Raw genomic sequence first — 144,179 nt, forward strand, 5'->3', positions numbered from 1 at the left:
CAAAGAGTGGGCCTGTTTCTGCCATAACTAATACCTCACTCCAGGAGTCAGCCTCATTCATGTTAATGGGACTAGTTATGCAGTAAGGAGGGTATCGTAGTCTGGCCCTGTGGCTGTAATCCACTGAGCTTGTCTAGAGGCTACACCAGTGTTAATGGTCAGTTGCAGAGAGTCCGGAATGGTATCAAGGGCCCTGACTCCAGCCTGGTTTTAATGCCAAGTGATTTAGCTGGTCAAAGAAACAAACCTATCAGAGACTTTCCATGACAAGGAGATGTTGTTTAAAGCAACTCCAGGAACAAAAGCAGCTTTTGTAGGTTCATTTCCTTGAACATAGCTCCTATGGCTAAAACTGCAGCCCAAAGTAGTGCAAGTTTGGCTGGTAGTCATTAAGCAATAGGATTACCATTTTTGGTTTGAAAGCAGACTTAAAATAGAAAGACAGTCTGGAGCAAGGAAGAAACTCTGTTGACAGAACATAAGGAACATTCTTCCAATGTACATTTGTAGAGGACTATCTCTGTCTTTAATCTCAGCACTATTTCCTGCACGTCTCCTGGGTCTAGATTCCCTCTCATTGTTAGGGGTATATCTGGAAATGACCTCAGGCAGTTCTCAGTGACTGGCGACCCATGGTCAGAATGACTAACCCAGTCTGTCTCCAGCCCTTGGACATGTCCTATTGACTAAAAAAATGACAGGAGCTGACACATGAATAGAAACAAAAACAGGCTAAGAAATGAAGTCTTAACTCTTTGTAGCAAATGGAGTTTGCAATAAACATTTCAACCCCTCAGTAACTAAATGTAACTAGAAAAGGAGGACTTGTGGCACCTTAGAGACTAACCAATTTATATGAGCATGAGCTTTCGTAAGCTACAGCTCACTGCATCGGATGCCTTCAGTGGAAAATACCTGAATGCATCCGATGAAGTGAGCTGTAGCTCATGAAAGCTTATGCTCATATAAATTGGTTAGTCTCTAAGGTGCCACAAGTACTCCTTTTCTTTCTGCAAATACAGACTAACACGGCTGCTACTCTGAAACCTGTCTAAATGTAACTAAACTCAATATAACTAAACATCATGCACATTTGTTTCGATGGTGATAATGTAGCAAGGTTCAGTGAGATTAGCTGTTAAGGGGAACAGGCCAATACACAGGAAGCATATAGGGTGCAAAGACCTTGAATATTCTTAACTGAGCTGCTTAAAAACTGTTTTAAAAGCCTTCTTGTCTTTGTATTTCTTTAACTAAGAATATATTTGTGTATAGATAAATGTTCCTTAGACTTGAATCAGTAACCCTCCTGGGAGGAATCCCATTGAGCTCCACTTTTGTAAGTAAGGATTACTCATGTGAGTAAGGGCTGTGGGAGCAGACGCTGAGCTTGCCATTGGATCCTGGGGAGTGGACCATGCGGAGGTTTGCCGGTATAATTTAACTCCAGGATTGGGGCCATCTCTGTGTCTCTCTTTATTGCATCCATCCTAACAATAGCCATTACTAGTCAATGGCCAACAAATAGACCATTCCCTGCTATTACCACCTTCTGCCCAATGAAAATACCCACCCGGGACTTTGTAGCCCATCTTTCTTCCATTGAAATCAATGGCCAAACTCCCACTAAGGGAGCAGGATTGGGATCTACATTCTTATGCCTCTCCCAAAGGCTGCCAATTTCAGGTTCTGTCAGACCTAAGGAAGGAGGGCCCCTATTAACAATATCCCACCCCCAGATTAATGCTGGCACAGAGAGCAAGAGCATCCCAGGTAATCACAGTGTGATGTATTTTTAAGCACCCAATCTGACTCTCTTTGGAATCCAATGCTAGTTTCACCATTGTCGTTACTGGGAGCAGCATTAGCATCAACAAATTACATCATGGATGTCTCTTGGCTGGCAAAATATTCCTTTTAATATAACCAAAATATACTTTAAATGCTGCAGTAATAACAATGAATACTAATGCTACTTAGAAGTGATTGAGCACTCAGTGTGTTGTAAGGATAACTGCATTGGGCAAGGGTTAACAATGGGAATAATATAAATCCTGGAGAAGAAGTAATGCTATGAGGGGTGGATGTGCTGCTGTGGTCTGTTGGCTTTTTGCTTTAATGTAAGTAACAAATAATTCCCTCTGGCTCTCTGCACTTGTGGATAAGGCCATAAAAAATAAAGAAACCTCAACTAATAAATATGCTACCCTTGCTTTTATGCCTTAGAGAGCAACATTTGTTGTTTGTCTAATGACGATATTCATAACTAGCTCTGTGATTGCTGCTGTTATTATTTAGTACGATGTATTTAATATCTGCATCTAGGGAGTGAAGACCCTGAGCCTGCATTTCAAGGGATGCTGAGTCACCTCCTGTTGTTACCTGAAGGTTTTTGGGCATCTCTGTCTGGATAGTTGGGAATCCATTCTATTGTTTTCCCAAACTGTGACCCATTATAATAACTTCATATGAGTGGAAATATTGGTGAGTCAGTCAGCAACACTCTTAAGTCTGAGCCAGGTATAGAACCTATGCCCAGCTTGGGGCTAGAGAGCTCGGTAGTGTTGGCAGTTGCATCTTTCAGGTAACATATAGGTCATGACCTAATCCTGGTGATTTAGTCAAAGTAATGACCTTCCTTCCTAAATTCTTCCTGTCCTAAGCTGTTGTGCGCAGTTAAACAGCTGCTGTGCTCCAGTCCAGAGGTGGATACTTTTCAGTGGTGATTGAAAACATACCATGTGCAGATGAAAAGTGCTGTAGAAATGTCAAGCAGTCGTATTGTTTCATTGTATCTATCATATGGCTGTGGCCTCCTGAGCACCCAACCTGACAGCTTGCTTTGGGGCCCCTAAATTAATAACAAACCTTCCTCCATCCTCCCTGTCTTTCTCTGTGTCTCTCTGAGTTAATCCTCTTTGGTGTAGAGATGTGCTTAATTAACAGCTGTCTACTTATTAATTAAATTTAAAAAAACAGATGACTAAAAATCATCAACTTTTATTTCCATTCTATGCATCCGATGAAGTGAGCCGTAGCTCACGAAAGCTGATGCTCAAATAAATTGGTTAGTCTCTAAGGTGCCACAAGTCCTCCTGTTCTTTTTATTTAAAGGACATTTTAAAACAGGTAATAGACCCACATACACGGTCTTTATGAGAAGCAGGGTGTTCTTGCCACATATTATCAGTGTATATAACCTGATGGGCCACAGGAAGCAATTAGTTTTAGTGGTTTTTTTAAGTATCTAAAAACTGATAACGACAGGTAAGTTTTCAAAGCTTTCTGTGAATTTCTGCAGATACTTGGTACTGTGCAATTGGCAAAGCACTGTCTGCAGATTCTACTCCGGAAACATGCTGACCGATGTGCTTTGAATAGGGTGGATAAAAGTCAGCTACCAGGTCTAGGTCAGGTATTGGTGTATGTCCCCAGGTAATCATCCACAAAAGACAGGAGAACTTAAATGTATGGGCCAGCACCGCAGCTGGTAGAAACTGGTGTAGCTCCAATTGCCTTCAATGGAGCTGTGCCGATGCACGCCAGCTGAGGACCTGGAGGCTTGTTACCCAAATGTTAAGAGAAATGTGTCTCAGCTTTGTTGTAGATGCAGAGAGAGATTTGGAAATCTTCAAGTAAGAGTCCTAAGAAATAGGATTGGGTTCTACAAGGGAGGTAGATATGTCCTGTCCCAAGTGGGAAACATCACAAGGGATTATCTGATTGATCTTGATCTTGCAAAGAGATTTTGTTTTGTCCAGACAGAGAAAGAGAAGTTGATGTCCAGGTCTAGGCCTACGCCGTTTTACAACAGCATCTGAGATTGCATCCTAGTGTGGAGGCAGATTTTTGTTAAAGATGTTTTGGAAAATAAGCCACTGCTTCTGTTCTTCTCACAGCAAAACGAAGGGGTTTTTTGGAGAGAGATTTCTCTTCACTATTTAGCAGTGAAACACTTAATATATGGATACAGCATTCAGAATGGGGATCTCTTTCCACTGGCATATCATGGGCAACAGAATAGACAAGGCTCTCCAGAGATCGGTGTGACTTTTGAACGACATCTTCCTTTCTTAGCAGAGTTTATTCCCGTTAACACCTAGGATTCTATTGATACCCTGACTTGCCTGATGTGTATTTAAAGATGATGTACCTTCTGTTACACCCATGAGCACCAAGGACTTCCAGGTCAGATCCTTTCCTCCGCACCCCATCACTTTCCATGTTTACATACCTCTTTACTTCCTGAGCTGGCTTTGCAGAGCTTGCAAGTCAACCAGAAAGTAGAATGATTGCTCATATGCTCAGGGTTTAGCTGATCGCCATATTTGGGGTCGGGAAGGAATTTTCCCCCAGGGGAGATTGGAAGAGGCCCTGGAGGTTTTTCGCCTTCCTCTGTAGCATGGGGCACAGGTCATTTGCTGGAGGATTCTCTGCTCCTTGAAGTCTTTAAACCACGATTTGAGGACTTCAATAGCTCAGACATAGGTGAGAGGTTTTTCGCAGGAGTGGGTGGGTAAAATTCTGTGGCCTGCGTTGTGCAAGAGGTCAGACTAGATGATCATAATGGTCCTTTCTGACCTTAGTATTTATGAATCTATGAATCTAGAGGTGGTTGACATTTTGACCAAAAAAGGGATGAATTTTTTTGTAAAAAAATTCCCCATACTTTCGATCAGCTCTAATTAGAAGAGACCTGTTTTTTTAATGAGACCCACATCCCAGTTTGGAAGACCCAAGAGGTTTGGATAGAGCCTGGGGGAAGCATCTGACACATCTGAATGAGCCTTTTGAAGTGAACCCATTCACTCTCACTTTGATGATCCTCCTTAGCCAGTAACTCAGAATCAACAGTTTTCATTTTCTTTGGACGTTCAGGGGCAGTTTCCCCCTCTTCCTTCCCCTGTTCCTGCTGCTCCAAACTTTTGCTCTGTCCCAGCAGCTTTTTGCTGATTGGTATTTTGTGGCATTTCTGTACTGCTCCATTTGAGTTATTATTGGAGATGACTCTGAAATAACAGTGCTGCCCTATAAGATCGCTACTGCACCACTGCAGAAAATATTTACCAAAGATGTGGTAAGCAGCTCTTTACTGGAGTGACTGGCGTCTGCTCTGAAATGTACCAGACGCCAGTCACTTCAGCAAAGAGCTGCTGCAACAGAACAAATTGCCCAGGGCAGCAGATCTTGGGGAGGGAGGAAAGCCAGCAGCCCCGTCTGTCTGTCTTTGTGTTTTCCAAGGGAAAAAAATTATCTTTTTTACAAGCCTGCCCTAGTTGGCGTTGACCAGCTCTTCCCAGAAAATACCAACATAAATAGAAGAGCAAACTCTTGCATAAAAGGACAGAATACCATTTATATCTGACCTCTCTCAGGTCTGCTTTGATGTTTTGGTCAAGTTATGCTTCCTTTTCATCCCATCCCACCACATTTTTAGCTCACAGGGCTCCACTGAATGCATCCGATGAAGTGAGCTGTAGCTCACGAAAGCTCATGCTCAAATAAATTGGTTAGTCTCTAAGGTGCCACGAGTACTCCTTTTCTTTTTGCGAATACAGACTAACATGACTGCTACTCTGAAACAGGGCTACAATGGTAGCATGGGTGCCCCTCAGCCATTTGCAGTGGAGAGCAAGAGAGTTTTGTTAATTAAAGTCAATTTTTTTTATTAAAAATGTTTTTTTTTAATGTGGGGTTGGCAGGTTGTTTCCAGTCTGCTTCCAGATCAGGTTTGTGGCACATACAAAGCCAGAGTGTTTTTGTTACTGTCGAACGTTTCCAAATGGAAAAGGACAATCCACAACAATTGTGCCAAAAAAATTAAGGGCAGTTTCAGCACTGGGTGTTATCTGCCTGGAAAAGACGCCAGAAAGGCAAACTGTTGCCATAGGCTGCTGAATAAATGCTGATAAAAAAGACAAAATATGACGTGTTTGTTATGGGTGGTAGCTTTTGTAGAATGTATCCCCATGTGCACACTGGTTGCTGTACTCCCCTTCCGATCTGAACGAAGTGTCTGTTTTCTGTGATATCATCTAACTCCTGTAGTCATAACAGAGCCAGCGGAATTCAAACTGCTAAACCCTCTTGTCTATCTAAAGCTGGAACTATCAAAGAATGGGAGAAATGAAGCTTGAGACATGGGCTCCGTGAGACTCTTAGCTGCTGTTCATGTGTATACCGCAGCCTGGATCAGCATCTTCCCGGTGGGAAGGGCAGCACAGAGTCGTGCTGTCCCTGGACCAGAGCAGGGACTGAATTGTGATTGAGAGTCCCTGCTTCCACCTCTGCTTAATGGAGCCGGTAAACTGCTCTGCTCTTTTTCCCAGCACATTTTACTGCCTCTTCTGCACTGGCTGTTGTATTGGAGGGATGGAGCCCAGACTCTGTCCACCTTAGGCAAGGATGACAAACGCAGCTCACTCCCCGCAGCATGAGCACATGGCCAGGGTCATGATAGGGCCCCATATCGGTTTGGCTAACCATGAATTCCCTTCACCATATTTTTATCCCTCCTCCAGTGATGCCTCCTCCGGGTGAACTCTGTAGTCAGAGCCATGCCCCCAGAAAACTGACCGCTCAAACGCCCTAGTCATGTTCATTCAGTTCCAGTGTGTGTGGTGCAAGAATGTCAAGCCATGTGAATACCATGTGTTCCGCTTGCTCAGCCCCTACCGTGTGTATTGGGAGGCAGTGTGTCCTAGTGGGCAAGGCACCAGACAGGGATTCAGGAGACCCCTCCTGCCCTTTGTCCTGCCTACTTAGTTTGTAAGCGCTGAAAATAATTCCAAATGTTACAGTATGCTGGTTTGGTGGCTAGCAGTGTGTTCCCCCAGAGCAGCGCTTCTGTCTTTATGCTACAAAACACAGAGCATTGACCCTACCTGTTACTCACGTCCTTGTGAAATTAGGGCTGGACTGTGACCCTGGAGGCTGAAGTCCTGGGTCACCCCGAGAATAAGTAAAGCAGAGGCAGAGTGACATGAGCCGGCCAATGTGTCTAAGGCCCTTCCTATTGTGACCAGCTCAAGATGATGGTCTTGTCTCCGGGACCCATTCAGCCCTTGGTGAACACTTGCCCACTGAAAACTGAGCAGAAACCACCAACCTTATTTCACTGCCTGGCAACTGGATGGCAACAACATTTTGTGGGCTACCATTCTGGGCTGGCTTTGAACTGGAGATCAAGAAATGAAGGCTGCACGGACCTATTACTGCTCCCCTGAGTCAACCGGTCCCTCTGCATTATGCACCACGTTAGAAATAATATGCATACAGTACACGTCAATTCAGGGTTAGTGGAAGAGAAGGTGGATGGTCCAATGGGTAGGGCCCTCGCCTAGGACTTTGGATATCTGGGTTCAATTCCTTGTTCTGCCACAGAGGCGCTGTGTGACTATAGGTGGGTCTCTCTGTGCCTCAGTTCTCAATCTGGGTGGGGATAAGAGTAGTTCTCTATGTAACTGGGGTGTTATGAGAATAAATGTATTAAAGATACTATAATGGAGGGGCACAGGCAGATTATAGCAGGCAAAGCTCAGAGGGTTTGAAGGTTCAGTCTGCAGAGGCAATGACAGCTTTGGAAGCTTAACTGAAGCTTGAGTCTGCAACATTGGGAAGGACATCTTGTGAGAATGGGCTCACCCGTGACCGCACCGTCACTTCTGGTTCAGACAGCAATCAGGAGGGGAAAGCAATTTGTTAAAGCTCAGAAGAAGTTTGGTTTGGTTCAGATCAGACCATTTTTTATTTTACCCTGACCTATTTGCTCATCTCCCATCAGAATTGCCTAGTGTTCAAAACTCAGCTAAGTGTGAAGGTCCAGACTAAAAGCAGGTGAGGCTGACTTACCTTTGATTCTGACATGTCAGTTTTAGCGTTCTGTATTGCTGCCCATCACCATCTGTGAACTTCCCCATAACTTCAGTGAGGCGTGGGCAAAGGCGATGGTGAAACAGAGTCCCATGTGGCCTCCATGAGGTCTCTGGTTCTTCACCTTTTTAGGGGACAGAAAGCTCTGCTTAGGTTTGCAAAAAGAAAAGGAGTACTTGTGGCACCTTAGAGACAAACCAATTTATTTGAGCATAAGCTTTCATGAGCTACAGCTCACTTCATCGGATGCATCAAGTGAGCTGTAGCTCACGAAAGCTTATTCTCAAATAAATTGGTTAGTCTCTAAAGTGCCACAAGTACTCCTTTTCTTTTTGCGAATACAGACTAACACGGCTGTTACTCTGAAACCTGCTTAGGTTTGGTTTCTCTTGTTCTTATGACATCACCTAGCTGTGTCTGCTCGTGAGCAACTTGCTCCTATCATCTGTGATTTTTGTTTTTCATTTTCTGCACCACCAGAAACTGTTAGCAGGGCTATGCCTGTACTTGGTTTCCATATTTCAATGTCTCTCCTAAAACTGACAGGAGAGCTGAGAACCATCCAACTTTTTATTTCATTTGGAGCACATCAGAGGAGTTTTGGAGTAACATACAGGAAACATTTGATGCAGATTCTTTTAAAAATCCTACGAAGTCTGAATTCATTACACTAAATGTCTGCTGTGATATTTTGCTGTGCTCTGGCTTTTCCATGGATTTGGTTTAGAGAGGGCCCTGAAGTAGAAACCCTAATCTTTGAGAACTGCAATTATTTCTGTCTCTGGGGATTGGGACCTTGTTTGACACTGGCAGAAAATGACATGACCCAGGCTGTGAATTTGGCCTCTTTAAAATCAGCCTGAGTTGTCCATCTGGGTTACAATCTATCCTTTTTGACAATACCAGAGAAGAATACTTGCTGGAATATATACTATCAAACTTGTATAGTAAGGATGTATTTCTAAGTGGCTAGTATTTCAAGGGAGGAGGATGGAAAGTGTTTTAAGGTAGCCACTCATGATTTATGATCACTGCTGTGAGCATTCATCTCTTGCTGGACTGTGAAATTACACTATGAGATATGGGGGTTAAAAATATTATTTTGGCTGCGTTATGAGAGTGTCAGAGTCAAAGACATTTGAGCGGACAGTAGGCCAGACAATGAACCATATTCTTAGCTGGGTGCTGTCTGCAGATTGGAGTCTCTGTTACTTTTCTTCTTCTGCCCACAGCTATGTACTGAATAGGGATTGAAAATTTTTGCAGCGATAACAAATTTTCTTCCTGGGGCAAAAGAGGAAAGAAAGAAAGTGGGGGCTGGGGAGAGAGAATGGAGAAACCCAGTGAGGAGGAGTAGGAATGATCGCCACGAAGCAGCCGAAAGGAAGAGAGCAGGGAGGAAATCTATTAAGAAAAGGCATCTTTATCTGCTGCTGGGGTTTGCAATATGCCCGTTGCTGTCAGCCCCTGAGGCTGTGGGGCCTAATAAAGACTGTACATGTTGAAATGCTACTACAGCCCGGGAAACGCTGGGCTAGCCTCGCCCCACCCACAGCTGATACTCGGGAGATGGGCTTTGGAAGGCCTGGAAACTCAGCAAAGTTTGTCTTGTCAAGTTTCCATTAACTCTTCCCCATACTCAGCACCTTGTTCTCCTGCTGATGTGGGCATGAGGGTTGTAAAAGAAGCCAGGGATGAGGCCTCCCAGGACCCACAAAGGCCCTGGATCTGCAGGGAAAATACTTGTGCTCCCCTTAGTGCCTCTTTGCTCCCTCCCGGCTCTCCTAGCAGCACCGAGGCCAGTGGGCAAGCAACTGAGACCTGCCCAAGAGCCTGTCCCGGAGAGGAGGGCTCTGGTGTGGGGAGAAGGAGACTGATCTAACACTTCTGGAAGCAGTAGATGCACGATGTATTCTCGCTCTCCCCTAAGCCATGGGTTATCGCTCTGGGGGCTTGCACCCATCCTGCCCTTCCCAAATTGCTAAAGGGGAGGGGCAAAGGCGATGGTGAAACAGAGTCCCATGTGGCCTCCATGAGGTCTCTGGTTCTTCACCCGACTAGGTGGGAGGGGGGTTCTGCCATGGAAAGAGTTGAGAACCACTGGTCTAAGGCATTCGCTGATAGAAGAAGGAGCAATGGTCTCAAGTTGCAGTGGGGGAGGTTAAGGTTGGATATTTGGAAAAACTTTTTCACTAGGAGGGTGGTGAAGCACTGGAATGGGTTACCTAGGGAGGTGGTGGAATCTCCTTCCTTAGAGGTTTTTAAGGTCAGGCTTGATTTAATTGGGGATTGATCCTGCTTTGAGCAGGGGGTTGGTCTAGATGACCTCCTGAGGTCCATTGCAACCCTGATATTCTATGATTTGTAATGCACCCATCCGTGCTGCATCTAGGGCCCAGACCCTCACAGGGACTTAGGGGCCTAACTCGCTGAGAAGAGCAGGCTTTGGACACGCCCCTCTCCTCGGCACCTGCTGTTGGCTGGCTCAGGCAGTTCCCTGCCTAATACGCTGGGGCAGTATATAAATCTATCCGGGGGGGTATCTCCTACCTGGGAGGGTAGATACTTCTGTGGTACTGTAGTATCAGAGCACCTTTACAATCTTTAATGTAACACTCTCCCAACACCCCCAGGTGGTGGGGCGTTATCCCCATGTTACAAATGGGGAACTGGGACATGGAGAGAGACGAAGTGCCTCAGCCAAGGTCGCACAGGAAGTCTGTGGCAGAGCAGGAAATTGAATCCAGTTGAGGTAAGCGCACTAGCCATCCTGCCACCTTCCTCTTCCACTGCTTAGATCCCACAAACCCCAGTCTCTGGGAGCCTCGGCTGAGGGACTGCTGCAGGGTCAGGAAGGAAGGGGAGCAGGATGCACAGACGACTTCTCTCTTCTGTGTCTCCCTCCCCACCTCTGATCTTCATGTTCGTCTTCCACTGGCTGGCAGGGGTGTGAACTCTTTGGGTCTTCCTGGGGAACCTTCGGCAAGTCACAAGAGGATGGAAGTTTGGTTTCCTGAAGAATTTCAAGATTTCTATATTTGGTTTGGTTCCAAACTGGAACCCCTGAATTTTGAAATTCCTCACGAAGCAGGCGGCCAGGCATTTTGTGTATGGGATGATTGAAATGCTCTGTTTCAATTCTGACATTTTAAATTTTGTACTATATAATATAGCACAAGAGCTAAACAATTCAAAACAAAATCATTTCAAAATGAAAAATCAAAATGTTCCATTCAGAAAATGTTCAAACCAGGATGGGTCAGCAAGGTCAGAACTTGTTTTTCCCACTGGCTTTCTTCCTAAACAAAATTCGGGCAAAAGCAACTCAATTTCACAAGACTTTTTGATTTCAAAGGAGTCGCATCTTCTGAAGGAATCGGATTCCGTTGAAATTTCTCAAACCAACTCTACAAGTCACTGAATCTGGCTGTGACTCAATTCTTTATTATGTCAAAGGGGAATGATCATTCTTCCTTTCTCCTAGCCTTTGTGTGTCTTGTCCGTTGAGGCTGTAACCTCTGTGAGGCAGGGACTATCTCTTACCACATGTGAGTACAGCACCCTGCCCAACAGGGCTTGAACGGAGTTCAGCCCTCCAGGTACTACAGCAATATAAATAATAATATCAGATCAAAATCCTGGGATTTTTAAAATTTACATGTTAATTATTCAGATTTTTTAAAATCTCTTCTTAAAGACTTTTAAATATACTGAAGGTATAAAATCTAGAAAATTACCAGATTATTTTTCTTATTAAAAGAATAAAATAAAATGATCCCTGTATGCAGGATTTGACCTCAGTTTCCCCTTATGCTGGTGTGGCAGCCACTGCAGGTCTGTGCTTTGTCTCCCATCTCCCTGCATAATGCATCTGCATCCTGGCTCTCTCTGGGCGGGAGAAACAGGCTGATTCATTCCCCTGTCTTTGGGGCCACTTGTGGTCCTTCTAGAGGATTTGACCTTGTACAGTACCTTTGGGAAGAATAAAAAAAGGATCAATTTTAGGTAACTGGCAAACTTTTAAAACCTTCTGATGCTTCATCTAGCTTTTATTCTGAGACCTATATGACAAGCTTGAGAGCATCTCACAAGAATGTTTGCCCTTACAAGAGGCCAAAAAAAAAAATGCAGTGAAATAACACACCACTATTAATTACTAAAAATCCTTTAATAACCAACATTATTATAAATTATATGCACATTATGACAAGTACAATTGAGGTCTCTGTTTTTCTTGCCCCATTTTAGAGTGCCAAAAAATGTGATCTTGTTGGGAAAAAAATGAAATCAATGGCACATTTAGTCAACTTGGGACTCCTGTGTTGCATACCTGTGCTTACAATGATAGCAGGCCTTCGTTATTATCTTGAAGGCTCCATTGTTCTTTGAGCCATACTGTATGCAGGATGATTATACACTGTTGAGAAGCATAATACTTTGCTTGCCAAAACAATAACATGTCAGTTACTTAAATGAGGTACTATTTCAGATTTTTATATTTAGATGCCACTAGTAATTGCACATTTGTGACAGTCTAATTTGGGCACCAGTTTGCAATGCTGATATTAGAAAGAAAAGAGTTGGCAAATTTTTAAAGGCATTGGAATCCATCAAGTTCTGACCTATAAAAAAGCATGAATTCTGAGTAGCTAGAGGCCGGGTCTGGTCCAAACACAGCCCTTGGATTTCAGAAGTCCTGAATTCTGCTGGCAGCTCTGAAACTGACTTCCTCTGTGATCTTAGCAAATCATGTAACCTCTGCCCTGGTTCCCCATTGCAAAATGAGGATAATACTTACCTGCCTCTGTGGGGCGTTGGCTAATGTTTGTAAATTGCTTTGAAGCATTAGATAAGTGCAAAGTGTTGTTAGGCTGCAGATCACTACTGAGCAATGAGACATCCTAGTATTATCATGGTCTGTCACATGACATAATTTCCATGCCTTGTGAGTAACATTCAAATGAGATTCCCTGTATTCACTCCCAACCAGATTTCTGCGTAGAAATCTAGTGGGTCTGCTGGAGACAGTACTGCAGAGAATAGCTAATCCCCTGCTCTGCCCCCTAAAGCCCTGAAAACCCTATGGAGGTGGAGAGAGGTGAGTGCTCCCCACTTGCAGAGAGACCCCTGATACACGCACGCCACACACATGGAATATTTTGGATATTAGGAAAAACTTTTTCACTAGGAGGGTGGTGAAACACTGGAATGCGTTACCTAGGGAGGTGGTTGACTCTCCTTCCTTAGAAGTTTTTAAGGTCAGGCTTGACAAAGCCCTGGCTGGGATGATTTAATTGGGGATCAGTCCTGCTCTGGGCAGGGGGTTGGACTAGATGACCTTCTGAGGTCCCTTCCAACCCTGAGATTCTATGATTCTATGATGCTCTGGCCTCCTATTCATTATATGAGGCAGCCATGTAGTTCGAATACGGTGCTGGAGTGACCAAGAGAAACAAAGTGGATTTATTACAGGGCTAAGTGCAGTGAGTTATCAATGGCAACTTCTGTCTTCCTCCCTATATAACACAGTCACACAGCTAGCTGCTAATAGGGATCATCAAGCATTTCCACTTGAAATGGTGAATTCAGCTTTCTACCCCTTTTTAGTTTGTCTTCTCAAGCCATGGAAGCATAAACTGGGAAACTGAAAAAATACGAGCCAAGGAATCCACCCTTTGGAGCCTTGGGTGTCAGAAAGCAGCCAGAGATGTGTCAGGTAAGCTCTTTAGGGGCAGGGACTGTCTTTTTATTCTCTGTGTGTACAGCCCCTAGCACACTGGGGTCCTGCTCCATGACTGGGGCGACTAGGAGCTATGGTCAGACAAATAATAAATAATGACAATCAGAGGGTAGCATTTTATTTTTTGTCATGGAAATTACCTAGGAAAGTTCATCACTTGGAGCCAGACTGAAGTCTGGGGTAAACAGGAGCAACTGAAATTACATCAAGTAGTGCCAGCTGATGCCAGGGTGGCATGGTGCCCTATGACTCTAAGGGCCTGTCAATAGTGGGGATGTCTGTACTGATGGAGCTATAATGCAAATGCCCAGTATAGGACCACTGCCCTGCTGCCAGCCTGCTATTACAGCTGCGCAGGAGGTTTGCCTTGGTGTAGCTACAGCAGGACACACGTCCCCATTGTAGACAGGCCCTTAATAAGTGTTATTGATTTATTTTGATTTAAGATCAGAAAAAGATGCCTAGCCCAAGCTCTAGGCATGCTGCCCTCAATGCAACGTACAGGTCAGAACCATATAAAACCAAAACAGCCCCAAGTCCCACCCAGCACATACCAGCCAGGCAGCAAAGTCACATCACCAAACCCGAACTCCCCATTGTCTTCAGTTCCCAAAGGAAACACCACTCCACAGCCTGATTTTAAAAGAAAAGAAGAAGAGGAAGAAGAAGAAAGAGTTGCACAGCTTGTCCTGCAGGTCACTGCATTTGGGCTGATTTGGAATGGAGCGGAAGAGAATTCCAAAGTCAAGGGACTTGTCTATCCACAAATGTAGCTAAACCAGTGCAAACCCCTGTGTGGACACACTTATACTAGTTTAAAAGTGGTTATATTGGAATGTACAGGGGAAAGCTAAACTGCTATTGGCCAGGTTTAAATCAGTTTAAGTATCCACACAAAGTTGTGCTGATTTAACAAAATCAGTTTAGAGTCACAGCTTTAGTTGAAGTCATGCAACTCTGTGTTTAGACCAGGCCTAGGGGTCCTTGCAGAGAACTGTATAAATAAGACTGTAATGCTGCAGAGGAGAGGGAAGAAACCACGAACATGTTAATTTTATGATTTTTTTTATTGAAATTTCATTTTCATTAACATGTCCTGAGCAGTTCAATCACTGGTTGGGAACGGGAGGGGTAAGTGGCATGGGGGTAAATGATGAGTATGTATGGTTTGTGTGTGTTATCAAAAATGTTCAGCTGGTTCTAGGATCAGCGTTAAAGGGTCTGTTATATTTGTTGGTTATATTTGTCTCTGATGTATAGCTCTGAACTCCCAAACAATTATTTCATTAAGCATTTGTGTCTGTGAAAAACCTCCATCCTTAGGTGCAAACTACCTTGTTTTGATGGTTGAGAATGAAGAGAGAAAGGGGAATTGAGCAGCTAAAAGCCCAGAGAAGTGATGGCGTGTGGAGAACTCTTTTACTACCTGTAGCACAATAAAAAATACTTGGCAGGGAGTTTGGAAGGGTCTCCTGCTACTCAAGAGCGACCTTTCACCACGTCTGTGCCCTTTATAACACTGGTAGGAGAGAGTTGCATTGGGAACATCAGTCAAGCAGGGGTTCACTACCAGAGCAAAGTTATCTCAGAGGAGCAACCTCTCCCTTGCTATTTACACATTTTTATACATGTCCCTTCCTGACAAGGTAAACATCCAAAATGTTGTACAAGAAAGGTAACATTTAATAAGCAGCGGGTTTGCAGTATCACTCAGAAATCTCCCCAAGGTGGCGGCTGCCACTTAAAAGAGACATTCAATGTGATTGGAAAGGTCATACAAATTATAAATCAGTATTTTGACTATAATAAGCCCATCTAGTTTTCACTACACTTTTTAAATCCGCAGATAGGTAGTTCAGGAGAACACGTTTGTCAGCCACTCAGTTGCACGCCAAAGATTATGTTCCGAGCAGGAGAAAGCTGCTGCTACTTTTAACAAACTCTAACCTATTAATGGGCGGAATAAATCCATTTCTCTGCCCCAGAAAACGTTGTTTCAAGTGTTTAACAAAAACATTGAGGCTTTGAGCTGCCAGAGCCTCCCTCTAGTGGACTGACCTTGTCAGACCGCCTCATTGTTGGGATCTGTGAGAGAGAGACGTACATACAGCCGGCTGAAGTGCTCATAATACAGGGTGTCATCTGAATAATTAAATTCGCTGCCATCTAATAATTAATCTCACTAGTAGTTTCTAGCCCAATATTCATGGTCATTTTATTTGGTGCTTCCGGCACGTGGGGTCTGGGCATTCTAGTGAAACGAGAGACACTGTTCACAGCCCTGTCACATGCAAGATCTAAACCAAAGCCTCCGAAATTCCGGAGTGAGACTTATTCCGGAGTGAGGTAGTCAAACTGCCGAGAACTAAAGCTAGAGTAATGCTGAGAGCTACAGGGTGCGAGAGCAAGCTAGCAAGTAACAAATTAAACCTACTCTGGAGCAGATTCTAAACAGGAACAAAACCGAACGCAAAGGCTTTTTGAAATCATGGATTGCTTCTTTTTTTATTGCAAGTGCCTAGACATTATACCATACTGCACGGACCAACATAACGTGAATGATGCATAAATACCGCTGAGGACCAATGACGATAACGGAATTTCTTTCATTCAGTGACAATCGGTGATATAAAGTAGGTTGCTCCAGGTCACTAGCCCAACCAATCCGCATCGAAGGGGCGAGGCACATTTCTGCTGAGAGCCAATCGAGACTTTACAAGCCTGAACTTTTGCCACCCTGAACAAGTTAATACATCCAGGAGGTGTGTCCCAGTCTCCCTGACTCCAGCGGAGGAAACGACATTAACTCTTCATGTGCTGAACGGCTAGCTGCAACAGTCGGATCTTCGACACGCTTTTCTGGCCGGCTTTTCGGAGTGCACCTGTCAAACGGCGCATCGCTCAGCAGCATCCGGAACCAGAAAACAAAAAGGCCAATTGGAAAAAAACCAACAACCCGCCACCCTCCTGGTGAGGGTGTAAACTAATGTTAAATAGAAAGAACAGGAGGACTTCGGGCACCTTAGAGACTAACCAATTTATTTGAGCATAAGCTTTCGTGAGCTACAGCTCACTTCATCAGATGCATTCAGTGGAAAATACAGTGGGGAGATTTATATACACAGAGAACATGAAACAATGGGTGTTACCATCCACACTGTAACCAGAGTGATCAGGTAAGGGGAGCTATTACCAGCAGGAGAGTGTGGGGGACCTTTTGTAGTGATAATCAAGGTGGCCCATTTCCAGCTGTTGACAAGAACGTGTGAGGAACAGTGGGGGCGGGGAGTTAAACATGGGGAAATAGTTTTACTTTGTGTAATGACCCATCCACTCCCAGTCTTTATTCAAGCCGAAGTTAATTGTATCCAATTTGCAAATTAATTCCAATTCAGCAGTCTCTCCTTGGAGTCTGTTTTTGAAGTGTTTTTTGTTGAAGAATTGCCACTTTTAGGTCTGTAATGGAGTGACCAAAGAGCTTGAAGTGTTCTCCAACTGGTTTTTGAATGTTATAATTCTTGACATCTGATTTATGTCCATTTATTCTTTTACGTAGAGACTGTCCAATTTGACCAATGTACATGGCAGAGGGGCATTGCTGGCACATGATGGCATATATCACATTGGTAGATGTGCAGGTGACAGATTGACAGAGCCAGAAGAGTTCCCAGAAGTCACCTACTACAGGACAGGCCCAACAAAGAAAATAACAGAACGCCACTAGCCATCACCTTCAGCCCCCAACTAAAACCTCTCCAACGCATCATCAAGGATCTACAACCTAACCTGAAGGACGACCCATCACTCTCACAGATCTTGGGAGACAGGCCAGTCCTTGCTTACAGACAGCCCCCCAATCTGAAGCAAATACTCACCAGCAACGACATACCACACAACAAAAACACTAACCCAGGAACCTATCCTTGCAACAAAGCCCGTTGCCAACTGTGTCCACATATCTATTCAGGGGACACCATCACAGAGCCTAATAACATCAGCCACACTATCAGAGGCTCGTTCACCTGCACATCTACCAATGTGATACATGCCATCATGTGCCAGCAATGCCCCTCTGCCATGTACATTGGCCAAACTGGACAGTCTCTACATAAAAGAATAAATGGACACAAATCAGACATCAAGAATTATAACATTCAAAAACCAGTCCGAGAACACTTCAATCTCTCTGGTCACTTGATTACAGACCTAAAAGTGGCAATTCTTCAACAAAAAAACTTCAAAAACAGACTCCAGAGAGACTGCTGAATTGGAATTAATTTGCAAACTGGATACAATTAGCTTAGGCTTGAATAAAGACTGGGAGTGGATGGGTCATTACACAAAGTAAAACTATTTCCCCTTGTTTATTCCCCCCCCCCCCTTCCTCAGATGTTCTTGTCAACTGCTGGAAATGGCCCACCTTGGTTATCACTACAAAAGGTCATCCAGTCCCCCGGTCCCCCCGCTGGTAATAGCTCACCTTACCTGGTCACTCTCCTTACAGTGTGGATGGCAACACCCATTCTTTCATGTTTTCTATGTATATAAAGCTCCCCACTGTATTTTTCACTGCATGCATCGATGAAGTGAGCTGTAGCTCACAAAAGCTTATGCTCAAATAAATTGGTTAGTCTCTAAGGTGCCCCAAGTCCTCCTTTTCTTTTTGTGGATACAGACTAACAGGGCTGCTACTCTGAAACCTGTTAAATAGGAAGTTATTTTAAGTGAAATGTTACATGACTGGGTCAAAGTGAAATGGACAGATTAAAGCTTGGCGATGAATTGCAGATCAATTGATCCTGCACTGCATCTTGGAACTGCTCCTTCAATAATCATAGTCGACCAATAATTAATAAATAAAACCTAAACAAAAGACCCGAAGGTTGTGTATGAGTTACTGTTTATAACATCAATAAAGAGCAGCCTCATAACTCCAGGGCGTCCCAAGGCGTCTCTGGGAAGCACTTCTTGGAAATACGCGTGTATTAGGGCAGGAACAGAAAACACTGTAACAAGAGGTACTTTTTGTTTCAGCTAAAAGGTGGCTTAGCGGTGCTGCAAAGAGAGGGCTCACGTCTTTTCGTTCCCCCTGCAGTGATGGTTAATTCGGTGGGGATTCGCTGTTGGTCCATGCCCAGGCATTACCCTTCTGCCTTTGCCAAGCAAGATCAAAGTCCTCTTCAGCCGCCGGTGATTAAGGATGGCATGGGCAAGACACTGCTTTTCATACAATTAAAAAATGAAGGGTGGTGGATGCTATCAATGACTTCGCATTTACCAGCTGAAACAAGACCAGATGCGCCACACACCCCACGTTACTCCCGGCACCGGAGTTCAGCTGGGGAGTTTCCCCTCGACCTGCAAGCACTTTGGGTTTTGATCCCCAAATTTCCCCTTCCATTTGTGCTCGGGGTCCATCTTTTAGCAAACGGTGACGGGGTGTGTGCAGGGGCTGGCTGTCACGCGGCCGGGGAAAGACCATGCCCTCCCCCCCCCCACCTTTCCCCCGTGTCTGCGCCTTTGCAAGGGATGTGTTTTCCTTTAAGAGTTAAGAAACTTGAAACCTTGTTTGCGCAACAATCAGTGCAGCAGAGAGCCGCCAAAGTGTCTAGACTGGCACATGATGGGAGGCAGCCAATGACTCCAGTTCTCTCCTAGGGGGCCCTGTGTGTGTTTTAGAAGAACAAAAAAGAGAGAGAGAAAGAGAGAGCGAGAGAGAGAGAGAGGGAGAAGGGGAAAGAAAGAAAGGCACAGTGCTGTTTAAACAGATCCCATCGCAACAGAGCAAGCAGAAGTCACTTTTTGGGGTGGGGGCTGCTGCAGGACCATATTCCAGGCGTTCCAACGTGCAGGATAGTGGATTGGTGTTTTTTGTTATTGTTTTCCTTAATTAAGGATTTCCAGCCGCTCTCTCCGGGATATTTACAATTTCCATTCATGTGTTGAAACGTGTGTGGGTTGTTTTTTTTTGTTGTTGTTTTGTTTTTTTGTTTTTTTTTGAAAAGGGAAATAACTCCCAAGTGTCTCCAAGTCTAGGACCCGGTGCAAGTGTACTGATCCAGAGCAGCCGTTCCGGATTTGCCACCTCCCCTGTTACTGTTTTCATGGCAAAGAAAGACAGTCGATGGGGCTAGTTTTCAAGGAAGGGATTTTTGTTTGAGAAGCAGCAGCAGCAGCCGCGTTTGCCTTTGACCCCTCTGGCTGCTTTGTCTTTGGCTGCAAATTGCTAGTAAATGCAGGGCATCTCCTGAGCGCCTCCCGGGCCCGCCGCTGCCAAGGAGCGTTTGCAGGCGACCCCCCCCCCCCGCCCCCCAGTGTGTGTCGATGTAGCCCCCCGCGGCGCGTCCTCGGCCCTTGCTTCCTCCCCTCCCCGCCGTCTCCCTCATGTTTCAGCCCTGTCGCAGTCTCCCGGCGATTAGCTGTGCAAGGCTTTTGCACGGCGGTGCGAGGGGCCGCCGCTTCAGGCGGGGTGGCGATCGCGGGGCTTGCGCCGGGGAAGGAGCGGGCATCAAATAAAATCCCCCCCCCCGGAAAAAAACCCCCCGAAATTACCAGCTCCGAGCTGTCGTATGTTCAGGTCCAAACGCGCAGGGCTCGTGCGGCGACTTTGGAGAAGCCGTGTCGTCCCGGACAGGGAAGGGGGAGATGGGAGCTCCAGGCACAGCCACGACCACGGGGGTGGCCCCAGCCGCAGCAAAACCCCGGAGAAAAACCCCTCCTCGGAAATCCGCCCGGTAACCCGCACCCTGGCGAGGGACCCAGCGGAGCTGCGCGCCCGGGAGCCGGGCCAGGCGGGCAGGGGGGGCCCCGTGGCCGAGCGGGACGGGCCCCGGGGCTGCCCCGGGCGGCGGCAGCGGCCGGCGGAGGACGGGGAGGAGGAGAGCCCGGGGCGGGCGCCGGAGCGCGAGGGCAAAACCGTGACTTGCTGCCTCTTCAAGGAGCGGGAGCCGGGCAGCCCCGGGCCCGCGGGCGCCTCCCCCCGCCGCCGGGAGCTGCGGTCCTGCGACTTCAGCCGGCGAGCCCCGCCGGAGCCGCGCAGCCGGGAGGCCAGGTCCCGGCTCCTGCTGCTGGAGCAGGAGCTCAAGTCCGTCACCTACTCGCTGCTGAAGCGGCTGAAGGAGAGGTCGCTGGACAGCCTGGTGGAGGCGGTGGAGTCCCGCGGGGGGATGCCCGGCGGCTGCGTCCTGGTCGCCCGCACCGAGCTGCGCCTTGGGGGCCAGGCGGCGCCCCCGCAGCTGCTCCTGGGCAGGCTGTTCCGCTGGCCGGACCTGCAGCACCCGGCGGAGCTGAAGCCGCTGTGCGAATGCCAGAGCTTCGGGCTGGCCGACAGCCCCACGGTCTGCTGCAACCCCTACCACTTCAGCAGGCTCTGTGGGCCAGGTACGGAGCGGCCCCGCGGGGGTCTGGGGGGGGGGTGTCTCCCTTTGCGGGGGTGCTCAGAGACATCCCGCGTAGGGGAGACGGGGCGCTGGAGCGGGGTGATTTCACCCCCAGCCTCGAGAGTCCTTCCCCCGCCCCAGCCTTGAGAGCAGAGATCGCGCCCCGTCGAGCTGGGGGGGGAATGGCACGGGAATTAGCCGGACTTCTAAGCAAGGAGTTGGGAAGCCCTCCTCTAGAGTCCCCGCTTGGTTTAATCGCCGCGTACGATTTAAGTTTTGAATACAGATGGTTGGGCAACCCAGGTGCACCTGGCGGGCTTGCTAGGTTTGCAGGGCTGGGTCAGTTTTTATTTTTGTCTGTCCTCTTCCCCGCCCCCCAAGTAAAATTCTTTGCAGGATCTTTTGTTTCCACCATGAGCAAAACCTGTCAGATCTGCATCTGATTAACCGCAATAACTTGCACTTGAACCTGTTACCCTTTAAGAAGACCTCTACCCAAAATGCCTATCCCTGGTGCATTCAGGATCTCACAATATCCAGGCATGAGAGTAAAGGGGCATATGCAAAGATGCATAAAGGCCTACACAAGCCAAAAGCCCTAAAGCCAAGAAAATTGGCAACATCCCCTTTTTGCTCCTATTTCATGATTAGATTGTCGTTTGCTGTGCAGGCAGGCATCAGGAACTATTCATCCCCAGAGCTTTTTTTTATTAGAGGGAAAGATGGTATGATCGGTGGGTTAGGTGTTTCAAACAACCAACCAAAACTAAAGTGGGGCCAGTGGGAAGGAATATTTTAGTTCTTGCAACACCTGGACCATTATTTTCTGTTTAATTAAGACTATTTGTACCCTGATTAAGACTAGTTGTACCCTGATTTAGGTTTAAGATTGTATGCTCTTTGCTTGGATCAGTAGCCCATCACATATGTTTCAGAAGCCCGTGTTGAAATTTAGCTCTTGATAATTCTCAGTGGGATAATGGTGAACCGTTTGTGTGGGATCTCCACGCCTCTTGCAGTTAAATGCCTTGACACTTTGTGTGTAGCAGTTTATCCCGAGCCTTGCGGGACTGGATTTTAGGAAGGTACAGAACCTTTTCCCGTGTGCATCACACATTGTACCTGTGTCCATCTGTCAAGCCTGAACTTCCTCCTGATTTTCACCGCTTTGGTGTAGTCCATGAATTGCACCATTGTTTCCAAATGGAGTCAAGGAAACACTCTTAATACGCAGCCAGCCGGCTGATGTTATGAATCGTATTTTTCCACCCATTCAAGGAGTTTGAGAATGCCTCAGTGCAACCCAGCAGAGACACTCCCCTCCCCCCTGCAGCCCCTGTCTCCCTTTTCGCCTGGCAGGGGCGCTTCTGTCCCACTGTGCAAGGACCAGTAGGAGGCAGTAGTGCGGAGGGAGGAAGAAGGCTGCTCTAAATTGCGGCTGCTCAAATTCGGAGCTGAACAGAAGCCGTCCAGGGCACCAGCAGTAGGTCTCAGCCCCAGCCCCCCTGCACTCTGCTGGTCTGCACCAGCCACATGACACAACAGACAAGTGAGTTCGGGTGGCATGGGGCAGAAATGGCAAACTCTGTTGCCCTGGTCATAGAATAGAATAGAATATCAGGGTTGGAAGGGACCTCAGGAGGTCATCTAGTCCAACCCCCTGCTCAAAGCAGGGCCAATCCCCAATTTTTGCCCCAGATCCCTAAATGGCCCCCTCAAGGATTGAACTCACAACCCTGGGTTTAGCAGGCCAATGCTCAAACCACTGAGCTATCCCTCTCTTGGTGAGAGCCGGGCTGAGACCCATTTCACCAGCTCTCCTGGTGCTGGTCTACCTACTTGCTGGGATCTGTTGTTTTTGTCCGTCAGGGGCCACAAGTGGCCCAGGAGCATATGTGTGTGTGTGTGTGTAGGCAGGGAGGGAGCGGGAGCAGCCAGGGGGGGCAAAGCCCATGGTGAGTTTGTAGATTTAATCTACTCAGATCCCCGGAATGAATTAACCCCCAACACTGGAGATTGCCTGTGTGAGGATGAGGGGTTTATAAACAATGGGGGAGGAGGCTCCCAAAGCTGGAGAAGGTCTCGTACCCCCCTTACAATCACCCCTTTTTGAGCTAGCCCTCCCCAAAGGGAGCCCGCAGCCCCTGTTTCAGAAGGCGGCTGGGCTCTGGTTGCATTGTGCACATAGCCGGCACTCATTGATGCGTGGCTTGATAAGGCTCTGTGTAATTTCTGTCATTGAGGGAGACAAACTGGACTTTTCCTTGGGCTCTTTCTCCAAACATGCTTTTAAAAGGACATCTGAAAGAGTGGCACTTCCTTCCCCCCCCCCTCCCCATTTCGAGACAGCAGGAAAACTTCCAGAGAGCTGCATTTGCTGAGATCAGTGGTGTGGAGCTATCTGTACTCATTTAAAAGGAGCCTGCCTTTGACCCAACGGATCATAGACTGTTTCATGTCTGTGGATGGACATTCTAAGAAATACTTTAATCACGAATACAACTGATGGTTTAAAAGCCCCTTCTCCCAGAAGCCTCCGTGAACTAGGAATAAACCCCAGTCTCTTTGCTTCCCCATTTGTTATTGTGCTGTCATAATAGTCACTTTGTGACTATAAGCTAAATCACACCGAAGGAGACTCAGCTTTTAAGTGACTTTAGAAGGCAGCCTAGAAAACCATAGGTTTGCTGAAGCAAAGAACACAGGAATTAAACAGACAAAAACTTTTCTTTTATGTGGCCCGGCATTATCCCCTTTGCATTGAGATCAGTTTCAAGTTGTGCTTAAAAAGCCCTTTTTTTCCTAAGGAGGCCCCCCCCGCCCCCCCGCTATTTAGGTGAAGAAGTGGTGATAATATGCAGTTTGCATGTTACTGGCGCCAGTCTGACGAGCTGTTTATCTGGCTGACTGGGGATCTAGGCAATTACCGCTGCCTTTCTTAAAGCTGCAGTGACCCTTTTTTTAACTTCTTCCAGCCAGTTTAGGCTTTAGGAGGGGAAGAGAGCACATACTCCTTTGTGATAGCTGTTTTAGTGCAAAGAAAACCTGGCGGAGGGAACCAAATAGCCCACCCTAAATAATGGAAGTTACTTATCCTTTTTCTGTGTAAAAATACAGGGTGAGAATAGAAGAACGAAAGAAATTCCAAGATGGAAAGTCTTGACCAAAGAACATTCTTAACTTTCACATAGTCTGAAGTTGCTTGAGGTTCATTAGCTCATGCATAAATGCTGTTTTTCTTTTGTTAAATATCTTGTTAATGTTCCTTTTTCTTGGGAAGAGCTTTTTATTTATTTATTTATTTTGCAAGCAGAAATCCTGTTTAGCTCTGTACCAATTTTTTTGTAAGAAACGACTGTATTTTATGCAGAGAACTAATGCAGTTCTTTCCCCCTGAAGATTACGGTGCCTGAGCATGAAATCACGTTTTTATTGTAGCAGATGTGTATTTACGTTAGAGAAGGCTACATCTGCAGAAATGTACAGGTTACCTTTTTATGGAAAAGCTTTCCAAACAATGTAGAATTAAAACCACAAAGAAACAGCACAGATCTTAACTGTCTTCTTATCATTTTCATACTGCCAATTTGTGTTGGGACCCACTTGGGGCTGGATTTTGCTCCCATTGAGGGCAATCTGGAAATGAGATTCAGTAAGAGTTGGATCTGGCCTTGATGCCCTTTCTTCAAACATGTCTATGTGCCTACTCTGGATTCTGATGTGTGTGTTCACATTAGATACCCACCCCTTTATCACTAGGTTTACAGTGTGTAACTAGCAGAAGGGTGTGAAAATGCTATCTGTGCGTGACACAGGAAATCTAGTGCTGTGATAGGTCTGTTTTTAGAATGTAAGAAGTACATTTTGCAGACACCACTAACGCAATTAGATCCCATTCCTTTAGAATCAGCACAATCTGGAATGTTGGCTACTTTTTTTTGTTCTTTGAAGCTCTTAAATACTTGGGAGAAAGCGGTCTTGCCTGTGCAGATCCTGTGCACTGGAGCAGAGGCAGAGAATTGTGTGCTCTTGTTTTATTATGGTTACTGATGCTCATTTCAAGATGTAGGACCTTTACTCTTGCAGAAGCAGTGAATGACTGCAGTCCAAATCAAAACCATCACGCTCTGGAGATTGAGGTTATTTTTAATAAAGTAATCCAAACTGAACTGCAGATAGGTTAGGGAGTCATTGTGTTGCCCAAACCGTTTGTTTACAAGTCACAGTAGAAAACACGCGAATCTCAATAGTCTGGGGGCCACATCATGCCATTGAATTGTAAGCAGAACTCCTCATTGAAGCCAGTGGGAATTTCTGCTTAACAGGAATTAATTGATATGACCCTGCCAATAGCATTTGGCCCTCACTTTTTAGAATGTTAAATTTTTAAAAGCAAATTTATATAACAGTTAAAAAAAAGAAAGAACATGGGAATGGCCCTGCTGGGTCAGTTTATCAAGTGATCCATCCCCTGTCATGAAGTCCCAGTTTCTGGCAGTCAGAGGTTTAGGGACACCTAGAGCATGAGGCTGTGTCCCTGACCATCTTGGCTGATAGCCATTAATGGACCTCTGTGAATTTATCTAATTCTTTTTTGAACCCAGTTATACTTTTGACCCTCACAACATCCCCGGCAACGAGTCCCACAGGTTGACTGTGCGTTGTGTGAAGAACAACTTGCTTTTGTGTTTAAACCTGCTCTCTATTAATTTAGTTGGGTGACCCCCCTAATTTGTGTGTTATGTGAATGGGTAAATAACACTTATTCAGTTTCTCCTCACCATTCATGATTTTATAAACTTCTATCATATCCCCCATTAGTCTTCTCTTTTCTAAGCTGAACAGTGCCAGTCTTTTAAATCCTCCTGTGGATGCTGTTCCATACCCCTCATCATTTTTGTTGCCCATCTCTGTACCTTTTCCAATTCTAATATATTTTTTGAGATGGAGTGATCAGAACTGCACGCAGTATTCAAGGTGTGGATGTACCAGAGATTTATATAATGTCATTATGATATTTTCTGTCACTTTCCTAATGGTGCCTCACATGCTGTGCTGTTCGTGTTTTTGACGGCTGCTGCACACTGAGCAGATGTGTCCAGAGAACTACCCACAGTGACTCCAAGATCTCTTTCTTGAGCGGTAACATCTAGTTTAAACCCCATCATTTTTTCTGTATAGCTTGGATTATGTTTTCCAATGCACATTACTTTGCATTTATCAGCAGTGAATTTCATCTGCCATTTTGGTGCCCAGTCACTCAGTTTTGTGAGATCCCCTTGTAACTCTTTGCATTCTGCTTTGGACTAAACTATCTTGAGTAATTATATTATCTGCAAACTTTGTGACCTCATTGTTTACCCTTTTTTTCCAGATCATTTATGAATATGTTGAACAGCACTGGTCCCACTGCAGATCCTTGGGGGACCCTGCTATTTACCTCTCTCCACTGTGAAAACTGATCATTTATTCCTGCCCTTTGTTTTGTATCTTGTAGCCAGTTACTGATCCATGAGAAGACCTTCCTTCTTATCCCATGACTGCTTACTTTGTTTAAGAGCCTTTCATGAGGGACCTTGTCAAAACCTTTCTAAAGGTCCAAGTACGCTATATCTACTGGATCACGCTTGTCCACATGTTTGTTGACCTCCTCAAAGAATTCAAATAGATTGGCAAGGCATGAGTTCCTTTTATAAAAGCCATGTTGACTCTTCTCCATCATATTGTGTTCACCTATGTGTGTGACAATTCTGTTCTTTACTGTAGTTTCAACCAGTTTGCCTGGTACTGAAGTTAGGCTTACCAGCCTGTAATTGTCAGGATTGCCTCCGGAGCCTTTTTAAAAAATTGGCATTACATTAACTGTCCGACAGTCATCTGGTACAGAGGCTGATTTAAATAATAGGTTAAATACCACAGTTAGTAGTTCTGTGATTTCATATCTAAATTCCTTTAGAACTCTTGAGTGAATCCCATCTGTCTGTGTTGACTTATTACTGTTTAATGTATCAATTTGTTTCAAAACTTCCTCTATTGACACCTTAGTCTGGGACAGTTCCTCAGATTTGTCACCTAAAAAGAAAGGCTCAGGTGTGGGAATCTCCCTCACATCCTCTGCAGGGAAGACCGATGTAAAGAATTCATTTAACTTCTCCGCAATGGCCTTGTCTTCCTTCCTTGAGTGATCCTTTATCATCGCTTGTCCAGTGGCCCCACTGATTGTTTGGCAGGCTTCCTGATTCTGATGTACTTAAAAACAATTTTACTGTTAGTTTTTATGTCTTTTGCTAGCTGCTCTTCAAATTCTTTTTGGCCTGTCTGATTATACTTTCACACTTTAGTTGCCAGAGTTTATGTTCCTTTGTATTTTCCTCAATAGGATATGACTTCCAATTTTAAAAATAATATTTTAAAAATCTCTAATGGCCTCTTTTACTCTGTTGTTTAGCCATGGTAGCAATTTTTGTGGTCCTTTGCTTTTTTAAAATTTGGGGTATACATATAGTTTGACTCTCTTACGGTGTTTTTAAAAAAATTCCATGCAGTTTGCAGGCATTTCACACTTGTGACTGTTCCTTTTACTATCTTTTTAACTAGGCCTCCTTGTTTTTGTGTAGTTCCCTTTTTTGAAGTTAAATGTGGTGGGATTCTTTGGTATTTTCCTCCCTACAAGGATGTTAAATTTAATTACATTATGGTTGCTATTACCGTGTGGTTCAGCCATATTCACCTCTTGAACCACATCCTGTGTGCCACTTAGGACTGAATCAAGAATTGCCTCTCCCCTCATAGGTTCCAGAACTAGCTGCTCCAAAAAGCAATCATTAGTGTGTCTAGAAATTTTATCTCTGCATTCGGTCCTGAGGTGACAGTCAATATGGAGATAGATGAAATCCCCCATCATTGGGTTTTCTGTTTTTGTAGCCTCTCTAAACTTTCTGAGCATTTCACAATCACCGTCACCATCTTGGTCAGGTGGTAGGTAGAATATTCCTACTGCTATACTCTCATCATTCAAACCTGATCAATTAAAGAAAAGTCTGACCAATTAAAGGGTGTTATCGTACAACCATTATTTTCTTGAGTAGTCCTTATCTATGCAAGTGGTCCAAGAGCTATGTAGGTGGCCCTGATTCAAAAAGCATTTAAGCACATGCTCAACTTTGAGTCAACTGTCAGTAGACCTACTCATGTTTAAAGCTAAGCACATGCATAAGTACTTTGTTGAATCAAGGCTGGGGTAGTGTAGCTAGATTGGATAACATGCCATTATGGTAGGCTATTACTACTGACCTTTTATTCTACCTAGGAAGTTATAGGGACAGACCTAAGTTGCTTCATTGGGTTTACTGGGTTTACCTTGGTGTGAATGAGATCAGAATCTGGATCATGATGTTTTCTTTTATGTCCGACAATAGTGTCTTTTAATTTATGCTATGCAGCTTCTTAGTCTTTGTGACACAATATCCAGCTAATTCTTGTTAAGCCCATGTTTATGTTTTGAAACAGGAATATTTTAGACAGATGACCAGACGATAAAAGCCAAGCTTTTCAAAAGGGACTGATGATTTTGGGTAACTGGATTTTTGGAGATGCTCTAAAGGAGCCTGATTTCCAGAGGGTGGGTGCTCAGCACTTTTGGAAACCCCTTATAGGTGTGTTAAATTGGGCACCAAAAATCACCAGCTGCTTTGTGAAATATCTTGGCCAAGAGTTATTTGCATATGACTTTTCTGCCATGTTAAATGGGGATTTACCTTACCACCAAAGTATTACTTCCTAGGAGGGAAGACTTGAGTGTTTGAACTTTTAACCTGATACAGCACTAATATGAGGTCTTGTTTTTCCAGAGTCTCCCCCGCCTCCTTATTCTCGGCTGTCTCCTCATGACGAGCAAAAGCCACTGGGTAAGTATTTTCTCTTTACAAACTCTTAGGACATTCACGGTTCATAACCAAAATGTTGTATTGTTTTCTACCGGGGTCGTTTCCAGCCTGGTGTGTAAGGCAAATGTCAAAATATAGGAACGTGGAGCTCATCGCTAATTCTGAACGAGCATCAGCTGACAAGTTATCAGAAATACACAATAAAAATAAAATCTTCTGTATGTTTTTTATCATATCTTTATTACGAAGGGTTTTATATATGAATACACATTCTTTGCTACATCTGTATTTTTCAGAATAAATCTGCATTCAGGTGAAACACTGTCATTATTAATGAAGATGTAATGACTGGTTATCAGACTTAAAGTTTTTTATTGGATATTAGATCGGATTTCAGGCTGGAGTGGGGGTCAGAACTCTTGGGATCTATCCCCAGCTCTGTAACTGTCCTGCTCTGTCACCTGGGGCCTATCACTCTGTAAAAGAGGGATGATTATACTTTCACTGTAAAGTTCTTTAAGATCTCCAGATGAAGAGTGCTATGTAAGAGCTAAGGATTATTAGTACAGTGTTTATTAAGAGACATGAGCTCTATAAGCTCCATACTGTAAAACATTTGAATGGAATTTCATTTTTTCCAGTGAATTATTCCGACTTTTAAAAATATCATTGAAATAAATCTGGTCACAGCGAAGCATAAAATGTGACCTACTTTAAAATTGGCAAAATTCAATAGCGAATGCCTTCCAAAGCATATATTCCCTTAGTAGATGCTGTGCCAAATTCTGCCCTGGCTTTCACGGTATCCAGGTAAATAGGAAGTAACAAGTGCACCTCAAAGGGGGGAAGTTTGATGTGGTTTTTTTGAGAGACTCTGTAGGCAATGGGCCAGATTCTTCCAATGACAGTCACTTTGAATGGTATCTTACTCCTTTAGTTCTCCCATGGTCAGTAATGCTGGCTCACAAAAGAGGAAGTACACAAAGAGAGTTCATCACAGTTCATCACAGAGCTGTTAGAATCATGGAGAGGGGGGATGAGGAAACATTCAGAATTTGCCAAATAGATAAGGACACACTTGGCAAATACGTTACTCTGAGGTCTCAAAGGGGTTTAGAGAGGGCCCACTCTTGAACTCTCTGTGCACCCAGGAACACCAGACTGGGAATTGTGGGGTCATACAGACCCAAAGGACTGAGGAAAGATTTCAAAATGGCTACTTTGATCTTTTCTAAAAAAAACCCAGAACAAGCTAACAAGAAAACCGAGCAACCAAAAAAATCCCAACAAAAGCCAAAGGCTGGACCATGGTGGGCACAGTGCCCCTGTGCAGAGACCTAATGGGAAGTGAGAACTTCCTTTACGCTCCTTATGCAGGCTATTCAGACCTTGGGCCGGGCTGCTGTGGAGCACATGGGTGTTGTGTACCTGGTACTCTCTACATCGGTGGTGGGCAACCTGCGGGCTGCACACGGCCTGCCAGCGGATTACCCTGACGGGCCGCAGGTTGCCCACCACTGCTCTACATCCTGGAGCAGGTAGGCAGGGAGGGGTGGGCAGTGCCAGCTGAGGTGGTGTGGGAAGTTTCTTAATTCACTGATGGTCTGGGCCAGCAGCAAATTACTAACCCCCAGAGCAAGGGAATTAGGGAGGGAGCTGTGTCCTGGCAGGGTGTTTCTGAGTCACAGTGTTTCCTGGGACTACACTTGGGGTGGTGCAGTGCATTTGCTGCCCCTTGCTGAGAGGCACCATCTGACCCGGAGAAGTAGCTCACAGTGGTTTTTGCAGTGGAGGATAGTCTGCTTCATGGCTAATGGTTCACACCAGAGGTCCAGCCATAGCGTACTCCTGAAAACAAAAGGGCTGGTCGTGTAAGTTGACATTACATAAGAAAAAATAAGCTCAAAATTAATTCCTTTTAGAAGCTGCTTGTGCTGCAGGTATGGAAACCAGTGAGATGTGCTTCGTGGATTTATTTGACTGAAAAATAATCTGTGAGCAAACATTTGAGTGCTTAATTAAAGGGGTAGGCAAGAGAGAATAACAAGGACTCTTAACTTGTTAAAACAAAGTTTCCTTCGCTTCAGCAAAGAGGAAGGAAGGAAAGAAGCAAGAATAAACAGCTTCAAGAATTTTAATGGTGATAATTAGGTATAGTAACTATGAATTGTTTAGAGGCTTAACGTAACTTTATCCAGTACGCACCAAGTTTCTACTTGTTTAATCAACTGAACTGTAGTTATTTTTGTGGTCGAAGCAATTGAAACTTTTCATTTTTGCATGTCAGAGAAGAAAAGTTAAGCACTTACTTTCCGCCCTGGGTCAGCAGCAGTTTCACTGTGGAAGGTGTGGGCAGGCAAAGTGGCACAGTGTGTCCGTGAGCGGCTGCACTGTGCTTGTGGCACAGAAGTACTAAATGTTCTCCTCCTGTTTTCCAGATCTATCAGATTCCACGTTGTCTTACACTGAAACAGAGGCTACTAACTCACCACACATCACTCCTGGAGACTTCTCAGGTTGGCAGACGTTAACACATCAGCCGTTGAATGGTTATTGTGTTGGAGCTGTACTTGCTGGTTTTAGCAGAAGAGCAGAACTAAATATAGTTTTGTATGTGAGATTCTGAGGGAAAACAGAAAAAAAACGAAGGGGCTGTTCAAGTTGGTTGGTCAAATAGAGCTATTCGCACAATCCAAGCTGTATTAAAATGTTGTTAATTGTCTGATGCACCTTTGGAAAAGCAAGGAGATTCGGAGTTAGGGCAGGAACCTGATTCCTACTCTGGAGGGTGATAAAATCACCCTCTGTTAAAAGATCCTGCTCAAACCTTGACACAGAAGGGTGAGTTAAGAATGGTCTCTAAGTGCCAGATATTTTATCATAAAAAGAATGAATGGGCAGTTCAGATTTAATGGAGTTTTTTGTACTGTCCCTGGTGAATACTTACAGCATGAATTAACTGTTGTGTTTCAGGACTTAGTGTGCAAACCCTTGCTCAGGCGAGCAGAATCTTCTATCCCATACAGTCCTGTTGAAGCCAGTGAGCAAGAGTTTGCAAAATGAGGCCCATAGGCCCTTCTTCTGGAATTGGCTCCCCACCATCTGTGCAGAACCTCATTGATTTTAATGGGGCTTCACGTAGGCCGAGAGGTCGACTCGCTGGCAAGACTTTGTAGGTTTGGAGACTTAGATTGTAAGATGCTTTGGACAGGAACCATGGTGCAATTCCATGGAATTCATCTCTGGTGTAACTCCACTTACTGCAGTGCGGTGGTGGGCCGAACCATTCTTTCTGGTGAACCTCAGACAGCAAGGATAAAACGTTGGCGGAATGGCTGGCCAACCTTTCATGTTCAATCAATGGCACGTGCACTTACGGAGTGGGCGTCCTTTGATCATTCTTTTGTAACGGTTCACAGAATTATAGAAGTCATGTCTGTTAGGTCAACTTGCCCATTCCTTGGCCAGTCTGAGATTTCCCCATACGGTATATCCTCGAGTGCAGCTGTTCCCAAACCATAACGATACGTGAGCTTGATGTTCCATCCATTCACAGCAGTTTTTAAAACAGTGGTTCAGAGGTGTAGGGTAATGTGCCACCAATCTCGGGCCAATACCTGAATCCCAGGTTGAGAATGCCAAACTCCAGTTCAAAGCCCATTCAGGTGGATCTGAGTTTACTGCGTGTGTCATGCCCGTGTACATGCATGTACGTGTGTCATGCCCATGTTTTGGGGGGAGGGATAGCTCACTGGTTTGAGCATTGGCCTGCTAAACCCAGGGTTGTGAGTTCAATCCTTGAGGGGGCCATTTAGGGATCTGGGCAAAAATTGGGGATTGGCCCTGCTTTGAGCAGGGGGTTGGACTAGGTGACCTGCTGAGGTCCCTTCCAATCCTGATATTTTATGATTCTAACCAATAAAGTCAAGGAGCTGCTGCTCTAGTCCTTATGGCTCCTTTGCCTGGTGGTACTGTTTTATCACACCTACTTGTTATTGTTCCAGAATTACATATCTGAAAGATACAGCTACTTTTGGTAGTGGCTGTTAATACAGCTCACATGTTGTGCAGTATTAGAGATGAGTCTTGTTTGTTTTGTTCAGTGACAAGGCGAGCCCAGATGGGCAAGGCTCAATTTTTAAATACACCAGAAGGTATGAGCTTTCTTGTCCCTTTGTTTTCTTAATCCCAACTTTGCTGGTTATTGGGTTTACAGACATGCTTAAAGATCATCAGAGGATTGTGGCTCCCCCTAGGGGACTGAGTGATGTTGCCTGTATAATAGTGTTAGGAGACTGCCTCTTTGCCCTACTCCTTTTATCTTGTCAAAGAGTTTATCACAGGCTTTGGGAGAGTGATGTATTTCTTGGGGCATTTAAATAGTTCCATACCACATGGCATTTTGAAGAGGAATGTGGTGGTGACTGGCGCTGCAGCACAATAATAACTTAGAGCTCTTCTCCCTTACACATTTTTTCATTTTCATTGCCCTTTAGGATTCTTTTGGTGCAGAATATGTCTTGGTGTTTTGACAAACTGAATCAAATGTGCCTGTTGTCAATTGTCCATAGCAGGGGAAAACTTGATTGCGGGGAGTTGGATTGTTTTGAGTTTCATTGTAATAAAGATATGTTTGCAATTTCTAACAAATTCCTTGTGCTGTGTATAAGTTCATAATGCTTCTGATGTCCCTAGCTTTTATGGCACTTGGATGATAGCTGTTAACTGTAGCTGCAGAATTTTAGAAACAGAGTTCCTATGGATGGTGTTGATTTAGTCACTGTGTTATCTGAGTTGGACGTCTGCAAGGTTTTCCGCAGTAGAAGAGATATTTTAGCTTTTACTTGAACAACATAATGTTAACGTGACCAGGATTGCACTGAAATTGGATACCTTCTCTCCCACTGTGTAGTTTCAAGTGGTGCAACTCTTAATAAGAGTCTGGGGCTAGGTGATTTATTTTCTCCCAGTGGCCATGGTTACAGATAGAGGATAAGAGTTTCATTGAAATTAACCCATGCGTGTTGTCAAGCAGGAAGTGAAAAACTTAACATAGAACAATGTAAGTGCCATATTTTGGTCTGTTTAGTTTCTGGTGCAACTTACATATATGCAATGACATACAAAACTTAGGTCTGCCATGCCTTCTCCGTGTATCTAAGAAACCAAAGTGTGCATTTAACTCCTGTTCCAAAAATAAGAAAACTTTGGATCTAGCATCAAGCCGCTACTATTTATTACTTTAGCTTTGATCACCAAAAATGCTTTTCCTACTAAAACCACAAAATTCACTTTCTGGTAACAAAGAGGTCCATTCTTCACTGTTGTTAGTTTAGCTGATGAACTTCTAGCCAGGAAGTTTTAGCAAGAAGTCAAATGGTTATCTCTGTAAAACAAAACAAAACCCCTCTCCTTTTGAACTTGGCCTTATTTTCATGAGCACTGTATTGATCCTAGGAATCTTTAAAAGTCTCTAATGAACCAGCAAATCCACTATGAAAATTGAAAAGTATGGGTGGCTTAATCATAGCCTGGAAAAGGACACACCAAAGCTAATCTTATCTTTTCTCTTTATCAAAAGCCTTCTTAAGATTGCATTGGAAAAAACAGACATTTATCAAGCTATAAAGGAAAGCTTCTTAAATGTATTGTGCAGAATGTTCACACTTTTGTTCTGTGCAAATGCACACAACCGTGGAATCCCTGGACCCTCCCTCAGCTGGGGCTTAAAACATTTTGGTCAGTAAAGTAAATCTTTTATTCCGGGATAATGCTGTGCCAAGCGTACTCTCCCATGAGCAAGCAACCCGTAAAGGCAGCGCAGTCTGGAGCCTGGGTTGCTGCTTCTGGTTTCTTGATAAGATATAACAGGTTTTGAAGATTAGGATTGCACAGAAAAGGCAAATACGAATGTTTGGTTCCAAAGTCTCCAGTCTCTTAGTTCAAGTAGCTGCAGATTTAGGGTTTGGGAGTATAAAGAGAGGTCATATATTTTCCTCATTGGAGTTATTTCCCCTGCTATATATTATTACTGCTGATTGTTGTGGGTCTGTATTTAAGGGGGTTGGGGGACAGGACAAGTTGGTCTTGATCCTGCAATGGCCTGAGAACATCAGAGAGACTGGTACACATGCTTACATTAAGCATATGCTTAAGGGCCTTCTTGGATCAGGACCGGAATGCTGAGCCCTTTTCAGAATCAAGTCCTTATCTGTGCACACGCACACACACTCATGCACGCACATGTGTACATACAGAGTGACCCATGGCTCAGTCGTGAGAAGGGGCGTGTGGTTGGTCCAGTGATGGCCAGGTCGAAACTTTGGTAAGAACGACTCACGTTTTGCTAGTAGAATCGCTCAGTGTGAGCAGGACCCAGCTGTGGGCCCCGATCCTTGGAGTCGTTATGAGATACACGGCGGGGGCGCTGGCTGCTCATGCTCCAGTGCACTGGTGAGCGGATGCTAGGTATGAACACAAGTGAAGTCAGACTCAAACAACGTGCAATCTTCCATCTTCAGCAGACGCTCTCCTTGCCTACTCCCTTACTTGCAAGTCAAAGGGCAGAAAAGGGATGGGCGTGACAGTGCTATTCTCTCAGGCTTCTCCCCCCGCCCCGCCCCACCCCAGACTTGCTCTTCTGCTACTAGTCATGGGGAGCTTGGCAGCCATCCATCAGTACTCTCAGTAGTTTACCTTGCCCTTGTGCATGCAACACACTGCAGCAGAGCGGAGCAGCATACCCGCCCTAACTGACTGCAGAGAGCAGATCTCCAGACTGGGTCCGCAGTGCTGCAGTGTTCACCCCTGGGCTCCTTGCAGTCCCATGGGGAGAAGGTGGGGCCTGCTAGTTCAAAGGACTAAAAACACCAACAGCCCAAAATCAAAACCTCAGCCCCGTGACTCATCATTGATGGAACATTAGCAATAATTTTTTTCCCAGACAGTTGGCTCCTGTTCGAAATGCCAAGAAGCTGTTGTTCCCGTTAGACTTGCCTGGCATTTAGAGGGCTGCGCTGTTGTGGAAACCGGTTCTTTACTGTTGTGACACGCTCAAGCAGATGGAGTAGGCACCGTGTAGGACGGTCCATGGGGCAGTGGAATTTGCTCACCTTTCTAGGTCCCTGAGCACTGAGGGATGTCTTCTCCTGCACAGCCAGCTTTTCAAAACCCTATAGCCTGGCACTTCGTTACTGTCCACTGCCAAGCACCCAGCAGGCTGTACATCAGCTCAATGTCTGTCCAGCTATCCAGCTGTAATAAATGAATGTGAACAGTGACCCCCAGTTCTAATTTAGTGGGGCTGTCAGCTGCTCCTGGAGCCTGGACGGGTATATGCTATGTGCTGTATGAAGAGTAATGGCTGTGTTGGGGGTATTATCCCTAGTACTGTGCATGCTACAGGTTTCCAGTCTCCTTCTCTTAGAGCTTTGCATCTCTAGCATCTCAACAGCAAATCTGACTTCCTAACAGGCTCAGTCTGTCACTCGGTTCTCATTCCATCATCAGACTAAGTTCCTAGTGGCCCAAATCCTGAACGGGGCTGAGCATCTGTAACTTCCAGGAACTTCAGCAGGGGTTCCAAATGCTCAGGCACCACTCAAGATGGGTCCCATTTGGAGCTTACTCTGAGTACTGACCATGTCCCCATTCTTTCCCCAGTGCTTTGAGGGGAGCCAATCAGCCTGATGGCATGCACCTAGCTTGATCACATAACAAATAACCCCACTCCCACTCCTAGGAGCCGAGCGTTGTCCCCTACGGCTCCGTCATTTCCATATGAAGATCCCCATTCAGAGGCTCTGAGCCCGTGGGTAGAGCCTGGGGTTGGGAGTCAGGACTCCTGGTTTTTATTCCTGGCACTGTCAGTGACTCACAAATTCCCTTTCACTTTTCCATGCCTCAGTTTCTTCATCTATAAAATTGGGTTAATAGCGTATACTTCACAGGGACCTCAGATGTTCATTAATGATTTGAAAACATATTGATCTGCTTGGGTAGAAGGTGAAAAATATTATTGTCTTTATTATTATCTATGATAGACTAAAGCCTGGAGCAGTTAGCTGCCCTCTGGGGCTTCAAGAGCAAGCAGAGGTATTGGGATGCTAGATTCCTTTTGGAACAACAGTAGAAGGGCATAAATATTAGATGCAGAAACAGGCTGGCATCAGCTTTGCAGTAACTGTGGGTGAAATTCACTCCTGTGCAGGGGGCCATGGGACATTTAACCCAGTGTGCGCACATTATGCCAGACGGAGATCGATCTGTGTGCCTCCACGGAAACTGTTCAGTGAATAATGGGTGGTGCCCTGTTCCATGCCAGAGTCAGTGCCAAGCTTCTGTGAAGGCTGTTTTCTCTCAACATGAGCAGCTAGTCTCCACAACTTCTCATGTGTCGCTACGTGCCTGTTCTTTATTTCTCTCTTAATCAGGGGCTGTATAGATCTTTGTGTTGTGCTTATGGAAATTCCTTTGAGAATTGAGTGTTTGCTGCAAAGTGCTAACCCTGGGTGTCAACATTGTCCGAAGGGAAACTTTATTCCCTTCGTAGGGTGTGTGTCTGTGTTACATGTGTAATGATGCCTACTGATCCAATGCAATTCAGTTTTATTTTCTACCAGGCCAGCCTGCATAACCTGTGGGCCCCACCCTGTAAGATGTTGCACACCTTCAAGCTCCTGTTTGGAGTCAGTATTCTTGGGTCGACTTTTGGAGTCAATATTCTGACTCTGGAGGCACTAAGCACCTTGCAGAATCACGTACAATACGTCAAAGTGATTTCGAATTAAATACTGCGTAAAAGCAAAGGGGGGGAGGATAAGAACTACAGGAAAGGGAGAAAAACGAGTTATGGGCCAAGAATTGAAATGAAATGGAGAGGCGGTGGATGGGGAGATAGACAGGAAAGCAGCTGCAGATGGCAGGAGCTGAAAAGGAGAAGGCTCTCGCGCTAATAATGGCAGATGTTGTGGAGCAGAGGTGGGCAAACGCAGCAGACATTTTTCCGCATGCGTTCTTCCGGATTTTAAAATGATTCACTTCTGCTGCGTTCACACCCCTGATGAGTTTGCATCCCATAGACATCGAGTGTGCTGACGGGAATGTGTATCTGAAACGGTGACTGTTAGTACTGTGAGAATATTAGTGAAAAGCAGATTTCAGCTTTGGGATCATGGCTATTCACATCAGAATCCTTATTCACGGTCTCCAGTGAGGGCGCAGAAAGCTCACCATGTGGCCGCACTGCCTCCGCTCAGACCAGCTCGAATGTCAAATGCTCATACCAGACAAAGAATTATTTGTGGAAATTAATGAACATTTTGAACAAGGAGTAGAGTCTAGAAAATACAGCTCTGTTTGCAGATGGCTCCCAAAGACAAGAGGTGAGAGTTGTCAAATAAATGGTTTGTTACAAATTATTCACCCTGCACTAATGTGGAGGGACAGAGAGGGGAGGCCAGTGCTAACCTAGCAGAGGAACAAGAAATGGAATAGAGAGAGACTGGCTATGAAGCAGCCTGAAGGAAATCCTTGGAGGGTTTTTAAATACAATGAGGGCAGTTTTGATCTAGGGTTTGTTTGAGGTTGGGGGTGACACGTAGGTGTCATGGAGGGTTTTTAAATACAATGAGGGTGGTTTTGATCTAGGCTTTGTTTGAGGTTGGGGGTGACACATAGGTGGGTGTGCGAATGGGGCAGCAGAAGGAGGGAGGCTGTGGAAATGGAATTATCCTAGTGATCAAGAAGGAATACGCTCCTGAATTGCAACTCAAAACAATGCTAAGGCACAAAGCAATGGGCATGGTATTTTCTGCTTTCAGCAAGCATTTAGGATGAACGTAAGGGAACATGTTTTGAGGCCCAACTGACTGGAGAAATGAATACCCCCTCTCCACCGCCCATCCCTCCCAAAAGACTGCCAAGATTTGTGCTAAGAAGGAAATTTATGAAGATCTCCTCTGTTAGGAGTATGAAAAAAAAAAGCCTCTAAATATCTGAGGCGGATGTGTGTGGAAACTGGGCAAACATTAACCTTTCCAGGTTTGAAGAGGGATTGTGAAATTATCTGTTAATAGAAAACCCGACATTATTTTTCACATAAATTAAATGGGGAAGGAATTTTTTGTTGGTGGTGAAACGTTTGTTTCTGTAGTGGTGCCTGTGAGCCTGGGAACGCGGGTTCCGCCTCTTGCTGTCATTTCGCTCTGTATTTGGGATTGTGGCAATAGATGAAATCATTTTTTGTACCAGGCTCTCCATTTCTTTGTGTAGGCAACAGTCACTGCTCCCTGAGTTAGGCCTTGATCCTGCAATTTACCATGTACATCAGCCTGCTGGGCTCAGGGCCCCTTTTATTTCATTGGGGCTCCATGCAAGTGGGTAGTCTGCATTTGCAGGATCAGGGTCTTAAATAGTAAAATTATTGCATCGTTTTTTAAAAGTTCATTTTGAAAAAGCCAATGCAAGTCTGTGCATCCAGGTTAATCGTAGACAGATGTTTATTTGCGCCTGTAATGTTTTTCCTTTTTCTTTCATATTTAACTTCAGGTTAGTTGGCATGTCTCCCCACTCTGAGCAGACTATAACAATCAGGGCTCGGCTAAAAAGTTTTCTTGTCAGGGTAGCGTGTTTGTTGCCAAGAGCTACTTCTTTGATGCAAAAAAATACATCCTGGAGGTGCTTTGTCAGATGTTTTTATATTAAATATTTTCCCTCCATAGTCCTAGTTTGCCAACGGGAAATAAAGTGCATCTATTTTCCAGTTTACTTTAGAAAATAATTCTTGGCTTCTTTCCCCATATAAAGGCTCTATAAACCTTTAAATTAAAATCACAGAGCATGATTGAGCAATATCATTACTCAGTAAGTTGAAAAAACCCAACCCAAAACAGTAAGGTACCTTCACTTTGTTTTTGTTAATACAGAATTTTTACCATGTCTGGAATTGACATCAAAGCCAACACTTGCATACAACAAGGTGAATCACTGTTCAGATAACTAATTAATCTTTAAAAGGAAAGTTAGGGAAAGTCTGTGATATGGCATGTATAATATTTTGGAACACGCAGGTGGCAGGGAAATCCAGGTGTTGTAGTTTATTTTACAGCAAAAGTTTAAAGTCTTTCTGGATCGACATTAAATACACCAAAAGCCAACAGGTTTAAGGGAAGACACTGATGGGCATCTGCACTGGATTTAGAATTGTACCTGCCTCTGTAGGTGGCCTAGATGACAACTTTATGAATGAAATTTATTTTCTAAGAGAAGGCTGAAAAACAAGCAATAGACTGTGCAGTTTGGTTGACTTTTAGTAACATAGAAAGAGAGTCCATTATATTAGTGTAGGAATAAGGAATATAATATAATACAGGATGGTCCACTAGCGCCATGTGCTGCTGAAAACGTTGTCCGGAACCATTGGACTTAATGAATATAACCTGGTGTATGTTTTGCAAATGGAAGGAAAAGCTCCCAAGATCAAGCTGAATGTTATATGTCCTATAATCTATAGCAGACTGCAGAGGATAAATCCCTGTGCACAGTTTTTACTTCATTTAAATATTGCAACACATCACCGATTGGGTTGCAAAATTAAATATGAACCTTGTATTTGAGTCTGCTGTCATTTGTGCATGCATGTAACTATTCAAACAAAACCTACGGGTGAATATTTAAGGCCTTCTCCCATTGACATCAGTGAGAAAATTCCCATTGATTTCAGTGGAGCAAGATCAAACCCTGAGTGGAGACTCACTTGGGAAATGTAGGCCTTAGTGTCAGGCATCTGAATGGAGAAGAAATTCAGCCAACAGGTCAGCAATTGCAGAAGAATTTCTGAGGTGAGTTACACCTGTTCATTAAAAAGCCTACCTTGTTATGGGCCTACCTGCAGCCTTCTCCTCTTTGAAATAAAACCTAAATCGAGCTGTGTTAGTAGCCAATGAAAAATAAGCATGTCGAGTGAACAGGGCCTTCAGAGTATTCCATTGTGGATGCAGTAAGATACTTATGTATAATGAAATCAATTAACTCTCCAGCTCTTGCTAACATCAAGTAAAGTTTGTTGTTCTCAGCTCATCTGCCTTTTACATGGCCGAAAGGAAGTAATCACATAATCATACTGGCTTCCTGAGAAGGGCATTTTCCAGGCTGGGATGAGGGAAAATGTCCCTGGCTGTGACATCACAATCAGGTATGCAGAGACCGTGAGCTCTTACACCACGTCCTTCTTGCTTAAAGGCTGGAAAGGAAACTCAGCCAAGAGTAGCCTTCTTCCCAGCTTCATTTTACGGGAGCAGAGAGGGGCAGCTGGAGGAAGACCATGGCATGGACCTGTATATTGTAGGACCCATGTCCACTTGGCATCTTGTTTCCCTGCACACTGCACATCATAATGCCATACAGTAGCCATGCATGGTGCTTTACAGGTAAATAAAAGACACTTTCCTTGCCTGGAGGAGGTTCTTTAATCAGTGTTTTTGTACCCTGGGACCAAACTATGATGATAATAGTTCCCCAACTGATTTTCCACACGGATTGCACAGTAGGTGTGCATGTGACCCATGCATCTGAGACCGGATACTTTTTGAACAACAGTGTTTGTTGGGGCCACACCTGCCTCTTGGGAGCCCTCGCGACCACCGTAGCCAAAGTTATAAAGGGTGGAGTGGCCTCAACCACCTCTCGTTTCCTTGCTAGCGATGGTGGCTTTGAGACAGAGCCCACAGTGTCTGAGTTACTGTTAGTTGGTGGTTAGTTCACTAGATACATTTTATTTAACCCGTTCTATTGCCTAGCTACTTTTGGACTTTGTTTTCTTGTTTCCCTCACCCCCTTGTGCAAGGTATAGACTCTCGCAAACATATGCTCCAGATGGCCCAAGTTAAGTCTCCAGGGTTCGAGATTAGTCCATCTTTGACACAGTAATGCCATAAATACCGGGCACTCACCCTGTCTCTTGTGGCTAGGAGAAGGGCATGTTCCTGAGCACTGTTCAGTATGCAAATCCCCTCGAAGCGCGCTCAGAGAAGATAGAGTGAAGCTGCATCTCTGAGGAAGATCAATGCAGATGTCTTCCTATCCAGGCAAGCAACCAGAGAGGACCCCCTCCCCCCATGGTCAGTTACGCTCCCTGGTGACTGCCCCCCGTCTCTCCCTGTGAGCCATGATGTTATTCTGTGCTCAAAGGGTGCTCAGTAGCTTCACTGGTCCACCACTCGTGCGCTGAGCCAGGAGAAGGCCATCAGAAACAATTCTCCAGAGACCAGGGCATGCACAGATCTCCCTCCCCAGGCAGGAGACAAAAGTTCTTCCCCAAAGCTCTGACATCGAAGAGCCTCAAGGCAGAGTCTTGGAAAATTGGCTCAGGTGGTCGCGTCACGCAGCAATGATTGTGCTGCCCCTGGTGCCACTCATGCAGCAGAACCTACTTCATTGCTGAGTGGCACTGAACATATCCATGCCCATTTTATTGGCACCAAAGCTAAGGTGGCTTGGGTTCAGATGGCATGGACGGATTCGTCAGCACCAAGACGGTTCTCGGCACTTGCTTGTTAGCTGTGGGACTGGTACCAGACTTTCCCATCTTGGACAGGCTGAGAGACGAGAGGATGACCCTCCATTCGCTGGAACTGGGTACGTTCTGGATGTGCAGTGCAAACAACAACAGCACAGTGCTGGGTGTGGTGAGAGCCTGGTGCTTTTATTTAGACAGGACTGGGTCAGTTAGAGCCTCACCTAGACTATTTGTTGCATTTGCAGAACAAATGAGCGGGCAGCTGGTATCGTTGCCAAAACTATCTCAGTGGGTGGCAGAAAGGTCTCAGGCTAACTGAACCCAGGCAGCGTCCGCAGCTTTGTTGAATATCGTCCCCTTGACTGAGGTACATAGGGCGGTGACCTGGAGTTCAGTCCCTACTTTTAGTACTTGCTATGCCTTGCGGCAGGCTCCGAGAGCAGATGTAGATTTCAGTAGGTCCTTCTGTTGATATTTAAATAGAATTCCTGTTTCCTGCCTCTGAGCATGGGTTATGGCTTGCTAAGCGTCAGGTGTGGAATCTGCATGGACCGTCCCTCGAAGACGCAAGGATGGTTACTTACCTTACAGTAACTGTGGTTCTTTGAGAGGTGTCCCTGATAATTCGGCATCCTGACATATGGGATTCTTTCTTGGCGAAGGAACTGAGAGGTGCCTCAGGCTGCCCTGCCCCTTACGCTCTAGGCTATGGTAGTTGCAACAGCTCCCAGAGTGCGGGGCCTCAGTGGACATCTTGGTTCAAAAAGAATCTGATCTTGCGTGCATGGGGTGCATGTGCGCCAAGAGTGGAATCTGTGTGGACATCACGTCTTGAAGAACCACAATCACTGTAGGGTAAGTGACCATGGTAGTACTAGTACAATAGTGTTTGGAAGCCTCAGTCAAGATCAGGGTCCCGTTGTGTTAGGTGCTGTACAAACCCTGACCCGAAGAGCTTATGTCTAAATAGACCAGATAGATGAAGATTAGGAGAAAATGATTTTTACCCCACGTTCACAGACGTGGTACCAAGGCACTGAGAGAGTAAGTGATTTGTTCAGGGTCACCCAGAAGATCTGTCACAGAGCTGGGAATTGAGTCGAGATCTCCTGAGTCCCAGCCCAGGCCCTTAGCCAAAGAACTGTGCTTCCTCTCCCATTATGATGAATATTGCTTGCACTTCTCTATAGATCTTACGGCATTTGAAAAAAGTGGAAAATCACCATTGTCTCCATGTAAAAAATGGGAAAACGAAGCACCGAGAAATGACTTGAGCAGGGTCAAATAAACAGTCAGTGGTAGAACTGGCACTCAAAGTTAGGTCTCATCAGCGTTTTGCCTGCGCCAAATCCACTATATCAGAGCTACCCCGCAGACCAGACTTCTACATTCAGACATGCACATGTAGCTCCCGTTGATTTAAATGGGATGCCCAGGGACCATGCAGAATGCAGTCATGGGTACATTGCCACATAATTCCAGATCATTTTTAAATTGCTGTATGATTTGTGCTCCAGAATCTCACGTGTGATTTACAAAGAAATAAATTCTCTAACCCTTACGTTTGCAAAGGAAGCCTTCCAAACCTGAACTCACTGTGAACTGGTGCAGCAATGCCTGTCTGAATTTGCAGACAGCCCGAAACAATAACTCCAAGAGCACTTTGTTTTTCAACAGAGCTGATTTGTCTAATCAGAAAGACTTTGGCTTGGACAGGTGAAATAGCCGGGACAGGCAATATTAGAGGACTGACTTTCCCATTTAAGTAGCTTAGTGAAGTGAAGGTTCACTGTTCATTTTACAAAAAAGACAAACAGTTTGCCTTCCTCCCCCCTTACCTGGAATTGGAAGCGGGTTTGAGTAGTTAGCAAGAATGTTTTCCATGTAGAAGTTCTCTGAGTAAGCATAACACCAGATAAACTATGGTTTTGTCTCTGTTTCATTGAGTAGCTATGATGTTTGACCTTGAATCACAGAATAATCATAGCCCTCGTTTCTCCAAGCATCACACTTAAAAAGGAAACATCAGGAAATAAACAAGTTATTTAAAAATAAATGAATTTAGTCTTTCTAGCCAAAACATTACAATCTTGTTCCCTGTTAGGAATTGGATGTGACTTTCTAGGTAGTAAAAACGTGTTTGATGTAACTCCCGTTGTATCTTTTAAATAGTGCATATCTGATGGGACAGCTTTGTTTGAGCTTGACTTTTTTCTCTGTATGTGTGTGTGTGTTTTGTTTTTAAAACAGATTTGCTGAATGCTGGAGATAACTTATTTACGACCTTTGAATAGGGTGAATGGTATGAAGGAGAAATTCTGGCTTCTGATATGAACTGGTAGGGAGAAGTTAGAATTCAGAGTTACAGTCATAGATGTTTTGTTTTGGTGCTTTGAGGAGGAGAGGTGTTTATAGGCTTGATTTATAACTGAGTTACTAAGGTTTCCCATGGAAATAACTTATTAAAAGCGTGGCGCACACCGAAATGATTGAAGTCTGTAGATTTGGTATTCATCAAAGGTACCTCCTTTCCTGGAAGCCAACAGCTAACTCAGCCGTTCACCTCTGGAGGGTGCTCAAGGCTAAAAGGGGTGTGCGGTGTGAGACATGTTTTAGTAAGGGGGAAAAAAACAACAAAAAGCCCCTCCTCCTAAGACAAACTGGAAAGAAAAAAACAGTGACTCCAGGAAAATGTCCACCGTTCTCCAGAGATCCTGGTGGTTAAACCTGCCTCTCTGGAACACTGGGTGTTTGTGTGGATTTTACCGTGCAATTCAGCAGCTGACAAGTACAGGCCTTACTTTTCTGGCTGTGCTGCCTGAGACTTTGAACTGCTTAGCTTCCCTGGGACCACAGGCTAAGTCTGCTGGCAGAGCAGTCTTGTCTCTGGGTCGGAGGGGACTGCAGACATGTGCATTGCTGTTTGTATCTCCACCTCCGTGCTCCATTCTGCCCTGCCCTGGTTGGTGTGGAGGTCAGGGGGGAGAGAAAGCATGGAATCCTAGTCCTCTGTGCGGGGTCTGCTGGAAGCCTGTGCCTACAGTGGGGCTAGGCATTCCAGAGGGGATGAGGGGAGCCCCATTTCCATCTCCACGTGGGCGCTACGGGAGGAGCTGGCTTCAGGAGGGGAATGTATGCTGAGGATAGCCGCGGCTGCGCTCCCAGGGGCATTGTGTTTGAGGCACCGTGCATCCTGGGAGCTCACACTGAGACAGTGCGTCCACCGCCCACTCCCAGTGCCGCTCCCGGGGGCTAACTGCAGTGTACTTTTGTTGGTTGCCTTCCCTGGGATCCTCAGCCATGTGATGATGTGCTTCCTGGCCTCCATTACGCATGGCCTCCGTCCACAGGGCACCAGTCCAGAGAAGTTTGTTCCGATTCTTTAATATCAAGGCAGTGTTTATTATTCCCCACTGTTCACCTTTGGCCAGTAAAGTGATCCACTATGCAAATATCCTCAGAAATATCTTGCCCCCCTAGAGGCAAAGAATTGCAGAATGATGGAAGCCACACATAGAGAATGTGGGGAGGGATAGCTCAGTGGTTCGAGCACTGGCCTGCTAAACCCAGGCTTCTGAGTTCAATCCTTGCGGGGGCCATTTAGGGATCTGGGGCAAAAATTGGGGATTGGTCCTGCTTTGAGCAGGGGGTTGGACTAGATGACCTCCTGAGGTCCCTTCCAACCCTGATATTCTATGATATTCTATGACTGTAAAACGCCAGCTTTATCTAGTGCTTTCTCCCAGCAGCGAGCTGCATTTCCTGTCCCTTATAGCTCACATTCCTGCCTCAGACGCTTCCCTCAGGACGAGGGTACCAGGGTTAATCTGAAGAAAGCGTTGCTGTGGGTCTAAGTACCCGCACAGCCCTCAAGCAGAAAGGAGGGCTGGAGTGACCTGCTGCAGTAAGAAGAGAGTTGTGCAATAAGCCACCAGCACTAAGACTGATAAAACCGGCTGTTTGGTGTTCTTGTAAGTATAAAAATATTTTGCATGGAAATGCCCGTCTTGGCTGACCTCCTCCTAAATTACTAAATGCTGAACTGTAATGGCCTTTACAGCTCCTTGGTTTGGAACAGGGATTAAACCATGTCCAGCGATAAAACCCTGGAGCATGTTAACAGTCTGTTCCGCTGGCCCCTTCCTTGATTTATTTGCTTGGGTTATTGCCCTTGATGGGAATCTGAATGTCAGTTTAGTTAGTCATAAAGGGAGTTCAGTTTGTTGACAGCATCAGACCTGGAAGTAGATGCAGTTTAAAATCACCCCCAAAAGCGAACCCCTCTGCTGAACTTTATCATGTATTTTAAAAAATATTTGACATCAGTTTGCTGACAGTTTTGGAAGCATTTTGCTTTTAGCACACAACAGTCTCTGTGTGCATGGGTCTGTTGGCAACACCGTTCTCCCTGGCCCAGAAAACTCTAGGTTCGAGCCCGACATCAGGGTGTTGGGTCATGCCCGTGTCTGGCTCTGCTGTGCAGCACCGAAGGGTGGCAGTCCATCAGAGGTGCCAGCCTTCAGGGAGCTATTGAGCTGAGATTTCTGGTCACCGTCTAAATGGAGGTAAACAAACATCCCAAGCTGCTTGTTGTGACTAAGGAGCAACCTTGGTTTCCAGGATTATGTTCTCTTGTGTAATAAAACCTGTTCTTTCTTGAGTCTAAAGCTGGGTGTAAGAATTGCTGAGCACAGACGAACTGCCATGCTGACCTATGCCGTTGCTGTACCAGCATTGTTAAACTCCTTGGTTTGTAATGCACATTATGTATGAAAGGTGCTGTAGAAAACCAAATAGTTAAAATTCTCCACTGGTGTGAATGGGAGACACCCAGTTGAAGTCATTGGATCAGAAGATCACAGAATATCCATTGTCTGAGAAGTGGGAAATCCTGTTTCCCCTGGCCCTTCCTGAGGGCAGAGGGCCATCGGGCTACAGGACCAGTGTGGTTCTGCTGTGTGTCATTTGCAGGGGCTGTACATAGGGCAGGAACCCCCATTGTAGGGTGAGGCCCAGCTGCATGTACTTTCCCTGTGGGCAGAGGAGACCTTGAGGCAGATCCATTCTTATGTGGCGTCTCCATTCTCTCCTGCGAGGGAAGGACTAGAACCATGGAGGTGACTCCGACTCGTAGTCGAAAATAGCAGCCTCAGAACAGCTCTGCCAGCTCTTTGCACTCAGGCGGGGGGATTATTCACCGCCTTCCTAGCCTCTCGCCCCATTACTCTGGCACAGAGGGTTTTGCCTTAAGAGAACACCAGGCAATTGAAAGGCTCAATGCCGTAGTAGCAAAGAAGCTTTTGAAACTCACCTTCTATTCAGCTCAGGAGTGATGTTTCCTTGTGGCTGCTCGGATGCTGGCGTGGCTGCCGTATACTGTGCGACCACCTGCCGCATCTCAGCTGCACATGACACTGGGACGTATGTTATTAGACCACCTAACAGGTATGTTTCATTGAAAGGATGTGGGCTGAGGGCTTGTCTTCATACACAATGCTACGGTGCGGTCGCACCACTGTACCCCTTAAGTGAAGACGCTACTCCGCTGACAGCAAAGCTTCTCCCATTGGCATCGTTCATCCATCTCCCCGAGGAGCGGTAGCTGAGTCGACAGGAAAAGCTCTCCCATCAGCATAGCGCTGTCCACTCCGGGGGTTAGGTCAGCATAACTACATGTGGCTTTTTCACACCCCTGCGCGATGTGGTTATACCGATACTGGTCGGTAGTGTAGACCTGGCCTGAGGCTACGCTGCACTGGGACTCTACATTTCTTTCTGCGCTTGGCCGAACATGCTGTGTACAGTGTAAGGGGGATCAGCAGTTATTAAAACCGTTCACCTCCCTCTCCTGTTGTCGTGGATGACCTGGAAGTGTGTGTGTGGCTTTGAAGTCACTGGGATCTGTGTATGTCTTATCCAAAGCTGCATACTAAACAGAGAGATTTGAAGACAGACGCTGTCCCTAATTTGCACAGCCCTTCCTGAGGAGAAGGTAGAGTGGGATGAGGATCATCCCCAGGACAGACCCTAGCTATTTTGGTGCCCTCCCGGGGAGGAGTTGGGGGGGGGCTGGCCCCAGGCCTCCACGGGGCGGGCTGTGTGGGGCTTCACCCCAGGCCTCTCTGGGGGACGGGGGCTGGCCACTTCCTGCGGGAAGTGAAGTGACCCGGCCCCAGCTTCCCTAAACTAAGCATGTTGAGCTGTGTAGTTGATTGGTTGGAGGTCCCCACCCTTGATCCAACTCCACAAGGAACCTTCTCACTTTCCCTAGCTCCGTTCCTATCATTTCCCCTCTCAACATATCTCAGCCCCGCTCCCTCCTTTCCCAGTACAGTCTGCTCTCTGCCTCACTGTTCCCGCCACTGAGCCTAAACTCAACAGCTCCCGTTTCCCCTCCCAGCTGCCGTTTTGCCAGCGCCCCTGTGTACCATGTGTTCCATCGCAGTGGGGCCCTAAGTCTCAGCTGGGCTGGCTGTAGACTTGGAACCTCACACTCTGCTTCGTTTATTTGGGAGGATTTCTGCCCTCCCCACTCCACTGCCCACACCCTGATTTTAGAAGTTTGGGGCGCTCTCTTGTCAGAAGTACTCTTCGGAGGCAGGGGTGAGAGGGACATGTTCCTCTTCCTCCCCAAAGGCTGCTGCTGAAAAGGAAGAGTAGGCATGAGCCTTTCTCCTGCTGCTAGGCACCTCCTGATAGCACATAGCAGAGGCCACCTTTCCGCTGCACTCCTGGAGCATCAAGCTCTCCTGCATTGTGATGTCCTCCGATGAATTCCCTCTTACATGGACTGTAGCTCACTTGGGAGGGCAGTAGCATGTGTCTAATTTTGGTCACGTGCCTACTATTAACCAATGGGATTTCAGAAAGTACCAACCCCTTTTCAAAAGCTGTATAATGTCCGAGAAGAACGTCATCTGAAATACCTGGGCTTGGGAGCGGGTTCTTCAGCAGACGTGTAGCGCCCTAGCAATGAGTGTGTCAGATTTATCTACATAGCCCATTGAGGGAAGAAAAATGCTCCAGCAGGCCAACTATTTTTTGGATCTTTCCATTTCTTAGGGCCTAGTTTGAGATTTTTTTCCATGGGAAAAGCCAAAGAATGCTGAAGGCTTTGTTTAAAAAAAAAAAAAACAGTTGACCATTTTCTTTGTTTTTTAACACAGTTTGCTTCAAATAATTGCCTATTAAAAAAACAAACCGCAAGCATTCCTTGATTGAAGAGAAGGGTCTCACTCCAGGTTGCACAGAAAGTGGTGTGGGGACATGTACTTCTGAACGTTGGAGCCAGATCCTCAGCTGATGTAAACTGGACCAGCTCCATTCAGTGGGGATACGTTGATTTACAGCAGCTGAGGTTGTGGCCCCCGCCAGTGCCAGGTTGACATACGTGCTGATCCGCAGCACTTCACCTTCCTTCCTTCCTTTTCGTGACTGTTGCAAAGTGTGACCCTCGACAACTGAACACTTGTTCCCCATTCTTGTCAGAGAGTTGGGATTCAGACAACGGTCTGTGTGTGAGGCGATACACTGGGAAAATGTGAGTTTGTCTAGTTCAGAGAATGACTTGGTTGAGTCATCCTTTCCAGCCAAGAGGCTCAGTAATCTGTGAACATCCCTGGCTGCTTCTCAACAGTGCACATGGAGCAGAGAAAGCAAACATTGATCGTTGGGATTGTAAACTCCCCAAGCTCTGTTTTTAGTCACTTCTGAATGAATGACAAGTTATCCTTATTCACTAGGGCCAAACACTGCCTTTGAAAACACATACACAGCTTTCGGCCAGGCCAACAGGAGCAGTACGTACATACACAAGGGCAGAATTGGCCCCCTGAATCCTTACGCATCTTTTATAGTTGTGATCTCGGAGCATTAGAACTGTGCTCCCATTTACCCTCACAGCTGCCGTTCACACTACATATGACACATGTAACAAGCTACACATGTTAGTTTTTTTCCCCTACATTCATAGAATTTAGGTCCAGAAGGAACCGTTGGATAGTCTGACTTCCTGCAAAAGGCAAACCATGGAATGTCACCCACTGACTCCTGGTAACGAGACCAGTAAGTTGTGTTTGACTAAATCACCTCTTCTGTATATTTGATGTCCGCCATGTACAACTCACCCAGCCTTTAATGATACTCTTGTAGGGAGTCACCCATACGCATAAAACAGAAGATGGGTCAGATCCTCAGCTATTGAAGTCAATGGAGCTACCTTGATTTCCACCAGCTGAGGATCTGGCCCAAATACTTAACTCCTCCCTATAAGGAGGTTGTCTCTTCAGTCTTCTGTACTGGTTCAGAAACCTGAGCCCGGGCTGGAGTAGTAGATCTTGAAGAAAGAAAATTAATAGCTAGGGAAAATTTTCCCCTTTCTGAATTTACAGAGAAAGGATCTGAGCACAGAGCTAGGAACTTTGTGGATGGAGTATGCTACATATTTACTAACAACTGCTATTTTAAGATACCACACAAAATAACATTCATGAATATATAGGCTACTTTTGGGGGCGATGTAGCTAATATCACTTGTTAGGAATATAGTTTTCTACTTCTTGGAGTTCTCTGTTTGTGCCATAATGTTGAGCATATTGTTCACACACCTAAATCTGCATTATTAGCCTTTAACATTCATGTGTTGTGATTCACATATCGCTGTGGTGGGATTTTGTATGGCATAAAAAATGTAGTGGCATTTCATAGTGCAGAAACAGGAAGGAGAAGAGTTGGAACTCCCCTCACTTTCCTGGTTATCTGTGTTTTTAGTGACTATGTCCCAGTGCTGCTTGTGTTCTCAGAATCATTCATTTTTGCAGGCCTAACAGGTAATGGAGCTGCTGATAAAATAAATATCACTTCTGTTAATGAATGACTGAACCCCTCCATTCTAGTGGGTCTGGGCTGAGCTGGGGTGACAGGAACTGTGATGTAGTCTTGCTATTCTCCTAAACATGTGTCCGCTTGACTCAAGCTTAACTTTGTGTGAAATAGTTGTTCATAGTTAGTGACAAGCCCAAGCTCCCAAACTCAGATCTGGATTCCAGCCTCCCCAAAGTTTGGTTGTGTCCAGTGCAAGGTGTAGGTTCATCCAGTTATAGAGAGGGAGGCCAGAAGTGAAATCCAGGTCTGGGGTGGATTCTGAAAACACATTCCTCAGAGATTACGGGGGTTCATGTCCACAACTTCCACTGAGGTCAGTAAGTGCTGCAGCTGCACAGCTGATGGTGGGATGACTGGGTCCCTGTTCCCCTGGCCAGTTACATTGCTGGGGCTTCTGGTCACCCTAGGTGCGAAAGCCAGTGGAGATATCTGCAGTGGTGGTGTAGCAGTGTTGGTCCCGGTTTGTTCTTCTTCAAGTGTGAAGAAGAGCTCTGTGTAGCTCAGAAGCTTAAGAGTTTGTCAAGCTCAGATGGCAGCAGAGGGAGACATTCCTAGAGGCTGTGCGTCACTGCCGTGAAGGCTGTCTAGCCCATCGGTGGCTGCTAGTGCAGACCCACAGTCTTTTGGATGTTTTGCTCTTCTGAAAGGCCTCATGAGGTGCTCTACGGAGAAGCAGCCCTGGGGGTCTGCTGCTGATGCCTTGTCCAGGGTACACTCTACCCCCACATACAACAGAAGCAACTAGTAGATCAGGCTTTTATCCCACTCCTCTTCGCGATTCCAGCCTCTCCCTATAAAGCAAGAGAGGGCCAGATTCACTGTGGGCATGGCCAGGCACAACACCATTGAAGGCAGTGGGGCTGCGTTCATGCCAGCCGTGAACTCGGCGGAGGGAGAGGGACAGCACGCACGCTGCCAGCCTAACACTCAGGCCAGTCACCTGTTCCGGCTCAGTATCACTGCCTCGTGCTGGAGGCAGGCACCCAGCAGACCTCAGGCAGGATCCGTGCCTGGCACAATTTCAGAAGGGGATTTCAGAGGTTCCCGGGTGATGGATGTGGTGCTGCAGCTCAGAAAGAAAGAAGGAGAAATAGAGATGGCTCCATTCAGGCAGGCTGCAAAGGAGATCTTTTCTGAACTTCTGAGACCCTCTGTTGTTTGGAGTCACTTGATCTTGATATTATTGTCCTGCTTTAACACCCCCCACCAACACCAACATATTTCTTTTGTGTCAGTGTCTTTTATCCAATGGGAAAGAGAAACCTGGGGGAGGGTTGTGGGGGGCAGGCAAGAGGAAATTCTCCGGCTTTTTAATTCCCCCCCCACCCAAATTTGGTAGAATCATAGAATATCAGGGTTGGAAGGGACCTCAGGAGGTCATCTAGTCCAACCCCCTGCTCAAAGCAGGGCCAATCCCCAATTAAATCATCCCAGCCAGGGCTTTGTCAAGCCTGACCTTAAAAACTTCGAAGGAAGGAGATTCCACCACCTAACTAGGTAACGCATTCCAGTGTTTCACCACCCTCCTAGTGAAAAAGTTTTTCCTAATATCCAACCTAAACCTCCCCCACTGCAACTTGAGACCATTACTCCTCGTCCTGTAACTGTCCTTGTCCTTGTCCTGTAACTTGTAGCTGGTAATATGCTGCGCACTCTGAATCTGTCTGCTGTCTATGGCCCTCATCGTTGGATGAGCTGAGCTTCTGAGGGCTCATCTGTATGAGAAAACTGCACTGGTATGTGCACTCATATGCGTAAAAGAGTGGCTTATTTCTGTTTAATTAGACCTGTTCCTAATCGACTTAAGCTAAACTGCAATAAGCTGCTCTTATACAGAAATCAGAGTCTCCACACAGCCTCTTGCACCAGTTTAACTACACTGATGTTGGTGCAACTTTCTCATGGAGATAAGTTCTAAAAGACAAGTAAGTTCTTAAGGGCCAGATTCTGAAATCCTTGCTCCACCTTACTCCACTGAAACTAAGTAAGGGCTAGATTGTTCCTACCAAAGTAATACCTGACTCCTTGAGTAGTGCTATCAAACCCAGTGTGGAGTAAGCTGTGGGTGAAATCCTGGCCCAGCTGAAGTCCATGGGAGTTTTGCCATGGGATGGGAGCCAGAATATCACCCATTGCATGTAGGGGTTTCAGAATGTGGCCCATAATGTTCCCATTGGGACTTAACAGCACTGGAGTTAGTCAGAGGAGGTGGGTGTGCAGAACCGAAACCAGAGATGGTTCAGACCCACCAAAGCTGGCAAAGGGTGCAGAAGTTTGGAGGAAAGGCATTTTTTTGTGCTTGGGTTGGTTTGGGGTTTTTTTTGGCCCATCTCTAAACACAGTAAGATGTTCCCTGTGTGGGAGCCCTTGCTACTTCATTGTCAGCATTGCGGCTTACAATGTACAGTGTGGGGGGACCCTAGTGAAAGTATCATCAACTTTCTCCTTTTTAAAAAGTGGAGTCCAAACTTTTGTGGCCTGCCAAGTGAAATGAAAGGCGAAGTTTCTGTTTTCTGCTGTTGTTAACCGAACAGGTTGATGTGTCACTGGCAAGAATGAATACGTCAACCTAAAGTGGTGGTTTAAGTTTTTTTGCCAACAGTTTAAAGCAACTGTTTGTTGTTTGTAGCCAGCTGCACAGTATTAAGAGGTCTCCTCCCCATCCCTCTTTCTCCTCCGTCTCCTCCCTGCCTTCAGGCACCTCTGTGGCTAATCCACAACTGTTTGGCATGGAGGCAGGGCAGCTCTTTCAAGTTTACCTCTGGGAACCCCAGTGCTTAAGAGGTGTTTTCACAGGGATGGCATGCTCTTTACCAGAGGTGGTTTTTACCGCCCTGGAAAAAACTAGCGAGGCCCAGTTTATTTTAATTTTTTTAAAAAAGTAAAATTGCAAATGGGGCTAATACTAGTATAGGTAATTAGACTATTGAACATCAGAATGTCTGTATATGATTTGGTTTGGTATTTTTTCAAGGAAGTTATGCATGTCATGACTCCTATTTCCGTTTTCAATATTGTATAAACAAAAGTCAAACACATTCAGTTCCATGAAAACGCCAGTAATGCAGTGTTGTAGGCTTGAAGCATTTAAGCAGTCGGAAGCATGCAGAGCTGCAGACTCAGTCCAGGTGCATTTAGCCATGCAGCATTCTGCAGCAGAAGACCAACTCTGGTGCAGCAGGTAGACCAAGCCTGTCCCTCAGTTTTGAATGGATGCATCCAAAGTATGAAAAGCTTTGTTCTGGGCTTGCTGGACACTGATCCAATTATTGTTCCCAGTTTCCCGGTTTAAACTGGGTTTAAGATGGTATTAAACTAGTTTTTCCTGGGAAATTTCCAACCCTGCATGTTCACCCAGTTGATAATATGTCACATCTGTATTCTCTTAGCTGAACTCCTTTATGCCCATTCTGGAAAGATTTATGCCCATGTCCCGTCAAAAAGAAACAAGTGAAAGAGATTGAACCCATTTTTGCCATACTGCAGGACACTTTCCTAAGTGAATTGCATGCAGTGTAAGCCTGAGATGTATGGAAATTTCCACTCTGGAGGAGATCAAGGAAATTCCTTTGCAAGTACAAAGTAAGGTAAAGATCCTGTATGCATGGAGAGTTGTTTTCCCCCTCATTATTGAGCTATTTTAATGAAAGGGAAATGTCAGCACAAGTATGTACAAACACAGAGCTGGTTTTAGAATGGAAACACTCTGGGCAGCTCCTTTGCTTTATGAAACAAAAAAATCCAGTGACTTTTTAAAGTTTTCAGGTAATTATGCCCATATATTCTTAAAATACCCTTAGTGTTTTCCACTCAGAACCAGCGATATGAATCTTTCGAGCTGGAATTGAATTCAGCTGTGCTTGAAAGGGTCAGTCATTTGAAACTTTTAACATTAAAGATCTTTGCAAATTAGTTTTGCTCTTGCCATACTGAATTTGTTTGTGCAGAAAACCTCAGCGACTTTTGGTATGTGTTCTTCTTTGAAGGGGTTTGCTTCAAAGGCTCACTCACACTTCGTATTTTAGACTCTGAGATACACTGCCCATGAGGCTTGTTGCTTTTGGTGGAAGCCTCAGCCACTGGCTGAGTTCAAATCTTAAGGAAAGAAAAACGAGGCTTACATTTTCAAAGCCACCTATGGATTTGGATGCCCAATTCTCGTTCTTAATAGAAATTGAACATGTAGATTCTTTAGGCACTTAGAAATGTGTATGTGTGCGCATGCATGCGCATACATTTGCTCACATATGTTGCATGTATGACAGGGATGCGTGGTCAGTCTGGTTTTTATCTGCAATAAGGTGGTGTGTGAAACTGGAAGTGCAAAATTGGGAGGCTGTTTGGAAATTTGGCCAATGGAATGTTTGCCATCTGAGTGGACAAGATCAAGTAGGACCCATTTAATATTGGGGTTTGTTGGGTGCTTACTTTTCCCTTTGTTGCATGTTGACACTCTCTTCCCCAAAACCACAACCACTTCTCCCTTGAAATGGAACTACATTGACTTAAGATGGAGTGATTGGCTTCTAGTCACTTGTCTGAGAATCTGAAACCCTAATTGAACCTTGGTGTAAATGGCTGTACCTCCTATAGGGCTACATTTTGTCTTGCAACACCATTGATTTCAATGGCGGTGCAAGTGTTGTAAATCAGAACAGAATCTGTCCCCCTCTACACTGAACTCTCTTGCATCAGGACACCGTTTGGTCCCATTCTAATATTGCTAAAATGAGACTTTATGCCTGATCCTTCCTGCACTTCATGGCTTCACTCCTGATTTGCACAGGTGTGAGAGGAGAAACTTTTATCAATGAAACTTAGATGCTGGAGAACACGGAAAATGTGGGCTGAAGCTACAGCTCCTAAAATTTTGGCACCAGTCCCAACAAACCTCTGCCCAAACTGTCCTGTGCAGGGGACTAGACGTGAAAGTATTTCATTATTTCATGAGAGCACTGCATGAAATAAATGGTCACTCGTCAGCCTATGACAAAAGGACGACTTCTTCAAACAACATGTATCCGTCTTGCGGAATTCTTTGCTGTAGGTGGCCATTCAGTCAAAACATTGGCTGGATTTTACAAGAGCTGGATTAGTTTGTGACCAGTAATAACATTTTTCGTTAAACATACGTGCTAGGGCACAGGAAATCAAAGCTCATGTTTCAAGGCATAAGCAGATAGCATAAAGGGAACTGGAAGATAGTGTCTTCTGGGACCGCATAGTGTCCATTGACTTTTCCGTGTTTGCATTATCAAGGTGGAGCATCATACATTGGCATCAGGGTGTTGCCCATGATGGGCCCGTGTTGTAACTTGGAAGGGTATATCCTTCATTCATAAAAATTCATCAACTCTTGTCCGAGGACATAGGAAATTCAAGGAATCCATGTTGTTTGTCTATCTACCTAGCAGAGAAATAATCTATTTCAAACCGAGTGACTGATTTAACGCCAGAAGGTATTTTCCTCCATTACTACTGTCCTGCCCCTCTTTCTTAATATATTGCTCTTTTGAGAGGAAAAAGAAGAGTTTTCCCTGTTCGTTGCCTTGTGGCTGTGTTTGGCGTATTTGGTGCTGGGAATTGTTTATGCTGTAGTTTTTGCACCTTCCTTGTCAAGCACATTTCCAAAAACACCCACAGAATACAATACACTCAAATACTGTTCCAACACTCTTCTACAAATGTACCTGCCAGAAGTGGATTAATAATAATAATGTATTGGCATTTCAGTAGTTGCTTACAGACTACTGGGGCCATTGTCCACAGACGGCATCTTACGTTTTTCGGACGTGTTGCCAGAATGCTGCAAGACTTTCCGGGGAGCGCTGTTCTCCGGGAGGCTTGCAACATCTGGGATATAATTCCGCTGACCGACGGGTGGAGGCAGCCCACAGGCAGACCCCTGTTACATGGGTGTGTCAAGTCTGTTCCACATTGGGCTTTTGTCCCGTCGATCCCCTGTGGTCGCACAGGAATGGACTGAATGGCGAATGATCGCTATGTCCGACTCTTTGGTTAGGAGTTGAAGAAGAACAGTTGCTTGAGGCTCCAACGAGATTAAGGGATTGTGCTAGGTGCTGTACAAACATATAGTAGGAGATGGTCCCTGCCCCAAGAAGTTTACAATCTAAATAGACAATCAAAAGGTGGCGAAAGCAATACAGTATTATTATCCCGTTTACAGATGAGGAACTGAGAGGTAGAATGAGTTCCCCAGAGTCTGTGGCTAGGGTCAGAAAAGTCAGAGGCCTGGCTAAAACTCCATGTCTACCTCCTCCCTTTGCCATCCAGCAATAGGCCCCAGTGTTGCAGAACTCACACTAACCAGATCTGCATTTCTGAGATCTCTAAAAAGAGGAACATAATCATGCAGAAACTAAGTGAACTGACAACATCAGTGTAGGTTCTGTATGCAGAGCAGCTGCAGGAGCTTGTTCTAAATTGGTTGCCATTCCTAGGTGCAACGGGGGAAACACACTGAAAAATTCCCAAGCAGTCGTATAAAACAATTTTAAAAATGAGATAACTGCAAAAATACCCATTTAATTACTGCCATGACCATCTGCGTCCTTCCTTGTAAGAAAGAGCTTATGGCACGTGTCACATTCCTTTAAGAATAAAAGATACAGCAGTTGTCAAACATTGAGATCTCTGCTAAACTGATTTCTGTTTCTTTTTTCAAGCGTGAATTTAAGGGCTAGGCAAAGAGTGGTGCATGGGCAGTCGTGGGAGACAGAAGTTCTCATTCTTCACAGAACAGGAGGATACAGGCAGTAGCACTGGAAGGGTTAAAGAACACTTCAGTCTCCATGATCATTTAGTCCTTGGGCTGGTTGTTGTGACTGTCAACCAAAGGAACATGCTGGTGGATTTTGAGATTTGAAGACAACTGGCCACTAACAACTGAACTGAGACCATTGGTTTAGTTCACTCAGTCAGCAGCTTTCTGATGGCTACAGAAGCTCCCTACCTGAGCTGGATTTGAACCGGTGATGGTTCACCAGTAGATGGCCATTTAATAAAAAAAATACTGAAAGGCTCGGCACTTTAAAATTTCTTTTTCCAAAAGTAATCTAGTTTTGAATGCAAAAATGTCAGGAACTGGCAAACGTAACATATTTTGCACACGATACCTGCATGCAGAATTTCAGTGCAGTGCAAATTTTAATTACTGCTTTTTAAATGCAAGATAAAAAGATACTAATAGAACTGCCTTCGGATCCTTGGGTATTGTGATGCTAGTGGGAACTGCTTTAATAGCAGAATACAAAACGACTGTAGGCATTGTGTAAAAAATGCATGTTTGTTGTCCACTTCAAAGGTAAAGGCTTCATTTGTGGCGAATTATATTTGGATTGTGTTACCCAGCTGATCCAAATGAATAGACTGCATTTGAGAGGTTTATTTGTATTACACGAGCAATCCCAGTTTAAGTGGGGACAAACTAAATAACACAAGAACATTTTTGAGAGCTAAAAGATAATCCTAGATCAGCTGTAGTTTGAACTTCTCTAGTACCCCGGTGTATAAAAATCTTGTTTTCCTGCCCTTCCCCCTTTTCCACTCTCATTGAGATTTATACACAATATTACTGAAATCCTTACACTCTCCAACCTCCCACCCCCAGGTAGTTAGGCAGGCTGTGAAAAGTACACAATTGGAAACAGCTGACTATGAAAATGAATTTTCCCTTGAAGGCAGGAGCAAGCTGTGTGCAGAGGCCTGGCAAGGTTGAAATTGGCTTACAGCAACGCCAGTTCACGTTCATTTCTTGTTTCTTGGTGCCTGTCTGGCATTCTTTCAGCTCTCATAGTCTTCAAAACGCTTTGCTCCTGGGTCTGTTGCTTTTGAAACATACAATATTCTCATGGGTTTTCCCCCTTTACTGTTGGGCCATGTAAACATGTTTTGCTTCAGGTTTATGGAGAACCTTCCAAAGAAGTTTGGCATGCTGGAACCTCAAGGGAATTTCTGTGTCCTGCTTAGGTGCTCCTGCAAATCCCACTACACACCGATCGCATCTTTCGGGGCCTCAATGTATTTGAAAATCAGGCCCTTAGTGCCTCAGACTGGCTGGAGGTGCTTGCAGTAGAAAAGTTTTGAACTTGAAATGTATCCCAAACATATACAGGGAATTATGTTTATATTACAGATGATATATTCTGCTGGATCTGCTGTATAGATCATATCTCTGCAGCGATTACTCTACCCGTGGCTGAAATGCGACCACCTCCAGGGTGAAATCAAGCCTTTGCTTAGTAGTGCACAGCCGTATGATTCACCACAGATTAGGATGGGAAGCGTCCAGAATACTGTAGAGTTTCCAGCTCCTCCTCCCCATTTGGGAAAGCCCTATGGAATTGAGTAGGGATTAAACCAATAGATTTCTATAGAAAGTATACTAAGGAGCTATAGAATTCATCAAAGAATGCTATTTTTCTAGGCTTTCTGATATGGAAGTCTATAGTAGAGATGCAATTTTCTGTTCAATTCAGTTGGACGATCCGAAAAATCCTATTGGAAAGTTATAATTTGTGCTAAGTGTTTTCGGATTGATTCCTGGGGCAGTGATGATGGTAACGAATGCACTGACCTTTACAAAGCTACACTTGGTTCAGGGCGCAGCAATCAGTTTCCTCAGCAAGACAGCCCACTTAGAGCTCCTCATCCTAGGGCTCCATTCTCTTCACTGACTGCCAGTTCGGGATGGATTGGAACCAGTGACTGAGCCACTTCATATATCCACCGATCGCCGGCAGTGGTTTCCTTTGGTTTGGTAAAACAAAAAGACTGATGGAATAATAATTGGTTATCAGGCTTTTGGTTCTCACTTCAAATCCCTCCCTGGCATCCATCTAAATTACCAGAGGGAACTGCTTTACCCTTTGTGATCACAGCCTGCCATCACACATACATTCCTCTGGGGCAGTGGAGATGCCAGCCCTAGGAGTGAGAGTGGGGTCTGCTGAAGACAGAACTTCCTTGGTGCCCAGCCCGTGAATCCAGAACTCACTCCCAGGAGATCAGAATGCGTGTGATCCTCTGCACCTTCACAGCGAGACACAAAACCCACTTCCTCAACAGTATTGACAAGAGTCGAACAGAGTTTACCTGTTGCATACGGTGTCGGACTGACTCAGCAAAGGACAAGGAGCCATTTTCAGCCCCCGTGTGACTGTAGAGGAGTTTTGTCCACTTACCTAGGAGCTGAATTTGTCTCACAGATTCCATGGGTCTGGAAAGAACCTTTGTTTCATACCCTTTTCTGTATGTTAGCAGTAATAGCCCTGAGCCTTCTTTTGAGGGGTTTACTTTTTTCCTCTTTAACTATGAATGTCGTGCTGATGTCATGCAAACAGGCTGATACGCTCTACAAGACACGCCACATCACCAGCGGCCACGTAGGTTTCCCCACAGTGCCCCATCAAGCTGCATCAACTTTGACTTGGCAGCATGCCCTCCAACGCCGTTCAGTCCCTGGTCCTCCTGATTGGTTTTAGTGGTCATTCTTGTGATCTGTGCAGCTGGTCTGAGAACACTGTGTGAACTGACAGTGCGCAGTTGACTAGCTACCATCACAGGATGGATTTGAACCAGTCACCTAAAGGCAAAGGAGTTAGCAGCCCATAGCCCACTTCGCATTATTATTATTTGCCTGTTTTATTACTGTAGTGCCTGGGGACCTTGTATCCACAGTTCCCCCTTTAGTGCCTTTCTTCTGATGGGGTAAAACTCACAGAGTCAGATGCAGGGAAACATCTGAATGATGCAAAGGGTTTCCGAGCCTGTGGAATGCTAGTCCCATCCTGTGTGTGGGATAATGACTGAATTGCTCCACGGGGGAAAAGGTAGAGTGTTCATATGTGGAGGCTCTATTTCATTCTCCTTTCAGCCTCACTCTCAGAGACTACTGTTGTTTGGCTGCTTTGGCCGGTGTTCAGTTTCCAAGATGCTCTCTAGCCCAATGGAACTCCCGTGGGGAGGTGAATAAATCAGGAATCAAGATTTGGAAATAATGCGACTCGAGTACTTCCACAGTGGTGCCTCTCTGTTTTGAATAAGGTTGTGGATTGTTTATTTGAGGGAAGAGAAGCCTCGGCCAAGCATCCTGCTTTTCAAACCCGACTTCGCAGCAGGAGCAAAGACCTCTGAAGCTGTGTGTGTGTGTGTGTGTGTGTGAATAGTCTTTTAGTGTGACTGTGTAGAATTCTCTGTGAACAGAAGGTGTGCTTTGCGGCAAGGTAAAGAAGTAAACTGGAAGTCATCTCCATTTATCGTAGGGTTTTTCAGCCATGCATGAATAAGAGGGCTCTTCTATTCCTTTTCATTTTCAAAATGACAACCCTGGACTGACAAGAAAAGATGCCTGTGGAAAGGTCTGAGATTAGTCTAGGGGCTGGGTTGGTACAAGGCTCCACAAATCTCAGCACTTTCAGAATCGTGGGAGTCTGAGCCCTGAGTTTTGCGATCAAACAAAACTTGTCCGAAACTGCCAAGTATTTTTTTCCTGGTTTTTGGTTAAAACTGCTGCTTTTCCCCTTATTTCAGTCCCAGGCACTGGCCTGCTAGAAACTTGGCCCAGATTCACCAAAAGAATTACAAACATATTTATGTTTCTGGAGTTGTCAGGAAACCTGAAACCAGGTGAGTTTGGCTTAGTCTCGGGTCTCATTAGGAAAGTTTTGCACAGCTCTAATTGGTTCCTCCCGCCCCCTTTGCACAGTTTAGCTCAAATTACTGTTTGCCGATTTCTTATAACGAGTCTCTGTGCTGTACACCACTGTGAAAATGAGTGGAAAATCGAATTGGCTGTGAACTTTAAAGAGTTCAGGAATGAATGGCTGTTCTAATACGAACGTTATGGGCTGGGAAAAGAGCTGATGTATATAACTCAGACTGGGATTGTGTGTCCCATACTAAAGAGTGTATTTCCAGGATGCAATCTTCTGCTCAGCTTTCAAGAGGCGCGCTGCCTTTGCCACGGATGGCCACCTCCAGTTACATTGTAGTCTTAACAGTTCAGCCAGATCTGTTGGCGAGGTCCAAGGGGTTTTCTGTGCACAAGGAGAAAGTGGAATGGAAGCAGGAAAGAAAGCTTCATCTTCAAGTTATTGGAATGGTAAGAAGTGTTCTGTAGGTGTGTGCGCACACACACACACACACACACACACTCTGATGTGGTGATAGGCCACAAAGCAGACAGCCACACAACCAAAGCTATGAAGCCAACTTGTGGGTGAAGGAAGACTGGGTTTCATTCTTCTTTTGTAAGTTGTGCTGCTTCCTTTTGCCTTCAGGATTTCATTGTGCAGCCAGTGACTCTCTTGACTAACTCAAGAGGCCCTTTGCAAAGCTTAATTTCCTGCAGCAAATGAGAAGGTGGAGACAGTGAACCTGGTTAACAAAGGGAAGGGGAAGAGCAGTGTGAATATTCAGTGGTGCCGGCAAGACTGTTCTGGTAGATGCAACCTACAAGGCTAATCATGAACCCAGGACAGAATGAAGCAGGGTTTTGTGTGCATGTGGACTGTGCACCTAAAACAAAATCTTTAACAAGTTCTGTTGCTGCAGAAAAACTTCATAATTTTAGAAGAATCTTTTTAACCTACAGGCTTAACAGTCTGTCCTTGGCAACTGAAACATGTGGATCCTTTAAACTGCAAAACAACTTAATAGCAGCTCCTATTTTTAAAAAGTGATTCTTCATACCTTTGGTGTGATTTGTAATGTTAGGGTCTCCCATGTCTCAGCGTCAGTTAATCCACATCCTCAATGCCGCCTCAATTCAACCCATTGTTTACACGCTTGACACCGTGTGTGAATGGGGCCTGGCACGTCCTCGTACAACAGTTCGCTTTTTAATGGGGTTTGTGGTATTTGAATTATGACTTGGTGTTATTTATGCTATTCCCGGTAAATGGCATTTTGGATAGAATCATACTAGTTATAGCAGGCAAACTAGTCTCCACCGCAGCACGCTGAATAATCTAGCCACAGCCTGGATAAGTAGGCTTTCTAATTAACGATTGGCATTTCTGATTTTTGCCAGGGTGGGGCTTGTGAATTGTATTTATATTTAAAAAGACCATCCTGTTTATGTTAGCAATTGGGGGGGGGTTCTCTTTTTCCTGCTTTGAAACCAGGTATGTGCGTATTGTTTTCAGATACACTGAAAAACAACCTGGGCCAAACGTGTAAAAATACCTTTCAGTTTTGCATCTGCAATTAAGCGAGGGCACAAATGCTAGTATGTAGGCACCTGCACCTTTGTTGTGCTTGCAAATAGGTAGATGTTTAAATGCTAGTATTTGCATGCACAGTTCGTCTCCAGCACAGTTTTAAGCCCAAACTAAAATAGAGGCACAGAGTATTTTACCTGTAAAATTGGTGAAAACATTAAAACACAGGAGACCTTTAAAATTTGGCTTTGTATGGAATTAATGGGTGGAGAAATATTTGAGGTAACATTTGAGGTGGCACCTGATGCCCTGTGTTTGGTATGAAACTTTGCCATCTTGGTTTATTTTCTTTGGCAACCAAGCTAATGAGGGGTGTTCGGATGATCATCTATGGCATGTGAGGGAGAAAACCCATTTTTAAAAGTCAAAAATAATTCAACATATCAGCCTTTATCTGCTCCCATTGAAATCAGTGGCAAAATTCTCATTGACTTTAATCAGAGCTGGGTTAGCGTCATTGTTTGAAGTCAAGAACATGATGTAATGAGCAGCAAATAGCATTAATTATCATCTGAGTAGGAGTTTAAAAATATCATCTTTTTATTTCTTCCTTTTATAGTAACCCTTTGGAAGCTAAAAGGAGAAATCTGTCCCCTTCCTAAATGTTTTCCAGATCCATTACGCAAACACTAGCTTGTTATTGTAGGGTTGCTTATGAGCACTGTGTTACCTTCATATTACATATCTATACTTGTCATTTTATCAATTGATAGCTATGTAGAGCAATCTCAACAGAGATTATCTAAAGAATACCATAAATGAATATGCACTGGTATAGCTGTGTGTGTCCCAGAATAAGAGAGAAGGTGGGTGAGGTAATATCTTTCATTGAACCAACTTCTGTTGGTGAGAGAGACGAGCTTTTGAGTTTATATGTAAGCTTGTTTCTCTCACCAGCAGAAGTTGGTTCAATGAAAGATATTACCTCACCCACCTTGTCTCTCTAATAAGTGAATATGGAGTTTTATACTAAAACATGCTAAACCAATAAAGTCAAACGTTTATGGAAAAGTCTTATAGAATTTGATATGGATGAAACCAATAGGGTTTCATAAATATTTAATAGGGTTCTATAGAAATTATTCCATATAAATGCAGAATTTAGTAGAGAATGATATCTCTTCTGTTTCCCCCCTCCCTTTCTTTTAATTGTCCGATAGAATTCTGTGATGGACATATAATCTTTTCAATTCTGTAAAGTGGCTAAAAATACCTATCGCGAGATTACAGTTTTAATTTAAATTCTATGTCTTTTCCATAAAGGGAGATAATCTAAGGCCTTGATTCAACTAAATGCATATACTATAATTTAATCACATGAGTAGTACCTTTGACTTCAGTGGGTCTACCGGTGTGCTTAAAGTTAAGCAGGTGCTTAAGGCTTTGCTAGATCGGACCATAAAGGAACAAGACAAATGTGGTACAGACAAGCATAGTGTGATGTATTTATTATACACTGTATCTGGAATATTTCAGAGAGCACAGGGCTTTTCAGAAGCTTTTGGACAGAACAGTGGAAAGCTTATTAAGGGTAATATGCTCCTTGTTTTACTAACATTACTAGTCACAATGGTTTTGTGTAAGCGAGGTGAGCAGAATTTGGCCCTAAAATAGGGGTAACGTTTTCAAAAGCACCTAAGGGATTTAGGAGCCAAAATCCCATTTTCAAATGTGATTCAGGGCCAGATTTTCAGAAATTTTGTTGACTCAAGATGCAAATAGGCACCTATTGGGATTTTCCTATGGGAGCTAGACACTAAGTGCTTTTTATAATCCTACTGGCCGCCCACTTGCATCTTTATGTGCCTAAATACCTTTAAAAATCTGGACCATGGGCAGTTAGGAGCTTAATACATTGACTTGCAATCAGACTTAGGCTCCTAAATGCCTGAGTCTCTTTTGAAAATGGGACTCAGGCTCCTTACTCACTTCAGTGCTTTTGAAAATATCATCCTAGATGATCAGGCCATCTCACAGCATTGGACCCTTTGTGAGGATGCCAAACCAGAAAGTACTTCCCATCGCATCTCTGTTGCCTCTATCAAGACCTAATACTAGAAGTCCCAGAACGAAATACAGTCTGTGAGAAATGTGAGATGACCCAAATGTTTATAGACAAGATCAAGTATGGCTACTTGTTTCTTTAGAAAGAACCCTCTCGTTTTGATAAAATTTTGTGTCACAATAAAAAAAAAAGTATCTGGTGAATTTTATGTATCTGGTTCATGGCACTGTCTCATGCCTTTATTGAAAACTCCCTGTTGAAGTCAGCAGAGAGCTAGCTACTTAATAACTGACGGCAGAGAATGATATTTAAAGTGGGTTGCTCATTTAAAAAAAAGAAAAAAGAGAGAGAGAGAATTGAGTACCCAGAACCAAACTCTGCTCTTAGTTACAATGGTGTAAATCCAGCACACATGTAGTCAATGGAGCTACTCTGAACATACATCCGTCTCACTGAATTCAGCTACCGGAGCTCATCCTGGGGAGTGGTTTAGAATAAACTGAAAAAATTAATGCTGGTTAGAAAGTAAGTGCAGGCTGCTCACCGTATAATCGGGTTGGGTATCAAGCACATATTGAACGTTTATGTCTTGACACAACTTACCTTTTCTAAAGCCAGTTGCCTCAAAGGGCACCATTCTCATGGCTGAGGGCATTGGGGTACAACAACAAATAAAAATTGAACAGTCCTAGAAAAGCAAGGAACGGGAAAGCCTTCAGATGATTTTGTCTGAGATAAAGTTATGTAACCATTTCAAGAATAGCACACTTTCATCTTGAAAACAGCAGCCTTTAACTGCCATCCAAGTCTTCAGTGACTTTCTTTGCACTTCATCAGACGCAATACAATGCTATTAATTTGCAACTTCAGGAAACTTGTACTTCCCCAGCTCAGTTTCTTGAGGGTTTTGTTTTTTGTTTTGTTTTCCCTCAAAGAAACCTAAATGGCAGTAAAGAAACAATTTAATGGAAACCTGCTAAATGTGCTGTTTGCCCCATTAGTTAGGAAGGTCTGCTTTTATTTAAGAATTTTAGTTAAGCTTGGTCACTTGCTGTGATCAAGCAAATTACTGCACAATCTTCAGAGCTTACTGATTACAGATGTAGTAGTTGGTACAACATCTTTTCCTTTACAAAAGCAAGTATTCACCTATTGGGGATATGGCTTATTCCAAGAGCATCCACTAGTGCTGCTAGAATGAAGGGCCTGTAGCATTTCTGCTATAGAGACCTGTATTGCAGTGAGGAAGTGTTTTAGAATTCAGCTGTAACAAATGAGGTTTTGCTTCAAACCTGGCACATGGCATTTGAAAGAAAATCATTTCATTCTTGAAGCTGTAGGACTGCAAAACAAATAGAAGTGACTTGTTTCAGATTTACATCATTTTTGCTCTGACTGCAAAAAAAAATCCAGCAGTGTATTTGAAATTGAAAAATTGCAGGTCTTCCATCCATAATGCAGACTATTGTGTGGCTACTGTAGGTAGCTTGGAAAAAATATTGAGTGACCACTGGAGTTGTGTTTACTATAATGGTTTATTACACATCCACACTCCATTTTGGGGGGAGAGAGAGGTGGACCAGGTTAGTAATTATTTCCTGCTGACTTTTAGCATGAGGAGCACCCAGTGTGTAAGTGTAGCAGAGGAATGGTGTGCATTCTTGAGTTCTCTAAGGGCTCTTTGTCACAATCGACTGTAACTGTTTAAGAAGACCTTATGGTCTGTTGGGTCCAGAATTAGCTTTCGAAAATGTCTGTGTTTGTATTTTTAAAAATTGTAACACATGTGCTTAATCGGTAGACAGCAATGGTTCTGACATAGAGATTTATGTCCTGCTAAGTACATTGTAGGAATTTTATGAAGTACCTTAAATATTTACACAATAAGCATTTAAGAAAACTCTGGTATGTCTCCAAAGGAGCTGTTGATCTTTTTAGATCCTTCAGACGATTAATATGCATTTTTAAAAAACTTGTCTGTGCTCCAGGGGTTTCTTTTACACCTAATTGCTTTTAAATAGACAAACAAATGGAAATTCATACACAGGAACCTATAAATAACATTAATGACTGTCTTGAATCCTCAGAAGCCAGGAAATACAGAATCATGACTGAAACTTTGCCCTTAGCTCCTCAAGTGATGGTGGATAGTGTAGCTGATTAGATTCTCTGCCAAGAGACATTAGAATAGTCTCCTGACCTTACACACCACTTTACCTAGCTCCTAGGGTTGAGTTAAGGAACAGAGAAGAGGGTTGTTTAATGTGTGGAGGTCAGGACTGGTCATGAGAACTAATAAGACTGATTCTGTTCCTAGCTTTGCTGCCACACTTTGGACAAGTGTCTGACCTTGGTATCCCAGTTTACTTGTCTCTGACACGGAGAAGAGTGTAGCTTACTGTCTCATCGCAATCTAGTGAGGCATAATTCATTAATGTTCATAAAGCATTGTCAGAGCCATATATGCAAGAAGTTAAATTAGTGCAAAATGTAATTATTACATATATATATATATATATTTTTTTTTAGAACTCTGATTATGTTAGCTTTTGTGGCTGTAGTTGTCCTAACGTTATGGTTTGTGACTAGCCACTTAGCCTTCTGTGTTCCTAAAACAATACAGTGCTCCTACAGTGATGGTTGGAAGGCTCTGTCGGTTAGTGGAGATTAGGCAGGCTCCAGTATTTCCTCAATTTCCTTTTGATTCCTGTGACAGTAACACTACAATATTTCCTATAAATGCAAAATCACTTCAGGCAGTTGGCACTGCTGTCGTCCAATTCATTTTTCACTGTATGTGGGCAGCGTACACCACATGCGGATGGGTGGTGCCATGTGATTAGGCTTGTGGTGGTAGACAGAAGCTTGAATATTTTGGTTTACACGTGTCACAAGACTTGTGTGTTCTTTGAGATTTAGCATCCTGTTCAGCTCCAGCTGAAGTCAACAAAAGGCTCCTTTTGACCTCACTGGGAGCTGGATGAGGCCCTCAGTTCCCTTCTGTTCTACTCACTTTATTGTAGCTCGATCCCCCTACATTCCCTTAAACATCAGCATTTTAAAATGTTCTCCCCACCACCAACTATTAGCCATGGGTAAAGATCATTTATAGCAACGAGTTCACTCTCCACCCATGCGTTCCAGAGGGATGCAGAGATGTTGGAATAAACAGGATGTCTGAGTGATCAGACAGCCAGCTTAGTGCAGCTTTCAGACTTCTGCCTTTGTTTGGGAACTGCCGCTCTGAAGACGCCATGGAAGCAAAATGGTGGCATCCCTTTGCACGAGTTCCATGTGTCTCCATCTTTCTGTACCAGCTTCTGCGCTCAGTAAATCTGGAATCACTTCATTTATTCAGTCCAGTGTCACTGAGAGCAGAATCTGGCTCTGTGGCCTGAGGGTGGGCGTTCTCGTTCTTCTGACTGTGCAGCTGAGGAGTTTGTGAGTTGGTAGTTTCTTAATTTGTCCAGCATTGAGATATAGAAAAGGGTGGCTGACTGTGATTAAGCCTTGTAAGGTGCTATGCACTGCCGTGACGTGTCTTCAAATCCCTCGGACTTCACTGGGTCTTGCTGCTACACAACACCTTGTGGGAGTTCTCAGCCCAGCTAAGCCCTTGCTGCACTGGTAGGTCCACTGAGGTAAATGCGACCCCTAGTGGAAATTCCGTGGAAATTTGTCAACTGATTTCAGTTGGTCAGCTAGGTTTTGGAACAGAGCAATGGATCTGCTGGTGGTAGTGGTTATTAGGGCTAGCGTTATTTCGGTTGGATCTTACAGATACCAGTAGAAATCAGCTGCCTGATTCTAACTGAGTCTGCTGGCATTTCCACTAGAGTTGGCTCATGTGGATGAGGACTACTCCGATAAAGGGTGTGCAGAATTACCACCCAGGCCCTCATAGTGAAATAGTCCCTCTGAGGAGAATCTGGACAAAGCTGGAATACTGCTAGACTGAGCCCTTTTTTGGCCTACTTTAGAAAAAATGGTCCAGACCCCTGGTGGTTGCTGTTTCCTTGTATTCAGGAGCGCATACTATAATGCTCCTCCTAGCTGGCATTACTAGAAAAAACCATATCGCCTCGTTGAAAGTCTGTCTGTTTCCCTCTCGTGCGCACACATGTCAACCCTTCAAATAGATTTTATTCCACTGATTTCATTTACCTCCTGCTGACATCCATTACTAAACTGCTTTCCCTTTTTGTCCAACTAAATTAAAGGAGAAGGCTGAATTGGAATTGACACACACTTTAGTGGCAATAGGTCATAACTTCACTGAGCCCTAAGCAACAACTGGATCGTGAGCAGTCTCAGAACTTGTGCTCAGCTTTTTGTTGAGCTGCATGTGTGGGTTCTTTTCTCTTCACTCCGTATGACTTGCTGATTGTTTTGTGCTCCCTGAGATGCACAAGTTTCTCCCACTAGCACAGCAAACGGATGTTTAGATCACAAAGGAAATAAGCATGCTGGTTTCTCAGCTCTGTACACAAAGACTAGCCATCCAAAATAACTGACTGAAGTCTTAAATGCCAGGGGGGAACATGAAGGCAAATCACTGTAAACAAATAATTGGTCTTCCATTTCAAAATGCTACACTTCATCCCCAAGGTTGCACATCCCTCTTGTTTCAGTGAATGTTGCATTTATTTTTGCTTTTTATTTAATGAATAGTCACTTTCAGAGGTAACTGTATTTGTTTATTAACATTCATTGTGCAGCAGAGTCTTGCATCAAAGGTGGTATTCTAGATGATTAGAAAGGTGGATTTAGTTGGACACTGAAGTCTAGATTGTGACTTGGGCTACCTGGTTGCACAACAGAACTTAGGGGAAGTAAAAGCCTGCAATTCTTCATTTTGCTGAGGTGCACAGAGCCGTTAGGATGGGTACTTCAGCTGCTTGCAGCTTGGGGGCAGAACCAGCCCTGTCAATCGCTGACTGACGGGGAAGCCCCACCTCTGAAGTTCCCATCCGTTTTCTCTGCCTCCCCAGTGGCCGGTGACTCCTCTTGCCTTTCCTGCTGCAGAGCTTTTGGGAAGGAAATTGCAGACTTTATTTCCAATTCCTCACTAATATTTGGACTCAGTAGTGTGTCTGTCTGATTCCCAGCTGTGTCCCAGGGCCGCATTTACCCTTTTGGGAGATCATCTTTGCCCCTGCAGGCTTCACAGTGCAAGCGAGGTTGAGTAAGATCATCCACAGTTTCTGGCCTATGCTGGAGACAAACGGATCCTCCAGAATAGTGATGGAAATTGACAGCCGGAGATTTGGGGTTGTCTCGTTGGGAATTTCTGAAGCTCTGCAATAGGAGATGTTGTGTTTTTTAATCAAAGTACATGTCATACTGTCTGTAATTCAGGGAAGTAGAAATGAATTATCTTGGCTATTGATGTTTTCCCAGATGGAGACAGATTCAGGGGGTGGGGCATTCCCTTGCTGCTTGTGATTGGCAAGGCTGGTCCCACCCCCTAGCTGTAAGCAGGCTGATGTACCTGTTGTAACAGGTCTGTGGAGCTTATTACTTTAAGCCCAGGTCTACGCTATAAACTTACAGCGGTGTGACTATGTCGCACAGGGGTGTGAAAGATCCACACCCCTGAGCGACGCGGTTATAGCGAAGCTCTCCTGTCCGCGTAGTAGCATCTTCACTGTATGTTTTAAGTGCCCGAACAAAAGAAATCGTCAGGTAAACGCAGAATTCCACCTGGATGGGCTAGGAGTAAGCAGGCACTGTAGGTACCCTTATACCTACCCCATCCCTATCCGCTGCACCTTGGCATAGCAGGTGTCGTAATGCGCTGCTGATATAGGTGAGCAGCAAATTCCTACCCCTAGAGCAAGGAGCAAGCAGGGGAGGAATTGTGACTCAAGAGGGTCTCTGTGTCTCATTTCCTCCTACAGTACTCCAGAGTGGGGCAGCTTGCTCACTGGCCTTTGCTCTGGGCTGTGGCTAAACTCGCAGTGTGGCCCTAAGAATGTCACTCACTGTCGGACAACACACAGTGTAAGATGGCCTTCCACATGAGCTCACAAGCTAGAAGACAGAGCCAGGAAACCACAGTGCAGTGGCAGGCCAGAGGAAGGCGTGCTCAGTAGTGGGATGTTTATGTTTTGTAATGCTGGGTCTCTGGGATTAAGAGGCTCTTTGGAAGGGTTGGAATGAAGAGATGCTGGATGCCTGGCATCGTGAGACCAGGAGGTAATTCCGTGCACCTAACGGGTACATCTACACAGCAAAACAGGACCCGCAGCAGCTGACTCAGGCTTGCACTGGGGGGCGAAAAGTAGCAGTATAGACGTTTGGACTCAGGCTAGAGCCCGGGCCCTGAATCCCAGCAAGGGGGAGTGTTAACACCTACCCTGCTATGTTTAGCCGGGCAGTGCGAGCCCAAGTTAATTGACCTGGGCTCTGAGACTCGCTTCTGTGGGGGATTTTTTTTGCTATGGAGATGTACCCAAAGCCCCAACGGAAGAAGGCGGGAAGACCGGAGTAGGAGAAGGACACACAAAGAGCTGTGAGGCAGGCATGATGGATGGAGCAGAAGGCATGGAAAGGTTAGGTGACAGCGTCCGTTTGCGCCACTCAGAAGGGGCTGCTGTATTTTTTGCTAAGCCAAGTTGGTGTGAATCAGAGATACAAACAGCGTTGTGGGTACTACTGGGACCTCTCAGGCGTGACGGTAATACAAATAGTGATGATAACTGTCATCTCCAAAGACTTACAGATAAAAGTGTCACAAGTTTTAGTTTAAAATGTGAAATGAATAAATGAGATGGCACAGTTATCAGCCATCCCTTCCCACTCCATTGGACCCACGGCTGGCTTCTGGTCCTCCGCAGAAAAACGTTACGCATTTAAAACGGTGCGTGCGATGGAGCATCACAAAGACTGATATATTTCTCCGTGCTAAAGCTGCCAAACTAAAGTTTTTGGCCAGTCTCTTTTCCATTGAAAAATTCACTTCATGGAACCCTGTCATACCGTCCCTGGTGAGAATTAGCCAGTTAAAGCCACATATTCCCAGAATCATAATGGTGACAATGGAATTACTTCAGATTTACGCATAGATGCAAGAACTAGGGGTGCTGCAGCACCCCCTGGCTTAAAATGGTTTCCATCATATACAGGGTTTACAGTTTGGTTCAGTGGTTCTCAGCACCCCCCTCTATACAAATTGTTCCAGCACCCCTGGATTTATATCAGTGTAGGGCAGAAGTTTGCCCTCTGTGTGCATGCAGCCACAGAATAGGTAGAGCTTGCAGAGACTGTAAGACCTAGTGAAAAGAAAAGGAGGACTTGTGGCACCTTAGAGACTAACCAATTTATTTGAGCATAAGCTTTTGTGAGCTACAGCTCACTTCAGTAGCTCACGAAAGCTTATACTCAAATAAATCGGTTAGTCTCTAAGGTGCCACAAGTCCTCCTTTTCTTTTTGCGGATACAGACTAACACGGCTGCTACTCTGAAACCTAAGACCTAGTGCTGCATCTTGATCTAAACAACCTCTGCTTGGATCAGGGTGGAGGCCTGTATGCTGGGAACCTGTAGTCTTTGCTGGCTGCACCACTCTAGTGAAGGTGAACTTGAGTGCAGTGGGCTACATTTTATACAAATCAAGGACATCCCTTAGGCCCAGGGTGCGTTGCCAATCGGCAGCCCCTCAGTTGTGCAAACATCTGGACGCTCCTCTTGTAAGAAACTCCGAGAGTTTCCCACTCCAGCCAGGTTTTGTAAATTTCATTACAATGACAATGGGGACTGAATGAGAGGGCTCCATTCGTTTGTTTTTTTCCCCTTTCTCTCCATGTGAAAGCTCTATGTAACATTATAATTACTTTAAACATTGCGGTCCACCGAGGTGGGGAAGAAGAGGATGGGGAGTTTTTTAGACTTCATTTTATTTTTTCATTTGGAAATGAAGCCTATTGCCGTCATATTGTCACAGTTAAAATAAGGTTTAAATTACAGGGCTGGCTGTGGGGTTTTTTCCCCCTTTCTTTCAGAATTTTTGCCAACATGCAATTTACTTAATGAAATCCTGCTATTTTGTTTAACGGGGATATTTTTTGCAGATGTTGATTTAACCCAACTTTATAAAATATGTGAATTGTGCAGTTTCTTTCCTATTTTTAACCATGTAAGGATTCTAGTTCACTAACTGGACAGCATGTATAATGCCAGCAGCATTGTTTACTGTATTCAGGTTTAACAGTGTCCCATCTTTACCTACCAGTCACTCACACTCCTCTCCCCACCAGAAATAGCGGGAAATCTTAGGACAAGGAGTAACGCTAATCTGGTGTAAATAGGAATGAAGCATGTGCAGGCTGTGGAACTGGGTCAACAACTCTGCTGATTTACTCCAGCAAAACATAACAGACTTTCACTTTTTCATTGAATATTTTTTCTGCTGCTTTTGGGTCTATATCTTTATGTGTATATTTGTGTGTGTGTGATATGTACTCACAAGGGACTTTAACAATGAAGTGAAATGAGATAGCATGGTGCCAGGTAATCTTTTTAGCAATTGGACCTACTTTGCCAAAAATGTTTATTTATTTTTTTAATCAATTCACATTGAAGAGAGAGAGAGACTAACATTTGTCCCTTGTGCTAAACTGTGTGTAGCGTGTACAGTCTTGAACTCGTTAGCCACAGTGAAGCATTCACATGCTCTGTTAATCTGACTGCCCCTGATTTGCAAACATTCCTACTGCCCCTCCTGTCCTCTTTTCCTTAACTGAGAAAGTCGTTTAGTGTTATACTCAATCAAGCAGTCTTAATTACCAGTGTTAAAAACTGAATTCTTTAGAGTGACTTTCCCTCTTTGCAGGAATGTTCTGTGTGCCTAAGTGAAGGACTGGCAGAGCTAAGAGCAGTAATGCTGATCAGGCTGGGAATTTTAGATTTGCTGTTTCTTGGGATTAAGTTGAATGCTTTCTAAAAAGGTGATTTATTTAGCTTTAAAGTCTTGTATTCGCCCCCAAAGATGTCCGCTTGTCCAAGAAAGCTTGGAGGATATATCAGTCAGTTGAAGGCCCTTCCGTTCCTGGGAACAATCGTATTTCTCCTGACTACAATGACTCCCATAACGAACCCACAAATGATTACAGTTACGGTACGTTGAATGAGTGACACGGAAAACCAGGAGACTCAAAATTAATGCTGTCCCTGTGTCTTCACTGTACGCTTCATGCCTTAGGTACTAACGTATCATATCAAATATCAAATCATACCATAGTGTATCAAATCAGGCCCCCTGTTCTTTGGTGACACAAAACAAGACATGATTAATGGAGTTACTGTGGATTTGTATGAGTATAACAGAGCAGAATATGATCCATTGAGTTTGAATTTTCTTCCGTGAGTTGGTTTCTCTCCCATCAGTCCCCTCATTTGGGGATTGTGTGTGTGTGTATGTTGGTATTTTCTTTTGTTTCCACTTTAAAAAAAATAATGTTTTTTAGAACTGAAAACCCTTCTTTGGGAAGGGTGGGTAGTTGGCATGAGTCACCTCCTTTCTCATGTGTACATGCATGGTTAGGGATTTTGTCAAATGGGAGATTACTGTGAAAATGCTTTGGGGGATTTATAAAAGCCATGCATTACTGACTTGCTGGCTGTAATGGATTTCTGCTAGATGCTATGGATTTATCTTGAATGTACCTGCTTTTTAGATAATTTAATAAATACATGGGGTCCAGTCTCACCAAATGAAAGTATGTGCAACCACAGAGCGGAGTTGCAGCTGCCAATTCCATGTCTGAATTTGTTCCATTATGTTTATCTGATAGACTTCAATGCATTTATGGGGCCCATTGTAGTGAGTATATAAAACATGGTTAAGTTTCTTCCACAACTGTGTTTAACCCACATTAGCGGAAACCATCCAATATGTGCCCTCATGTAGTACAACTGCTCCCTTAGGGTTATTAATTTTCTTTACCGAATTTTGAGTGAGGAGTATTCAACAACACACTTTAAACTACACAATCAAGGCTCCAGTATAGTATGCAAATGGCAAGAATTATTTTCCACTGATCTTTTCTCTCATAGGGGCCGATTCGTGATGCTTTCATAGAGAGAGAAGGATAGTTCAGAGAGGCAGGAGTCTCCAACATGAAACTTTCAGTGAGATGATTATGAATATTCAAAAATAAATACTGATATAGAGCTGAAATCCTGGGCCCCTTAATTCACTGTTTATGTGGGAGTGAGAGCCCAAGTATTTGGGCCATGAGTAATCCTCAGTGGGGGTAGGCAGAGCAGAGGAGCTGCTGACTGTAAGCGAGGGCTGGAATAGTTATTGAAATGTTTACACGTATATAAACAAGCTAGTGATCAGAAAAATGTCCCAGCGTGTGTGTAGATGTGCAGCGGTGCATGTTTATGTGCCTGTGTGTGTGTGCGTGGGTGCACGCGTGTATGCGTTTGGGGGTGTCTGTATGTGTGTGTTCGGGCGAGTGAGAATACTGGCAGACCGGGGAAGAGCAGGAATCTTTCCCACGTTCTCCATCCAGATCTGGATAGTTGAAAGTGCTACTGATGATGCTACTTAATCCCCACCATTGCTCCAGTCCTGTCCCACAGGGCAGAGTTAGCTACCGACCACAAAGAGCCCACTTCCCCAGAATCACCCTTGCAATGCACAGACCTCATCCCGTTATCAGTCGGCCTCTCTCCAAAGGAAAAGAGGGGTAGAACCGATATACGATACAATTATATCCCTGTGTTTAGCTCAGCTGGCTTCATACTTGCAGAGGTACAAAGGACAATTAGTTGTCCAATTCACACTGACCCTAACTCCCCTCTCCTTCCAAAGCAAATCAACAAGCCCCCCGACTAGGTTATACAGAATCACATCAGTTGAGCCACAGACCAAATCCTGCAGTGTTTTCTCAAGGCCTCAGTGGGAGTGTTTCTTGGGGCAGGACCGCATTGGGCTTTGGCCCAGTAGGAACAAAGCTGGAATCTTATTTCATGTTGCAAACCACGTTGTGTATTGCTCCCATGTATGTGTGGGTATTGATCATGTATTGAAAAAAGCCCGGTGGTTGGATATGGGGCGAGAGGGGCTGGTTCCGGTGGGCAAGGAATGGGAGTCACTTGCAAGATTATCCTGACCTCCTTGGGCAGAGGGAGGCGCACTGTGATGTGGAGTTAGCGTGGTGGGAAGGAAGTAAAAGGGGACCCCAAAGAACCCAAATTGTGGGGGGTGGGATGATAAAACTTGCACTCCAGTTGAAACAGGCACAGAACTGTCCGTGCTGCAGGGCCCCCTCTGAAGGTAATTTCCTTCACACGTTTCTGGACACTGTCACTTCCTTTCTTGTCCCAAAACGCCAAATCATCCAAGGGAGAAAGAGAAATGTCCCAGCCCAGCCATCCCATCCAGACCTGGGTCTAAGAGTCCCCTTGCCCCATGAATACATGTTAAATTACAACTTGTCCTTGCTGCATTAGGGTATGAAATGTGATCTACCCCTTTTATCTTATTGTAAATGTACCAGAGCACAGAGTGTTGCTTTTACCCTGGCGTGGTTTGATGGTGATGCCACGCCATCCTTTGGGCCATGGCAGGTTGTCGCGATAAAGGAAGGCTTGCCAGCCCTTGAAAGCTGGGCTTGGTTCCACATGCTGCTCAACTCAAAACGTTATTCCTCGAGCCAAGGGTTGCACATTCCTCTAGAGCCACGTGGGGTGTCACTGTATCACCCCACTCAGGAGCAGGACTGTGGCAATGGGGTTGCAGAGAGGAAGCAAAATTATTCCTCTTCAGCCATTTCACAGCCCAGTTGGAGAAAAATACTGGATGAGCTCCCTAGTTCCTCGCCTTTTGCAAGCCCCACCAACCTGATATTCCTCAGCCTGAGCTTGTTCTCTGGGTCGGCGATATGGTTTTCTTTGAGCTTTCACACTCAGGGGTATTTTCAGTTGTACTGGTGTACAGCCACAGATGCCTGTCTCCAGAACCCCAATTTTCTCTCTAGTCCGCTGCTTGCAGCCATGGGCCAAATCCTGCCATCTTCAGTCCGTGATGGTCAACGTGGTCTCAGTTCTATCAGACTTTTATCTGCCTCCTACATCCAACACCTCCCACAGCAAAAAACAACAACAACAACAAAACCCTGTGAAAATCACTTCAGTGTCAACATGAAGTCCGAGATCAGAATGGCACTGAGTGAATTTTCTCTAAGTAGGAAACAATTCAGTTGGGAGTTAATTGTAGGCTCCTTAAAAAAAACAAATGTATATCCATGAAATCATATCTGCATCTGATCAGTGGTTTGGTTTTTCTTTTTAAAGAACCCTCATTACTAGTTTTCTGGTTTCTAGGAAAGCATTCAGAAGCTATTTCACTCACAGCCTGTTTTGTATCTGATGTTGTTCAAAAGCTTTTAGGCCTGAATTTTCAAAACTAAGCACTGTGGGATATCAGCTTTCAGACACCCAGCTGGAGACCCCTTAAAGGGCCTGATTTTGAGAAGGTGCTGAGTGCACGTCTTTGGAAAATCAGATTCCATTAAGATATCCCAAAAACTGAGGCACCCAAATCACTAGTCACTTCTGAAAATTTAGACTAGATTTGGGTTTAAAGATAACCTAGAAATGAGTCTAGTTGTTTGAACTGCCATTTGACTGGGAGTCTCACAGCTCCTTCCTACCGTGGGTGATTTTACCACTGAGTCTGTTCATAGGCACAGAGCTTGGCAGGAGCTCCCACTCCCTCAGTGTGCAGAAACTTTTGTGACTGGAGAGTGCAAGCAAATGTGTACAAATATTTTCACTTTGACAATTACAAGTGTCTTAGTAATACTGAGGATAACAATGGCCAAAATAGCATGAATAGCTAGTGATACGCTTACTTAGCTAGCATGGCACTTGCAACATTTTCTGGGCACAGTTGTCCTTTGTTATTCTAAAATGCTTATTCCCCTGTTAGTTATTATCCTAAAACCCTGGAAAAATCTGCCACAGGTTTTCCTATCCTCAGCATGGAGGCCGCATCACTAGTGATTAGAGGAGTTCGAACATGGCTTAACATGCTTTTAACTTGACCATGGTCAGATGATGTGGTGGTCAACTGGGGCTTCTACGGACTACTTCAATATGATGAATACATAATATTGCAATCATAATGATATCAATGCTGGATGGACATTAGTGTTCACACAGCTGCTTTATCGCCAGTGGAACTTCATTGGTGGTTGTGCACCGGCTGGAGGTGTGAGGATTTGAACATTTGTAGACATGCCTTTACCGCTGCCTGAAACGACAGTCTTACAAAAACCGTGTCTAGGGCCGCATAGAACACCTTTGTAAAGTGGCCATTCCTGGTTTAGGCTGGCCGGAAGAGCAGTGTTTATGGTTTGTTAGTGTGAAGCATGCACAAACGGTGTTTTAACGGCCCCAAATCTCTGTGCTTCAGGTTATCCTCTTGTAAGATGATCGTCCAGTAGTTAAAGCAGCTGACTGGGAATTCTGGGAATTCTGCAATTCTATTCATGGCTCTGCCATTAACTCATTGTTTGGAGTTGGATAAATATTTGACTTTTCTCTCTGCTTTTCTTTCTCCATCTGTAAAATAGTTCTCCTACAGGGGAGCTGAGTCTTCATTCATGAACCTTTGTAAAGTGCCTTGAGAGCTAGGCCTGAAATGGAAGTGCAAAGTAGCATTATTTCTGTTACTATTAAAGTGTACCTAATAATTAGTTGGTGTTTGTAAAATGCTTTGAAGATCTCAGATGAAGATGTTTTACAGGCACAAATAATTACTATTAGACTGTTTTCAGGGTCCACTGGTTCGGGGAAGCATCCCCATCTCTGCTCGTTGATCAGTTTTATCTCCCCATCTGTCAAAGATTAGTTTTCTCTCAGCATTAAAGTTGGGATTTTTTAATACACTCTGCATTGATCTAACTGTGCTTCCATTTAAGTCAGTGGTAAAACTCTTATTGGTTTCAGTGGGAGCAGAGTTAATCCAATGGAAATCTCACCTCAACTGTGGGAACTGCATTAGATGGTTAGTACATTGTTGTGTGTCAGAAGGGTGGTTGGGTTTTTTCTTTTTCTTTTTATGTTTGATTCTAAATGTTCTTTCTTGCAACTTGTGGTCACAGGATATGGTTGAGATATTGCAAGGAGCCTAATGTAACTAAAAGGATTTGGCAGGCTGAATTTCTGCCCGCTATCCCAGCCAAAGTAGGAAGTGGTTAGGGTGGCCAGGAATGCAGCATGCGTCCCCTAGATTAATTAATAACAAGAGTTGGCTCTGTGCCACCCCAAGCAGCAGAGAGATAAAGCAAACAAAGGATGGTTAACAGTGGGGGGAAGGAAGAGTTTGACTTTGCTGTGGCTAAAAGGGAAACATACAACTGAATGATTTATTATATGAGTTCTCCCAGATCTGCAAGTGTTTTCTGTCTTATGTTTCTGGTAAAGGACTGCAGGCACGCTTTTAGGATCTGAGAGTCACAGTTCCCAAGATTTGAAACTTTGGTAGAGTGGTTTTTTAAGAGATTTTGGTGCCACTTCACAGTCCCCTTCTCCCTACCTCCAGAGGGCGCTGTGTGGGTGATTTCTCCATGTAGCCTGTTTTGTGTCCTGAGAACAAAGCTGAAGGGCACGAGAAAAAAAGCAGAGAAAAGCTAAATCTTGCCAGAATGAGCCCAGAAGCCTCTGGTAGCTGTAGGCCCCCAGATTTTTTGGCAAGTTGATTTCTGTAACCTTTTTCTCCTCCCCTGCAACCCCCACTTCTCATCTTCCATCTTGTTTCTCTCCCCTCCTCCTGGACTGTAGAAGATTCCTGTCTGTTTGGGTCAGGGCTCATTACCCCAGGAAGACTCCTCTGCCACTAATCGCCAGGACTAGCTGCTTATTCTCTGACATGGAGTACGTATCACCCAGTTCTCTTTAGGCCTTGGCCTCTTGCCCTCTTGCTTTATCAGAAGAAATGTCCTTGACTGGAGTATTTGCTGAGATCCTGCTGTCGTTGAAGTCAGTGGCAAAACTCCCATTGACTTGTACGGGAGTGGGCACTCGGAGAACAACTGAAAAATAACTGGTAGCGAGGGGCTGGATCTCCATTTGAGAAGCCCCTGGCAGGCAGTGGCAGGCAGTGGAGTAAGGCAGTTGATCACAAGAGTCAAAGCTGCCAAAGAGGTGCTGCTGTTTCACTACTGTACAGCAGCCTAATGCTGGTCAGAATCTGGGACATTTGCTGGGACTGGAACTGCCCATGGCTGATTTCCAAAACCTGAAAGAGTCGCCGCCAAATTGGGCCTGATGACAGCTCTGCTGCTTTCATAATTGGCAGCAAATGTAGGTGGTTATATTTTGGGCTCCTTTTTACGACATATTTAGATGACTGTGTTAACTTTACATGCCATCTACAGAGCAGTTACGTGTACAGCATAACACACAGATGTGCTCAAATGTCATGGATGTGCCTATGAAACTTTTAACCATGAGAAATGGAGATTAAAGGGACTAAGTTACCTGGGGAAAAAAATCACCTTTGTACCAGAAAATACTGTACTCCATGGAGTTTGCAAATAAAGTAAAAAGGTCAGCAACATGCACAGTTGTGCCAGTGACTGCCAGATTTGAGGCTGAGAAGGAATTTTTTCCTGGGTCAACTAGGCACAGACCTTGGGGGTTTTTTTTGCCTGCCTCTGTAGCATGGGGAATAGGTCACTTGCTGGTTTAAACTTGTGTAAATGGTGGATTCTTAGTAACTGGAAGTCTTTAAATAATGATTTGAGGACTTCAGTAACTCAGCCAGAGGTTAGGGGTCTGTTACAGGAGTGAGTGAACGAGATTCTGCAGTTCTAGGTCAGACTAGATCAGTGGTTTTCAACCTGTGGTCCACAGACCTCTAAGGGTCTGCAGACTATGTTTAAGATTTCCAAAGGGGTCCGCACCTCCATTCAAAATTTTTAGGAGTCCACAATTGAGAAAAGGTTGAAAACCACTGGACTAGATGATTGTGATGGTCCCTTCTGGCCTTAGAGTCTATGAGTCTAAAAATAAATACTTGGTTTTCAAATTGTTTGCTTTTTCATTGTTTCTCCTGGATAGCCAGTTTCTCTCTTGCCAAAGAGACCCTCAGGGGAGTAGAAAAAAACTTTATATGATATTTAAGTATAATATTCAGGACATACTATTTAAAAGGCAAGGGAATGATGGGTCAGAAACCAGTTTCTTGAAATGCTGTAAAAAAAAAAATCCCAAGTTGAGAGTGTTAAGTTGGAGTTTTCAGACCAGAACTGGAAGCCGCGCTTTAACTGTAAAAGAGCTGCATATGGCTCGCAAGCCATGGTTTGGCCACCTCTGATCTAACCTGTTCTTAAAAACCTCCAATGGCGGAGATTCCACAACCTGCCTAGGCAATTTGTTCCAGTGCTTATCTACCCTGACTTTCCTAATGTCCAACCTAAAGGATGGATTCTTCAAACACTGGAAGTTTTTCCTGAGCAGGAATGGCAGGAGTGGCGCTGTCCGTGGATATCTGTATGCAAATGGTACAAGTTTGTCCTTTGTGTGGAAGGGAAGTCTGTGTTGTATTCCACAAGGAGAGATTCCTCTTCCAGAGAAGATCCTGCTGAGAGAGCGATGGTACCTTCAAGCCCCCATGCTGTTCTCTGGACATCCTCACCTCCCATCACCTTCTCAGTGAGGCACAGTGGCCTTTTTGAAGGAGCAGGGCCTATAGTGCCCATGCAGTCCAGAGGCCTGTGGGAAGTTCTCCTCAGCTGTGCAGCCCCCAGTCAGACACATGCAGCTCAATTCCCTCTGCATACATTCTGGCTTTCCCTTGGCAGAATTTTGCAGTGGGCTGTATGTCCCTTTCTCAGGGAGGCAGCCCATGGCTCTATAGCCATGGCTCCCATTTCCACGGGAGCTACACATAACCAGTGCTCCTCCCCTCAAACGATATCTGCTACTCCTCTCTCCCTCCCTCCCAGTCCCTCAACAGTATCCTCCTGAGTTGTCCTCCAGTGCAGGGTGCTGAACCCCTTAGCTCCTCCCGATGGGAACAAACAGGGGGGACCCTCACATCTCATATTTTTTCTATCCTACATTGGATTTTCCTGCGGGAGGGACAAACACTAAGAATTGAAGCCTGACACTGGGCTGTTTTATGCTGTGTTCCAGCCCTAGAGGCGCTTACTTTGGTGACACATGAAAGAGAATCAATAAAAGAAATTGCGCTTATTGAGGGGAACTTTTTGTTTTTCAGTTCCTCCACAAAATGGCAAAATGTTGGACTCTGAAAGAGTTCCAGAGCTCTCCTGTGAGGGGATAACTCACATTTGCAGAGCATCTGCCTTTCCTAGGATTGGTGGCTTATTTTTCTGAATCTTAGAACTGAACGAAAAATGGCAGTTCCGGTTGTTGAGAACAGATAGAACAGGAACCAGTGGCTCTGAAGGTATCTCAAAGAATCAGCCTCCATAAATAAGCAATTTTAGTAGTGATATTTTAACTGAAAAATGCTGCCATCTGTCACAAATCAATATCTCTGCACCTGAGAAAAGCAGATATAAATGTTTGTAAGAAAACAGTGGAAAATGAGAGCATTTGGGATTATCATGTTCTATTCAGTATACATGATCACAGATGTAATTTCTCCACAGGCAGAAAATCCACACAAGCTTCTTTATGTTGGAGCTTAATATAATGTAGTGGTTGGGATTTTTTTTTTTGTTTTGTTTCTTTTTTAGTGATCCATTCCAGCTGAAACTTGTAAGGCTGAAGTATGTTAAGTATATTGGTTTAACAAAAACGATTGTGAGCATTGCTGGGGCAGATTGACAATTAATTGTATTTTGTAGGGCCATAAAAATTCCATTTCTGCTGTGGAAAGTTTTAACCTCTTCGCTACCCTGGAACTTGTTTCAAAGAACATTAGCAGGGTTCATTTCCACTGATGGCTCCCTCGGGGTCTGTCACAAGATTTTTTGGAATATGTACGTTTTCTTTCTGCCGCACTTTCTAGCTGGACCTTGCTTAGGAAATTATTCACTGCCAACATTTTTTTCTAAAATTATCTCAGTTCTATGCTTTCTTATAATATGTCATGTTTATTTTGAAGCAAAGGTAAGATATTACTGAAAATAAAAGAAAGATTATATATATATAGTCTAAAGAGGGATAAAAGTAGAATGGAAGGCCTTCTGCAAGCTTCTCCATGGAGTGAGTGAAGGATATGACTCCATAATAAGGTTCCAGAAATGGTACATGGCCCAGTAACACATTAGAAATTCTTTATTACAGATCAAGGGTGGGATTTTTCAAAAGTCCTAAGTGACTTAGGAGCACAGGTTTTATTGAAAGTTGGTGGGACTTGTGCTCCTAAATAATTTGGCCACTTCATAAAATTGCACCCCAACTCTTTTACAAACAGACCCAGATATTCAAATTCCTGTCTGTTAAAAGAGTTTGGGTGATGCAGTAACTTTGTTACATCACCTTTCCTTTGGGCAACCCATAATAACATATGTAAACAACATCCTTTTGGGTTAGTCTGTAAAAATGCAATAGAGTGGGGTAACAGTTCTTAGTCCCCTTGGGAGTCTCTGCTTAGAAAATAAAACAGCTTGATTTGTGACTATTAAAATATGATAGCACTTGAATGGTAATAAGCGTCAAAGCATTTTATTAATTAAATTCCGTCTCAGAACAAAAGTACTACCAGTCTCCATTGCCTGTTTACCATAGTCCGAATCATAACAGAATAGTGACCAAACTTTGACAATAATTTTCTGAAAACACACATGCTACATGATATGTAACTCTCACTCACAACCATGTATCTGTATTATGGAAGCACCTAGTAACGCTAAAGTTAAGGGTGGATTCAGATTAGTGTATAAAGTACTGTTAAAATCCCTCCATTTCACATGCTAATGGTTAAATTTAGTCTCCAAATTTAACACACTGAGAGCCCTGATTCTGCAAAGTGTGCTGCATCGAAGAACCGCTTTCGTCCTTGTGGTGGAGCCTCATTGATGTGCCACATGGGTGCTGAGGTTTTCCCTGCACAGAACAGCTTGGACCTAACTCTTTAGCACATGCTTTACTGAATAGGGATGGCTTAAAGTATATGCAAAAGAAAAGGAGTACTTGTGGCACCTTAGAGACGAACCAATTTATTTGAGCATAAGCTACACCTCTCCTTAGTCTCTAAGGTGCCACAAGTCCTCCTTTTCTTTTTGCGAATACAGACTAACACGGCTGCTACTCTGAGACCTGTCATTAAAGTATATGCTTATAGTTAAACACTGCTAAATTGGGGCCTAAATTCAAACATTAACGTATGAAGCAGAGATATGTTAATCCTTCATGTTGTATAATATCTAGTGATTTTTTTGTGTTTTTTGGAAAATTTTTGTAAAATTTGATGGACAATTCTGTTGTGCTTTTAAAGGCAGTATGAAACAGCCAGCAAGGACATTTTTTGTTAGCATTTTGTTTACAAGAAGCATTTTATTAGTGAAGTGCTTTGAACTTTACTTACATTTAAAGTGCTGTCAGCTCACAAACCGTCAAAACCTCAAGTTATGTTTTCTTTACCTTGAGACCCCACACAGAGAGAGAGAATTTCCTTTTGGATTTCCTTTTGGATGTGTCTGCTGTGAGGTACAGCTTCACCAGGGGAAATGGTGACGCTAAGGAACAAGCCCACAAGTAAACAAGAGCCAGAGTTCCAGTGTATATATCTGATCGATAAAGCCGGCTTTGATGGCAGAGATAGCTCTGACGCCAGCCAAAATGTGGTTGCAATAAGTTGTCGCTGCCTACAATGATAGTTGTTAAAAGTGTGGCCTGTACCACCACTGAGGAAGGCAGTATAGGGCTAACATACTTCTCTTTCTTCCGAAAGAACTTGAACAAGCATGGCTCTGTCCAAAAATCCCTCCTGATCTTGTCGTCAGCACATAAAGGGCAGCATGCAAAGTGGGGGGGAATAGGCTATTTATTTAAATTGCAGGGATATGACTTTCTGTCCATTGCCCCTGCTGTCTGGTGAGTGGTAGAGCCTAATGGCTGGAGGCGAAACTAATCCTTGGCAGTGGATAAGACACAGAGCAGGCTCTCTTGTAATAGAGGCTGGCTAAAGTGCTTGCTTTATGTCAGGGTTGCAAGATGAGTTCATCTTTTCAGGATTTGTTTGAATACGCTGAGAGATAAAAGAATGAAAACCAATCCACCTCGGCACAGGCAGCCACTTTGTTTAGCAGGGGAGACTGCCGAAAGGGAGGCTATGTACGGGGCACATAAAGAGACCCTTTAGAAAGCTTTCCGGAGGTTTTCATTTGAACCTTTTAACTGTCTCCTTTCAGTGTGTTTTATTTGCCTTTGGGCCGTAGATGGGTTTCCTTTTCAGCTATTGCATGGCTTTTAAAAGCCATTATTAGCCCACTCACCCCCCAAAGAAAAGTGGGATTGCAGGGGAGACATTTAGCTGACTTAAGTCCAAACACAGTTAACTAAAACTAACATCCGTCTCTGCTCTAAACATAGGAGATGTTTCAAATACTTTTTTCATTGCTTACCTCCCTCCTTTTTGGATATCCTTGAAAGGAACTGAAATGAGGGGAAAAAGAGATGAAGTGTGTTGGCTGGTTGTTTTGGATTAGAGATATTGAGTGGGTGTGTGGATGGATGTGTGTGTACACACCAGTTTGGGGGTAATTGATTCTCAAGTCTTGTCTGGAAGTTATTTTAATAAAGGCATCTAATCGCCTGCCTTCATCAACAGTGATGTAATGATTGATTAGGAACATCCTATTTGAAAAAAAAGTCATAGAATCGTAGAATATCAGGGTTGGAAGGGACCTCAGGAGGTCATCTAGTCCAACCCCCTGCTCAAAGCAGGACCAATCCCCAATTAAATCATCCCAGCCAGGGCTTTGTCAAGCCTGACCTTAAAAATTTCTAAGGAAGGAGATTCCACCACCTCCCTAGGTAACGCATTCCAGTGTTTCACCACCCTCCTAGTGAAAAAGTTTTTCCTAATATCCAGCCTAAATCTCCCCCACTGCAACTTGAGACCATTACTCAAGTCCCTTGTTTTCACTACTTCAGACAGGGGAGAGGAATTCCTATCAAATTATTGCATATTCTTGGAAAGTACGCATACTGTCGGGGACACTAACAGCCTGCTATTAGAGCTGGAAATTGATGTAGAGCGTATGCTGCATTCCTTCATCGTTGGTTTTATTGGACAGAAGGCAGAGCGATTTGCAGTAAAGAATGGAAAACACCTATTAAAAATGTCTAATGCTGACTGTTCTAAAGAATTTTACTTTTAATTCAATGCAAAATCAAGTTTTGAAGTTATCCTCTCTTTAGTTTGTAGGGAAATTTAGGTTAAGTGGTAATTTCTGAAAAATATAATAACAAAAACTACTTACCTAATGGGCAAACAGGGCTTTGCAAAAGTTGTGAGGTTAAACAGATGCAGAACTCTGTAATTGCTAGCAGGCTCCAGACTTTACAGATGAAAAGCTACAAACTTTACTGTAGCTCAATCTATTGGTCTGACTAAGACATAATGTGGGACAACAACAAAACTTAACAGTTCGTGTGGGGGTACATTGGGCATCTCAGATACATGATATTCTAGGGAAAAGATGATCTAGAAAACTAGCAAAAAGATACAATTTTTCTGCACAGCAAATGATGTTTGTTTACACTGTACACCATGGAAGATTTAATTACAAATGAAATTCAGCTGCTCAGTACCTGATTCCTGTTCTTTCTACTATAGTTCCGTCTGTTAGTCATCCTCTGCTCTCCTCATAAAATTTAAGCATTTCAATAGAAATATATAACTGTTATGTTTTAGTATTTTATAAAGAAGAAAATAGGCATGCAGACCTGGAACAAAATAGTATTCTCACTGGATGGCAATAGACAGGGGGAAATTGTAATATAAGGCCAGGTTGGTTATACTCATTCCAAACTCCTTGAATTCAGTGTGTTGTACAGACATAACTGAGGACAGAATTTGATTTGGCTGATAGTGTTTTGGAAATCCTTGACTGGCTGAGACTTCAGTCAAGTACAGATTTATGTTAATACCACTGACTATATTAATGCAGTTTTGCAAATACTGCAGTAATACTGCAAAGAGGTTCAGAAACTTCTTTTTAAGCAGTTCCTTAAGTCTTAAAATTACTGTTCTTCATTCCGATTAGAGATTTGCGAGGTTGAAGAACTCGCTATGTCATATTTGGATCTAAACAGATCTTTTTATGAGTCAAAATTAACTTTGAATCTTCTTCCCTTACTCACTCTCCTAAAACTGCATGTTCCCATGACTAGTGCCTGGCAAGTCATCTTGACATGTTTTGGGAAGAGCAGAGTCTAGCTGACAGTATTTATTGATGTGCTTGGATACATGTTCATCACGGAACTGTGGATGAAGTCATGGCTCTTCCAGAGAAAGCATGCTGATCATTTAACTCCCCTGTAAGCCATGGGCTGTAGGTTCTTTCGAGATGGTAAAGGAGATAAAGGCTTTTGGTCAAAGGGTTAAAGAAAAAAAATCTTCAGTGTTTACAAATTCATTGTGCTGTGAACAGTCTGGAGAACTTGGAAGGGCTCTTTATGATATAGTGACTCACTGAGCTGTTTCCAGCCTTTTAGGAAGATGGAAGGGAAATTTGCCGGAGTTGGGATTCATTTTTTGCTTTGGAGCCCAAAGCAAACAGGTTGTAAGGGTGCTTTTGTTTATGTAGGTCAATGCAATGTGTCGAGCCAAAGGGCTAAGTTATGTGATTGCGCTGGACGTTACTTCCCTAGAATAATTTTCTTAGTTGAACAGGAACTTTAACTTCCGCCCAAAGGTTTTGACAATTAACTGTATTCAGTTTGACACATGCTAACGCTCAGTGTGTCAGAAGGCAAGTGGCAGATCTTTTATAGCTTGGCTTTAAACATTTATTTAAAGGGTGGATTTAAAAATGGTAGAGTCCAAGATGGAATATGCCATTTGGGGTTTATGAGATGGTGAAAGGTTAACCTTGTGACTGCCTGTGAGCTAGTCAAGAACTGAATAAACCTTTCTCTTATCTCTGGGTGTGTGCATGTGAAGAATGGCGGCGGGTACAGTTTTAAAGACTTCATCTGTGAAGTTTAGAAGAAAAACATGGGGATGACTTTGATGGGAGAACAAAAGACTCCCATTTTGTTAGTCCAGCCTATGTAATTTGCTGATTTTCTGGATTCAGACTGAGATTTTCAAAGGCACCTAAGTGACTAAGGCGACTAACTCCCAGTCAGTTTCTGTGGGATTTGGGCACCGAACTCCCTGATGCAGTTTTGAAAACCGCAGCCCCAACATTAACCTCTCTCTAGGCCAGGTGTTGGCAACCTTTGAGAAGTGGTGTGCCAAGTCTTCATTTATTTACTGCACTTTAAGGTTTCACTTGCCAGGGGCCCGCAGTTGGAACCCCAGACTGGCAGCGGGGGCAGCAGATGGAACCCCGGACTGGCAGCGGACTGAGCCACTCAGCCCGCTGCCGGTCTGGGGTTCCGGCCGCCAGCCCCTGCCAGCCGGGGTCCCGGCCCCGCTCAGCCAGCTGCCGGCCCTGGGTGTTCCGTCCATCCAGGCTGGCAGCGGGCTGAGCGAGGCCAGCAGCCGGGGCACCGGCTGGCAGCAGAGTGCCACTAAAAATCAGCTCGCGTGCTGCAGGTTGCCGACCCCTGCTCCAGTTATTCCATCGTGCAGCTGTTTGTCTTTTGACAGTGATTCTTATTGTGAAAAGAAAAAAGATCAACAAGCAGTCATTTAAACGTATGTTGTCTTTTTCATTGTGACAGTAGTTCTGGTCCTTCCACTCTAGGATTGAAACCTTTTCGTAATGATAGGTGATGTACTTGTTTTTAAAGTAGGGGTGCCATAAAGTTGGACTAAATTTTCGGTCAGATTGCTGCTAAATTCCTGTCTAAATTAAGTGGCTTTTGAAAGACTGACAAGCGAGGTGACACACACCAAGGGATGGGTCAGTGGTTAAGGAGTAGCCTACGAATCTGGGAGATCTGGGTTTAAGGTCCTACCACAGGTTTCCCGGCTGAGGTTGGGCAGGGAGCTTAGCCTCTCTGCAGCCCAGTTCCCCCGCTGTAAGAAATGAGGGTAATAGTATTTCCCCAGCTTGGATTGTGAGGCTAAATACATTAAAGATTGGGAGGGGCTCAGATACCTTGGTAATGGGGCCCATAAAAATATGTAAGATAGAAATTCAACGTTTGACTCTTGTGTCGAGCTGTACACAAAGGAAGGCTCAGTGTGCTTGGGTACTGTTTTCAGAGCTGTGCTATTCTGTGCTTATTACATAGGTTATTAGGGACCTAATTCACAGCTAGCTTGAACACAATTCAGGGCACCGTAATCCATAGTCGGTCTGCAGAAGCATTGTATATTGTGCCGAAGATCAAGCTCAGCTCAAGACACGCCCTTTTTCTTCATCTGGGGCACTCATTTTCTCAGGCTGGACAGTGGACATTCCAAACAGGAAGCCCAGAAGGTATTTCCAGTGCAAACAGGAGAGCACTTTTAATACCCGTTCCCCTTTTAATTGCTTCAGCAAGGAATGGGCCAGCCTGCAAATCACGGCAGCTTGCATTAACTTCTAGCCTGACCTCCCCTTGTGCTAATTATGGATCTAAAAAAAATAAAAACCAAATCAGTATTAGCACATGCTCTCATTTATTTTATTTATTGGCATTTCTAAGGCATCTGTTGCCATAGTAACCCAGTGCCAAAGAGTCCTGAACTCCTGCTCAGAACCCCATGTAAGTATTAACATCTCCATTTCACAATTGGGGGATGGAGGCACAAAGGGTCAGATTTTTAAAGGCATTTTGGCACCTATCTGTAGAAATACCCTGACAAATCGGCCCTGAAGTGACGTGCCCAAGCACTAACAGCAGAACAGCTCCGCTGATTTCAGGAAAGCTACCGTGACTGGTGTATGTAGGTGTAACAGAGCTGGATTTGGTATGCCATATGTTACAAAGAAAGATTTTGGTGGAATTTGGGCTCCTGAGTGCAGAAGCTAAATATCAAAGGTAGCTCAGGAATGGAGAACATGTCAGTGAGAAACTGGCGTATTTATTGCTAAACTCAGCCATGAATGTCTTATTTTCTGTATGTATAAAACCCTATACCAACAAAATTAACTTCCCATTGGAAGTATTTCCCTCCTGTCCCTCCCCTTCCTCCCACCACCGGTTTAAAGATTCGGAGTGTTCCTGGATGGGCGTTGGGGTGGAGAAAAGGAGAACTATAATAGATGAAAGGGGAAGCTGCAGTGAATCCACTGTGTATTTTCTGCTCACCCATCCCACTTGGCCTAAATGTAATTCCATCCCCACCTCACGCTCACTCCCAGGAAAGCCAGAGTTCTCCTGGCACAGTATATGTAGAAACACAGCGCTTACGCTAATGCATACCAACTTTGAGCTTTCTACAGCAACATCCTTTGTCTCATTGTTTTGGATTTTTAGCCACAGAGCTGGGATTAGGAGATAGAGATGTGTGTTGCCACTTTCTTTTGTTCTTGCAGCGTATGAAAGTGATACCTGTCTGCACATCCGTGTCTATTTTATGCAAAATTCACCTATGAACTTGTGAGTAAGACATAACCAGCAGTGGTTTTTGAATTAACCTTTCTGTTTTCCCTTTGTTGGCCAGGCCGTAGTACAAAGTGGAGCTGGGGACTTCTGTTTCCTTGCAGATTCACCAAGCCTCACTGATAGAATCAAATAAATCTTTGAAACAAAGGCTGTTAGGAAAAGACTAAAAGAGCTACATCTGTATAAACTGGCGAAGGGCTTGTCTGCACACACAAACTGTAAGGCTTTAACAGTATAGTTAAAGCAGCACAACCCCCCTAGTGTGGATGCAAGGGAAGGGGAATATACTGTATTGGTGTAAGGCACCTTCATGCCAGTATAATTATGTCCACACTGGGGATGTGACAATTTAACTACTTGAGTAGAGAATCGCACCCCTAACTGAAATTGTTAGGGATACAGACCAGGTCACGGAAATGATTCACAGGGTAGTGAAGGTGGTAATGAGATAAAGAGAATGTATTTAGGGTGGTACAAGGAATATCACTCGGAGTAACAGGGCAAAAGTAAGAAGGGAGAAATTAAGGCTGAATATTAGGGAAAACTTTCTGACAGCTCAATTAGAGTGTGTAGCGATCTCCCCGGGGGTGTGTGTGCGCACGCCAGGGACCCTCATTGCTTGGAGCTTTACAAACTAGAGTAGAAAACGTACTATTGAGAACAGTCATGGGAGCTGGATTTGGATTAACTAATAGACCTTATGCATCTTCTGTTTCTAAGATCCTGGGAAGAAGAATCTTATCTGAAGTCCATCGCCTGTGTAATGTCGGAGTAAATTCAGCCCCAGGATCCTACCTTCTTTTTCATCCAAAATTTTAGTAGCCTGCTTATGAAAGGCAGTCAGATACATTTCTTTGTTTAAGCGTTAGCGCTACTGACCGTGCAGCTTCTGAGAAAACCTGTTTACAACCAGAGCATTTGTGGAGCCAAAAGATGCTTTTAGCCTTGCCTAGCCTTTTACGGAGGAAGTTGAAAAACAGGTTTCAAAAGCTGGAGGGCTCTGAGAGTGAAATCCTTGCCACATTGAAGTCAACAGTCAACATTGAAGTCAATCCTTGCCCTTTTACTTCAATGGGTCCAGGATGTTGCCCTAAATTTTTGGTAGTCGCTGAGCACTGGCTTGCTCCTTTGTCTAAGCCACCTTAAACAGCAGGGAATCAGCTAGCAGGTCTCATTCCCCACAATGTAAATGCCTTCAAACCTCTGGGTGGGGACTCCGTAGAAACAGGGCTGGAGCTTCTGCTTGGCAGCCATTCCCCTGGATGCGCGAGTGTGTTGGGTCCTGGAGATTATATATACAGATGTATGGGGGATCGGGAGAGCCGTTCTCATACTTCCTTTGAGGTTTGTGCCTGTGACAGCTCATGAGCATCAACATAAAGGGGCTAGTGCTCGACAATAAACATTCCCCGTCCTTGTCTTGCTTGCAGCCAGATTTTCGCCAGGCTGTTCTATGTTTAGAGGTGGAAAAGCCCAATTACCTACCATTTTTCTCCTCCTTCCTGCTTCCCCCCCCCCCCATTAAAGTTGTATAGCTACAACTCAAGTTAAACTCTAACAAAGCAGCTTAATTCAAAGACTGTTAATGGGAAGGAAAGCCCATTCCACTTCCGTGTAATCTGAGAATGAAAAGAAATGGGGCTGTAGGCCTGTGCTTTAAATCCGGTGCCTTAATAGAGTCTCTGAAGCAAAATAATGGCATCACCCTGTGTGTGAGTTAATCAGACTTGATGGCATGAAGGCAGAGAGGTCAACAGGCCACGGTCTTGTGATATATTGTCAGGGAGCTTAATGCACGGTATAGAACAAGGCTGGCTCAAAGCAGAGCTCCTTGCCGGGTTTATAGCTCTGGGACCCTTGCCCAGAACAAGAATGTTAGGCGTATTTTATACAGAAGTGGCCAACTTAGATTGGTTATGAAAAGACCAGTCCCTACATGCAGTAACAAATGAAGTAATTGTTTTCTTTAATTTTTTGTTTGCTTATTTATTTAAGCATGGCACTTGTAGCTAAAAGGAGCTTCGTATAGGGGAAGGAAAGTGTGCATAGCTCACTCTTCTGATGGGTTTAATCTGTGCACTTCATTAGTATTTTGAATGCCGAGAGAACTCTGATGCTGTATATCACTAGTAGCTGGAAGATCTAAGCTAAAGCTAATTGAAATGCCACTGACTCAGATAGAATGGAGAATATGGATGAAGTCTCTCTGTTTATTATACGGTCATCCTTGAAATCACAGAGTGGATTTTTGGAAAATGGCCTGTAAGCATCAGGATTACGTGTTTGGAAAGAGCCTGTTTCACCTTTTAGGGCCCCTTTTAGAGATGTAAATTCCTGTACAATTTCTAGAGGCACTGTAAATAGTGATAAGCATGAACTTTAAAGGCACCTCCAGCTGTCCCAATACCTTCATTCTTTATTGAACGTGGCTCGGAGAAGGAAGAGACCTTCCTGTTGGTCCGGAAGATCAGTAATTCAAGGTTACATACAAATATTTGTATGGTTTTATGGAAAATATTATACCCTTGGCATGAAAGGGTGCCTCACATTTCTTGTTCTCAGTAGAGGGACACCAGAGCTTGTGTCAAAGATTGTTAGCTAGGAGGAATCTTCCAGAATATGCTTGCATTCAAATCCTTTACCTTGACAGGTAATAACAGTTCATGGGTATATCTGTACATTACATGTCAATATGAGTTTGCCTTTGAAAACCAAGGTACATTGTTTTATATGTTCCATGACGATGATAGTGAAGGCCTGGCTGAAGTAACTTCTGTTTTCAAAATTGAGTTGGAAGAAATTTCACCGACATTTTGTGTCCTTTGGTCTCCTAGATTGTCAAAGGAGAATATTAATGTTTAAGTTAATATGGGAGTTTATTCCCTGGTATTCTGATAAAATACTTCCCCCGTCCCCTGACATCAGGTGGGACATGAAGGAACTTGCTTTGGTTCTGTTGGTATTTGAGGAAAAGTGCAGTTGGCCAGCAGATAATATGTGGGATACTAAAGTCTGAAACTATGCAGTTGAGTCACTTGCTGTGATCAGTGAGAACTGTCAGACCTGTGACCATCCTCACCTTTAATATTGAAAAGCATACCATGGAGGCTATAGATCCCAGGCTTCTGTGTCCCAAGACAGAGCACTGCATGCTGAGACTTTTGATTTCCTTGACCCCTACCTATATGTTAAAGAGGAAGAGCTCTACAGTCAACTAGGTTTCCCCTTCCTCCAGAAAATTTAAGGGGCTGTTAATTTCACTACTCATGTCAGTTAATATGACTCACCTGAGTCAGTGTTGCATGTTCAGCCCCCTAAGTTGTAATCAGTGCTACTAACCAGCTAAGAATTTGCACCTCCTGTTACGTATTTATTTTGTTTCTCCCGACCCACCACCCAGTCTGGCCTTCCTGGTTTGTATCATCCTCCTGCTAAGTCTTGTCTTTTGGATTGTAAATTCTTTGGGGCAGGGACCATTGTTTATATGTCTGTATAGCACCTAGCCCAATAAGGTCCAACCTGCTTGTGGCCTTTAGGCACTATCACAATACAAATGTTGAAGTGTAATAGGTGGGATCTGCGGGATCCTGATAAATCGCTGGAACGGCCCACAGCTTAGACCATTTGGATGGCTCTGATCTAGGCACAGAGGGTTTGCTGTGGGATTGACTTAGTTTGGGGTTTCTTTCCTTGTGTCATTTTCAAGCAGTGGTAATTATTAAAAGGGTTATTTATTCGTGTGTGGCTTGAAATAGGCCAATGCTATATCAGCAACCTTGAATGTATCTTTGCTTTTCCCCCCCCACAGATGCCAGTATGTCACCTGATGCCATTAAGCAGAGCCACTGGTGTAACGTTGCCTACTGGGAACATCGGACTCGTGTGGGACGCCTCTACACAGTGTATGAACAGTCTGTCAGTATATTTTATGACCTACCTCAAGGAAATGGCTTCTGCCTCGGACAGCTAAACCTGGAAAATAGGAGTGAGACTGTTAGAAGGACTCGAAGTAAAATTGGCTATGGGATTTTACTTAGCAAAGAACCGGATGGTGTGTGGGCCTACAATCGCAGTGAGCATCCTATCTTCGTCAACTCCCCAACACTGGACATTCCCAATTGTAGGACTTTAATAGTACGCAAAGTGATGCCTGGCTATTCGATAAAGGTATTTGATTATGAGAAGTCTTGCCTCTTACAACACGCCACGGATCTGGATTATGCAGATGGGCCCTACGACCCAAACAGCGTTCGGATAAGCTTTGCTAAAGGATGGGGGCCATGTTACTCGAGACAGTTCATCACGTCATGTCCTTGTTGGTTGGAGATATTACTCAGCAACAGTAGATAACAATCAGCCTCTGCCGAAAGAAAGGGAAAAAAAAGAGAGAGAGGGAGAGAGAGAGAAACAAACACAGACTATCCCAAATATCATCTACCTAGATTTAATATAAAGTTTTATATATTATATGAAAATATATATTATACTTGTAATTATGGAGTCATTTTTACAATGTAATTATTTATGTATGGTGCAATGTGTATATGGACAAAAAAAGGAAAATGCACTTTGGCTTATATAATTCTTACAATACAGATTTAAAAAAATTATACAGCAAAAATAGGAAAAAGACCTAATTTTGATGTATGGTTTTTTGAAATATTATTAATACCAGACAAAAAGCTAATACCAGTCACTCATTGATAATAAAGTATTCGCATATAGGGGGTTTTCATTGTCTTTTTTTTTTTTTTTTCCAAAGAGGGAAGAACAGTTATTTTTCTGTCTTTAAATAAAGTTCTGAGCAGTCTCTCCTCAGGCATTCTGGAGTCAATTTAGATTTTCCAGAGTGAAGATTGCAGGCTCAAATCCATGCCAATTCACTTAAAAAAAATCAACTCCTTTCTGACAAGAGGGCTCCAGTTGTCTCCAGTGCTTCATACATGAAGGGAGGCCAAGAGCAAGGGGGTGGAAAAAAGGATTAAAGAAAATCTGTTTAAAAATGTAGTTTTGTGTGCTGCTCTGTATGCCGGTTGGTAAAACAAGTATGCCAGTTGGGATGTAGTGAAGTGTGTATGTGGGTACCCGCATGCACACACACACATTTAGCAAATTAATGGGTGACAGGATTGGTGGAAAGGACAGAATACAATCAGAGGCCTGATCCTGAAATACTAAGTCCACGGGGATCAGTTTGCAGTATCAAGGCCTTGCAGTTATTCAGTCTCTCTTCAGTTCTTAGTGGAGAAGCCCAAGATTTTAAAAAGCGACTGGCAGTTTTGGGTGCCTCCATTTTTGGAATGCACAACCTGATGATATGCCTTGAAGCAGCCTGAATTTCAGAAAGCTGGGAACGGATGACAGGGGATGGATCACTTGATGATTCCCTGTTCTGTTCATTCCCTCTGGGGCACCTGGCATTGGCCACTGTCGGAAGACAGGAAACTGGGCTACATGGACCATTGGTCTGACCCAGTATGGCCGTTCTTAGGTTCTTAAAGTGCTTGAGCACCCTTTTGAGAACATCTTATGCCTTTTAAATATCTCAGATCAGGCACCCAAAAATGGAGGCACCCAAGATCTCCAGTCACTTTTCAAACACTGTTGAGGCATTTTGGCCCCATGGTTCTCAGGAAGGTTGTACTGCCATTCTTCTACTAGTCTATATCGCAGCCACTCAGCTAAGACTGCAGAGCATTGTTTTGTAATCCCATTTGGATTACGAGGTGCAGTTGTGATCAGAAAAGTGACTGAATAAAAGGCCCTTCCTGCCTTAGCAGATCTGCACCCTTTGTGAATTCAGGGTAAAATCTGCTTACTTTTTTTGACGGAAGATGTGATTTTCCTACTTTTTATTCCTGTTAGCACCTCCAAGCCCACCCAGCCATGGGAGAATGTTGGGAGTTTTCTGGCTCCTGCATTGTTATCAGTACAGTTGATAATTGCATTGTTCATTTCTAATGTGGCTACCTCTTGCCATTTTATTTTGAGTCTCCCAATATTTGTTTTCATAAATCCCCAGTTTCTGAAGTCCTGAGATTGTGAGAATTACAGCTTTCATTTAAAATAGTCAGTTTCTAGCCCTCATAGTTGCAGAGAAAAGCTTGAAAATGTGACCCTGAAAAATTAATAAACTAGAAGGCACATCAAAAGAACACCAAATTTATTATTTAAAAAAAAATCTTATGAACTTAAGTCAATGTCATGATTTTGGGGGACCTGATTCATTATTTTTTGTAGCAATAATGAGTAAGGATGCACAAGCCAGGCGCAGTACTGCTCAGTTCTCAAATCAGGGTGAGTTTACAAGGCTGCCGTAACATAAGAATGGCCATACTGGGCCACACCAATGGTCCATTTAGCCCAGCATCCTGCCTTCCGACTGTGGCCGGTGCTTCAGAGGGACCGAATAGAACAAGCCCATTTATCGACTGATCCATCCCCTATTGTCCAGTCCCAGCTTCTGACAGTCAGAGATTTAGAGACACCCAGAACATGAAGTTGCATCCCTGATCATCTCAGCTAATAGTTACGGATGAACCTATCCTCAGTGAACTTATCCAATTCTTTTTTGAATCCAGTTATACTTTTGGCCTTCACAACATCCCCTGGCAACGAGTTCCACAGGTTGACTCCATTGTGCAAAGAAGGACTTCCTTATGTTTGTTTTAAACCTGCAGCCTGCTAATTTCATTGGATGACCTCTGGTTCATGTTTTATGGGAAGGAGTCCATAACATTTCCTTATTCACTTTCTCCACCCCAGTCCATTATATTACAGACCTCCTTAAATCATCTCTTTTCTAAGCTGACCAGTCCAAGTCTTTTTAATCTCTCTTCGGGTGCAAGCTGTTTTATACCCCTAATTATTTTTGTTGCCTTTCACTGTACTTTTTCCAATTCTAATATATCTTTTTTCCTACGAGTCAGCCAGAACTGCATCAGGGTCTGGGCGTACCACATATTTATACCATGGTGTTATGATATTTGGGCAGTTAGAAAAAAAAATCTTCTCACTTGTAAAATAAGCAAACTTGATTGGGAAGTCAGTGAGACACAAGCGTGGAATGCCACGGTGCCATTTTCACAGTCACTTTTCAAACTATAATCACACTTTAAATGATATTTGATCGGGACCAGATTGGTTGATGTCATGCAGCATAAATATTAATATTCTACTTTATTATTTTTCTGTTTATTTTACAACAATTATTGTCACGATGGTGTCAAAACATGTAACCATCATTTAAAGCCAGCTCTTGAGATAATGTACTGATCTTTTTCTTTTTGCTTAGTTTTATTGCATAAGGCCATACCATCTACATCACAGGCTACATCTGTCACGTGCAGTATTTTAAAAGGACACTTTCATGTTGTGTCACTTCTTTAAAAAAGAACAGTTCTCCCTTACTCCATTTCAGATAGTAACTTTGATTATTTAACTTAAAAAAAAAAATGGTCTAATTTACTGTTCACCATTTGTGATATTTACCTTTTTCAAAGTTCTTTTTGCCTTCTTCATAGTTAGAAGTCCAAATCCCACTGAAATTCAATGAGAGTTGGACACTGAATGCCTCTGCCCCTTTGAAAAACTCCAGTCTTCATGCATTTCAGTCTGTCTGAGCAAAGAAAAGAGAGTGGTTTGTTTCATTTTCTAATTCACATGTACTGGCAAGTTCCTTGGGGTTTGGATAAAACAGTATGGGGGATATTTTAAATCCAAACAACAAAAAACCCAAGCCCAAACCCGTCCTGTTCCCATTATTCATTTACTCTTTCATGTCATGAGAACAATTTTAGTGTTAGATTGTATAAAACTTGTTCTTTTTTTATCATGCTTGTGTTTAGGGCTTTAGTAGCTGATGGTCTCCTTTTAAGGCCATAAAATAGATCAGCTTGTACTACCCCTCACCTTTGATGTGGACCAGGTTCTGCCTGTGGAGACTACAAGTCCCAGCATGCACTTCTGTATCACTGAAGTACCCAGGACCCAAAGTCTGCTCAGGCCACTGCCCAGTAAAAAAGATGAAGGTTGCCATCATGTAGATGCCATAGGACGTACTCCCACCCTCCCTGGCCCAATGAAAACCGTGGGCCTGATTCTCCACTGCACTGCCCCTGCTGTCATCCTTTGATGCCCATGCTACCGTTCTGATTTGATAGCTTTACCTCTGTTTTCGACAGGTGTAAATCAATTCCTAGACACAGCGCTGCAGAGTCAGGTTCCATCTATTTATAACGTAATTACCTGTGATACTAATAACATCTTGGCTTTATAAAAGAGAATGAATTTCTGACATCCCATTTACTTTGCACTGTTTCTGCTGTTTAATTTTTGCACTTCACTCAGCTTGAACAATGTTAGTGACTTTTCTTGAACTCAGTTCCTGGCCAGTATCACTTATAGGTCCTCATGAAATGGCACAGTGGTAGCGTTCAGGTTCCCAATGTGCAATGGAATGGTTACATTTAGGATTTTTGTATTTTTAATTTCATGTACACTTTTCCATGAATAAATCTGGAAGCTAATTTCAGTTGACAGTGACTCTTGAAATGCAAAATGCAATTTAGCTTTTAGGAAGGGGCTATGAAATAAGACATCAACTTTTGTTTTTCACTGCCAAGTTGGGTCCTTTAATATATTTAACTAGGACCTTTTAGTCCTTACCCTGTTCTAGATCCTCACTGTGCTTAAGTTAAATCTTCTGTGAACTCAAGTCTCTGCACTACTTTTGAACCTGATTGTTGTTTGGTAACTATAAATCAGGACTTCCAACAGCCCTCAGTGTGGTTTCAAGCAGTGTCCCGTTAAAAAGACCTTGCAATCAGACCACCCAGAACTCACTTCTAGTCACTTCATGAGTCATGCTTTGTAAGTTCAAGAAACCCAGCCTAAACAAGATGGTTTTCAGAAGATAAAAAAGAAAAGAATGTTCTCTCTGGCCTCTGAAGAAGGTGAATAAGCTTCTCATTTTGCCTTTTCTGAGGATAACCTCAGCTTGGTCTCTTGGTCATGCTGCTTTTATTTCACCAATATTCCTTTTCCGTATTAATTTAGTTTGGTAGTGAGTTAGCCAATGCATGTACTGCCAGCATGCCTCAATCCTAGCTCGGAGACACCAGCTTTCGGGGCAGGAGGACAGATCAGTCTTCATGTTTATTCACATTCGTATTTCCTCAGCTAGAGCTACCCCCAAGGGTCACTTGTGGTGGTGTTTTTGTGTGAGTTGGACACCTGTTTTCTGGGAAGGGGAGTGAGGCCACAGACTCATTTCACATAGGTGACCAAGCAGCCCTCAAGTGGTAAATGAGCTTACTACTAACATGTTGGATTTGAACTAGCAAGTTCCTCTGGACCCCATTTCCAACCCACCAAATCTTCCAGTCTCCCCTGTTTTCACATTGACTCTATGCTCTGTAGCAGAGCTAGCCATCAAATACTTCACTTACCCAACTGCTCAGCACCAATGCCTTCTAAACCAGCTCAGTTATTTTCAAAGATTCAGACACTGACTGTCAAGCCAAAAACATGCATTTGAATCACACCTAAGCAGCAAATCTGCCTTCCTCCCCCATAGTGGGAAGAGGCTTTCCATCAATCAGATATTGAGTTCTCTCCCTAAATGCATATGACATACACAAACCTGATGCAGGCAGCTACAGGAGTTTAAGTGGAGAACTAACTGTCTTTAGCTCCGCCTCATGCACTCCCCTATATAAATGGGAAGACCATAGCCACCTGCTCCTAATAGTTGAGGGAGGTAATAGGGTTACCTTGATTTTCAGTTGTGCTAGTCTCTTCTCAATACAAGCCTAGCTTCTTTCAGGCCCTGTTAGAACAACATTGTTTTTGCCTTACCTAAGGTAAGTAAGGGGTTTTCTGTTCTTCTTTGTTCCTGAACCAGAGACCAAACGCATAGTTAAGTTTGCTTCTGCTGCAAGAAAATAATTACTTTTGTGTTTGTGTGGAAAGTGCTGGTACCATGGGGAGGAATGGATGGTCTTCTAAATCCTGAGATGTGTCTGAGTAGTAAACATGATGTTCTCTTACTGCTGATGCAAGTTAAATGGATATAACGCAAATAACCAAATCCTGCCCTGAAAGTGGGTGCCAACAAAGAAACCAGCCATAAGTAGAAATGAACTACAGGAGCAAAGGTCAGCTCTAAACATCCCCAAAGTTTGGTGGCTGGCTGGCTGGCTTCAGGGGTTTGGATCAGGCCCATCACTAGAAATGGTACAGTAATGCAAAGTACAGCTTAAAATAATTTGCTCCAGGCTGGTTTCGTGTAAATACTCTTCTTCTCTCTTCCCCCCCCCCCGCCCCCTCTTTTGCATTTGAGGGAGGAAGTTGATGTAAGCACCAAGTTAGCTAGCCTTGTTCAAAGCCGGTGTAGTAACGCAGCATGTAAAATGTTAATGTCCTCTAACACCTTGTTTATTCTGGTGTTCCTGCCCCTCACCCTCTGGTTTCCAAGCAGTCAGCATTGAGGGGGGCAGGCTGGTCCACCAGTCACCAGTGATGCTATGGGTCTGGTAGCTGCTCACCTAGCAAAGCACTCAGATGCCTGACGCAAAAGATAAAGGCAAAGACACATTTGTATCTATGAGCATGGGCTGCGCTGGGGACTTCAGTTCCTGCTTAGAGACTCTAAGAAACCATGGTTAAAGGCTTGGTGTCAGCTTGGTTTTGGCCACTCTGGGAAATGTTTATCCATTTCCTGACTGGACATTGTAGGATTGTCATTTAATGTAGGGTCGGTCATGGTCTTCCTAGGGGAAATGGGCACTCTCCTGCCTGAATTGTTTGAGGGCATTACAGGGTGACATTGTCCCTTTAAGAGGGAAAAGGCCAGTTCACCTGTGACTGGGTCAGTTGACCCCTAAGGCAACTGCGCCCTGGAGGGAGGGAGGAAGCCTGGGTGAGTCTGAGCTGAAGGAGATGCTGGTGAGGACTGCTCAAAGCTGGGAGCCCTGGATGAGCAGGACACTGGGACAGCAACCCCTAAGGGAAAGGGGAAGATCCAGCCTGGTTGGGGGAAGCCAAGCCTGGAAGCAAAGGGCAGTTGCTGCGGGAGAGTGGATCCCCCTGAGCACAGTAAGACTTGGGCAGGGAGGTGTAGGGACTGGAACCCACAGGGAGCTGAGTGAAGGGCTGTGGGCGGACTGGCTGCTCTCAGGCAGGGAGGCCTGGAGGGTGGGCTCCTGGCTTGGGGACCAAAGGAACAGGGAACAGAGGTGACTTGGTGGGGATGTCTCTGGAGAGGGGACTGGGAAAACCTGCTGTATCTTTAGATGTTTACTGTAGGAACTGGGAAATGGTTTCACTACAGGGTTAGTGAGGAGCTACTGCACAGGTGGATATGAATAGTGTGTGCACATAGGTGAGCTTGTATCAGACCCTGAAAGACTGTTCCTTTCAAGGATGAAAAGGGTAAACTGAGGCAAACAGGCCTGTGGTGCTGCAGCCTGCCACTAGGTGTCCCAGGCAGGGCCACCCTATGACACGAGGTACAGCGAAGAGAGCTCCTCTCATGAGCATGGCACACCCTGGTGCTATTATCTCTTCTCCTGCCCTCAATGCCTGTGTATGCAATGGACAAATTGACTATTTGCTGACGAGCACAGGACAAGAAAATCCTTTCCAGAACTGGCTTCCCCTGACAACCACTATAGAGGGCACCAGGCACCTAAAAGACCTTTGTCAGTGGCAGAGAAGAGCAGTAGGCTCCAGATATGTCAGCAGTGTGTAGGTCTGGGCAGGAAACAAGGAAAGTTAGTTGTCCCCCACCCCACCCTGATGAGGAATTACTTGTATTTTGGGTGGGACAAATACCAAATACTACAAATGCTCAACTACAGCCATGGGGCTAAGTGCCTCTCCCTAACACCAGTGCCACACTCAGGAAACTCCCTTGTGTGTGACAAAATCAGTAAGAACGTAACAGCCATTCTGGGTCAGACCAATGGTCCACCTAGCCCAGTATCCTGTCCTCTGACAGTGACCAGTGCCTGCCTCAGAGGCAAGGAACAGAAAACGGCAATTAGTGAGTGATCCATCCCTTGTTGTCCAGTCTCAGATTGTGGCAGTCAGAGGTTTAGGGACACCTGGAGCATGGGGTTACATCTCTGATCATCTTGGCTAATAGCCACTGATGGACCTATCCTCCATAAACTTACACAATTCTTTTTTGAACCAGTTATACTTTTGGCCTTCACAACATCCCCTGGCAATGAGTTCTACAGGTGAGCTGTGCGTTGTGTAAAGAAATACTTCCTTTTGTTTGTTTTTAAACTTGCTGCCTATTAATTTCATTGGGTGACTCCTGGTTCTTGTGCTAGCTGAAGCAGTAAATAATACTTACTCTCTTTCTCCACACCATGATTTTATAGGCCTCTATTATATCTCCTCCTTAGTCACATGGGTGGAACAAGGCAGGGCTGCGGGGGAAGGGGTGGAATCAGGAGGGGCTTGAGGCTCCAGCCAGGGCAGAGAGATCTGCCATGGTCCCAGCTGAGACTGAGAGCTTGATCCTGGCCAGGGCTGAGCTCTCAGCCCCTTCCCCCTGTACCAGTGGCCCTGACCAAACTCTCAGCCCGCCCCCCTTCACCCACTGCCCATAGTAATGGCAGGGAACACTAACTTAATTCAGAGGGAAGAGTCTGAGGCAAATGATGGGTGCTCAGGATGGATCTTGCTAGTTTATGTGGCTAACTTGCTTGGAGAAGCAGACATCTGTTAGCCCAGAATAGTGCACTCTAAACCTAGAAGTGTTTATCTTGTGTTTTAAAATGATCAGGCATCAGAGGTCTAATGAAGGGGCCTAATTTCCCTCTTGGTGGCATTGGTGTAACTGAGATGAGCATTACACCCCAGGTAACTGCTGTTACTGCACTCCCCTGTCACTCTGGCTCTTTGAGAATATGTTGAGATTGTGCTCTCTCCAGGAGGCACGTTTCTAAAGGCATGGCCCAGAGGGAGAATGGCACAGGTGGACCGGGGCTCTTGGGGGTAAACTTAAGGGCTATTTATGGCAGCCCTAAGCTGTACTTGATCTAAAGGGATATCCCCCTGGTCCCTTATGGCACAGTCTGGATGCTATATCCCATGGCAGCAGAGTACGGAGGCTGGGTTGGGACAGAATTTGTCCTGTGGTTTAAAAATAAAATCAGAGGGAAGTATGGTTCCTGTTGATTTCTGAGGCAAAACAGGCCACTGGTTCTTCATGTACTGGTCACTCTGTTTCAGAGTAACAGCCGTGTTAGTCTGTATTCGCAAAAAGAAAAGGAGTACTTGTGGCACCTTAGAGACTAACCAATTTATTTGAGCATGAGCTTTCGTGAGCTACAGCTCACTTCATCGGATGCATCGGATAGCTCATGAAAGCTCATGCTCAAATAAATTGGTTAGTCTCTAAGGTGCCACAAGTACTCCTTTTCTTTTTGGTCACTGTGTACTCCACTCTGGGTATGCATGAGCTCCATGCACCTGAGAGCAGGGAATTCTTGCAAGCAGTGTCTGGTTGTCTGCCCTTCTGCTTTCCTTGTGCCCATGCTGCTCCAGTCCCTTCTTATCACCGCATGGCTGGAGTTGGAATCCTCCAGTGTCTAGAACTGATCCTACTTTACCAACTGGCACACCTTCCTCCTTGTGTGGGGTAAAAGCTCATTCCACAAGGGCACAGGCAGCCTCAGTAGCATCACTTCAAGGTGCCCCTGCTTGATATTTGCAGGGTAGCTACCTGGAGTTTCATCCACAGTTGAGACGTTATGCCCTGGTCCAAGCCTCCTCTGCTGACTCCTCCTTTGGGATGGCAGTTCCGCAAGCAGCTATACCCCCTCCTCATCTGAGTACTGGTTGTCAGTCACCTGCAGTGCAATACACAAAGGAACCAACACTCGAAGAAGGAAGGGAAGTTGCATATCTTGCTGGAGTTCTTTAAGATGTCTGGTCCCTATTTGTCTCCCTTGCCCTCTCCTTTGGATCATGACTGGATTTGGAGTAAAGAAGGGACTGGGCAGGCAGTTGCTCCACTCTGCCCCTCTTACCCTATATGTGGAACAGGAGGTTAGCAAGGGCACAAGTGTGGGCCACCAGTGGTGTTCGTGAGAATTCTCCAGTCTCGGATGCATGGAGAGCACATGTACCCACAGTGGAATACAGATAGGGACCACACATCTCAAAGAACTCCAAACACAATAAAATAAGTAATCTCCCTTTTTGATGGCAGGTTTGCATTTAGGCAACTGCTCTCTGATGACTATCTTATGGGCAAGACATGTTAGCTGAAGATGGAGACCTGTTAGGTCATCTAGTCCAGTGGTTCTCAACCTGGGGCATGCAGAGGTCTTCCATGGCTAGGTACATCAACTCATCTAGATATTTGCCTAGTTTTATGATAGGCTACATGAAAAGCACTAGCAAAGTCAGTACCAAGTAAAATTTCATAAGACAATGACTTGTTTATACTGCTCTATTGAAATGTAAGTACAATATTTATATTCCAATTGATTTAATGAGTCAATGTTTTTTCTGTGATAGTGTGTTCTGTGACACTTCTGTATTTTTAGGTCTAATTTTTTTAAGCAAGTAGTTTTTAAATGAGGTGAAACTTTGGTTTGTCTTGTGTGCCCCCAACTCCTGCAAGGGGTACGGCAGTCTGGAAAGTTTGAGAACCACTGATCTAGTCCATCTTTCTGCCAATACAGAATTGTTCGTGTATTGATTTTTCTAGCGCTCTGTCCAGTCCTAGAAATGTCTCAAGTGATGGGGTTTCCCTCTTTTCTCTTGGGAGACGGTTTTACATTCTGGTAGTCCTCACTGACAGGACATGTCTCCTGACATTCAGCCTGTTTTCTTTTTTGTTCCATTGTTTCTAGTTACACCTCCATGTTACTGCTCTTCAAAGTCTTCGGTAGATGCCCCTGCCTACATTTCAAAGGGAGCTTCACCCTTGTAAATGAGAGCAGAATTTGTCCCTCTTTCTTCATTCTTACTTATCGAGGGTGCTTTTGAGAGGGGAGGCTGAAAGGCCAGGCTATAGTGGGTTCTGTCTATTCTATGGCGGTAGAGACCCTCTTCTAATACAGAAAAATTAACCTCCAAAGCCTATCACAGACTTGGGTTGAAGTGTGATTCCTGGCTTGCAGCTAGCAGCAGCTTCCTCTGGTCAGGCTGTCACAGGTTTTTTGCCATTTCCATCTAGAACAGTTTGTCTTAGCCATTTTTGTTAGAAGATGAATGCTAGGGCCAGCAACCTTCAGGAGCCGAGGATAAAATTAGTATTTACTAAGCATAGCACAGTCCTCCAAAAGTTTTTGTGCAACTCTGGTGTGATCAATCAACTTGCTACATTTAAGAGTTACTTTTCTTAACATGAAGGTCTCCAGCTATTTCTTGTCCAGTGCCGTCTGGGATGATAGGTGGAGCATATGGAACAGTTGGGTGTAAAACGGTCTTGGATTGTACCTACCCACTTTAAAATCATTCACAGTTTTCTGTAAAAGTGTGCAGGGGAATAATTATAATTTAAGATGGAAGCTTGTTAGAAAGACTTACTCACTACTGTAAATGGCTGCCAGCAGCAGGGCCCACTGATCTAGGGTTGACACAATTTAATGACAGTGTCGATGGGGAGAAAGCAGTTTGGAGCCCTTTCTGGTTTTCAAGCAATATCACAAAGTTGTACTTGGGCCCTGCAGTCAGATCTGCCCAGGCATGAATCCCCCAGTGGGTATCTGACTGCAGAATCAGTCCCCCATTTCCAATATTGCAGTGGAAAGTCCAAATTAAAGAACAAAACGGTTTCAGTGGAATCAAAAACATTGAATTAATATTTCTACTTGTATGAAGTTCAGCAAAAACCTGTCGGCTTTGCTCTGCAGAATGTAGTTACTTGAGGGGATCTCTTTAAATGGAATAAAACTGCCTTTAAAAAAAAATCTGTTCAATATGTTGATTTTGCATCAGCCAATTGCTGCAAAGCAAATTGTTGGAGAAGAAAATGTATGTTTTCCCCTTCAGAGGCAGTTGGGGAAGCAGGCACCTGCAGTGAGAAAAACATTTGTTGTTCCTGCCTTTGGTGCACGTTACTCTTTTGATTTGAAAATAACCTTTCCTTTTACAGCACAGAATATAAAAAAAAATTAATGCTAAGGTACCACATCAGATCTTGTACAAATCAGAGGGCTGCCATTTTGGCCACAATGCTTAAGGGTCTGTCACTCTTTACGCTACAATCTCTATTTTCAGGGTGGTATCTCTGCAGTAAACATTTTCTAGAGGATGAAATTTACAATACCTAATCTTGGCCCACCACGCTGGATTCCTTGCTCTCTTCCCCCGTGCACTTTGCCACTTTTGTATTGGAATGTAATGGAAAAACAGGGGCTATTGTTTTAAAAGCGTCATGCACGATGGCCATCCTCTTTTCCCCTCTCAAAAACTGAAACGCAGCTCATAACTTTTTATTTTGTACAGATAATTTTTAAAAAGTAAAGCAAAATGGTGGGTTATAGCTTTAGCTAGTGCCCATTAACTTCTCTGGTTCCAGAACTTCAATGGGTTTTAAACGGTGGGCTTGACCCTTAGCACTGATCTGCCCTCATTTTTGCTCCTTTATCCTCAGCCAATGAATCACAGTGGTCCCCAGGAGGTCATTTCAATAGCTGGGGATCACTGGTGTGCAAGAGTCTTCTGGCTGCTCCCCCTTTGCTTTGGCCAGGACGTGTTTCCTTTGGGGTTGCAGTGGGTGGTGGCATAGATCTAGCAAGGCCAGCTGTATGTTGCTGGAGAATTTCCTAGTGCAAAGGGAATCCTTAGTTAACCACTTAAGTCACCTTTAAGTCTGCTTTACACTTCCTGGAGTGGCATGAAGCGGACACAAGAAAGGCTGAGCATCTGGTCCTGCATCTGTATCTATATTTAAAAACCGGGGGGGTGGTGGACTATTTTAAGGTTCTGCATGTGGATGTTGTAGTGAGGAGCTCTGTGTTTATCTGCAGGACCATGTCCCTGCTATTAAGTGCCTGGGTTTGGTGACTTCAGGGTGACTCTGTGGGCACAGGGTCTATGCTAGGCCATGTGTTGGATAGATCAGAGCCTTTGTGTTCTTTTAATGTAGCTCAGTGCAGTACCCACGCACCTATACAAAAGCCACAAATAAAAGAGAAAAAAGAAAACATTAAGAAATTCCAAAAACAACCCTCCTCCCCTTCATTAAAACCCCCCAGTTAAGGTTGCTAATGGCAACTACTTAGATACCGACCTGCATTTATCAACCTCAAATTCAAGGCCACAAACATACATGATTTTGCCTTCCATTGGCAATGGTGTGCGTAATTCCACAGAATACAGCTCAGCATTTATAGATCTGTAGATCTCAAAGTTCTCCCCAAAGGAGGGCAAGTATCCGCATTTTACCAATGGGAAGACCAAGGCACGGATCACTAGTGACTTGCCCAAAGCCAATGGCAGAGCAGTGTCAGCTGATGAGCCATGCAGCACAAGAATAGTCTTTGATCTGGGTTTGCACAGCACCCGGTGCAATGGGGTCTCAGTCGGGATTTGGTAGTGCTACTAGAATAGAAATATTTAACAGCAATAAAGCTAAGGCTAGAACCCCAAGATCTCCTGACTATTTATTACTATTACTGACTCCCCTCTTCCAGAGCCTTATCTACTTGGCAGCACCGCTTCCCAGTATATGGCGCACATAACTGCTTTCTTCTTGAGAATGTTGTAAGTACAGTACTTTTCTAAACATGTCCAGCTGCCAGTTTGACAAAATATATTAACTGGTCATATGTTTTCACTAACAGTATTCTCTCAAAGAAAACTTTTAGGTACCATATATTTGAGTGACCAGTTCGTGGGTCAGAGTTAAGGTTAAATATACTTTAACCTTTAACACACACTTTTTATACTTGACAAGAATGAATTTATTATATAGGCAGTGTCAAATTTATAGGAGCCAGAAAATGAGTAATTATGGTTCATCGTGGGAGTTCTGTGAAAGATGGGGCTGGTGAAGACTCTGCTGTTACTTAGCTACCTCAATTGTTGTTTTACTCTAAGCCGTTTTAAGGGTAGGGTGATGAATTGTGAGTCAGGAGACTTGGGTTCAGCTCTGCTGCTGAGCAGGTGTGACTTTGAGCAAGATGCTTCCCTTCTAGTCCACTCTTTCCTCTCCTACCGTTTGTCTTGTCTCATTAGATTGTAGGTTCTTCAGGGCAGGACTGTTTCTTACTATGGGCTTGTCTACACTTAAGATGCTACAGCCTAGCATTTCACTGTAGACACTACCCATGATGATGAGACAGCTAGTGCTGTCTACATGAGGACTTTGGTCAGCTTAATTATACTGCTTGGGATGTAATTTTTCACACTCCGGACTGGTGTAGTTATGCCAACCTAATTTTCTAGTATAGACCAGGCCTTAAGTGTCTGTACAGCATCTTGTTTAATGTGGCTCTGATCTCGATTGCAGCTTCTAGTTGCTACCTTAAATGAAAATCTTTATTAAGTAATTTTGAATTTGAAATAACCCAGGAAGAAACCTTTCTCTCCTCTCCTTTCTGGAGACTACAAGGTGCACTGAATTGCTGAGCTTATGGAAATCACACAAGGAAGCTGAGCATGCCAGTCAAATGGCTGTAATTGTTATTCTAATGTCACAGATGGTTGCTTCATGCCATTTTATGGAGCTTGTTCAGAGCCCTCCTAACATGTTGTATTTAAGGAAAAATTGGACAGTTAAAAGTAATAAAAGATAGAAAAAGAAAAGAAGGTAAGAGGAGTCCAGTGTAAAGGGGAAAGGGAAAATTAGGAGTAGCATGGGACTTCATTGCTCCTTTTCTGTCATTTCCTTTCCTTCTTTCCTGATCCCTTCTTTCATACCATAGGAGGGCTGGACCTATCTGCACCTATCTTGGCTCTTGAAAGACAGGCATGTGTGTTATGCACCAGCCTCACTGTTGAGGTGTAAGAAATCCTCCTTCAGAGACTTACGTGTATTTAGGGGGAGATGTTCAGAGGCACAAGGGGTCAGTGAGGCTCCCAACTGGCACTCCTTGACTTTCTATGGGACTTGGGTGGCTAATTGCCTTAGTGCCTTTCAAAATGCCCACTGTAAATGATTGAAGGTAACTGCTTAGATGCCTTGTGGTATTCAGGTTCTAATTTCCATACAGGTGCCCTATGGTCTTTATGATCAGATCTAGGAACATGTCTCAGTGCGACACTGCAGTTGATCACCAAGGGTTATTTCATACCAAGTAGTTTTAATCCTGCTTTCCTAGAATGTTTTATCATGTTGCTCTTCAATGAAGCTTTGCTTGCTGCTATGTTGGAAATTCTAATCTGTTTTCCTGATTTATGACCAGGCACAAAGTAGCATCTGTACGATGTACACTGTGGGAACAACCCAAAGTTGCTCTGCAACTAAACTGGTTTACAATTATACTGAAACCTATTAAATTAAAACACACAGCACATATATTACACAATAAACCACAGCTATTTCATGGATCAAATTAAATTTTATTTGGGCAAATTGCAACCTTTCTTACAGTTGTGCCTTTGTGAAACCATTTCTTTTCCATAAAAGCAAGCTTTTTTGGCGAGCACTCTTGAAGTGTGCATTCCCAAAAATTGCATCTACAGTTGCTATTTTTTTAGATGTATGTGGTTAATTATCTTGTCCCATTTAGGACAGATTCAAACACGAGAGAGTCGTCCTCTTCCTATCCCATTCTTTGTTCTGCTGGAATTTCTTATTCCTTTCCATTTTTTATTAGCTTGGCTATGGAAGTCATCAGAAAAACCTTCTACTCATTAAAAAGCAGAAAAGCATTTCCCGGAATTCTTGAGGAAATATGACTCACTAAATCACTCTCTAACAACTGCTTTGCTCACTCTGCTGCAAAACAACGTAGCTCAGTGGATAATGGTGGCTTGGAAGATGAAGGTCAAAAACAAATCTCTGGGTATGTTGATGCAGATCAGCTTGAACATAGGGAGCCATAAGGCATTAGATGACAGGACTAAAAACAGCCCAATGAAGGGGGCGGAGAACTTGTTGGCTGGTAGTGAGTCTGAATGTTTACAGGCCCGAAAGAGAAATTATGGTTTGGGAATGGAGACAGTCTCTAAACCAAGAATTCAGAGGTTCCTGGCCCTTCTTGTTTGTTTGGCCATTAATTGCCTAGTGACAATCCCACACAGGGGATTCCCGTTGACTGTCCCTGTGTGTGTGTGGCATAGAGAAGATGCATTCCTATCACAACCTTCTGGTTTAATTCACAAATGTCAGTCTTGTAGGTAGATTCTTTCCTTAGCTCTGCTCAGAATAACTTGCTAAATGTTACTCTTTAGTGGGCAAACAGGTTTGGATAAAATAAAAATAACCCAGACAACTCTGTGAGGCTTGAAAAAATGTTGCGTCAGTGTTTTTCCTGCCTCTCTGTTTTCCGGTTTCAGTCAGGGCCAGAGGTAGAGCCACCAATGTTCTGTGAGAAAAGCTTTTCCCACAGTATTCTCAGCCAGGACCAGGAAATACAGGATATCTCACAAGTACAGGCTTCCTTGGGTGATATCCAGCCCAATTTGTAGACCAATGAGATTCAGGTAAGCATCAGATGAGCATCCAAACATTTAATTTCTTTAATGAACTGAATGGAACCTTTGCAACTCTTAAGCTCACACTTTTTAGTCATCATTGCTCTTGGGGCAAGCCGGAATTCTGAAAATGCATCTGTTAACACTTGACACTGGCTCTTTACCAGGCAAAGCTAGTGTTCAGATTCTTCTACTCTCCCGTTCCATACCATGGCAAAACATTTGCATCTTCTCCTTTCTCCATGGCCAGAAGAAGAGTTGCCACAAAGCATGCCACTTGAGGGCAGTGAAAGAAGGAAGGATGGGGCTCTAGTGGGATCCTGGATGTGTGCCCACGAAGCTCCTGAAATGTCTTTAAAATTTCTGAAAACTAAAGTTTTAGAAAACTAGAAAAAGGCCCAAGATTCAAAGTTCCAATCTGGGTCTAACATGACCCAGGGAACCTGAGTCTTGCACCTTGGGGGTACTAGACTCAAAGGTGGTGGCTTTCAGATAAGATGGGCTTCCTTTGTCATGGTGCAACTTTATTTGGATAAAGTATTTGTTGCTTGTCTTGAACTGTAATGGAGAGTTGCAATATATGGTTAGGACACCGCATTTCTCCCCAAAGGCATTTTCCCAGCAATGGGAGGTGAAGTGACCCTTTAGAATTCTTTTCACATTGGCTTTAGTGCACTTTGGAATGAAAGGAGGTGCATTAAAATAAGAGGATTACTTTACACAGAAGAACCCTTAAGTGAGGAATTGCTTTGGTTTTCTCAGTCACTGAAGTTGGCCAGGTCCTAGTCCCACCATTGTTTTCATCATACATCAAGAAAGAAGTAGCAGACACGGGTTAGAGGATTACAGAGCAATCCTCAGAAGAGACGGGTGTTTGGCACTCGGGATGTGTTTCCTTGCCTGCTGTTGCCAATATTGCACCCGTAGCACTGTTCTGGACAGCAGTACTTTCACCAGTGATGTGGCAGCCCTTATGCCGGTCCTGGTTCCTAAAATGTCTTTATAGGAAGCACTGCTGCCTTCCGGAGAATAAACACGGCTTCGGGAAATGACACGTCTTGACATGGCTGTCAGGGCATTGTGGGAATATGCCATAGGCCCTGGTGTGTAGCGGGTATTTTCTGCATGCCTCTTCTAGCTATTCCTTTATGTACATGCCTGTTTGTGTACGGAGGTGTGCAATGGCCTCTCCTGGTGCATGTGTGCTTAGAGGTCCCCACATCTGTGTCTTCAGATGCTGCTGGATTATAGTGCAATGCCTCTAGCCTGTGGGGCAACATGGTCACCACTACATTGAGTCTCTTGCTTTGAGGAGTTAATGGAAAATGATCCTAGGAGGTGGTGTGTATTAATATTAACCAGGTAACTCATATCCATTCTGGTATTCTTCTTAGGCAGAGTTTTAAATATATTTAATCTTGGTGTCAGTCCAGGTTTATTGATAAGCACAGCCGGCTGAATGAAAAAAATTAATTGTGAATAGGTTATCCACCAATTGCAGAAAAATAATTGTAACTATTTTATCTGACAGACAGGGTTCAACCTGGTAGATCTGAGTGGAGGCGTTTATTCCTGTACCTGGGCATTATAAACTTCAGGATCAAGGCCTGAATACTCAAGACTACAAAGAGGGGGTTGAGGGGAAGACTCTCATTGTTCCTGTTTTTACAAATGGGAAATTGACAGACTAAGTGACTTGGCCAGGGTCACGCAGGGAGTCTGTGACTGAGCTTGGAATTGAACTCCGATATCCTGAAGCTCAGGTTGCTCTTGTGGCTAAGGCACTAGGAATTTCTCATTATGAAGATCTCTTTAATGATGTTTAGATCTCAGTCCTAATTTATTCTGGGGTTTTAAATAACCCCAAAGCAAATTGAGGTCTTTGGTTTGGGCCTATATCTAGCTCTAATGGGTATAATAGAGAAACCTAGATTGCCTTCATTACATGACCAGTGCCCTAGGAGCTCCATGACTTGGTCTGCATGAGCTTGACTATCTTGCTTCGACCCCTTCCCCCTCCTACTTGTCTGTCAAATGGTTTAACTTTTGCACTACATACTTTCCTCACATGGCAGATCCTGCCCCTCCCCACATTTATTCCCTAAAATACATCTTACTGTGGGCTGAGCTGATGACTGAGGACTGGTTAACAGCAGTAAAGTGCCTCGCTCCCAAGTCTGATGGTGGCCCTTGTAAGGTTTTTTACTCCATGGAATGTCAAGAATATTTCATGCTCCTTCTCCCCCCATTCTTCCCCACACCCACCCCTTCTTCCACTCCAAACCACAAATAGAAAGCAGAGGAGGGAGGGCTGCAGAATTCCTGATGCACTGAAAGCTTTTTCCAGTCCTTTTCCTGTCTCTGCATCTGAATCCTTGTAAAATCTGGACATTGACACGGATACAGGAGCATAGGATGTTCACTTGATGCTAAACAGTTATGGTTTCATTTATACAGCTGTGGCATTTCTCTTGTTGGGATACCGACATAGGTCAATAGTATCTGTCTATGTATGGGAAATGCATTCAACCAGACATTTCAACACTGCAGATCAGGGCTCGGGAGGACGGGACCACAGCATACTGTTAGCTGTCATTGCAGCAGTGTTTGGAACTGTCTCCTCATGGAACCCTTCTGAAAGTATACACAATGTTTCACAGATCCCTCTGGGCACTACTGTCATACAGTCAAGAGCGATTATAATGCAGTCTCTGAAATTACATCTGCACTGGATTTATAGAGTTGTATTCAGTAGGACTGTGTTCACAGGCAGTTGACTGTTTGGTAAGCTGCAAACGAAATCCATAGCACAAAACTTAATTATTTGTTGGTGGTAGCTGTCAGTTACCCAGTGAACAGCACCTCTGACCCCTCTTGGTCTCTGATGCCCTCTCTCCTCCACTCCCAGACACCTGGCTTTGGTCTCTCTTGAGGTGAAATCATGTGACTTTCCCATTCTTAGGCTTGGTCCTGGGTTACGTTCCCCTGGGATCAACTATGATTACCTCAGCCGGCCTGACTTCAGTGGCTGTTTCCTCTCCCTCCAGGAGCAATGACAGTGGTAGCCAGTGACCAGACAGCCACCTTAGAGTATGGTCTTAATTTAGAACAAAAGCATTTAATAAAAAACAGAGCTTAAAGATATAAACCAGTGTTGCCTTTACTCATTCCTTTCGCTGTGTCCAGGCAGCAATAAGCCTTGGGGAAAACCCATCCTTTCAGATTCCTCTGTAGAGAATGTCTTCTTCAACCTGTCTCCCTGTTGGTTGACCCCTGCCCTCCTCTCCTCAGAAGGGCTTTTTAACCCACGATCTCTGGCTCCCAGCCTGGCAAATTGAGGCTTGTATCTTCATTGGAGACAGGATCTGGATCCTCAAAGCTGATAGCCTCTCCCACTGTCTTGTCATTGCCACCAGGTGTTTGTCTTGGAGGTTATGTATCTGGACCCATAGTGTTTGTTTCCCTGATTGTTTTCCCTACAGCCCCCTATTAAGATAGAACAACATAATCACATGGAAAAGTCCTATAACCCAACATACAATAATGCACCCAGCATGAACCAGGTCACCTACAGGGTTAATAGAACAATTACACCTCTGTATTCTTAAGTTATTACATAACGATTCTCTGGCAGCTAGCTATCCAGCACTAGTATCTCCAGCAAGTCATGAGGGGCGTTTTCCATTAATGGAATAGGTAATGCACTCCTAAAAGGACTCTTAATCCAAACAGAGGGATCTGCAACCTGATGCTACTGGGACCTCTTGAACAGGAACTTCAGCTCCCAGGCTAAGGTGGTCTCTTAACCGCCCCCCCCCCCCCCACACACACAGGTAAGATAGCTGTGGAGCCTCAGAGGGAGTGAATGGAAAGTCAATAACTATTTGCACTGATTGCAGTCTGTACAGTTGTTTCGTTATTAGTCAGCTGTCCATGCCAGGCAAAAGCATGTTCTGTCACCACAGCAATTCCTTTGATCTGCCATTTCAGAGCAGAGAATGTGCAGCTATGACATACAGGGAAAAGCAAATGGGGGTGGGGGAAGGGGCAGCTCCGGTAGGTTCCAAGAAATTTAGACACTGATCCCGAAGACACTTAAGCATGTGCTTAACTTGCGTCGGATTACCCTGGTGGAAACTGAAGCATGTGCTTGTTTTTGCAGGATTGGAGTGTGGTGGTGGTTTTAATCCCATTTTGCAGCATTGAATGGTAGAAGCTCTTGCACTGGAAGATGATATAATTCTCTGTATCCATGGAATTTAAATGCCATCACCATAGTCTGAGCACTGAATATTTTTATCTTCTCAACAACCATGTGAGGTACAGCAGTGCTATTATCCCCATTTTATAGATCAGGATCAGAGGCCCAGACACAGTTACTTGTCCTAGGCCAAGCAGGATACGAATGGCTGAGCAGGGACATGAGCCCAAGTCTCCTAAATTCTAGGCTTGTGCCCTAACTGCTGGCCATCCCTTCTGTTCTAATTGTGTAGGCCAGCTGTTTTGTTGAGGGGGTGTTTTCTTCCTTCTGCTTGTTGTCAAATGTAAATCATCCATGATTATTCCTGGTTTATTTCAGGCCTCTCTCCAAAATCTTTAGTATCTTCTACTTTTTGGTGAACATCTTAAAAAAAAAACAACTCAAGGAAGGTGTGTTAGATCTTAGCAATGCACCACCAGAGTGGTGAGTTGTTACAAATCTGATTGACAGTACGTGTATCGGTAGGCATCGGTCAGACCTACCAGTTCTCCTCCTATTCTTGTAAATGTTGAGAAAAGCGACTCCCAACACCTAATGAGGGTTGAGGGCTAAGTGAAAACTGAGATTCTGTTGGTTAATGTAAAACATCTGAAACCGGTTTCACTGAGCATGCACGGTCTCTTTTTGTGGCGGTGGGGTTACTTGACACTTCAGTGGATGCTGCTTTGGAGCACAGAATTGAAACCACAAGCCAGTTTACAAAGAACATACATGAGATCTGCTGGGAGAGGACTGCTCATCCTCCAAATCTAAAGGGGGGAGGAAAAAACCCCTCAGACTTCTGCAAACTGCTTCCTTTCCATTTATTTTTTTCTAAATAGTGTAACAAATGAAACAGACTGAACATCAAAATGCTATTAGCTTCATTATTGTATGCCAAGCTTGAACACATAGGACTTGAGTACTCAGAGCCTGCGCAGTTAACAGTTAATTATTACTGAAATGATGTGTCTGAGTTAAACTCTTAAAGGACTGAAGAATTATGGAACTGTAATGAGGAAGACCCATTCTTGGCAAACACTTAAATGATTCAAATACTGGGGAATTCAGCATGTTTTTCTTCTTCCTCTTAACACTTCATAAGCAAGTTGATGGTCCGGATCGCATAATGTGGGTTGAACAGTCCCATCTATCTAAGGAACTGACATTATATTAGAGATGCCACTTAAGCATCAACTAACTGAAGCTATTTTAACCCACTGTTACTTGAGAAACTACCAAGTGTTTAATTTTTAGATGAAACTATTGAATGTGATCTGAAAGAGGAGTTTGCACCAGGGTTGGGTTCTGCTCCAACCCCAAGAGAGCCAGAAGTAGCACAAAAGGGGAGGTGTGCTGCCTTGTAGTGTTTGGTTGTTGAGCCCTCCTACTCCCCTCTCCGTGTGTAGTGGAGGTCTCTTTGGGGTGTCTGTAGAGCTGACCAAAATAATTTTAAAAATTATGCAAAATTGGGTTTAGATGAAAAGTAAACTTTTGTGGGGAAGTGCCTGGCCGCCCCCGAACACTTTCAATTTTTTTCATTGGAAAATCAAAAGTTGAAGAGACTTCTTTGGCTGGGAATTTCCACTTTTTTCAAAGTGTTTTCTACAGACCATTTCCCTGTCTCCCAGCCAGCTCGAGGTGGTTTGTCTCTTCTTAGAGCCTGGCCAGTCTGTGCCCTCTCTGGGAGTTTCTACACTGCAGCTGGGACTGTGCCTCACTTGCACTAGTTCTGCTTGAGCTAGCATGCGAAGAAACAGCAGTGTGGGCCTTGGGGTGCAGTAGGTGGCTTGGGTTACCAGCCTGCCTGATCCCCTCAGTCCGAGCTTGGATGGCTAGCTCGAACGGCCACCAGTGCCACAAGGTCCATGCTATTTTTAGCTCACTCGCTTGAACAGAGCTAGTGTGAGACTGTCTACCTGGACTGGGAGGCTTGTTCCCAGCCGCAGTGTAGACACCACGCACCCACGGCTCTGAGAATCCATGTTGTTCCTTTTAGTCAACCATTAGCCGGGCAGGAAGTCTCCACCTCCCTGAAGGCATGTTGTCACTGCAGAGTTACCTTGGGTGATTGGCACATGGGTGTGAGAGGCCACACTACAAAGCCAGATTTGAATGTGTCCACTCAGCTGTGTCCACACTGGGGCTGCATGCACTCCTGTCAGGTGCTAGGACTTCTGGAGGCTGTGTGCTGCTGTACGCTGTGCTGATCTGATTCTTTCTCAGAGAATTGTGGGAGAACTTGTGTGTCTGTCCTGGGCACATGGAGCAATTATGGGAAGGCATTGGAGGACCATGCACTCGAGTTGTATAGCTTGTATCCTCAGTCCTTGCTGCAAAATGGGCGGGTTACCAGCCTGCATGCTAGATTCCCCTGAGCAATAGCCTTAAAGCACTGCTAAACTTGAGTGAGAGGGTTAAGTGTGTGGGAGGGAGGTTAGGGAATCCAAGAGGAAAAGAGACTCTGCATTGAAGACACCCTGAGTGTTCTCCTGAGACAACATATCTTTATGTTCCCTAACCCTGGATCTGCTGTTTATCAGTTTCCCCTTCTGCCACAACACTGCCCACAAGCTCAGAAGGAAGAGAGTTCCTTTCTCTGTGCCCTTGACCCATACATAGGTCATGTACACTTTTCTTTCCTGGAGATAGCGGAGAGCTCTTTGCATTAATGATAACCCGTAGCTTTTCCAAATTAAAGTCAAGCCCCAATGGATTATTAGTAGTATTTCACCTGAAAGGAGAAAAACAAAGTTGATGATAGACCTACTTTAACATGGAACCTATGCTAAAACCCTGCAAGCTGACAGTACAGATGTAACTCGCATAGAAAAGTTAAGTAGAGCTGGTTGGGAAATGAAACTTCTGTCCTATGAGGAATTCTAAAATTTTCTTTCATACTGCTTAAGGAGGAAATGTCAAAATTCTGAAATATTTTGTTTTGGAAACATCAAAATGATTTTACCAAAACATTTCATTTTAATATTGACATGCTATTTAATATAAAGTTAAATGTTAAAGTTGCCAGAACAAAATGAGAAAGTTGGAATGAAATATTCCATTTTGATTCAAACATTTGTGAAATTTTTGTCAGATTGTATAGAAATCAACATGCTCCTCTGAAACATTTTGACTGACAAAGCAGCATTTTCCAACACAAAGCTGTCCCATTTAATTTTTTTCGACCTACTGTATAGTGTTAAGATGCTGGGCTTTTGTACAAGGTAGACTGGTCTCTCTATCTCAGTCCTTTTGTCTTTTGGATGTACCACATGGTGTGTGCCTCCCAGATTGAAATTTATGATAGTGTGGTTAGCAGCTAGCTCTTTTATGGTTTCCCCTGTCTTCGAAGTAAAGCTCTCACAGATTGCAAAGAGGGCAGAGATAATTGATCAGATGTCAAAATGCACATTAGCTTTTATTTCAATGGATGCAGTCAACTTAATAGGTATTTCACCTGACCCAAGTCCAGTTTTTGTAATTGTCACATTTTCCTATTATAAAGATGTTTTTAATCCCTATTGCTCAGAGTGAAAGATTTGCACAAACCTCAGGGGAAACCAACTGACCACATAAATATCCTAATTGCGCAAAGACGAACACCTGGGCATAGCTTGGTTTAGATGAATAGCAACACTGAAGTCAATGGAACTGCTCATGTACACAGTTGTACTGGTGTTTTGTCCTTTGGAGGATCAGGGCCAAAGTGCTGACAAATGCAAAAAGTAAACCATCCCAAAAAACGTAGCTAGTTGAATTTTGTTGTTTTGGCCCCATTACTTTCTGCCTGAGGCACTTAAAAACCCAGTGCAAATCCCCACAAATAACAGTGGAAGTCAATGTACACACCAAACAGGATTGTTGATGGCTATTACATTCTAGTCACAGTGTAAGCATGTAACACAATATACACACTCTCATGCTGCTATACTTGACCTACATGATTTTAAGGTGGACTTCATGGAAATCTACCCATGAGAGGTCCTCCACTGCACTGGAATGGATTTAAAATAAAGACCATATTCAAGAAAAATTTCCCACTGACTCCAGTTAGAATTTTGCTTAAATATGGATTTCAGGACTGGACCTAAAGCTTTTAATGATGATTATGTTGCTGAGTCTGCTCATTATGGTAGCTGGTTGGCATAAAAATCAAGTGATATTTGTGAGAGGTAGCCATGTGTATGAAATTCATCACCAACCTTCCTTGTGCTTTCATGCGGGGTTAATCCCAAGTGTATTATATATTGTTTCGCTATAAATAGATGTAGGGATCTTCTGCTGGCTAAAGCAGGTGGACTAGTGGTTCTGCATACTCCCCCTGAGGTCCTCACAGTGATGTCTCTTTCAGCAAGATGCCACTCACCTGCAGGTGGCTCAGGACTGACATCCATAAGTCAGTATTTTCTCTTCAAATACAATTCCACAGTCTACTCCTGCTGAAAAGTGTTGCTTATCTTTTGAACTCTCAAAGAGCAAGGCTCAGCAAAGCGGGGAGCTGTGCAGTAACTAAATACATTGACATTAGAGCTGTAGGTGGCTGAGTCTGCCTCGAATGTGCTGCAATTAACTGAGATGCATCCTGAAACATCCTTACGCTGATAAAAATTTGGGTTTAATTTGGGAGCAGCTCCGTGCTCTTCCCTGGTAAATAAGTTATTGAAATCTTTGTGGTGTATCCTCTGACCCACCTGTGGTGAAGGTGTTCGGAACACCGTCCTTAGGGGCCAAACTGCCTGGGTGTTTCAAAGAGATTGGGCCAAACTCTGCTCTCCGCATTTACACATTTATATATAACTCAGAGCACAGTTTGGCCCAGTTGTGTCCTAAAAGGGCAGTTGAAATGGGGTCCTCTGGGAGCCAGACTGGGGTGGCTCTAGATTACCCACCGAATACTATAAGGTACTAGCTTGGCATGTGGGTGAGGGTTGTTGCCATCTAGGGGCTGGCCCACAAGGCAAATGAAGAAACTACTACTCCTAGCAGCTACAAGGGAGTTCTGTCTTAGCTGCAGTGGTAGAGGCCTGTTTAAGAGCCGAAGGAGCAGAGTTTTAATCCCTGTTCCCGACATGGGTGGAAGAGATTTGCCTGGTAATTGCGGCTGTCACTTGCAGGATGTGAATGTGTCACTCCATTATACAGCACAAGCCTTAGCCAAATGTGGAATGTGCAAAATCTGAGGTTCACCCACAATAAATGAGACATGAGATGACTAATTCATGCTCACATGAACACTGGGATGGAATTGGTGTGGGCTTCCATTGGTCCTGGAATCCTTCCTCCTGCAAACCTCCCATTAGACCAGGGGTGGGCAAACTACAGCCCGTGGGCACAGGGGCTACAGCATGGCCCCGCTCCAGTTGCTATGCGCTCCAGTGGCCCCCCTCCAGTGCTCCAATCGGAGCTTCAGGAGGCAGTGCCTGCAGATGAGGCAGTGCGCAGAGCCCCCAGCCATACCTCCGCATAGGAGCTGGAGAAGGGACATGCCGCTGTTTCTGGAAGCCACTTAAGGTAAGTGCTGCTCGGAGCCTGAACCCCAGAGCCTCTCTCCCTGCCCCAGCCCTGATCCCCTGCCTGCTATCCAAACCCCTCAATCCCAGCCCAGAGCATCCTCTTGCACCCCAAACCTCTCATCCCCAGCCCCTCCCCAGAGCCCCAGCTGGAACCTGTACCCCTTCCTGCATCCCTGCCCCAGCCCTGATCCCCCTCCCACCCTCCAAACCCCTTGGTCCCAGCCCAGAGCACCCTCCTACACCCCAAACTCCTCATCCCCAGCCCCAACCCCAATATTGTGAGCATTAATGGCCTGCCATACAATTTCTATTCCCTGATGTGGCCCTCGGGCCAAAAAGTTTGCCCAACCCTGCATTAGACACTGCCTGAGTCAGCGTTGCAGGGAGAAGCAAGCTGTGCGAATGAATTAAAAAATGGCACAGATGGCTGCAGAACAACCTGATGGGAAGAAAGTGGACAGCAGTAGACTGCTGTCAGGAGGAAGAACAAATAACAATCCTGGTTCAAGATGATGACAACAAAGAGGACATCACAACAATTAAATATATGGAGGCAGTACTTTAGTTTAATACTGAATGACAAGCCAGTGGCCAATACCACAGATATTGTGGAAGGGGAAGACTGGGACTTTGAAGTAGGACCTATTGCTAGAGTAGAAGTGGAGGTATATGGATGGAGATATATATACGCACACGCGCGCGACATAAAATCATATTGTGGGATATTTTACAACACTGAAAATATAGCAAGGGAAAAAAGTTCAATCTATTTTCTTAAGAGATGGCATGGTGTAGCCCTGGCCTGAAACTTGAGACCTGGGGGCTGTGATGGCTTCTCTTACTATGGGTGTGTACAAGAGCTCGGTGCACAGGGGCCCTGCTTCTTGTTGGGGCGCCTCTCTAGGCACTGTTATACAAATAATAAACAATAACCTTCAAGCCATACACTTTCTAAATGTGAGCAATTCTCAGGGAGAGAGCTCATGTCCATGAGCCTGCTTTCTTCCTAGATGGGAGTCTGTCACAAAAACTTATATTGTACTTAGACCAATGTCCCACTTCAACTTTCTGATTAACTGCTATATTTTCTATGAGTAATTTCCACAAGGTGCCTCTAACTGTGAATGCAGAGGTTGGGGTTTTGTGTTCCATTAAAACTGAACGGTCTCTTGCATTTGGTTTCTTCTTTTTTATTCTTTGTCTTGCAAGAAATGTACCTGACCCTGCAAAATCCAAGCCCCGTTAGCCCCTTGCCACAAGTATACTAAAAGAATAGTTGAGATAAGAGCACTTATACATTTTAAAGTCAATTTTAGAGTATTATTTCTGCCAAGACAGTGACCCCTTGTGGATTTTACAAAAGTCTTTAAATCTATTTTGCTTTATACAGTCAAACTCTCATTTCAGACCTTTCCATTGTCCCTTGCAATTCTGAAGTATTGGAAGATTTATTATTTAACAGAGGCTCCAGTATGATTTATGAAACTATAGCTGAAGTATATTGCGTGCTGGTTACAAATTGCAAACCTATTCTGTGGGACATGAGCTCCAATGAGCAGTGGATATATTACACTGTAGGGAAAAAGAGTTTAAAACCAGCTGGCAAACTGTAACAACTATAGCACTCTTCTTTTGATGAGAAGAGGACCTACATCTGGGCTTAATACAAAACATGATGGATTGACACAGGGTTTCATAATATCTTATACAAACTAGATAACTTTCACTTGGTTTCCTAGAGCTGCCATGATAAACTTTGAGTAGAGTGCTACATTCCTTTTCTCCTCTTGTTTCCTCACATGTCCTTTTATTGTATTGGCTGCTTATGTCTGAGGACTTAAGATGCCCACCATCACCTAGAAAGGGGTCGGAGCTCAAATACATATGGGCAGTAGGTTTGAGAGGTTGAGGCAACAGTATAGCCCCATATGTGGAATCATCACTTTGGCTAAATCCGCTACCTATAAATATGCACCAGATGTTAGTGGGGGAACTGGAACATATTATCAGGAAGGGTGTCTCTCTCGCTAAAATGAAAGCTCTCCCCTGGAGACTATTCCTTTAGCTGCTACTTCTTGCTCAGCTGTTCAAGGAAAAATGGCCTGAGTATCATATGCTCTTGGTAGCACTCTGGGCTCTGTGTGCACGCTGAAAGACATCCCTCAAGCTCCCTCCTTCCAGAGGCAGTATCAGTGGGTCAGATTCTCAGCTGGTGTAAATTGGTGTAGCTCAACTGAAGTCTATGCAGACTTCAGGAAGTTTTTAGACAATAGAATTATGCTGATTTCCACCAGGTGAGGATCTGGCCCAGAATCGTTAGCCTATCTGAAATTAAGTTACTGGTTAGAGTTGGCCTAATGATTTGTAATGAATAATTCATTCAGTGAATTTTGCAGCCGCCTCTTTTGGCGATTTTCTTGAATGAACTTATTCAAAATGGAAAAACTTCTGCAAATACAGATTCTCAGACTGTAGCTTGTCTGTGAGCCAGTCACTTTGTATTTGATAAACTTTTTTGATTGGGTACAGAGATCACATGGCATTCTTTCTACTTCTTGATTGGGTGAGTGTAACTCTTAGGATCAGATTTCTAATGTGGTCACTTGGAATTTCAACGTTAAATTATTTTTTTTTTCTGCCAGTGTTGTGTAATTGACTACCTTAAAATTGGCTATTTGGGTGAATAGTCCTGCCAGGAAACTTGCTTGCTTCCTGAGAATAATCTGGCAAGTCCAAAGGGAGTGTGACCAGAAACTTTAAAGAAACTTTGTAAATATTCATTTGAAGTCTCCAGCCAGTTCTATTCCTTGAGATACTTGCAAGTAATTTGTTCTAAATGGAATTCCCCTTTTCGCCTCTACAGCTGTTCACTTGCAAGGATGATTGTGTTCTATAAGAGGAAGGCTTTCCTTGGTCATCGATTTAGTACCTTACATACAGCAGGTTCTTTGAAATGGAGTGGGTTGCAGATGGTTCAACCTGATCTGTGTAAGAGCCTCTGACACTTCTGTTAAGACAGATAAGAATTAACGCTGCCAGGGACTTAGCATGGATAACTTTATTGGGAACCAATAAGATGGCAAAATTTCCTGTAAACTGTGGAAGCACTCAGGTACCTTGAAGAGATACAAATAGCTAGACAGGCAGTTGGTAATACTTAAGGTCTGGTGGGCTCCTTTCCTCTTAAAGACCTTTTATAAACATCCCAACTAAATATTAGAACTGCCATTTTACAGATGGTGCGGCTACAGCAGTGTTTGCCTTGTCCTAGGCAAACGTGGTTGGAGGTAGGATTAGAACTCAGGAGTGTCTGGGTGTTAATCACGTGCTCCCACCAGTAGACCATGCCTTCCACTAAGAGCAGGTACTTTGTTTTAATTTATTCCATGGCTGGGATGTTAGGAAGCACTCAGTGGTGGCATCATAACTTCCTCCCATTGCAGTCAGTAGCAAAGCTCCCACTAACTTCCATGGGAGCAGGGCTAGGCTGACATTGAGAGCTGTTGAAACTTCCAAAGATGGTTGCACCAATCAAAACAAAATCCAGAAGAAAGGCAAGTAAAACAAGATTTGGATGCTTGCTTTGGTTTGGATAAGCTCCCAAAGTATAGATGCTTATCCAGGCTTTAATTAATTCAATTCCTTGAGCAGGGGTTTGCTTCCTTAGTGAACTGAAATATACTCCCGCCCTGCTGTGCATCATCACTCATGCAAGACGGTCACTAAATATTTTGCTGCCCTAAACTAGCACCTGTTCTACCCGCGTGGGAGCCCACGCCAGAGATGAGGAAATGTGAGGAGACTGGTGCGAGGAGGATTGTAGCTTTGCCAGTATCGGCTTAGGAACCCGAAATGCTTTCTAAACAGTGTCCGCAGACCTTCCAACACTCCTAATGCTTCGTCGGGGTGATGGCACTGTCTTGGAGCAAGTGTTCAAAATGCCCCTGCAACAGTTCAGGCCAAACGACTGCAATACTAAGTGTGGATGGCAGCTGGACACGTTCAGCCGAGCCCCCAGCGTGTCAGCCAGTGTTGGAAAATTTCCATCCCAGTAAACCCTGCACTAATTTCAGTGGGAGTTTTGCTGGAGTAAGGACTATATAATGGAAAATTTAGCCTACAGCTGGACAGAGGAGGAAATATTAACCATTTAGTCCTGGAGCTGTGATGATGCGGGGTTCAAAGTGTTTGAGCCTGCCCATTAGAAGCCCAGATGCTCTAACACTATTGTATTTATTCACACAGCTTGCTTCTCCCTGCAGTGCGGACTCAAACAGGGTCTAATAGGAGGTTTGCCCAAGCAAGGATTCCAGCACTGAGACCAGTGAGAGCCCAAACAAATTCCATCCCAGTGTTGGTCAGAACATACATTTGTCATCTTTCCTGTCTCATTTGTTGTGGGTGAACATCCATAAGTTTTTACTTGTGCTGTATAGTGGCAAATTCAGGCTCTGCAACTGACAGCCCCAACTACTGGGCAAATCTCTTCCACCCATGTCGGAAACAAGGATTAAAACTTGGCTCCCTCAGCTCTTAAACAGGCCTCTACCACTGCAGCTAAGACAGAACTCCCTTGTAGCTGCTAGGAGTAGTAGTTTCTTCATTTGCCTTGTGGGCCAGCCCCTAGATGGCAACAGCCCTCACCCACACGCCAAGCTAGTACCTTATAGTATTCGGCAGGTAATCTAGAGCCACCCCAGTCTGGCTCCCAGAGGACCCCATTTCAGCTGCCCTTTTAGGACACAACTGGGCCAAACCGTGCTCTGAGTTATAGCAGTGTAAATGTGGAGACCAGAGTTTGGCCCCGTCTCGTTGGAACACCCAGGCAGTTTGGCGCCTAAGGACGGTGTTCCGAACAGGATGGAGAGTAAACTCTAAATTTCCTGGCTAAGACACCTTGTTCTAATAAGGTTATGAAATACTGACATGGATTTTTGAGATACTAATTAGGGATGGGCAAACGGGAATGGAGAAAATAAGAAATCCCCTTGCACTCTTCCTGGGGTTAGAGAGAGGTCAAGTTAACTTCCCCCAGTTGTGTTTTGTGCCGCACTCCCCATCCAGGTTCCAGCAGGGATTGGAAGGAGAAGTGCTAAAACACTGTGGGAGGCTGTAGGCCTATTCACAGGATTTCCAGACCAACTCAGAGCAGGATGGTAACCTAAACTTTCTGTGAGCGTGCTTATTCTTGTGCGATTTCCAGCTCCCTTTTCAGACTCAGGAGCCTGGTACAAGATCATAGATTAGCTGAGAAATCAAAACTTTTAGATGCTTACCTGAAGCTCCAAACTGTTTGAGATTCATGTGTCTCTTATTAATACTTCTGCTTTGTACAGCATCTCTCCTCCAAGGATCTGAAAACAAATAAATATTAACCCCACCCCACCTCCCCGCTGCATTTGACAGATGGAGAAAACCCTGCTTCAGAGGGGGTAAGTGACATTCCTAAGGTCTCACATCAAGTCAGTGGCAGAGTTGAGAACAGGATCCAGGAATCCCAGCTCCGAGTGCTTACCTCTAACAGCCTCAATGTAGCTGTATGTAGAGCCCATATGGACATCACAGGAGTAAAGTGTCCTTCGTCTTTTGTGCATAAATGTAGTGTGCCCGTTCTGACAAGTACACCCAGAGATATTGGTTCCCACTTTACAACCTGTAGTAAGGTTGCCTGCTCCTCCTCTAGGCAGCCTCCAGTTATCAGTTACCATCTTAAAGTATTCCTGGCTGCCAGTACCTCCCCTGGTCAGTCCTGGCTGGTGGTGCTTCTATGGAGCCTTCCAAGTAGTAATCCTAAAAGAGAATCCTTAGGCTATCTGCTGTCTGCTGGGGTGGATTTCATTTTGATCACCTAGCTGGCCCAGGGAGGTGTACTGGCAACAGTGTATGCCTAGGAACCTGGCCTCACCCCGAGGGATCCCTGTGTGGCCACTGAAGACCGCTTCTATTAGATACGCAGTGGTTGGTGCGATATGAACATCAGATAAGTTCTATATGGATGATCACATGGTATTACTCCTGCAGCATGGATACTTTATTTTACAGAGCTTGTTTCTCATTTAATAAACTCCCTCCTCTTGGAGTTTCTAGTTTTAGCAGCCAGATAAATGCACATAACACAAATTTTACTGAAAGTCTGGAAAAAATGTTTACTGATAGGAAACCTGGAGAAAACAAACTGGGAGGTGACGTACTGCGTCTTAATTGAACAGAGTGGGAGCCAGGAATTCCTGGTTTCGAACCTTGCCCGTATTCTTCTATTGACTCTGCTACTGGCTTTGGCCCAGGCACTTCCTCTCTCTGCATGTGAAATAGGGATAATGATTCTTAATTAGGATTAACTAGTTAAATAGTTGAAATAGAAGATGGCAGGAGCTGTGCAGGTGCATTGATTATAATTATTGGAGGTGGTGTTTAACATGAGAGCTGCCCTGAGTTTGTCCCTCAAGCTGGAAATGGACCTAAACCACCAAGTCTGGTTCTGCCTCGGACCAAAAGCAAAGTTCTAAAATTCCCGCAGAACGGCTGCCCTTGGTGAAACTCCAAGCCTTACTAGAAGCAGGAAGAAGTGTGAATCTCCCAAAGGAGTCTGTGGTGATACGGTATTTCCAGTCCAATTTTACTCATGAGGTCTGGGTAGCTGAGGTGAATTTTCCATCTACATGGGAATGTTTGTGTACCCGCATCTGAACTTCATCTCTGAGCCTTTTTTGGGGTTCAGTGCCTTGGGCATTTATTCTGAGACAGTGGAGTCAATGTTGCCTTGAAGCTCTGTGATGCAGCACCTGATCCAAATTCAGAAGTTGGTGTAACTTGCACCTTCATCTGGTCCCCTCCGTATTATGACACTCATTTAGACTCCCTTCTAAATGACCCGTTGGACGTTACCTCTGGATTTGGCCAACTCAATGTAAGGAAGTCTAAGATGGGTGAGAAGAGTGATGTAGCATGATAGATAATTTACACCAATTTACTCATCTCTGAATGTGGCACTCACTGTCTTTGCCCATGCCACCTCCAATAGAGGTAAGACCTCAGCTGGAGAAAATTGTGGCTATCTGGTGGGCTTGTCATGCTTCCTGTGGTTTTGCAAGCTGCATACCTGCCTCAGTCAGCATGGGGCCCATTGAGCTGTTCAGCACTGTCAATCTGTTTCCTTTTCCCTCCCTTAGGTTTTGTGGCACACAGAATCTCAGGGAATCCCATCATTTCCAAAAGAGGGTAAAACAGGATTTTTTTCCCTGCTCACTTGTTTTTCTCCATTGGGTTTTCATTTGTTGTCCCTCAAAATTGTTTGAGCCCTGAGTTCAGTAGCTCCTTCCCTTTCGCCGGGGAAGGGGCCTTCTGCTGTGGATGGGCTTGTGCCCGCCCACCTTCCCAGGACTTCAATAGGTGTTTTTCTCCATCTTCAGTTCCCAGATTAGGCATGATTTTCAGAGCCAGGGAACTGCAGTTGTAGTCAGCCTAGCTCCATCACTAAACAGTTTGTTCAGAATTGTAGCCTTGATGCAGTGTTGAAGAGGTGATTGCTATTAATATGGTGTTGAACACAGAAAAGGAGCGTCTGGAAATCTAGCACAGCAAGCTGTGGCTGAATATATCTATCGGGCATCTAAGCCAAGGGAATGCCTATCACATCTGACCAACACAACTGAAGATGCAAAAAATAAACCAAAAGATCAACATTTCTGTTTTCTTGCCAACTGGATCTGACTAATTGAAGTGACATTTGTCCATCTAGAATCTTTCTGGTATTACTGTTTCATGACTAACCAGATCGAATCTGATAGGAAAGAAGACATAACTTTAAACCTACTCATTGGTTTCACTTTTTTCAACTAAGCAGCCATGGGACATGCTTTTAATTTTGTGTTTTAGCTAAATAGGGCTGGTTCTGATTAACAAAGGAAAGATTGCAATCAAAAAAGCTGTCTTTGCTGTCTGTCAGGTCATGTATGTACAAGACTTGTTCCAGTAACTCATCGTTCAGTAAAACGATACCCACAGAGGTGCTTCAGTTAATTTATGCAGTTACTATCACATATATGAAGTAACAAATTACCCTAAAGTATATCTTTTAGATGAAAAGCTCTGGCTATATTTTTTCTACTATACTAACATGATGGCTGCTACTTTCCCCCATGCGACATCCACTAAATCTTTAGCCGTATTCACGTGGCTGTTTCCTCGGGTTATAAATTGCATATAAATTAGGTGAGGTGACCCTGAATTAACTGTGTAGTTTGTCCTGTATGTATCTGACCCAGTGTGGAATTTCATTAAGACCTATTTTCAATTGTAAACTTAAAAAATTCTACCCACAAAATGCAGAAATGTGGCATTTTGGCATATTTACAGTATAAAGACTTATGAACTGTACAAGAGACATACATAACATGAGCATAGGGTATATTACTTATAATGCACAGGTCAAAATCATTCCTGGAGTTAACAAGTCCAATTTTCAATGAAGTCATGGGCAATTGGGCCAGTTTATACCGGAGCCAAATGTGTTCTGTGTACAAGTAAAGGGATACTTAAGCAAAGATACACACTCTAAAGTACTAGTAACAAAACCCTCAACCCTGGGTGAATACATCCGCACTTGCGTGGGCAGCTATACATTTATAATGCCTGGAAAAAACTGTCCTCCATAAACCCGGTTGGCTGATACTATCAATATAAGCAAACATATCTTTTATTCTAAACACTTCTGGCCCTGTCACTTCTGTACAATGAAGATGTAATCGATGTCTTAGATTGCAAGCTATTTGGGAGAGGGACAATATCTTCCTTCATGTGTCTATGTAGTCCTCAGGACAACAAAACCCCAATCCCAATTGGAATTCCTAGGGGTGATTCTAATATAAATATTAAGTAATTGTTAAGGCTACGTTTTAGTCACTGGTATTTTTAGTAAGTCATGGACAGGTCATGGGAAGTAGACAAAAATTTGTGGCCCGTGACCTGTCCATGACTTGTACTATATACCCCTGACTAAATCTTGGATGCTCTGGGGCGGGGGGTGGCCCGGGGGCACTGCAGACAGTCCCGCGCTGGCCGCATGGGCTGCTATGGAAGTCATGGAATCCGTGACCTCCGGTGATAGACTCACCGCCTTAGTAATAGTCATTCAGCACCATGTGGGTTCACCTGTTGTCAGTGAGATTGTGGCCGTTCTAATCCTCTTGCTGAGGGATGCAGATAACATGCTGTTGGAAAGAATGACTGTTATATTGGCATAAATTACATGTTTAAACTGAACAGCAATTGGTAGGTTCTTACTGAAGATGAACATTAGCAAGACTGTTTTTGCACCAGGAAAGTGGTTTTTTAAATGACCCAGATTGACTTTATGACTTTATAGTAAACTTCTTGACACTTATTCAAATATTGTTTTATTAGCAAAAAGTCCCTTAAGTGCTATTCCAGATAAACCCATTTGTATTGTCTGTAGGTCATCAGGCCATAGATCACCACATGGACAACATGTGCATTGCTCCAAGAACAGATCTGCAACCCTTAGAATTATGAACTTGCATTTCCAAGGATTTATAACTGGGCTGTAAACATTAGCTTCAGGGTGAAACTGGCGCATGTAGGCTATGCTGTAGAGAGAATATGCTATGCATTAACAGAAGCAACTACTTGGCACAAATCTCCTGGTTTAGTTATGTGAGTACCAGTGTAAAAATATGTAACTGTTCAGAAGTTTCTTTCTATCTGACCAATGGTTTCTTTTTTACGTCATCAGATTGGGGGGGGGTTAATCCATAATATGGATTGAATTGCTTTTATAAATTGTATTCAAGTTTTTTAAAAGTCTAAGCTATCAAACGTTTTAAAAAAATCATTTTAAACTTAAGCCAACACTCAGCCTCACCTGATTCAGCTCGGAAATGAAATTTTTTTCCCTTGGAAAATTTTCAACAAAAATGGAAAACAGTAGTGATTGTTCCTTTTCTTTGAAATTGTTTCCATTGAAAAAAAAGAACTCCAACCCTCCCCCCACCCCGCAAAAAGTTTAGCTTTTTGAATTTATTTTTCAGTGGAAATTCCAATGTTTTGATAAAAATGGAAATTCTCTCACACTAATCCGAAAGCAATTCAATGGAAAAAATTTCATTCCTATCTGTCCAGTACCTTCCAGCATTTAATCAATCAAATTATAATCTTGGCTTCATTTGATTTCAGTGGCCCTACACTGATTTACACTTGCCAGCTAAGCTTCTGGCCCCTACATTAGGCCTTGATCCTACTCCCATTGAAGTCATTGGTGATTTTGCCACTTTCTACAATGGGAACAGTATCAGTCCCTTGGACAGCTAATGAGGATGTCGTGTTGTATTGAGGTTTAAAAGTAAGACCACAAGCCAAATGATCTTCAATCAAACACATAAAATGATCCAACAGATATATAGCTAATATCACATGTTTACTCTTTTGTGCATTGCTCCATTAATATTAATGAGCTTATTGAATAAAGAACTCTCTCAATGGGTTGCTTGGACTGAAGTCCTATTTTACTTGTAAATTTATCCTTCATCTTGAAAGTTTTTGCATTTAGGGTCAGAGCTGAAATTTACGCTTATATAGGTCGTAATTTCTACAAAGCCTCCATCCCTGCCGTAAAGAATTTTCAAACAGTTTTAGAGATGTCTAGGGCTTTTCTTTCCCTGAAAACAGAATTGCCTATTGATTTTGGAGCTCTGAGTCTCCCCCACCCCGGACAGGCCTCTGTGCATATATTTAGAAATGAAGATCATACCTTCCATCTCTGAAATAATTAAACTTGATGACTTAACTTTAGACCATGAAAATTAAAAGTTCACTTTTCAATTTTGTCCCATGTTGTAATCTATTCAGTCTCTGGGGTCTGGTTGCTTATCAACTGTGGGGTTACCATGCCTTTTCTATCATTTTTTTCTCAGTCTGGGAAACCTGCCACAAGGTTATATCTTGGGATGTAAAAATTAATCTATTGGAATGTTGCAAACTTCAGAGATCAGTGAAGTCTCTGCATTTGTGGTGCTAAGTTTGCATGTCTGAATGAGTGTGTGCACTCTGAGGGAGTGAAATTGTCTAAAGGTCTAATCCTGAAGTTCTTACTCAATCCTTACTGGGCAAATATCTCCAAAACATTTTTCAGCAAATATTTACTAAATAAAAAATTGAATTCACTTCAGCTGAGCCTGCACCATTTGGTATATTCTCATTCTTCAAACTTTCTAGCACACGAGCCCACTGTCAGGAATGTTTAGCCTGTTTAGAAAAAGCACATTTTGAACTTGTCAGTATTCACCCTGGCTACCAGATTCTTTGAGCAAACTCTTATCCAATCAATGAGTGAAACAATAGTCTGTGACTTGTGCATCCTGGCAAAGCTGACCAACATGGCCTGGAATACTCACCACAAACTGCTCACACCCAATCTATGGAGCAAGAATTGTTTACAGGTGAAGAATTCCATATAACAAATACATTCCAGTAAATCGTAGCCTGCATGCAGACAGTTTGCTAAGGCAAGGTTTAGTGATTACCCCTGAGTAGCCTCACCTCCAATAACCTTCTTGAGTTCAGTAAGAACTACCCCACATCAGGAAGATGGCAGACTGGGCAGTGGTTGCACTTCCTCTAAGAGGCAACATGGTTTGGAGAGCTGAGTGGAGCTGTGTGGTGTTGAGCAAGTCACTTGACCCTTCTGGTTCATTTCCCCCATTTATGCAAAGGGGATTATCCTCACAAGCCCTGCGGGAGGAAGGCTGTTTAGTATTAATGAGTGATTAAGTGCTGTGAGCATGTTAAACACTCAATACTAGTGAAATGTCAGAACTCGAAGGCTCCTGATCCAAAGTGTACTGAAGTTGATGACTTCAGTGGGCTTTGGATCAGGCCTTGCTTGTACTGGACATGATCCTGCAAGTACTTACTACTCTGCCTACTGCTTACTGCCAGGGGTTACCCCACTGAATTTAATGTTAGTAAGAGTTTGCAGAATTGGGCCCAGTATTTGATCACTGCTACTCAGTGGTTAAGAGCTACGCATACTGTGTCCTAAAGTGCCCTGTTTTTACCTCATCTGTTCTTACCTCCCTGGCTCAACTGTTTCTCATTCACCTCTTGATTCTTGTCTCTGAGACCAGTTCTATGGGGAGGGGTAGTCATTTTGTGTTTGTGCAGTGCCTAGAACAACGTGGTTGAGCTTTCTAGCAGCTGCCCTAAGATAAAGGTTTAAAAATAATTGTAACCTATTCCTGCATTGCACTGCAGAAATGTGGGGCTCAGACACTGTAAACTGCCTGAGAAATTCCCTAATCAAACACTCAGATTTCTAGGCTCCATTTCTTAGGATAGGCCTAAGATTTTTTTTTTTTAATTATCTGCCTATGTAGTCAGAAAACCACATTCCAACTTTTAAAAGGTCATCAGGAACTTTAGAACCTTACTGGAGACCCTGTAGTGTTTCTAGCAGTCCTCTGGAAGGCTGTGGAAAACAAAAACCAAAGAACCTCACCACCTTTTCTGATCACTTTCTTTTAATATGCAATACTTTTCTGTAAACATCACCTGGACATCACTATATAACAGCCCTAAATGTTTGCTCGTAAATAGGTTAGAGACTTATACTAGCCCAAGCCTCTCCACCTGCCAACAAACCAACCGCTCCCAGTACAGTAGAAAAATCTGTACTCCTCTGCAAACTGCAAGTGTTCATGAATTTATCCTTTCTATGGGCCTGATTCCAATCCTTGGCTTACATGAGTAGTTGTCACTTGTGTGAGTAGCCATTGAAGTGAATGGGACTGCTTGCATGAGTAAGTTCTAGGTTAATGCAGATGTCTTGAAACACACATGGTGGAGAGGAAATGGGCTCGGAACTTCTGCCTCTTCCACTAATTCGTTGTGCAAACTTAGGCCAAGTATTTCATTCCCCGGTGTCTTTCTTTTTGTAAAACAGACCAAAAGTTTAAAATCTGAGAATCTAAAGTTAGACTCCAAAATTTATATTGTAGGTGCCTAAATATGGACTGGTGGGCTTAACCTTAAGAACCCACATTTGTGGCCACAATATTTAATACCCTCACTTGGGTGTTGAGGCTTGTTTAATTATTGCTAAACCCCCACCCTGAAGATCCTCAGAACAAAGGTGCTGTGTGTTGCTATTATAAACTCTCTGCTAGTACCTCTTGTTGAAATCGATCGAATGTAGAACTGTTGATTGCATTGTACTTTTTTTACTGCTGCCATCAGTTGTATTATCTGAAGTGCACTAGGAATGATTTGCAATGTTGAAATGGTTGAGTTAATTGGCACTAAGAATGTTGTACTATTATTAGGTGTGCCTTAATGTAACAATCTCCATTTTCTTATATTTACTCTGTACTACTGAGCAAACGCAAAGATAAAAGAAGGTGGATTTAGTACTCTTAGCACTTCTCTCTTTTGCACTCAAGCCAAGTTGTATTTTCTTTTCTGTGGGTTCAGGCCTAAAAGCAGCTCAGGTATGTGCAAGTTTAAACAAGACAAACCAGGGCCTCATTTAAAAATTACTCTCCTGGATAATATTCAACACAGGATTAATGGTAAAGTGAATGATGTCCTCTTTTAAGCTCCTGTGACCCTTTGCACTTACTTAGCATGCTGTTGAAATGAAACGTTTGTTACATGGCAAAGTTCTCATGCTGGAAAACCTGGCGCTACTGCATTCATGGAAACCTAAGATGAATATATTAAGAGCAATCTGAAGAATAATTAGATATTAATTAATAGATATTAATCTGCAGAACCTTCTTTTCAGTGACGTTAAATGAGAAGTGCTCTGCATATGAGCTAAGCCGGCATTCCATTCACCTCTACCTAGCACTTCCAGCATATACCAAATAGCTTGTGTTCAATCTGTAGGCTAACAGAAGATACACGAAGTTACCTGTGCAGAGAGGAAGGCTCAGCCTGGCTGCTCTCCATGGCCTAGCAGGTTAATGCTTCAGCAGAGTCAGCAGTTCCCCAGCAGTCAGAATAACTAACTCATCTGTGTCTTGACATTTTTTTGGAACCAAACTGTGTCGAGGCTGGATTCAATTTTTCAGGCCTTGGACCTGGATCCAATCGAACTCCACAGGTTTTTATACGGATGTGAGTCCAATGACTTTGGAATTACTGCTGATTTACACTAGACCAGAACCTGTACTGGGATCCGTACTGTTCGACATATTCCTAAATGATCTGGAAAAGAGTGAAGAGTGATGGGGCAAAATGTACAGACAACTTAATTACTCAGATAGTTAAGTCCAAAGTTGACTGGGTAGAGTTCCCAAGGGGTGTCTCAAAATAGAGAGACTGGGCAACAAAATGACAGATATTCAATGTTAAGTACATAGTAATGCACGTATATATAGTTGGGATTATGTTTTGCAAAGTGATGGGGTCTAAATTAGCTGATACTACTCAAGGAAGCGATTGTAGCATCTTTGTGGATAGTCCTCTGAAAACACCTTCTCAATGTGCATAGTCCATCAAAAAAGCTAACAGTGCTAAAAACCATTAGGAAAGGGCTAGATAATAAAACTGAAAATAACATAATCCCACTATATAAATCAATGGTACACAATACCTTGAACACTGTATGCAGTTCTGGTCACCTCGTTTCAAAAAAGACATGAGAACTACAAAAAGTACAGAGGAAGGCAACAAAAAATGATGGAGATGGAACAGCTTCCACAGGAGGAGACTGGCACTGTTTATCTTGGAAAAGGTGACGGGGGCAGGGAATGATGGTCTCTAAAATCATGCATGGTGTGGAGGAAGTGAATAGGGAAGTGTTATTTATCCCTTACCCCATAATATAAGAATCAGGGGTCACCCAATGAAATGTAATAGACAGCAGGCTTAAAACAAACTTAAGGAAGTACTTCACACGATGCACAGTCCACCCATGGAATTTGTTGCTGAGGATGTTGTGAAGGCTAAAATTAGAACTGGGTTTTAAAAAGAATTAGATAAATCCATGGAGGATAGGTCCATCAGTGGCTATTAGCTAGGATGGTTAGCAAGCAGCACCATGCTGTAGGTGTCCCTAAACCTCTGGCTGCCAGAAGCTAGACCTGGACAACTCGATAACTGCCCTGTTCTGTTCATTCCCTGTGAAGCATCTAGTGCCAGCCATTGTGGAAAGACAGGATACTGGGCTAAATGGACCTGGGCGCTGACCTTGTATGGCTGCCATTTTTATGTTCTTATGTTAACCAGGGCCTGTGTCTTGGCTCTGGGATGAGAGAAGGTGCCAAGGAGTTTGTGCTTCAGGATGGCATCGGTGCAGGGCTCACGGATATGATCTTGGTGCAGTACTGCACATGCAGCCTTTCATTCTTGCATTTTACCCTTAGCTCCGTCCTCCAAATAGATCAGTTATTCAGCCTGAACTCAGTTTGAACATTTACTGATCCATCGGAGGACTGTTCAAGTGCTCACCAACAGCCATAAGGGTTAGCAGCCTAGCCCAATGTAGATCAGATGCCACTCTGATTAAATCATAGTGAAAGTAGGCACAATTAAATAAATTAGTCATTCTAGATGAAGGACAAATCTAATAAATTGCATGTGCAATAATAATTGTATAGCAACCTTTGTCTTGATGTTTATAAACAATTGATTGCACAACATCAGTTAGTTAATTTGTACAACACCCCTGGGGCCAGGTAACTGACCTGGCTGGCTCTGTCACTAACTTGCTCTGTGACCATGAGGCAAGACTGATATCCGGGGTCAGTTCCTGTTGTCACACCAGTTGTTACTCTCCCATTGCAATTAACCATGGGAGACCAAAGATGACCGTACACACTGAGACTGCAATAGAAGACAGTCATAAATGTCAACATAAACTGCCCCTTTCAGCCTAAAATAGCACTTGAAATTGTCAGTTTCAATGGTGAGGGGCTCTCTGCAGAGACGGGTGATGTTCCATCTTACATGTAGGATGGATGTTATGTGCTTGCAAGAGACAGAGACAAACAAACCACACCAAAATTCCCTGGCATGCATATGGCTCCAGACACCAAAAGCAACATCTATGGCACCACGGTACTAAGACATGGTGAAAAAAGGGGTGAAAAACGCTGCTGTGAAACACCCTTTACCCTAGTTCATAGCAGCAAGTGACTCATGCCCCATGCTGCAGGGGAAGGTGAAAAACCCCCTGCCAGTCTGACCCACCCCAAATATGGTGACCAGTAAGACCCTGCACCTGTGGGCAAGACCTACCCGCCAGACATGTGGGAAAGAATTCTCTGTAGTAACTTGGAACGCTCCCCATCTAGTGTTCCATCTCCGGCAGTTGGAGATATTTGCTAATAGCAGTGGCAGATGGGTCATACGCCATTATAGGCAACCTCATTATAACACCCTCACTGTGAACTTATCAAGGTGTTCTAACGAGAAGTATTTTTTCCATGTTTAGAGATATATGAAAGCTGCAAACATTCCTTGGCGCTCCATGCTGGTAGTGCAGAGGGGAAATGCACCAAGATCTCTTGGAGTACCGGTTAGCAAATGCAGACAAGTTAAAGGTTGTGCATTGCTTTCAGATGGACCAGGAAGAAGTGCCCAGGCTAGCTGCAACTCACTGGGGTTAGCACTGTTAGGTGAAGTTAGAGCCAGTGGATATCTGGCTTAGCAGAAAGGTCTGACATCCCTGGACTACTTGCACGTTTCATAACCATTAATCAATGGATGTTGACCATATGCAATTGATTGTGCACCATTTCACTGCCACCTGGTAACCCCCGGGATTTCTCCTGTGCTGGTGAAAGGCAGGAATGATCTCCTCTTCTTTGCTTTGGAAGTACAATGGCTGCCTCCTGGCATCGGCCGCCAGTTGCTGCTGCTGTTGTACACAATAAAAGTAACGGGTTTTCCTCCACCCAATGTTAAGATTGCTTGTCTAGTGAGAGGTTCCGAGCTGTTCACTGTTAATGCTGGAGGAAGCAGCCTTTATGAAGAGGAGCTGGAAGTTCACCAGTGCCCTCAGGGGGATCCTTTTGTGACTGCCAGCTTCCTGGAAGTGGCCTGGAGAGAGAATTTACCCACTGGCGCGCACGAGATTATTTGCAGACACACCCTTCAGAAAGGGCCCAAGCCGCCAATTTTTAATCGGGATCTGAATCCAAACTTTCAGAACGTCTGAGGGTGTTCTTAGGTATTTCCAGGGCACCATCTTCATAGTACCTTGGTGCCAAGGGCCCGAGATTGGGTTTTGCTTTGGGATGGTCTCTAACTTGTGCTATTTCCTGGACATTGTTAAAACAAAGATGAAAAAATGTTGAGACACTTACAAGGCAACACTCTCATTGGCAGGGATGGGTGTTTTGCTTGAGTTTAGGGGCTCAAAACTGTTTTTTTTTTCCCAAGTGGGGAACTACTAGCTAAGGATCGTTGCTGGTGAAATAATATCCTGATCTCTGTGTCCAAAGGTCAAACCTCTGTATAGCAGCTTATTTATGGGTGGAAGGAAGTGCTTCAGTGGAGATAAAAATCAAGCTAATGAGTTGGCTTGATGCGGCCATTTTCAAAAAGCAGTATAAATAAACCATTAAAAAGGCCAGAAGGTGGGTCCAGTTATCAGTTTGCTCAATGTGCAGGTGCAGAGGCCGCACACGGTGACTTGCTCTAAACAGATTTCGTGAGCGAAAGGTATAGTGAGCAGCATCCTTTGAACCTCCCCATTCCAGGAGGATCCTGGCATGAAGGGATTCTTTCTATTCACCTTTCAGAAACTTCCCAGTTAAGAAAAAGGGACAGAAGCCTCGTTCTTAACTCCTGGAATTACAGTCCTGGGAATGCGGTCTATAAATATTTTTTATGGTTTAAAACAATGGTTATTCACAAGTTGATGCAGAATAACATCATGTAGCCCTACCATAAACAGAGGGTTGAGAATGTCTGAGGTATTATTCTTTGCCATGTTCTTAGAGCACATTCTAGGGGCAGGTAAGCAGGGCAGTTGCCCCAGGGTGCCAACTTCTAGGGGGTGCTGTTCCACTCAACTGGTTTTTGCTTCAATCTTCTGATTGACCTTCTTGTCTTGGCTGTTTTGGCAGGAGGGGCAGTGTCTGCCCTGGCCAGAAAAATGCCCAGGGCTGCTCCTGTCTGTGCTTAGACTCCTTCTCTCCATAGAGAATTTGTGCATGGAACAGAAGGGATTGTCTTGGCATTGATTTGCAAACCAGTATTTAAAGGGGATACCGCCTCAGCTCAGCTCAGCTTGGGATCAGAAAAGGATGGAGGCAAAAAAAAGCTTGAAGTTACCCCTGTGCCCTTGGTTCTATGACCAGCTTGGTGCAACTTGGAGCAATCTCCAGGGCCCAGTGGCACAAGGGGCTATTGTGCAGCCAGGGACTCTGAAGTGCTCTGGTCATGCACCTGAAATGCTACCTCGGCCAGCGCTGCAAAGGAAATGTAGGGCTGTCTAGGGCGGCACTGGAATACTAGAGCAGCGGTTCTCAAACTTTAGTAACCCAAGGACCCCCATTTTGATTTAAAATTTTGCTACTGACTCCCAAGCCCCCTGCTCAGCCCCAGGCCCCACCCCACCTCTTCCTGCCACTGCTCCACCGCTACCTCTCCTCTTTCCCACCCCTCCCCAAGTGCCCCCGCCCCTTCTCCTCTCCCTCCCAGCGCTTGAGGGAGGGGGAGGAGTTGATCGCGGGGCCTGCAGACCCCCCTGGAGTACCCTCACAAACCCCAGCTTGAGAAACGCTGCACTAGAGGATTATTCCCCTACATCACAGGAACCCTCAGCAGACTACTTAAGCCAGGTCTGTCTGCTTTGTGCTAGAGGAGTGGCATAAAGCAGACTTACCAGGGGCTATGGCGTATCTAGCCCCTGTCCCTAATGGCACAATAGGCAACAACTCTGCCCCGTGTTCAGCTGTCGCATTGAACACAAGGCACAGGAAGCTAGGTAGGGCTGGCCGTTGGAAGCGTTTGAAAAAAACCCGTATAGCCGCATACCATTCTGCAGAAAACCTTCTACAAATGTGATTTACTCCTGAATCTTTTAACCTTCATGTGTTCTTATGATTCTCAGTCTCTCCTGTGCTACTTCAGAAGGAAGAAAATAGGCTAAAACATTTGCATCCTTTCTCTAGCAAACACATGCTAGCAAATCACATCCGCCTTATGTTATCAGTGTCTATGTTACCGGCAGTGGCGACTGTTCACTGGAAAAGCCTGGTGAGCGAAGTAATTGAGTGGGTCTTTTCCCCAAAGAGGGTCCTTGGTTAGAAGGTAAATGCAGTAGCTGAGTCACTCTGCAGGCATATTTTTCTTTGTTTTTCATGTTTTCGGGGCTATCTAAACAATATGATTACAGCTGGTCAAAAGTGTTTCTTATGGACCAGCTTTCCATCAGAACCTTCTAATTCAGTGGGATCAACACGTTCCACAGGGATGTCTGTTCTGTCAAAATGTTCAATGGAAGGCAGGCTGGCTAGCTGACAGGCCAATCTGCCTGTTTGGTTTCCTGCCAGGCTTTGGGCAGGTTGCCCAGGCTCCCTGGACTTCCTTGGCTGCTCATCTGCCCACCTAGGCAGCTCCTATACAACTGTAGCGATAACTTTCTGTGCCAGACAAGAGAGCCATTTAAACGTTAGAAGTGAAGCCTTTTGTAGGGTTTTATTTGAGAAAACGCCCAGAAACTTGTAATAAAACAAGTTGGGCTTGTTTCCCCATCTTTGTATCTGTGGGTTGTGCCTTGAGATCGTAAAGTTCCCTCCAATGGGAAAAAATGCCTTTAGCATTTGGTTTTAGGCATTATCACCACTTTTGTCATTTTTCTGTCACCCCAAGCACTATCTTGTGTAGCTGCTGCTTTCAAAACCAGCCCTGCCCTTCCCTGCGTTAACTACAGCTTTGCGGCTGGAAATGCTCGGATGACGAGTTTGGATGCTATTATGAACGTCCTGCATCAGGGGCTAATACATATTTTTGTACTTGAATTCCATGTTATGCACTATCACTAGCTTAATAGTCTAATATAAATGCTGTCTGTGGGGCTGACTATCATACTGTATTGATATGGCTGAACAATAAATATTTATGTGCAAATAGTGAAATATATTCTATATGCTGCAAAGCATGTCCCTAGTGCCACACCTGCAACTCCTTGTTAGATAGGGTCAATGACTGTTCTGACAGCTGTCTCCCATGTACCATCACAAGGAGACATTGAGACCAAATTTCAGCCCAGGCTCTGATGGTGGGCACACACTTTGTGGTCATTTGCACAGGCAAGCTGGGAGTTTGGGCACACAACTCTCCAGTTTGTGTGCAAATGGCTTGCTGAGGTGTAAAATGTTCATGTACCCACTTCTGCAGGTGCAATCAGTTACATGCACCGAACTGGACACCAATGATGCCTTTTAAATACTGTACTTTTATGACTCATTTGGTTGCTTTTCAGGATAAATCTTTTCTGCAGTGTTTGCTATGTAACTTTCATATATAACTGTTAAATGCATTGCCAGATTTGTCTGAACGTCTCGCAAATTTCACTTACCAACCTATAATAGATCTCTTTAGCAATGGTGGATCTCTTTCCTACCAAAATGATCTTAGGTGAAATTAGTACCTTTTAAATTTAGCCAACAAGATCTGTTTGTACTCTAAATGTTGTGTTAGGTCCAGTATTTAAATGTGCTACCCAGTGCTGACAGCAGTCAGGTCATGGATTACTGATTTTTCAACTATGGCACATGCTGCAGGCTATAAAAGAACTGAGCAAGTATCTTTGATGTATCTGAAACACCAATTTTCTGGTAAGTGCTACATATCCAATGGGGTTACATTCATATTTCAATCTTTAATTCTTACAGGTAAATTGGGCCCAAGGATGTTGTCCGATACACATAGATTACCAAATGAAATGTGGTTAATGCATATAAACTATGCCAAGATTAATCCAAAAAGGGAATGAAGACAATCCTTAAAGTCAGACTGGTAAGTGGTACCTTTTAGAATAATGTTTGTGAAACATACAATCAGCTGTGCTAATAACCTTTGCTGTGTGGTCTTCCCTGATGGCGGTTAATTAAGCATTAAGAGGGGCATTGTATTCATCAGAGGCAGGAAAAAACACAAGAATATCATTCTGCGATAAGGTTCTCGGACTGTGGTAACGCTGGTCTCGAAATCCTGTTGATCCTTCTGCTTACAAACAGGATATGGTGGTTTAGCTCACTAGGCAAATACAGATAGTTTGGAAACTGAAAATGTCCCCATTTCACAACAGCTCTCAAAGCCCTGCGTGAGCAATTGCTTATCTGATCTGTGCTTAGCTTTGGTTTTGTCCTTCTGCTCACCTTCTTTCAATTTTCTTTCAATAGCTGTTGACACTAAGGAAGAAGCTCGATATTTCTACTGAACAGTCCTTCGCATCATGAAAACCACCTTTGTTACTGATGCTGCCTTTAGCAGGCTCAGCTGAAGAGGAAGAGGTTGAGTAGGCCTTGGAAACTGAACTAGGGCTGCTCCATCAATGTAAGAATTGAGGGAACAGCTTTGGGGAATTTTAAACTGTCGACCATGATGTTTGGTACCCTGACTGAGGCTGAGACGGTACTTGACTCATCTCATTGTCGTCTGAGTTCAATCAGACTGTTTCTGGAGTAAGGTTCTACACAGCCGAAGGAAGGGTATCAGAGTCTGGTCCTCTGGTTATAGAATGATACTCCACCCTTCCATTTGAAGATCTCAAAGTGCTTTATAAACATTAGTGAATTAAGCTTCACTGTCCTCCTGTGAGATAAGTACTATACCCATTTTACAGATAAGGTGCAGGCACAGAGAAATTAAGCTGACACGGTGTGGTAGAACTAGGAATAAAACCCAGGTTTTCTGATTTCCAACTGTATTCTTTCATCACAGGATCCTTCCTCCCCAGCAAGAGGCTAAAATATTTCTCCCCTTCACTGGCAGCTGGGTAGGAATATGGTGTAAAACTTGGCATGATGGCCATGTACACCTGAGTGACTCAGTACACAAAGGGAATTCCCAAGTGGCCACATCTACTGGGTGAATGTAAATTGTGTGCTGAGGTGATTGGGGAAGAAGTAGGCTAGGTCCATTAGAGAAAGAGGGCTCCCATTTTTTTCAGGCTGCTTGATGACTCAGGCAAACATCTCTGCCTCGGTTACCCTGCAGAACGTGATTCATGTGTAATCTTGACAATTTAATAAAGGCTTGAGAATTAAATTTTCTCTAAGTGAAAGTTTAGATGCTGGATCGCAAAACAGTCAAACAGCCAGGTCCTAGAGCGGCTGTAAACTGGCCCAATTTGACCCATGATCTTAACCAAATGATTGATCAGGATGGAAGACATCTCTGCATTTTGTAGATCGACTGAAATATCAAGGAGCCAACAGTACTGTTTCACAGCTTTGCTGGCCCATTCCTATTTTTACACCGGAACATGTCTGTATAAATTAGCATGCCATGGCCTTTTACACCCTTCCTCACATAATTTTTCATAAAACTGCAACATAAAAGTGCTGCGTGTAATGAGTCCCAGCATTGCTATGTGCCCTTTCTAAGCATAATCCTATAGTATCTGTTAAGCATCAGTCTGTTCCATAAATGTAAATGCTTTA

At 44.0% G+C, this 144,179-nt stretch overlaps 1 protein-coding gene across 3 annotated transcripts; it reads left to right on the forward strand.

The window, feature by feature from the left end:
• The first annotated feature begins 19,143 nt into the window (after nt 1–19,143).
• Nucleotides 19,144–95,897, forward strand: SMAD6 (SMAD family member 6). 3 transcript variants are annotated; one of them, XM_048867423.2, is made up of 4 exons: nt 19,149–20,992; nt 28,842–28,898; nt 31,316–31,393; nt 94,982–95,897. In XM_048867423.2, exons 1-4 carry the CDS (start codon nt 20,182–20,184, stop codon nt 95,521–95,523), a joined length of 1,488 nt encoding a protein of 495 aa, XP_048723380.1. In that variant the 5' UTR covers nt 19,149–20,181; the 3' UTR covers nt 95,524–95,897. The 3 variants fall into 3 exon arrangements, with proteins under 3 accessions (XP_048723381.1, XP_074989344.1, XP_048723380.1); XM_048867424.2 differs by lacking the exon at nt 31,316–31,393 and having other exon boundaries at nt 19,144–20,992; XM_075133243.1 differs by lacking the exons at nt 28,842–28,898; nt 31,316–31,393 and having other exon boundaries at nt 19,144–20,992.
• The last annotated feature ends 48,282 nt before the right edge of the window (nt 95,898–144,179 follow it).

The sequence above is a fragment of the Caretta caretta genome, chromosome 10 (assembly GCF_965140235.1).
Source record: "Caretta caretta isolate rCarCar2 chromosome 10, rCarCar1.hap1, whole genome shotgun sequence".
NCBI lineage: Eukaryota > Metazoa > Chordata > Testudines > Cheloniidae > Caretta > Caretta caretta.

Bases quoted from the DNA above. Each gene is read 5' to 3' on its own strand.
- SMAD6 (XM_048867423.2), top strand. From the start codon at position 20,182: ATGTTCAGGTCCAAACGCGCAGGGCTCGTGCGGCGACTTTGGAGAAGC. The intron at 20,993-28,841 runs GTACGGAGCGGC...TTGTTTTTCCAG, and splicing joins CAGCAGGCTCTGTGGGCCAG to AGTCTCCCCCGCCTCCTTAT. The intron at 31,394-94,981 runs GTTGGCAGACGT...CCCCCCCCACAG, and splicing joins CACTCCTGGAGACTTCTCAG to ATGCCAGTATGTCACCTGAT.